We start from the raw sequence: 142,209 nt of genomic DNA on the forward strand, positions 1-142,209 counted from the left end.
GCGCGCGCTCGCTCGCTCGCCTCGCCTGGCCTGGCCGGGCCGGGCCGGGGCGGGGCGGGGCGAAGGGCGCGGGCGCACGACATGCGCGTGAATGGTCCGCCGAAATCCGGCCCCTCGCCTTGCGGGGGCGCGGCTACCTTTTGCCGTTTGATTTTTTGATTTCTTGGCTGTTACGCTTATTCTAACCGATCCCTATAAAATCTCAACTGATTGCGAGATTTTCGTGGGCGGATAAGCACTGGGGTCGCGGACTCGGCCCTATAAAAGGAGCCCGGCAGCCAGCCTCCAAATCATCCCAGATCCCAGTTCGCTTTCGCCTCTCTTCATAGCTGAGCCGCCTTTTAGTTCCCTTCGTCCCGACCGCAGAGGTGCATCTGCGATCAGGAGAGCAGGTCTCCGGAACCCTTCGTCTTCTAGATCCTGCACCGGGAGAGGGCGAATAAGGTTTTTGGGAAGCGTCTTCACGCGACTGCTCGTGATCTGCTGACCTCGTCAACCCATCTGATCCTGGCGCGCGCCAACAATCAGTAAGTCTAATCAGTACGCATCATCTGATTTGGCTTTTATTTCAGTTCTTCTGATTTGGTCATGATTTATATTCGGAATTTAATTTGGAATTTGTCTAATTATTCAACAAAGAATACCAAAAGCTCCTCAGGTTTGACTCAGCTGTCAGCTAGATCGCAGAGAACATATCTAATGCATATGGAAGATCGGTGCATATAATACATATATTAAATCATCATCACTTATTTTAGATCTAGCGTCTTTAGTTGTTTAGTATATTTTGCTAAAAACACCATATATGTCCTCCACGCGGCCACCGGAGTCTCGGTGGTGGCGTGCTCGCCGGTTGCCGGCTTGCCGCTATTGACGTCTTCAAAGGCATGGCATGCTGCTGCCTGCGTGCCTGTTGATTATTCTGTTGTGTGGCGCGGCTGGGGCGTCGGTCACTGTCCGAAGAAATCCGCAGACGCCAGAAACACACATGATCTCCAGTGATGACCCACTCATGGACCATAAACGCCTGTCGGAACGGCAACAGCGACGACGATACGCGGACTGGCCGCGGTTGATGGTCCAAAACTTTAAAGGCCACAACATGTTCACGCTTTATTCTTAATTACATAAGTAGTCCACGCCAATTACATAGTACATGGTCGGTAGATCTACATTAAGGAGTACTATTTTTCCTCACGCGATATCCTCATCATCACTGAAATGCTCCAAGGATGAAGGATGCGTGTCTGCACTCTGCACCCCTGCTCGTCGCGTCGGCGACCTCTCTCTCCTTCGTCAGAGAAAAAAAAACATGTATGTATGTATGTACATCTAGCTAAGGGATCCAGCAGATATACATGAGACGAGACGAGACGACTGGAACCGCGAGCGAGCGGCTCCTAGCTAGGTTTTTTTTTTTTTGAGCTAGCAGTCACGGCTCGGCTCGGGATTTGGCGGTCACGGACGGGTCGGTCTCGGTGTCGCCGCAGTCGGACTGCGCCGCCGGCTTGTTGGAGAGGGAGAGCACGAGCTCCTTCATGTCGGAGCTGGACGAGCGGACCTGCGCCAGGATCTTGCTGAACTTGGGCTTCTTCCTCGTGATGGCGATGGACACGTCGTTGGGGAAGAGGTCCCTGAGGACGAAGGCGTGGAACACCGTGGTCACCAGCAGCCCGGCGGCGGTGACGGTGGAGATGCCCGACAGCCCGATGGAGAGCGCCCGGGTCAGCACGTTGGTCACCTCCGTCGCGTACGTGATCGTCGCCACGGACGCGCCGGTCATCGGGAACGTGTACGCCCACCACGCCAGCGAGAAGCGGAAGCCCCGGAAGAAGTTGATGCGCACCGCCTGCCAGAATTAATGGACCGTGCGTGCGTCAGTGGCAAATGTACGTGCGACGTGGACGCCGCGTCGTCACGTCGAACGAACCGTCCATTTGGCTACCATGAGTACGTACGTACGTACGTACGTACCAGTGACATGTAGAGGAAGAGCGCGATGAAGTAGGCGATCCGGGCGCCGTTGTCGAACTGGCCGTTGATCTTGGCCCATGCCATGGACGCCACGCTGGGCGCGGCCACGAAGAGGAAGAACACGGGGTGCAGCTCCTTGGGCAGCGTCACGTTGGTGGGCAGCCGCTGGTACAGCGTCACGAAGAGCACCAGGTAGTGCGCCAGCCCGACGGCGAAGAAGAAGACGGGGCCCTCGCGGAGGCCCATCCTGGCGCCCAGCAGCGCGCCGACGAAGTTGCCCACGACGGAGAGGTGGTTGGACGGGTTGGCCACCTTGGACAGGCGCCGCTGCCCGCCGGACATCCACTGCCCGTAGATCTTGAGCTCCAGGCACAAGATGGGCGCCATCAGCGCGTACCACACGCCGCGGTGCATCTCCGCCACCACCAGCCGCGGCGCGCCCAGCGCCAGGAACAGGCACGCGATCCACGGCGCGAAGAAGAAGTTGGCGCGCACCGGGTGGTAGAACTCGCGCCGCACCGCCTCCAAGTAGAAGACCACCTTGAGCAGGTACGTGGACGACACCAGCGCCGTCAGCGCCAGCGCCACGTACCACAGCGCGTGGCTCACCGCGGGGCTCACGCGCAGGAACGCCGTCGCCGGCGCCGACGCCAGCGTCTTCCACAGGATGGCCTGGCTGCTCACGCCCAGGCACATGCCGAACGCGCTGATGGGGAAGCGAAGGAGGAATGGCCACTTCTCGTCTTTCGGCAGCACCGGCACCTCCGTGGCCTGCATGCAATGCAAAGACACGAAAGTTGAAGCAAGCTAGGTCGTCGTCAAGTTGAGACTTACTTAATTGAGAATGGAAGCAAGAATGCGCGCGCTTTCCGCTTGCTTTGCTTACCCTGAGCGTGTCGAGCTCGGGGCCTTCCAAGGCGTCGAAGTAGCGGTCGGCGGCGGGGACCTGATCGGTCTCCTCCTCGGAGTCCGGGGACGACGATACGCCGTCGACGGGGTCCTGCGGGCGGCCGCGCAGGTTGGACAGCTGCCGCTCGAGGCGGCCCGAGAAGGTCTTGAACGGGTCGAACCGCTTGTCGCGCGCGCTGTCCCACCGCCGCGCCTCGTCGACGTTCTTGTTGGTCGACGACGACGGGTGCAGGTTCATGTTCAGGACGATGGGCTGCGAGTGGAACCGCGTCTGCTTGACCAGCCGCGGCGATCGCGCCGTAGGTTCAGGACGATGGACGTGGTCGGTCGGCGCCACGGGCATGAACTGCGACAGGTGGAACCCCGACGGCGACGCCGGCATGCTGAGCGAGACGGAGTACGGGACGACGTGCGCGTCGTCGTAGGCTCTGATGGCAGTGTCCTTGTTGCTTCCCGGGCGGCCCTGCAGCTCCTCCACCTTGTCGTCCATCTCGTGCAGGGACACGGCGACGTCGTCGGCGCCGACGCAGTCGAAGCCGGCGACGGTCTGGGACGGAGCCTTGACCAGGAGCGCCGGCAGCGCGTCCCCTTCTCCTCTCGACGACGACGACGACGGCAGCTCGGTGCTCAGCCCGCCGGCCGCCACCAGCTGGATCTTCTTGACGACGTCCTTGCCGCTGCCGATGAACTCCATAGTAACACCGAGGAAAGGCACCTGCAGCACCCCCAAACAGACAGTAGAAACAAAACCACAATCATGAGATGCATGTCCATCAATCATCAAATCATGCACACACACGCATGCCAGGTGCTGAAAAAAGGACATCAAGTGTCATCGCAATACCAATACCAGACAGATCCACCCATTCGACCAAAGCACGGCTCGGCAATCCAGTACGGCGATGCTTGCCATGGATGGATCCATTCTAGTACGAAACTCTTCCTAGCGGTGCTCACGGGTTTACCTGTTTGTTTGTTTGTTTTTTTCCTACTCTAGTGATGAGCAAGCAACCGGGGGTTCCCTACGCGAAGCGGGCCACTGCAAAAGAAACTGCAGCCCGGCGGGGCGCGCGGGCGGCCGATTTTATAGGAGGCAGCAGGCCAACCCAGCAGGTGGGCAACTGGGCGCTCCTTTTCGGCGCGGAGAGGAGACCCGCGCCGACGGGGACTTTTGCGACGCTTTCCAATTTCCCGCACGCGAGTAGTACGCGCCGCCTAGTCCATGCCAGCTAGCGCTAGCGGCGGAGCACGCCGGCGGGCGGTGATGGCGACGGGGCGGGATGCTGGTCGGCGAAGGTTCAGCGTCCGGCGTTGAAAACGCAAGTTATATTGACCACACACACTCTTCTTGTCAAATTTCGACACTACATCTCCGCCCGCTCATAGATATAGGCACAAAAAGATCGAACTGGTCTCGGGTCGGATGTCGCAGTAGAGTGAGCAGCTTTTCTTTTGCCTAGCGGAAAGGAAACTCAAACCGAATGAACACAACGCATGCAGAAATTACACACGCAGACAGGCACACACCCAATACCTCGGTTTTCAGATCACTGGTTGACACAGCGTGGCTCCACCACGGTACCGGCCTCGCTCGAGGTCGAGGGTTCAAGCTGGACGTGGTTGGTATGGTGGCAGGGCAAGTGGAGTGGAAGCGACGAGACGAGAGATATGATGGGAAGAGAGCTACCGCTATGGCGCTATAGCAGCAGTGCTCGTGTGGATGCAGTGAGCTGCTGATGACCTTGCTGGCTGGACAGCAGGATTATATATAGAGCACGCCAAGTGCTCTGGGTGTGCTAGTGCTCTGTTCGCTCCCAGAAAGGTGGCGAGTCAAACAAACCGCGCTCTGGGTCGTCTTCCTCCTGGTCCTCGACCTCCCTGCCAGGGCGTGGGTCCCCCTTCCAGCCACCCATGCACTTATTTTAATATGCCTCTATACTTATTCTAATATGTTTGTATACTTGTTTTAACACACTCTAAATCCTAATGCATGGTTTTTTTATAAGAACATGTATTTTGATATATATTATTATAACATTACTATAGTAGTATATATAAAGTAACTAAAGGTAATATTTCGTTTGATTGTTCGAACCTGACACCATTTTTTTCTGTGTCGTTAGACCATCTCCAGCAGACTACGTATCGATCTCACTCATATCTCAAATCTTATTTAAAACTAGTGTTTTGCATGGACCGTCGGAGTCCGCATTATGGCACATAGTATATATGCTCAATGATATCAGAATCCTAATTTTATTCTGAATTGTAAAACATATTTATTTATTTCCCCCGACTCGGTTTTATTATTATAGTTATCGGCCGTTGTCCAAGAATGGAGAGTATTCTCGATGGTCATGTGTGCTTATATATGTCAACAAAAGCGATATATAGAATGTGCACGGGCCTATGCGCCGTGGTGACAGATTCAAAAGTAGCTAGTACGTACGTTCCGTGGCATTTCTGTTGCACGACCATCTATCGCTTTTTATTTACAAATGATGAGGTCTCTAGCTAAGCTAGAGAGCTTTGTAATAAGTTCACGAATCACGAGTTTACATATTCGTCAATGATGGATACGGAGCATGGGCGGCCTTAATAGTCTTTGAGTTAGCCGAGCACTGTAGGCGGTGATCTTATTAATTACGTTATATACAAGTACGCTCATATATACATTGATCCCACGTCAAATTGGTAATGAACACCCCCCAAGGCCGGACACTTTCTGAAAAATGCAATACAAGTACTAGCTACGTGTACAATGCCAGACCACTCAAGAAGCATTTCTACGGGGTACTAGCTGACGTACGGAGTGTTAAGTTCACTGTTTCTAGAATCGCGATCTCGGAATTTCCAGCGCGCAATAATCGTGCACTGGAAATGCCAACTTTATTTCCTTTCTACTTCTACGAGCTGTTTTAACCGACAAAGAGCTCATGCATGGCTCCCCTGCCGTTTGGTTCGCCAAGTGTAAAGTAAACGGTAATAGTAACGATTCACACTTGAATATTAGTGGTAACAAATTTAAATAGAGCGGTATCCATTTGTAGTATAGTAGCGATTACGGTTGGATTTAAACAAACATTATTTAATGTTATCGATTAACCATTACATTAGCAAACATGTGAACCAAACGCCACCCAATTAGCCTCCTACGACGGGGTAGTGTGTCGCATATGACGGCGTGCGCTGCGTACTACTACGTACCTGGTCAGGTCGCTGCTGCCTAGTGGTAGTGCCTTGCTAGGATCCAAGCTCTCGATCAGCCCGGTGGCCGGAGACGAACCTGCGGTCGGTCGACGCGGGGGCGCGGAGACGGCGACAGGAGGCAATGCAGCGAGTTGCTTGCTGGCGCGGTCTGGCTAATAGCGCTAGTGGCAGCTAGCTTAATCGGCTAATCGCTATATATATATATAGCTAGTGCGCCTGGCACTCTCACGCGCGGCCGCCTCGGCAGCCATGGCCCCCAGGCGCTAGCTTTTATAGGGGACGATCGAATAACAGGAGAGCTAGCCTCATGTACGTAGAATAGAATGATAGATGTGGCAGTGGCAGTGACGACCGAGCGATTCAGGTAGCGAGGATTTTAGGTCACGCGCGCACGATCGATGATGGGCACGCCGACCGACCGCGGGCCGGCGATGAGGACATGGCCGAGTGCTATGCTACGGGGTCACGACGTCAGATCAGCGCGGGCGGGCGGACGGGTAGTGGCCGCCACATGCGCGCGCGCGCGTGTATCTTTGTCAGCGGCCAGTGCCTGGCCAGTGGCCACCACCCGGGTGGCCGGTCCTCGCTCTTGTGGGCGCCAATTAGGAGTAGTAGGGAGGATCTAGCCAGCCCCCGCGCGCCATCCGGCTAGGTCGATCGACGGGTCAGCGGCTGTGGCTCCCGGCCAGAGAAACTCCGCGTGCCGCGCGACGTCGACGAGACGACGACGAAAAAAAGGCCAAGGCAGCTACTTGGTGCTAGTAGCTCTGGGGTCTGGGCTAAGCTACCAGCTACTACGGCTGGCGCGCGGCGTAGCAGGGCTCGTGGGTTGTGCTTGTGCATGGTCTGCTGTCACTAAGGATGGATCCGGATATTTATTCGGATGTCATTTTTTTGTCTTCTTTTTTCAATGGTGAACAACTAACATATATAATTTACTATGTAAATTTATATTCTTGTTTTTACCATTGAGACTATTAATCTTCACAAAAATTAATCATTAAATTCATTTTATATCTTTTTAAATAATTCATATAAAATTCAGATGTCTATTCGAATACGGATTCGGATGTTTTTTCACTTTTTTGTTGTAGGGAGAAAATAATGTACATAAAAAATTATACAAAAAATTATTTAAATATTTCATAATATTCTTAATAACATTGTCGAAAATTAAATTTAAATTTTATGTATATCTATGCTAAAATATTATATTTGTGATACAAGTCGGATATTTTAGGAACATCGCTAGCTGTCACTAGTTCTGAGGCGAGAGGAAACAAAGGAGCGCGTGACAAACCGCGTTCCCTCCCTCCTTCATTTCCGAATATTTATCGTTTATTAATTTATTTTTGAACTAAACAACGATAAATAAAAAGGAGAAGGGAGGGAGTATATATTAGGAAAATTTTTTGCTGCAGCAGTGCAGTCCGATTGCAAACCAGGATATTTGCAGCCTCTCACAAAAATAAGGATAGATCTCTACCTGCAGGTCCAGCAAGTAACGTTTTAGTTGTGTTATTGACCTGTGGGTGGGGTTCATCCTCATTTTTGTGAGGGACTGCAAACATCCTGTTTTGCAGTCGGGTTGTAGCAAATTTTTTTCTTCCATATATTAGGCAGAGAGAGAGACATGCTTTCAACTCTCTCTCTTATCTTTACTAACACTATGAAAATGCGCTATGCTTTGCCGCAGGCCGAAGGTGCACACGGTCGACCTTTCCAACAGACCACTAGCTAGCTTGCATGTATGCAGTATCACTCTACTACCATGCCAGATATCACGACCGACGAAGGCGCGCACACCCGCAAGAGCCGTCCGAGTCTGACTCCACCGCATCATCGTTGCACCGGAGACCCGATCCGACCCGACCCGTCAAGGAAGGAAGGCGGCGGGTGGTGACGGCAGCATTGACTGTTTGGTTCAGTTTTTTTTACCAGCTTTTTTAAAAAATCCGGCTGTGGGGAGAATCTGGCTGTGCGGAAAATCTGAGTATTATTACGATTACGTGTGGAGGAAGATAAAGTTGTTAATAGGGTTCAGGATTTAGAAAGTGACAGATTTCTACTATTATAATGACTCAACCGATTATATGTTTATATTGATTTTAGATAGTTTTTGCCCCAACGAATTTTGTAGAAGCTGACTGAAAAGTTGAGCGTTTGACGGTTTACAGCAGCTTTTGGTGACCAAAAGCTGCCAGAAGAAGCCGAAACATATCTGTCAGCAGCCGGCGGGCCGTCTGCAGACGCAGCTAGCTGCGCAGCGCCTGGTCGGATGATTGGATGGCGTCGCGTTGCGCCAGCGCCACAACTGGTTTCCCTGGCCGGTAAAGCTACCAGCGGCGAGCTTCATTCATCTTCCTCTACTGCAAGTGGGCGACCGCCTAATGCACGCACCGTCGCCGGCCGGGGGGGCCGGGCCAGACATGTACCGAAACTGACCGAAAGATCAAAGGCCAACGGGGAAGTCACTAAATGCCTATTCTACCGGAACAACATGCCATCTGAGGTTATTATATATTACAAATTAAGGTAACCCCCTTTTTTTTGGAGTTGCTAGTGACAGTAATTATGATATTGTACGAACGCTGTACATCCTTTTTTGGCTTTTGCTATCACACGAGAGTTCTTTTTTTAAATCGAATATTCCATGCCGAACAACATTATATAAACAACACATGTCGTCGACTGGGTTATTAATTAATTATCCCTAAACCATGCAACCCATTCTTGTAGTCACCACGCGTATACTACTTATGATATCATACAAATACATCTTCTTGGTATTACAATTGCGACACTCTTTTAGGTCGCTCAAATAAGTGCACCAACTTACTAAACATTACTGACGTGGCAAAAATATGTACTCACTAGTATAACAATTGGATGAACGACGAATGATCCAACCAGCATGAGCATCCCAAATACAAAAAAAAGCCCTATATGGGCTTGTTTGGGAGTAAGGGTAATGAGGAAGATTGAAGGGGCTAAAATCCCCTACTATTTAATTTTAAACAGTGAGGGATTCTAGCCCTCTCAATCTCCTTCATTCCACTTGCTCCCAAACAAGTCCTATAGGTTGCAGGTTACCACCGGAAATGATCCCATTTATATTGGCAACATAATACCGTATATTATATTGTTAAAACGTCAATTATATTCGGGGTAAAGAGTGTGTTTTGTTCTTTAGTCAGCCTCTCCTAAACTTTAGGGTTTCTATTTAGGATGCCTTATTTAGTTATACTGTTTGCTAGTTTATTTGCATTGGTAGTTTAGACTTTAGACACTAAAGTTTCGGATGTGAGAACCAAACACACTCGGACATTATTTTTAATGAATTTATGGATCCCATCCACCTCTCTCTCATTTGCGAGTGAGTAGGTTATTATGTCCATGCGTCGATCAGCATTGTCCACTTTCTACAATCTTTAACGAATCAAAGCTTAGGCGCCTTTAATTTGCAAATGCGTGGTGGAATCATACGCACACTATGGGTGGTTCAGACTTTAGGGCTTCTACATGGCCACATGGGTGGCGACGGATATATACATAAAGCTAAGAATCCGTGCTAAAGGGCTACGTGTGCATGCATATCCTGCCATGAGCCGATCCATAGCGATCGGAAGAGCCACCATGCATAGAGGGCGAGAGGTTTTAGTGGTCGATGATGTTAGAAGCCTCTTTTTCGATCGAGCTGCAGGTAATGCGAATGTTCGGTACCATTATAAGCGGGTGACTATTGACGCATGCATATACTATGACTGACCTATTCTGATACGATACCTGGCCTTATCAGGTACTCTCTCTGTCCTCGAAAGGAAGTTTTTTATTTTATTTTTTTTTTGACGTCGAATTTGATCGGCTTATTCTATTCAAAAAATTGGTGAAAACATAGAGAGAGAAAAAAAAACAGTTGACAGTTAAAGTAAATTGTATGATAAACTAAATCAGCATGAAAAATAAATAATAATTATAATTTGTTTGAATAAGAGGAGTCCGTCAAACTTGATTTTCAAAAAGCCAAAACGACATCTTTTGTAGGAAGGATGGAGGAAGCTTTGTAGGACGGAGGGAGTAGTAGCTAGTAGATGCAGTCAGCGCTTTTCAGCTAGCCGGCCTCGCGCGATTCCGGCCTGAATCTGGTGCGCTACGGAGACGATCGAAACGGATATGCATGTATATGCCGTTCTGCGTTTTGGCCTACCATGACGACGGTCGGGAAAAATACACTTGTAGGAGAAGCTCCTACTAGCGTTCATGGCCGCATGCTTGCAACGTTTTCCATGGACTAATACATAGTTCTGTTTGAGCTACTACTAGCAGAGGCCTTTTTAACGCATTTCTATCCGTAAAATAGAATCTAGATGTAAAATTCATTGTGGAACAGTTCCAAGTCTGAGATTTATTATAAAAAGTGTTAGTCTAAACTCCAGCTCCAGATCTACTGAAGTGCAATTTTGGTGAAATAGCCTCTTCTATATCTTTGAATTCTTCTTCCCCGGGATAGTAACCAACATAGGGGGAAAAGGAGTGCACGACAAGGAGCTCGCACGGGCGCATGGGGAAGGGAGAGCCCCAGGGTGATGATGCTAAAAACATCTGGCCCCCAATTTAGTTACGATGATTAATACTCCCTCTGTTTCTTTTTATTAGTCGCTGGATAGTACTATCCAGCGACTAATAAAAAGAAACGGAGGGAATAACAATATAAAATTATTCAACTTAGCTCTAAGAGAGTGTCAAAACTTGAACATGAGCTTTCCAGCTTCTCTAGTTAGCTTGAATTTGTTCCTAGGAATGTTTAGAACTTATCCAAGTTCACTACACGACGGTTGATCTTTAGCGATCCTTATTAGGTACCAACTGTTGGTTGCTAAAGGTTAGGGACCGGCGGTCAGTCGCTAAATCCCTTTGCAGCAACGGTCGGTTGGTTGCTAAAAGTCTAGAAATGTAACAACTTATGGTTGGTCGCTATAGATGTCGTCGGGGACTAGCGGTGGGTCGCTATAGAGCAAGGATCACTATCAAATCTTATAGTCTGAACGTACCTGTAGATGTTAGTGACTAAAAATTAATTAAAACGCTAAATTACGTGATGATTTATTTCTTTTTAATATTGCTTGTATGTTTATTTCATGGTTTGTTTATGTATGGACATGACTATAGTATGCAATTGTGTTCTTTGTGCTTATATGATATTAAATTCGAGTTGAAAGTCGTTTCAAATGTTTATTATTTATTTGTATTTATAATAATTTATTCAAATGTTTATTTTTTATTTGGTAAATTTTTTATGAATTTTTGAGTAATTTAAAAATACATTTTGAAATAAATAAAAAAAGAAAACCCTCCCTAACCCTAAGGCCCACTAGGGCCCATCTACCTAACTCTCCCTCCCACGCCGTCCCTATCTCCACCCTCTCCCTGGCATCTTCCCATCGCCGCCCCTCTCATCTCCCTCACGCCCTCTCTCTGGTGCTGCAGCTCGCCCCCCCCCCTCTCCTCACCATCTCCTCCCTGGTTCCCATGGCGCCCTCCCCTTCTTGGTGGCCGACGCCCCCCCTCTCTCTCCTCTTGGCGACGACTGGGCAACATGTGCCCAGGTCTTCTTGGGACCCTTCGCCGGCGACAAGCACCACCAGGTACTCCCAACCCCGTCTTCCCTTCCTGCGGTGCCAAACTGAGCACCCAAACCCTAACTCCCTAGAAATCTAAACTCTGGGCCCTGGCTGGCTGGGCAAGCGAGGCACAGTACAGCCTGGGGTTAGGAGCATGTGAGCTGCACATGACGGTGTCCCCGGGCATCGCAGGGCCGGCCGTCGACCGTGGCGTCGGGGCACTTGTTAATGCGTTGCGAGGCGACGGGGACGACGGACGGCTCCAGGTGCAGCGCATGTGGCGCCACGGACAGCGGCTGCTGCCTGCCCTGCAGCTACGAGGACACGGACAGTGCCGCGTTGGATGCTGGCACCAGCACCAGACCGGACGGACGTACCGCACCGCGTGCCAGTGCCACGCCACCGACGCCTCGGCCTCGCTCCCGGCGTTGCGTGCGGGCGCGGAGGACGGGGCGGCCGGCTCCGGAGCACAAGGGCCAGGTGGACGGGGATGGCAGCGTGTGCAGGGGCGACGCCGACGACAATGCCAGTTCATGAGTCACGAGTTCACGGCGATGCGTTGATGTAATGATGTGCTTGTCGTGTCCGTGTGCAGCATCGCGTCACGCCTGCTGCTTGTACGTGCGTGCTCTCTCCGTCACGCGTCGGGGGTGGATTGGATCAGAGCCGATCAAGTGCGGAGAACACCACGCCAGGGGTGCTTCAGATGGCAGTAAAGTCAGTACTCAGTCATGGCTTCTTAAACTGTATGACCCTAGAAATCTAAACTTTTGGGGCTATTTAGGTGCATGTACATCTACTAACAGTCATTTAAAAACTTATAATATTTTAGTCAGATTAGATTACATATGCTTTTAGCATTTGTTTTATTGTTTAATAATTTAGAACATCCTTTTGTCAAGCTCATGTCCAGCCACAAACTCACAATTTACAGGTTCAGTCATGAATGGGCTTCTCATGAGCTTCCCTAAGTGATGCTTCATATGTTTTCTAACATGCAACATCTCCCGATGTTATCCATGTACTTGATATATCCTTAGAAGTCAGAGATGCAGAAGTCTGATCATCATGAGCAGAAGCTAACTTCACCAAGAGGGTTAATCCATAAGATACTTCGTCGTACAAATAGCAGGCGTTCTCCCACTGCAGCTGACCAACAACCTTCTCCTGTATCTCCAGAAACAAGCAACTCATCAATATTCTCAAAGCAAAAGGATGTTGATGATGCCATCAAGGATTCAGAAAAGCTGAGCACACATACTATCAGAATTGAAGATGAGAAATCTGATTTGCTAGGGTCTGAAATTTATTCTGGAAAGCTTACATTAGATAACAAAACAAAAAGTTCATCAAATGAACAGTCTGGATCAGGATCTAGTAGCAATTGCTTTGATGCTAGGCTCAGCACTGAAGCCCTAATATGGGGTTCTAACATCCTTAAGCTTGAGGATATTGTATCTGTAAGTTATCTCATTGACATGCAAAACTCGCGTCTATAATTTTCACTTCTACTGTGTCCACACTCCACAACATTTGGAACCAGTTCAATATATATGAAATGACCGTGCAGGTATCATATAATTATGGTCTCCGGTATTTCACCGTGCATGCTTGTCCTCTTGAAAAAATATCCAGTGGACTCTCCTGCTTTATGAAGCCTAGAAGAACCCAAACGGACTTGAAGTTCGTATCCTCTTCTCCGCACGAGGCCTTTCGGTGGGTTAATAGTTTTGCGGATCAGCAATGTTACGTAAACCTGTTGCCTCACCCCATGGCATCTAGCAAGAAGCATTCTTCTGAACTCATTCAGTTTGATGCCATGTTTGATCCTTATGTTAAATGTCAGTCTCCACCAAAGATACTTGTCATCTTGAATCCTCGATCTGGACATGGTAGATCTAGCAAAGTTTTTCATGGAAAAGTGGAACCCATATTTAAGGTATGTCTAGCTGAGTAGAAGCATGCATCTTATCTCAAGATTGGATCTGTGTTGTCGCTTCTACTAGGAACTTTGGTATGATCTAGTCATGCTTCCCAAGATCATATTTAGTTGGGTGTTTCATACAACCTAAGATGTTTATAAATGAGTTGTAGACAATTTTATAAGCTTTCTAGAAATTCTTGGATCACCTGTTTTGGATGCCTAAATCTCCAGTTATGGAGTTTTGAAGTGAGTAGTCGAATTCCGTCCAAATCTGGACAACATTATCATTTAATACTGATTGACCTTTTTAAGTGTCTAAACTCATGGTGATGATAATACCAAAGTTGTATAGGGTTTCTTAGGCTTTCCAGAAAGTCTTAGTTCACTATTTTTGGATGAATATTTTGTGAGTTATGAACAAAACAATTGACTACTGTGTGCTGTCCAGAAAATCTGCAATTGTGCACTTGATTTTGTTCTTGTTTGGCTAAGTAGGAATTATTAGTTTTTGATTCTTGAGTGATGAAGACTTGTGGCATTTGAAATGTTTCTCCAAATGTCTTGTTGCATATGGTTGAGTTTTTTCTTTCTTAATGTGTGCTCTAAACCTATTAGTTTGGGAAGTGATGTGCCTGTACTTAGAGGGATCATCGTGATTTTGTGCTCATGGTAGTATACAACAAAAACATGTGCTTTTATCTTAACGTCTGTTTGGTATATATTGTGTGTTTTTGTGAGAAATATATTGCAAAATCTCTCTCTCTCTCTATATATATATATATATCTACACCTGACTCTGCAATATATAGGACATCGCTCGAATTGTTTATATGCAGGAATAGGTTGTACAAATAATTTGAAATTGACATTAACCACTAGGTGGCCACCCATCATTGTTTTTTACCATAAGGAGTCTCATTTTCCAGTTCTTACTGAATATACAAATTTATCTAAATTTCGATTGTTTTTATGCTTGTGAACCTTTTAGGTTCTGCACAACAGGACTTCCTAGCGATGTCACCGTTGAGGTTGGGGATATGTCTTTCCACCTTCATAAGGTAATGTCGTTTTTTTCCTAGTCATATTCTGGATTCCTGTATTTTCCTGGTGTGTGCAAGAAATAAAGCAAAAATGGTTATATCCCTTTTGCTGCTTGTTCCCGTCTAGCAAATGTTCTCTGTCCATATCCTGTTGCAACAATTAACAGTTCCTTGCTTTGAATGAAACTTTCATCATACTTTGTTTGACTTGGTGTTTCCTGTGTAAAGCTTCTACTACTGGCATTTATGAAAGAATATGAAAATGGTTATAACCTTTTATTTCCGTTCCAATGCTTTTGCTTCACTTTCTTGCCTTGTATGCCTTTAATTAACCTTTTTACATGTTGATTATTTCCTCCATAACAATGTCTGTTTCATTGCAGTTTCCTTTACTTTCAAAAAGTGCCTTTCTTGAACGGTCAATTGAAGAAAATTCTGACTAAGAAGAATGCATCATCAAACTAAATGACATTCCTGGGGTGCCAAGTCATTTGAGCTAGTTGCAAGGTTCTGCTATGGGTGTGAAAATAGAGCATCAAAAGCTACTAGAGTGAACAAATGCTTTTGTGACTGATCAGCTCTGGAGCAGCTAGAGTGATGTAGTTGTGGGCTTTTGAACAATAGCTGGAGTGATATAAAACATTAGTGATGTAGTTATGGGCTTTTGAACTACTTCAAGCTGGAGTGATGTCGCTGTGGTGCTTTTGTGACTGATCATCTCTGGAGCTTTTGTGAATGATCTAGCTAGCTATCCGTAAATGATCTAGTTGTGAATGATATTATAATTGTGATGCTTTTGTGAATATATAATTGTGGTGCTTTTGTGTTTATGTGATGGATCTATGATTGTGGTATACTGATTAACTGTGTATGTCTTTATGATTTGTGTATAAAAATATGTGATTTGTGGTGCTTAATTAAATGTATATTATTATTAATAACAACTGTAAAAAGGGCGACTTTCTGTTGGTTGCTAAATGTATAGTATGACGACTTACAGTTGGTTGCTAAATCTATAGTACAGCAACCCACAGTTGGTCGCTAAATATACAATATTAGCAACGGACGGTCGGTCGCTAAAAAGATGTCGGTCGCTAAAGCCTTTAGCGACGGCACTTACATCGACCATCCTTATGGGTCGCTAAAAAACCGTAGGTCGCTGAAGGTCGTTTTAGCAACCAACCGTAGGTCGCTGTAAGTGAACCGTCGTGTAGTGGTTGTTGAACTAGAAATAGTTAATCTTTTCCAAAATATACCCCTTTCTGGCTTGGGTTTCAGTTGTTTCTGGCTTAGAATCCCAATTATTGATCTTATGAACTCGTGAGCAAATACTTAGCAAACTAGTTAGCCCATATGGTTGTGATGGTCATCAAGCACCAAAAGAAATCTAAAAACACTAGTAGAAAAAAGTTCAAAGCCTACGCTGAGGTATAGTTTTTACAGTCGGATTCGATTATTAACCGACAGTGCTATTTCTACAGGCGGTTCCTTAAGAAACCCATCTGTAGAAATCATATTTCTACATGTGGTTCTTTAAAAAAACCAACACTAGAAATCATTTTTATCCTTGATTTTTTGAGTTTTTCAAATGACTCTGGATGATAAAACTACCAAAATAAAAGTTGTAGATCTTGAAAAGTAATGAAACTTTGTAGTTGACAACTTTTTAATTTGAAATCATCCGGGCTCTCAAAAATTTCATCCAAATTTATCAAATTCAAAATGCAAATTTTGCAAATGCCCTTGGATGGAAAAATATCAAAATAAAAGTTGAAGAACTTTAAAAGTTATTCAACTTTGTAGTTGACAAACTTTTTGTTTGAATTAATTTACGACTTCAAATAATTAATTTACACCCAGTTGGTTATAATATGTGATCAACAAAACTATAATTTAAGCTCAATGCATGTCATAGGTGGAGTGGTATAGGAGTCTCGGGTCCTCCCTGATTAAAATGATTTTTGCTATTTTAAAACCATTTTTATGTTTCCTGAAAAAGATTTTCACTGGCGGTTTTATTTCCTCGGCCGCCAGTGAAAATTGATTTCCACCGACGGTTTTCTTATCACAACCGCCAGTGAAAATTGATTTTCACTGGCGGTTCCCAGTTACCCGCATGTAAAAACCTATTTCTACTGGCCCCTAACACTGGTGGTTCTAAAAACCGCGAGTGCAAATAGATTGAGAACCACTACTATAGAGCTTCTATGTACTAGGGAAACGAGTTAAACCCCACTTTCTTTTCATGGATCCATGTCACTTGGATAACACATGCATGGTGTCAGCACCTAGTGTTTTGGGCATTAGGATCAGTGGATGGTTTCATCGAAAAAATTGACATGTTCACTTATAAATAGAATGGGTTGTTCCTATCAGAGTGGGGATCATGAATAGGGATCTACTTCAAATCATGATTGATTTCGTTTTTGGCAACGAAGGTTATAACGTTACCTTCTTGTTGGAACCTGAAAACTTTGATCTAGTGTCTTTTTTCCATTATTTGCAGAACAACCAGATAAAGATGGCAATGGTAATGAAGTGGAAGGGAAAATGGATTATGATGGCGACTAGACACAGTAGCGACGCTAGCAAATATTTTATCGAGGTCATCAGTATTATTTACTGGAACTTCACTATAGTCTATAGAAGTCTTTGTAATTAACACAGTTTTTCCGTTACATATTCAAAAAATTACGGGGGTCGGTTGACCCTAAAAAGGCCTGGATTTGCCCTTGATTAGACAACCAAAAAACAAAAAGCGGAGAGATATTTCAAATCCCCCCATCGTCTCAGCACGAGGGTGGTGTTGTACCCGTACAGACATTGTGTATGAGTCCCAAAAGCCCTATCTCACTACCATCCATGCGGGTTACCAGGCCCCTCCAGAAGCTAAAAATATATGTGCAAAGTGAACCCAGCAATCACTTCACAAGTATAGAATCCTCCCTAGAGTCCTTATGTTCCCAAGCCGCTGCATAGTCTGGTGGGCAAGTCAGAGGATCACGGAGAACTGAGACATGTTCATCTATTGCTTTTAGTGTCATCATTGATGTTTTTGTGGATCAGAAGCTAAGCTCTGTCATCCATTCTAAGCAAGACACTGAGAAACAGTTGAACGGGTCTTTATCGGGCAATAAGATGGTGATGGCTACTTCTAATAGTTCATCTAGTGCTTTGGAAAATCTAGAGTTAGGGGAGGGTCGGATGGTTGTCTCCTATAGAAACCTTAGTCTTGATTCCAAGACTATTGCTTTGAACTCAAAGGATTCATATGATGTAGAGATGACACAAAAAAGTATTGACCCCTCTAAAAATTATATTTTATCCTATGATGTGAACATGATGGATAGAGCAATGAGGAGAACAACTCGAAAAAAATGGTGGGTAACCCAAGGATCAAGCGTGTGGCTGAGTCGGCAATTCGAACCCAACAAATTATGACATCCTCTCCAATGTTACTAGGTAATCTTTGCGGCAATCCTTTGGCTGCGTTCATGGCATATCCTTTAACGAACGGATTCACATGACCTTCATATAGAGGCGTCATATCTCTTGGCATGACTGGTCGTATATCTTTTTCTCCGAGGCTTATGGGTGATAGTCTAGTTTTAGGATTGAGAGCCACTAGAGTGTGTTCTCTTTCAAGACTTTGCAACTTGTTGTATTTGCTCTCAGTGGCGGATCCAGAAACAACACAAGAGAGGGGCTAATAAGCTAAGATAATAGAAAAGTTTAAACAAAAGAAAACAATCTAATTGATGTTTAATATGACATAAGTAGCAAGATAAAATTTAAATACTCAAGAAACATATAACCTAAATAAGTTGATGAGTAAACATGAAATTTAATTTTATCAACTAACCTAGCAAATAATTAATCAAACCAAAATACCAAATAATCTTACCTTTTTACCTATCACAATAGCCAGCATAAAGCACCCGTGTAGCACGCTCATGCTCAACAGTAATCAAACCAAATGTAACATGGTTCCATCTTTACCAATTAGGGCTTGTTCGTTTTGCTCTCAATCCATGTGGATTGGGTGGGATTGGATGGGTTTCAATCCCAACACTACAACACAGCTTACCTTCTATGACATTCAACTTTTGTCATTGATAAGTGAATATATGTCATATATTGAAATCTATGACGCTTGTGTGACGTTTTTTTGTTTGTCATCTATGTGACGTGGCTAAACATGTTCTATGACAAATTGAAGTTTTTCTGTCATTAAAATTATGACGATTCTACTTCGTCATAGATTTTGTGACATTTACATACTGTCATTACTTCAAAGAAAACGTCACTAAGAAGCAGCACACTGGTTATGTGGAGCTCATGCGACAAATGATTATGACGTTTATCAATATGACATGGCACTTTTCAATGACGAATTTTGTTGTCATAATATATAAAATGTCGCATATTAGTGCTAGACCAAATTTGTGGCCTCATTAAATCTAATTTATAATTTTCTATGAATACTATTTTATATTATCAAAATTTGTGGCCTAATTTTTGGCTTCATTCAACCGTACAAATGTTCACATGACATATTTCACAAATTTACATATCCAATGACCAAAATTGTGGCAGACAAATTCCAATTCATAGGTCACAATACATCTAGCAAGAAGCAACATTGTTCAACAAAACTTAAGGCTACTAGTAACAAAAATCAACAAACTTGGAGCCACTAAGTCCTACTTGTGAAAAACTAGCAACCAACTATTGATAAAACAACCCGACATAGTTCAACCAACAACCAATTTTCAAAAAAGAAACATACTACAATAATTCACTGTTGGGGGCTTAGAAACTTTATGGCCTTGGATTGTGCTGGCCCTGGTTGAAGTTTAGCGGTTAACAAAGGAGGACGTGCATTTCTTGTGATGTCATCTTTACAACTTCTATTTCCTCATAATGTTTTACCCTTGAAGTTTCTGATTCCGTCTTCAAGTTATCCAACACTTGTCAAAGTTTTGTTTTTTCTTGCTTCTCCTTCTCAAGCTCAACCTGAACATCCTGAACCTATAAATAAGCATAACTTATTTACTTCATATGTAACCATGCACACACAGCCAAACAAGAACAAAAACATAGTTAAAAATATGTATACAAATACATAATCAGACATTAAAGCATCAAATGGTCTACATATATGGTTAATTTGGGAACAAATGACTTATGCTTTTATAGAAAAAATGTTGCATGCTGCTACAGTACATGTGCTTTTACTGAATTTAAAGCATAATTATATATTCAAATCAATATTGATACTTCATTAGTATGAACATAAACTCAGAAAATTAGACATAAACCAAGTAATCTTTTATTTACATATCTTTTGTGCTGCTAGTTGTGTCTAGAATGTAATATGATCTGGTTGTGGTACCTAGATATGTAATTTCTATGTTTGTGCATGGACAATCTGTTAATGTGGATATCATCTTATTAATCTATGGATTGCATCCATTTATATATTGTGCATTTAGCTATTAGTGGGCAATGTATTAATTTCTCGGCTATATGTTGAATATTAACAACAATCTTTTCTCTATGGAGTTTTTAGTTGGGTTTATAAACATATCATGAGCTCAAGAAAAATGGCCTCAAGAGTAGTGATAATTTCAGCGGCCTACTTTTCGAACCTCTCAATCACACGCTTGTCAATGCCTCCAAGCTTGTAGATCAGGTGGCCAGTGGTGGTCGACTTGCCAGAGTCGACATGGCCATTAACCACAATGTTGATGTGTAACTTCTCTTTACCCATGACTAGAGGTGAAGCTTAAACTGTTAATCAAACGAATCAATTATTAGGAACGCAAGTAAAAATCACACAATACTAAAGCCACTAACAAAAAAAATTATTAGATGGAATTAGAAACTAAATTTGGAGTTGCAACTACAGTAATCAGCTTAGAAAAAGCATGGTACATGTTAGCAAGGGATAAAGCAGACCTAGAAACATTCAATAGAGCAAACAATATAATATAAGAAGCAGTAAAGAATAAACAGAGCAGACTAATAAGTGTTCGCACAGAATTTAGAGCCAACAAAACAAATTCAAAATTTGCTACTTTATAAACCAGATCAGAGCCGGCACCGCCCTGTAGTGGCACAACATTATTAGCACTAAAATCATATAAAGAATACCATAAGCTTTGGATAATGTGGCACATGATTATTAATGCTGAATTCTCAAAAAAATAAGATCAACTTCATAGAACATTTATCCACTCATTATTGAAGCACTGTACCAAGGCGTAAGGAAAGTGCCATTTTTTAAGTGCGTAGACATAATTACACAAGCAAAGCACCAAATTATATTCTATCCTTGACAAGAAAAAAACTAAATAAATATGAGTCTTTCGCTACACAAACATATAAATTATTCACCAAACTTAATCTAAATAGAAGAGTCGAGTGCATTAGGCTAGTATAAATATAACTTACCAAATATGGTTTACAAATTCACCGTAAAAAATAATGTATTGTATTGCAAGCACAAGAAAGGTGAACTGAGGGAAGTAAAATACTAATGTTCATGTACTACAAACAGGTAGTCACTACTAACGAACCTTGCGAAAAGCTTACATGCTTTTCAAGAATTTTAGCCAATAGAGAAAGCACAAGGGCGCTCGCCCATCTGAACACTTATATTCAAATATCCGCACGACTGCAGGCTAGTCGTTTTTATGCCTATTTTCTCTGTTAAATAGATTACACATGGTCCTATACTAACTTACGTGCTGAACCTCCCTTATTGTGCCTTGTTGAAGTATTCAGACTTGCTGAATTTAAGCAACTATACTAACTGAACTAAGGGGAAATGACAGTCTTATTTTGAGATCTATAATCAGACATCGCTGCCTGATAACAATTGACTAACATTAACGTACTAATATCAAAAAGATGTGTAGCTCAATTTTGGGCTTTGTTAGGTAGAAGAGTATAATGTGAAATCGATGGACTTATGTACAGTGAAATGCTAAAGTACATTTCTTTCTTTCGACGTGACTCATAGAACACATCATATTTGTCATCTGTAAGTCCGGGGACAATGTGTAGGGAAACCCAAAACAAAACGGGGTCCATGGGACCTAGCATACAAATAAGAAAAGGAAGCAAGTATGTACTTAGGTCTTAGGTGCTGTAACAGCATGCAACAAGCAAGCAGTTTTATATATGAAGTAGGCATTGATGCCTGTCGTTGCTTCACGTCCAAAACTCCAAGTGATCAGTTTGTGACTTCGAAATAGAGTTGAAGACATGAACAATATGGTTGACCAATGTTACAGACACACATTTCATGGTACGACATGAACTATCTAAGAAATTTAGAGACCATAAAGTCACGAGCACTGACAGATGATAAAATGGAAAGATAAAGGGAAACATACTCCAACAATATTCCAATTACTAACACAACCACTTGACAGCAATAATCAGGTATTACTCTATTTAACATCATCGGCAAAGACACACTTTTATCTGTTCCGGCTTTGAATTACACTGAAGTCAGCTGATCTGCACACGCAAATGAGGTACGATAAATGTTGAGACAGGAATTAAGTAGTACCTTGGAACAATTAGCCGCACTCGCCTGTGCAGAAGTGGACGCGAAGCTGGCCCTGGTGTAGATTGCTGCAGCGCCTGGAACCCTTCGGAGCTCTTGCCGACGGCCAACCTTGACTCATAGAGGAAGTGTAGCCTCTCCTGCGCCCTATACCAGCAATATGGGCCAAACCCCATTGAATCGACGCAAACCGACAGACTGACCACTCTGGCAGATCCAACCGAGAGAAGGAAAAATTCTGGAGGAAAGGATGGGAAAGAAGAACACTTACAGAACAAACCGAAGCGAAGGCATGGAAGCAAGCCGGAAGGGGTCCGGGAAGCCGGCATCGCCGTGACGAGGAAGAGCGCGGGCTAGAGGCTGGCCACGGTGTCTCGGGGAGGAACACGACGGGGTGGCGAGCGAGGCATATCTGCGCGGACATGGAGGCAACACGAGAGGGGGGCGTCTCAACCGGCGGCTTCACGGGGAGGACGACGGTGGGGCTAGGGGCGGCGCAAGCGGAGATGACGCGAGAAGAAACGTGCGCACCCGTGAAGCCCTCCATGGCGAGGATACCCCACATATTTTTTAATAAAAAGAGATAATACATAAGATTAAAGTATAACTCTATATCAAGTTATTTTAAACATATTTAGTATTTATTTATTTTTTCAAAGACATTTAAACCATAGAGAATAGTAAGCATGTTTGGTTCACTGCCTAACTTATCCTACTTTGCCTAACTTTTCTGTCTAAGGTTAGTTTTTCAATTCGAACGATAAACTTAGACAAAGTGTAGCATATTAGCCACAAACCAAACAGACCCTAAGTATCCTAAAAGGAGACACCCTTTTATGAAACTTTTATCTCAAGCTTTTACTCCATACCATATTTTGAATTATTTTGATCAAAATTTATAATTGTTTTTTATTCGAAATGGCTAGGGAATGTTAAAATAAAATCATATTGTATCTTAAGCATGATCCTTCATTTGACTTGATGCTGTGACCTTGGAAATGGTCCTATTAGGTACTAAGTTAAACCCAAAATTGCTAAATAATATTAGGTGGTCGACTTTTTTGTTCCAACAACCAAGTCCAATTTTTTTAAAGATGTTTCTATTTTTTACAATTTGATTATTATTTTAGCTATTGTTGTATACCAAATTTCCCATGAATATATTAGATTTAAGTCTTTACTAATATATTTATGAAAATTATATGAATATATTATATTTAAGTCTTTACTAATATATTTATGAAAAATATATGTAGGAAATTTAACTTTAATTCATTTTTATTTAAACAAGAATTAATATTTAAACTTGGTTCATTACCATTTTTATTTATTTCATTACTTGTAGTGGAGCCTATATTTTTGTTTTTTTGGAAATTAACGTGAGAACCTATGACGACCAACATTGTCATGAAATAGTGACACTAACTAATCGTCACGAGATTGTAAGAGCATTCGTCACAAATATAGCATCTTCCATGTTTTATGACGATTTTGTGTTGGTCTTAATGACTAACATTTTCTTTTCGTCATTGAACTCAATCAACCCCTACAAAACGTCATAAATATGAGACACTTATGACATTTTGATCTATTGTCACAAGGTGTTCGTCATAGAAGGCTATATGTCTTGTAGTGCAAACAAGTCAAAATCTTTCACAATTTTTTCCAATCCCATCCAATCCATATGGGATAGGAATAACCGAACAAGCCCTTAGTCGGGATGTTTCACCCGTGTAGCACGCTCATGCCTCCACTCCACGGAGCAGCAAGCACCAAACAGGCCAGCAAGCAACAGGAGAGGCAGTGCCTGGCCAAGGCTCGGTGGAGCAGGAGACTGGCGGTCAGCGTGGGGGAGGAGCTGAGGGCGCAGGCCGCAGCGACGCGTGCAGGAAGAGCTGAGTCCGCAGTGCATGGCTGAGGAGCGATCAACAACGGGCACGTGCAGAGAGGGGTCGAGAGTCGGACCTAGGGTCTGTTTGGTTGAGCTGTGGCTGTGGAAAAAGCTGATGTGGGCTGTGAGCTGTGGAAAAAGCTGCTGTGGGCTGTGAGCTGTTAAAAAGCTAAAAACCGTTTGGTGGAAACCACTAAAAGCCGTTAAAAATTCTTCGATATATATTTTTACAGTTCAATAGAAAAGCTACTAAAAGCAGGTCCAAGGGTGCTTTCAATTTTGTACTGCGAGAAAGTCAGCTTTTAGAAAAAGCTGCTTCCCAGATACAACCCTTTGGTTTGGCTTTTGGCTTTTAGGAGGCAAAAGCCAAAGCCAAAAGCCAAACCAAACACACACCTAGTTTTTTAAGCTTTTTCTAGGCTAAATTTATTGTATGGTACTGTTTCTACTAAGCTGTGACCGGGCTGCAGCCCGGGCAGCCCGGTCGTACATCCGCCACTGTTTGCTCTTCAAATCTTATATCTTGCTTTAAAAAAAAAAAGTAAAGTAAAACTAGCATACTGCCTCGTCGGGAATGGTCAGAGCCGCACGGCAGGCGCCAGCCAGCACCGTGCCAGGAAGCCTCCATCTGATCGCACAGTCCAAAACCACCATGCAATCATAACGACGTCCGTTTCGTACCGTTTCTGCATCGAGAAGACGCGGAGCAGCGACCGGATCAAACCCAGCCACACCCACAAACAGCAACAGCCTGGAGAACGGGCCTGCGGCCGAAGAGTCGCCGGCCCACCTCGGTCAACACTCACAGGTCAAGGGACAACACTGTCTGATGTAGGTGTACGTGTAGACGTGTAGCGCCGACTTGGCCAGCCCACCCCAGCCCAGCCCAACGGCAGCTCGCTTTGTACTATATAGGGGTCAGGAATGCTCCTTGATAGATAATAATATAACCACAGAAATCCATCGACGAACAACTGAGAAGAGCTGCGCCTGCGCCTGCGCCTGCGGGAAAGGGAGAACATGGTGGGGAAGAAGAGGGGTGTTATCTCCCCGCTGGACCATCTCGCTGGGCTGCTGGAGGTGCGCGTGGTGAGGGGAGTGGACCTCGCCATCCGCGACCTCCGATCCAGCGACCCCTACGTCGTCCTTCGCATCGGCAAGGCGCAGGTCCGCTTCTCCTCCCCTCCCTTTTGGTTTGCTTTGCTGCTGGTAGGTTTTATCGGCAAGAGATCCGGCGAATTCCGCTCGAATCGATCCCCGGTCTACAGCACAGATCACGACTAATATGCTATATAGCTGTTTGGATTTTTCATTTTATTTTATTTTCCCTGTTCAGAGTTGCCTGCCCTATTGAGTTGTCTGTCTCTCTTCTCACACTTGCGTGCGCCGGCTAACCGTGATTGTTTTTTTCCCCCCAATGTTTCACAGAAAGTGAAGACGCGAGTGGTCAAGAAGAGCATCAATCCGGAATGGAACGAAAAACTCACCCTCTCTATTGAAGACCCTGCCGTTCCTATTAGACTGGTACGCCTTCGCTTCCACCTTTCCTTCCCGAACTCTACAAGTATTCTGAGCAAACGAGTAACAGAGGAAATAATTTACTGCTAGCTAGTAGTACCAATCTATTACTCGTCTTCCTTGATATGTGCAGGTGTAGCTGTTAGTTGTTATATGTACAATCAATTGAACGAAACATTCGTGAGCCATATATGTTTCGTACTACAGTTTTTTTAAAAAAGATTAAAGTTGTTCTGTACGGTGAGAAAATCACGTCTCTCCTGATGTAATATTAGTGATTATATATGCTAACTCAGCATGCGGTCACTACCGAATGACTTCCATATTATGGAAATTAACTTTGTCTATTCTTACATGCACACTTGTAATTTGCCTATGCCAGCCAATACAGTTCAGATTAAGCCATATTTACGGTGTTTTAAGCTTTTACGTTGCACGCATCAGTTTCGTGAGCCTGCCTGTGGTTTTGATATTTGAGTTGAGTCCCAAGAACTTTCCTAGCTCAAAAACACTGATTCCAAGTCCTTTCAGAAGACTATTTTATAGCCTAGCGATTACACACCCGTGACTTCATTTTCCAACTCTCTTAAAGAGACAGACGCTCATGCTGAGTATTGACAAGTAATAACTCTTTCTCATTTTTATTTTTTCAGGAAGTATTTGACAAGGACACTTTCGTTGATGATGCAATGGGTAACGCGGAGCTGGACATCCGCCCGTTAGTCGAGATTGTGAAGATGAAGCTCCAGGGTGTCGCTGACAAAACGGTGGTAAAGAAGCTGGTGCCCAACAGACAGAACTGCCTAGCCGAGGAGAGCTCCATATACATATCGGAGGGGAAGGTGAAGCAAGACCTGGTCGTACGGCTAAGGAACGTAGAGTGTGGCGAAATCGAGCTCCAACTTCAGTGGGTCCACCTCCCTGGCTCTAAGGGTGTATGAGAAGAGTTATGAGCGCTGCCTAGCTTGCACTGCTCAGGTTCTTCGCTTCACATTAAAGTAATCTATTTGAACTGTAGTTGTAATCTATAGAGATAAAAGCAGTGTAAAAATAGTAGAAATCGTTATGGATTAAAGACAGTCGACCCAGCTCTTGCTAGTTGAAAAGAACCCAGCTCTTGCCATTTGACATGTTGATCATGTAGCGGTAGCCGAAGAGGATGCAATCCTAAATGGCCCATGTGCATTATAGTTCTATCAAATAGTTATATTTTTTTATTACAAGAGATAGTGACTTGTATCGGGCTAGAGTTCGTATTTCAGGAACAAGGCAACTTGCAGAATCGATTGTTTCTAGAGGCTGGTAGTTCTAGTTGCTTTTGGTTAACCAAGCTTCACCAAAAAGCGCGGGGGGCATGTGTTTTGCACCATATTTGGCACTGGGCACGGTCGAATGGTCCGACCATATGGCCTGGACAGTTTGGGCCCAGACGGTCTACGGGTTACGCTAGATGGCACACCATAGTCCAGATCTCAACTAGGAACAGGTCTCGACCTCCCTCCTTATAAATATTGTACAACTGAGTGAAAACCCCGAACACAATCCAATCGAACCAACATGTTTACCTTATTTATCGTTCATGCCTTAGGAGTAGCTGTAGTGTAGCTTTAGTTATACTTTCCACATATCAGTCTTCACCTCTATTTGACTTTGTCATGTAGAGGCGTCTTGGGTGAGCTGCAGTTGTTCGGAGCGGAAATGCAGTTGTTCGAAGCGGAAATTACAGGGGTCTTCGAACGTAACAGGCAGAACGATTCGCCCGAGCGGGTGGGCCCCATTGCCAAGCGTGGTGCCATGGATTGGTGCAGTGCTCGGGTGCAGAGCGGAGCGTGCGATCGTAGGGCATCAAAAGTCTCAACATACATGATGCTTAGAGCGCTCCCTCCGTTCATGGGGACTCCAGAGAGACACTTTGGACCGACGATCAGCCCCGACGACAAGGGGAAAGGTCCTGGGATTCGAAATCCTGCTCGGATGATTGTGTCAGTCGAACGCGATTGGGACCTCCAGCCATTAGGGACACAACGGACCAGAGGGCTTCGTCGCGTACACCTTTTGGGTGGTAGACTCATGGAGGTGCTTGTTGTCGCTTTTCTGCTAATTGTTGGTGGTAGTCCTAGAAGTCGATGACGGTGCCTCACCCACATTATGCCTAATGGTGGTAGCGGGTCGGCTGGGCGTCGCTTAAGGGTAGCGGCACGCTTTTCCGGCATCTCGGCGGAGAATCCGGGTGCCATGCTTGCAATGGCTAGTACGTCAAGACTAGTGAGACGGAGCTCTCCGATGGCGTTGGTGAGGAAGTCGAGGGAGCCAAACTTGATGCTGCTCCCAAGCGTAAAAACTCCATCTTTGGCAAATGCTGATGAACTGGTTATCTGAGTGGAAAATGTCACTTGGCATGCTAACGACCCCCTACCCGGCGCGCCAACTATCGTGGATTTGGAAACCGGGGGACAATTAGATTTGTGTTTGGTGTGCGATGCTAGGGTGGACTCGTCGAACGGTGAATGACTAGGACAACAACAAATATGTGACACGGGGTTATACTGGTTCAGCTTTGCACCCTACTTTAGTGTAGTGCTGATCGTAGTATTACTTTGAGGGTGTTACAACAAATGTTTTTGTGTGTGAGAGGAAGAAGGTCCTTCCCTTTTATATCTCAAGGGGCAGGCCTTACATCGATGTCTCTTTTAGAGAGAGAGACTCCTTCAGTTGTTGTGGTGGGACCCCTCCTCTAGGTCGTGCGAAGTAGTGCTTCCGGTATGGTGTCGTCCGTCACACCTATTCCTGTGGCGAGTTTGTGGTTGACGTCCCTATGATGACACACGGGGGTCCCACGGTTCAGCTTCGTGGCTTGATCCATACGACACGTCTTTTTCCTGTCGTCGTGGGTCCTACATCGTCCTTCTGTGCACGCAAATTCACTGTAATACTCAAAATTGTATACAAGGAATATATAGTTGTTGGGACTTGTTCTCAAATGCTATAAGTTAAGAACAAGGCAACACAAAAAATGTTAAACGTTAAAGTCCTTCGTCCTTCGAAGCATTATTTTCCTTGAGATATAATGCTTTTCGGACGAAGGTTATGAAGGACATACCTTCATTAACACAACATATAATAATGAAGAAGGAATTATATGGAATATAACGTACGCAATTATGTATAATTATCAACTCATTTCTATATTATTATTATGGAAACATAGAAATGATATTAAATTACAAATATACCTTCGGCTTGAAAGAAGGTAAAAATACAAGCGTGACGCAAAAGTAAATGCCAAATCAGCGTGAACAGTACGGAGGCACTGTTCACCTATTTATAGGCACGGGCATAGCTCATATAAAATTACACCCATGCCCTTTACATTTGGTAGTAATTCTATAGTAATTCACCGAGGTCTGAATAGCCTTTTCATCTTTAAGTCGGTTTCCTTTTCTGCTATTACGCCGAAGCTTTCCTGCTCACAGCTTCGGTGCTGTGTCGACCTTCGTATTCTTTGGGCTTCTCCCACTGTGGTACCGACTCGAGTCCGAAGATACCTGTTCACACATTATACTCTAGAAACATTGTTAAATCATGTTTTTGAGGACCTTCGGAAGCCGAAGGCCCCCAACAATAGTGATTTCTTTATTTTATGTGCCTCATTTGCATCATAAAAAGAGCATATATAAAATTTAGAGATGAATTAAAACAAATGATAAAAAAATAATATGCATCATGTTGGAGTTATATGTTTGTGCATTAAATAAAAATAATAAGGATAATCACAATAAGATAATAATTACTAGGAGCTTGAACCCTAAATTGAGAATTAGGGTTTGAAATAAGGGAAGGGAAGAAATAAGAAATATACTACATAAAATGACATAAAAATCAGAATAAATACTTTTTACACTGATATTTTCAAACTGTACCTTTAACTGGAAACAAGTTCACCACCAATTTTCAATTTTAAATTGAGAATAAAAAATGAGAAGAAAAGGGAAACAGAAAATAAAAGAAAAAGGAAAATCGCTGTCTTGGGCCGAATCTTCCCGTGTGCTGGCCCATTTCTGCGCCTAACCCTTGTCGATGGATTCCCTGCGCCGCCAGGCTCCATACGTCTCGCGCGCAGTGACTTCGTGGTGGGTCCCTGGCGCCAGAAGCTTCTTCCTCGCGGACTCGGCTGGCCGAACCAGCCGTCGCGGATCCCGCGCGTGGGCCAAGTCCGCCGCTCACCTGTCAGCTGACTGGTGGGTCCGCTTCCGCTGGGGCATCTTCCACGGTGGGTTGTTACCATTGCGCCGAACTCCCCGAAAACTACTCTGCGGGCCGACGTTGCCTTCGGTTCTTCCCCTGCCCTATAAATGCTAGCGATTTTCCCTCGCCATCAAGCGTGCGAACCGAGCTACCAGCGAAGCAGTGGGACGAAGGGTCAAGCTCGCGGGTTGTGTCCGTGGCTTTGGCGGCGGCGTGATGCCTCGACGCGTGGGCAATTCATTGCCGGGCTGTTGGATCGCCATGGGACCGCCAACTACCGGGGTCGACACCGCCATCAACCGAATCATTGGTGAGTCTTAGGCCATCACGTTCACCTCGCCCCGTATTTTGCGAATCCATGGCTGGTCGGGGTAGGGAGCTCCGTGGCACCAGATCGGACTTCTTCGGTTGGATCGCCGCCGCGGGAGCACTGTTCCGCCATGCCCAGCCATCGGAGATAGAAGACGATGCGCCTACCGTCCAATTTAGATCGTATGGAAGAGATTAGAAGATCGTGTAACTCTTTGTGTATGAAATCTTGGCCATAGATTTTGAATCCGGTGGCTAGGTTAAGTCAATAGCGTGGGACTTTCTCAACCGTGGATCTCGAATCCTGCGATCAACAGAGTGTACCGGTTCATGCATTGGTACATCTAATCTGAACTGTTGAAACCAGATCTGACGGCTCAAACAACCCTGTACCCTTTCACCCGACCCATTATTCACATAAGACCCTGTCCTTTTGTCATATCAACCCGCCGTCCACGCCAGGGACTCTCTGAGTCTTAGAAACATTTTCACCGTAGCCCCTGCTATTTTCTGTTAATGAGGCCGAGTCCTGGGATGTTTAAAAACAGAGAAATAATTACAGAATTTCGTTTTTAATACAAAAACAAATCTAGAAACTTGTAAAATGCATAGAAAATTCATTTTAGCTCCAAATTGAGCCATTCTAATTTCTAAAATTTTGTAATAATATTCTCTACCATTTGGTGTCTCTGTTTTGACATGAAAACAGTTAGAAAAGTTATTTATCATTTAATCCTATTTCAAGCACATTAAACCTTAAGAAATTCATAACTTGAATTCTATAACTCCAAATTTAGTGATTCCAATTCCTATGATTTCATTTTAATGTGTAGATTTTTACTGTATATTCTATTTGCATGTTTGATGTGATGTTAATTTATGCTATGCTATGTATGTATTGTATTGATGCGAGTAGACAAGCAAGCCACTGTGGAATCTGGGGTTCATCAAGTAGAGGTAGCTGAGCAGGAGCTCATTGAAGGCAAGTTGTGCCCTTGATCACTTCTTTTACCCAGTCATGTTCTTATTAATCATAATGATCTGCATAGGTTAATTTTGATGGGACCCAATAGGATACCCTAGATTTTGACTATCTTTATACCTTGTTTCACCACTGGTTTAACTACTAAATTTTTGGGTAGTACATGCTATTGCTTTATGTGGCTTTGGGTATAAAGATATTCATCACTCATTGTTATACTTATTATTATCTGTTTATTATTATTGTTCATGATAAGATCATTATGTTAATGGGAACATGGAGAACCACCCGGGAAAACAGTGCTACCACAAGGGTTTATGGACGCCCTTGGCTGATTAATTAGGAAAGCTAGTGGAGGACTACCTTACCCGAAAGGGGCAAGGGCAGTAGGGGAGTGGTCAGTGTAGGGAGGTCCTTGGTTGATTTTGCTGCGATGGCGGTCAGGCAAGAACCCTGCACTGGAGCTTCCTATAAACTGTAGCGGGTTTTCTGAAGCTAATGGAACTTTGTAAAGGCCTCGTAGTGGTACCCTGCCTCGCTTCCTTGGTAGAGGTGTATGGAGTCTGATCAACTCTGTGGCAAATGGGTAACACGACTTGTGGGTAAAGATGCGCAACCTCTGCAGAGTGTAAAACTGGTATACTAGCCGTGCTCACGGTCATGAGCGGCTCGGACACTCACATGATTAAATTATGGAACTTAAACTCAATTTGTCATATGCATTGCATCGCAGGTGAGGTTGTTACTTTTGTTCTACTACTTAATTGGATTGGTATTTACTTATACTTAGTAATTGCTAATAAAATTTTGACCAACTTTAAAAGCAATGCTCAGCTCTAACCATCCTCTTTGGTAAGCCTTACACTTCACGTGAGCTCCCACCTTTGGCGAGTTCATGCACATTATTCCCCACAACTTGTTGAGCGATGAACGTATGTGAGCTCACTCTTGCTGTCTCACACCCCCCCACAGGTCAAGAACAGGTACCACAGGATGAGGCGCGTGGAGGATGATGTGATGTGTTCGTGAGAGGTCTAGGTCGTTGTCTCCCAGTCAACTTTGGTTTGCTGGACCGTTGTCTCCTTATAATGTAATTATTTATTTTGTACAGAACTTCTTTTATATAGTAAAGATGTGACATTCGATCCTGTGCCATGATTCATCATATGTGTGAGACTTGGTCCCAGCACACCTGGTGATTATGTTCGCGCCCGGGTCTTGGTGCCCCGAAATCCGGGTGTGACATTCACCTATCTCTTGTATGGTGCCCCGTTCTATCGCTTTCGACATACTGGCTACTGTGGAGACTTTGGTGTTGAGGTCGCCTTTGACCAGGGTTGCCTCGTCCCATCAGACGCCACAATACCCTCATATTATAAGAAAGGGGTGTAGAGTCGTGGTGTGCCTCATCCTATCGCTTGGGATCCTAGTGACATGTCCTGTTGTGGTCGACGTATGCTCGCGGCTTCGGTCCAGAACTCGGGCCCGCTCGACGGGTACCTGATCGGCCTTTCTGCCTCGCAGACTTGCTCGGCGGGTACATGGTCGGTCGTGCTTCCTGGTAGACTTGCTCAGCGGGGACTTGGTCGTCCCGCCTTGCAGGCCTTGCTCAGTGGGTACTTGGTCGACCGTTTCACCTTGTAGACTTGCTCGGTGGGGACTTGGTTGTCCCACGTTGCTGGCCTTGCTTGGCAGGTACTTGGTCGTTCATTCCGCCTCGCAGACTTGCTCGACGAAGACTTGGTTGGTCGTTCTGCCTCGCAGACTTGCTCGACGGAGACTTGGTCGTCCCACATTGTTGGCCCTGCGTGACGGGTACCTAGTCGACCGCTCTGCCTCACAGACTTGCTTGACATGGACTTGGTCGTCCCACCTTGCTACCACAGGGACTTGGTTGTTCTTTACAATATAGCAAATGATTACAAATATACTTTTGGCTTTAGAGTCAATAGTGTGAAGGTGAAGGAAGTACACAACTTCGTAGGCAGAGCGTTGTAGTTCACTCTGGACCAAAAAGCGTTCTTAATGCATGTCATTGTTCCTCTATTTATAGTTGTGAGGTATCAACTTCGGCAAAATTATATTCATGTCCTCAAGCCTATACATATGAGTTATAGACTTGAACATGGGTATTGACGTCTTTTCCTTTCGTAATTCTGCAGAGCAAGTCGAGGGCTCTGCCTTGCTATCGACGACTCCTTCCTCGTGTTCATGCTCTGGTGAACCAAAGTCGTGGATCTTTGCATCTGGTACACATGTTCGATGCACGTGTCTGGTGCACCACTGGACATATTCGGGGCCTTGGAAAAAATTGTATATTGTATTTCCTCATCACTTCTAAGGCATGCTAACTCTTAATTATTTTTTTTAAACATATCAGAGCATACTTATCAATTTTCACAAAAAAAACAGTAAATATTTTTTATTGCTCTCACGCGTGTCACTTAAGCCTATATACAATGCATATGATTCTATCATTTTGTGGCATTAGATGACCGAGTTGTCTTACTAGACCCACCTCTTAATAATATGGCATTATATTTTGTGTTAACCTGTTTTAACAAAATGTTCTAGCTATACATTTTCCATGAGCTCTTGTATTTTGTGTTTTTTTTCTCCTTCCTCTTTTCTATGTTGAGCACCTGATCAACGTTTATGGTTACTACCATGTTTTTTTATTGTTACGCTCAAACTTGGATATGGACATAATTTATCTCAAATGCTAGAGTAGAGGTTAGTTTATCTAGTTGTCTCAGTTATTGAAATCACACATTCAAACGTAGAAACTGCAACACGGTGATATCGGATATGGCTGGCGACCCCCTTGCAGTTGCACCTCTTGCACGAGGTTCTGTTCTGTCCAGCCGCCCTGACCTGACGTGAGGTGGAGCGACAAAACCAGACGCCGTTAAAGTCCTCACACATGATCCATCACGTCGTCGTATCTTTATACATAAACAGAAAACAAGGAAGGAACGCCATTATGCATCTCCCACCGACTACAATCCCACGTACGGTACTTAACACTGGAAATGGGTGTTTATAAACAATGTTTACGTAAAACAGAACATGTGCGTGTAGGAGTACTGTGCAGAATGACAGGACCCATTCCTATCCTGACTTGGACACCCGGACCCGGACTCAGGAGACGATGGTGTACAGTACAGTACAGATGACTGGCCTAGTCAATCCAAATAATTGCATTTTTTGACCGGCGACTACTGTAGATTGGTTGGACTGGGAACCCAACCGGGCGAGGGGCGGAGGGGACCTGGGACTGGGAAGAAGGCTTCGAGGACCACTGGTGTAAAAAGGCTGTAAAAGGTCGCGCCATGAACTTTGGACTCATCGAGTGCCGGGCTGCGCTTTCCTGCACTGCACTGCAGCAGCTCAGCTCCCTGCTCTGCCTCTGCTGCTCGGCTAGTCGTCCTCACTCCTCACTCAGCTCGCACAGTCGCACCGCCGGCGATTTCGCCGGAAGCACCTCCAGTCACTTTGCGAATTTATGGCCGTTTCACAGACTTGTATGGACTTTCTGTGTGATCTGCTGGCCAGTTTTTTTTGGCGCCCGTCCGGTAGACGCTTGTGTATTTTCCACGCAATGGTCCCAGCCTCCCCGGCCCCCACAGGCCCATGTAGATATGTCAATGGTTACGAGCGACCTAATATTTAGGTTATTAGGATATGTATATGAACTAAATGTTTTATTAATGAGTCTTTTATTGAGCAAAAACGTTCACCCAATAGATAAACGGGCCCTCATGCATACATGTTAACCCGTGGGTATAAAATATTCGGTATAAACTTAGACCAAAAGCATGAATTTAGGCTTTAGTCGTCCATCTCTTTTGACTATTTAACAACCTTTTAAACGATAATGTCATAAAATACTTAACAACCATTTGATGATCATGTGATGGAATATGTAATGTGTTATGTGGCACTATCCTAGTGTTGCCACTTTATCCAATTATCTATAGTGTTCTTGAATAGACGATTGAATGATGCTAGAAATTATGTAATGATATTTAGATGGATATACTTAATAGTTGTATAATGTAAATGTTTTAATCTTTGTTGGTACGGGGTGACCCGATGGGTGACTCATACTCACTAGTGGATATAGGTGATTCGACGAGACTATTTTTTTGTTTGCTGTGGATATGGGTATGAGATAGCAATATCCTATATATATTTACATATTGACAGCACATGGTGTTCGCCATTGCCACCGTTGACGTGGAATCCATCGGCGGATGATGCATAGCGTCATGGCGTGTACCTGTGGTGTCTCAGTTTGGATCGCGAATGGACGATGAGCCATACCATGACCTTTCCAAAATATACAAGTTGTGCGATGCATTCTTCGTCACGACTCACGACGACAATCGGAGTGTCGGACAGATCGACAGTGCTTGACAAAATACCCCTTCTCTTTCAGCGAGCTCAGATGTGTGACTTGGCAGCTTGTCAAAACATTCACTTTGCGTCACCGTCACTCGACTGTAAGTTGGCGGTAGTGGTAGGTGTTACTGGTTGCTGGTGCTTCAGAATTCCACCCGTGGGAAAAGGAAGAATTTAAAAAGTCGTCAAATGGTAAGCCGTAGACATCTTCAGGATTTCGGGTTGGGTTGGTAAAGTAGTAGGAGACAAAGGGGGAAAAAAACCCGAAACGTTGACGTGCCTCCTGTCCTGACCGATGCTAACATACATCGCACACGCAGAGATTCTCCGGTGCAGTGCGGAATGACCAGCGCTAGCTTGTTTGGTCGCTGACAACGACGTTTAACTCCCACGGCCCCATAATCACCGTCTGGTTAAATAATGTGTTTGGTTGGACGACGATGGTCGATGGATGAAATGGAGCGGTCATATTAGATAAACATCAGAGTAATTATAGGTGGTGACGTGATTTCTCTACTAACTATTAAGACCCTAATGTAGACCGCCCCCGCCTCCCACCGCCCGCCCGCCGCGATCTGCCCGCCGCAATCCCCGCCCGCCCGCCTCCCCTCTCCGCGGATGCCCCTTCCTCCGCAAAACCTCCGCGGCATCCATGCCGACTCCGCGCGCGCAGAGCCCCGACTCCGTGAAACCCCCGCCCCCTGCGTCGAATAGCCGAGCTCCCCAACCTCCGTAGACTGCTATTGCGGCTCCACGACATCTGCGCCGATGACTTCGCGACCTCCTCCACCACGATGGCTCCGCCACACCGTGTGCTCCATCATAACAACCTACGCAATTTGTACGCCATGCGGCTCCCACTCGTCGTGCCCCCCGTCTCCCCTCCGCGCACGCCAACAAACCCCCGCCAGCCGCCAACAACCTCCTCCGGCATGCAGCAGATGCGGCGGGAGGTTGCTGGCACCTGTATAACCCTGCTCACGGGGCCCTCTACTTCAAGGCGTGTGACCTGCCGAGATCGTCCTGCCTCCTCCGCTGACATCGCCCAAGGAGGAACCGGCGTAGGAGGACCAAATCCCGCCGCTGACAGAGAAGGAGGAGGCCACCCGTCGCCGCAGGCGAAAGTCTAGGCGCCTACACCGAAGGTTTACTAATCGCCATCCAAGGAGGAGCCACCTGAGGAGAAGCTGCCCAAGGAGAATCGGTTCCACGGTGAACCTATTCAGTGCAATCCATGGGTATTGTTACTTGAAAGCCGCCCAAGGAAGCTTGTCGTCGCATCACAGCAACAAAGCCCTAGGGTCCCATACCAAATCTATTTCCAAACCCCCAAGGCCAAGATCCATCTCTCATTCTAGCCAACCTTCCTGTGTGATGCATGCGAGGTGCGCCGCAGGAGTCCGGGATCAAGGTGGCGGTGGTGGGCCACACGACTACCATGGCAGTCCATGGTGGTTCTCCTGTTTGAGCGATGTTGACGCGGTGGTTCTTCAATTTGGGTGATGGGATGCTAATTGATGCCTCTGCGGATGGTTTGGATGTGCACGTGCAGTTATCTCGCGTGACTCGATACACAAGCTCCGCCCACCCGCGGAAAGCAGAAGACTTGGAGGAAGAAGTGAAAGTAATGATTGTTTCTCTTCCCTATGTTTTTGTCATTTGGATTCATTTAGCTCTGCTTTTGTTCTGTAGTTTACCCTGCAGCTAAATGAGCATCTAGCTAGGTACTAATCTATATATATTTGTGCGTGTCGCGATAAGATGAATCGAAGTGCAAGGTAGTTGGTGAGCTCCCGGGCCGGGAATATGTGCTTGGAATGGCGGTGAGGCAAACTCCCTGTTGCTCCTGGGGCGAAGACCATGTGCCTAGCTTTTTATACAGAGGAAGCAATGCTGCGCACGCATATGAACCCGGTATGGACCTGCAAGGCTGCAACTAACTGCATACGCCGTGTGATTAAAAAAACTGCATACGCCGTGTCCAACAAGCGGTCCATCCGTTCAATAGATGCTAGCTAGCCAGAACCATGATCTTCTGTTTTGCACCTACTACTCTTCTCTGAATGTTTTCTATGGATGCATGGGTGAACTTAAAGCCACTTTGCATGACAGTACGTAATCTGACCTATTCTTTTTGTATGGTTATTGATCCATCCATAAAATATATGTAGCTGTTTAGTTCAAGAAGTGTAATGTAAATGACAACAGTAATGATTCACACTTGATTGACAACGCTAATAAGTTTGAATAGGTCCTCGTTAAACATGATTTAACATTATCTATTAACCATCACAATGTAATTATGTGAACTAAATAGCATCATATTTATTTGTGACTGTTAAAATTGTTTACCCTGATGCTTCCAATAAAATGCCAGAGCCTTGACACCATATAAGCAGCATGCCATTTGTAACACCATTTTGAAGACTGTCTATCTTCCATGTTTTCATTATTGTTGGATTAGTCACACAATTGTTAGGCCTTTACCATTCTCTTGCCTTTTTGCAAGATTCTTGGTGATTAATCTATTGCTTTGTTTCTGTACCGCAGAAATATTAGGAGCACCTAAAGGATCAACTACGATAAATATTTTCAGTGAGTGTACCAAGGCCGAATCATTTCTTCCATTTGGTTCTGGAAGTCGAGCATGTGTTGGGCAGAAGTTTTTTGTTCTTGCAATATCGATGTTGATTGCCAGTCTGCTCCGCAACTATGAGGTTAGATGCACTGGTAGCTTCTCGTTGTGACACCCACACCTCCTAATTTCTTCTACACATTGCCCTTCTATAGATTGACACACACCTCATCACGAGTGAGTGTGCCAAGATCGGATCATTTCTTCTACAGATTGCCCTTTTCAGTATGATCTGTGATTTAACTTTTTAAACTTCTGATGTTTTAAGCTTATATATTTAGGACAGCTTGGGGATGGACCATTAAACAACCTGACATCATCAGTTAGCATGCTCCACGGTTTAAAATGGGATGGCTTGGGTGTGTGTGTTACAGAGCATGTTGGGGTGGGTGCTTGATTTAGATTTTTGGATAGGTTTGGGCTACAACAGCTGACTGATTGGCTATGGGTTGGGGTGGATTAGACCCCCATTAGCAGGCTTATTCCAATCTGATTCTTTGGGAGCCGGGTCCAACTGTTAGTTCATTCTCATAATGAAAGTGGATGTGAGTAGGGGTGAAAACGGGACAGATACAGACGGATACTAGGTCATCTCATATCCTATCCTAATACAATTTTCTCGGATACAGGATCGGATACGGATAGTTAAAATCTGGGACGGATACAGGACGAGATCGGGTAATAATTAGGGTGGGTAAGAAACAGATATCGGATATTACCTGGATAGATAACGAGTATTAGTCGGATAGTCGGTCCTGATGAAAAAGCCAAATATTGACAAAATGGACACATACAATTCAAGTTACTAACCACAAGTTCATTATAGAACTAAAAACACAATTTCAAAAAAAATCAGCAGCATATCCGGCCGGACGCTGGTGCCTGGCGGCTAGGGCTACGGCCGTGCGGGTGCGGCGATTCAGGCAGACTGTCTCCGTGGTCGCGTGGTGGACGTCTGGACGAATAGATGGCCAGATGGGCTGGCCGGGGCCGGCTGGCCGACTGGGCTTGTTTGCATGTGCCATGTGCATGACAGCATGGGCCGACTAGACTTGAAAATTGAAACGAGCAGGCACTAGAAAATAGAAACGAGCATGGGCCGACTGGAGACGTTCCACGCACAACGCACTGACGCACGCAGGAACTGAAGCGGGTACCCGCTAACCGGGTACCCGTATCCTACCCGTACTTCTCGGGTATTTGTCGGGTAGTGGTCATCCTGTATCCTACCCGTATCCGACTGATCCGTATCCGACTGATGTATATCTGGGTAGTATCCGTATCCGACCCATATACAAAATTACTCGTATCCGGTACCCGAAAAACCAGGTATTTTAAGTACCCGTATCCGGTACCCGCCGGGTAATCTCGTCCCGTTTTCACCCCTAGATGTGAGATAGATTCAGGTTCTTGTCTCGACACATGAGATGGATTCACGTAGCTTGCTTATTATTATTGATTATTCTACTGTTTTTGCCTTCTGCAATTCTTCCTATTGGCATGAGTATTTGGAATTCTAGAGTATTGTTCCCATCCAGATAGATTATCTCTGCCTAATAAATTCTGCCCATTGATTATTGCAGTAAGCTGGAGTCCGAGGTTCTCAAGGATGTCGTCTCCCAGATAGTTCAGGATGCCAAGAAGAATAGGAAGTTCACTGAGACTGTTGAGCTTCAGATTAGTCTGAAGAATTATGATCAACAAAAGGACAAGAGTTTCAGTGGCTCTGTTAAGTTGCCTCGCATCCCTCGTCCAAAGATGAAGGTGTGCATGCTTGGTGATGCCCAGCACGTTGAGGAGGTAAATAGGCAGTTGATGATGCACTTGAAAATGTACTTATTTAGTTGTTGAACATGCTTGCAGTAGTAAATCTGCAAAAACACTAATGCTTCGAGTTACTCAACTGTGGCTGGCATGTATTAGTCAGTCCAAGCCCGCACTTGATTCCATTTGCAATCAAATCTGCTTATACAAATCCTGCTCAACTGCATGGAAGATTGAAAGTTTTGCTAAGATATATAATGCAAGTGCCCTTCCTATCTGGATCAACTTTTCCCCACACAAACCATTTTACTGCATTCTCAGGCTAAGAAGATGGGACTTGACTACATGGATGTTGAGGCCCTAAAGAAAATGAACAAGAACAAGAAGCTTGTTAAGAAGCTTGCCAAGAAGTACCATGCTTTTTTGGCATCAGAGACCATCATCAAGCAAATTCCACGTCTCCTTGGTCCTGGTCTCAACAAGGCAGGCAAGTAGTCCGTTTCTGACATGACTGTTACTTTGCGTGCCAAGCTGTAGCATGCAATGTAGTGTTGTCTCATATTTCTGTATGTAGTTTTGCATGATAATGACTAATTTGGTACTTGTTGCAAGGCAATGTCCTGTCATTGTGTTTGTATTGAACTGTTTTATTAGTTGCTTGATGACATACTCTTGGAGCTGTTCATCTTGAGAGCTTTTGCTATATGTGGTCTGCTTTGCCTGCCCAGCTGATTGAATCATGTTGATATCACTCCTGCAGGCAAGTTCCCCACTCTGGTCACTCACCAGGAATCCCTGGAATCCAAGGTGAATGAGACGAAGGCTACAGTCAAGTTTCAACTGAAGAAAGTCCTTTGCATGGGTGTCGCGGTCGGTAACCTGTCTATGGAGGAGAAGCAGATCCAACAGAACATCCAAATGAGCGTCAACTTCCTCGTGTCTCTTCTGACGAAAAACTGGCAGAATGTGAGTGATCCTCTGGTCTTTATTGCATCTATGCCTTAAGAATTGTTCCTGTTGTGTTTACATCTAATGAACATTTTAGAATGTAAGTCGAAGGAGTTGGTTATAACACGTTGCGATGTATGCGTTGCAGGTAAGATGCCTCTACATCAAGAGCACCATGGGAAACCATGCAGGGTGTTCTAAGTCTGCTTTTTTGTGAAGTCTGCTCTTCATGATATTTGGTTTTTGAACCGAGGTTGTCTTGAACTAAAACTCTTGTTAGATCATATTTGGTTGGCATGATATATTTGAGTCCAGGCAGATGTTCTCCCCTTTGTCTTTGTAATCTCTCTATATAATGTTTTTTGAGAGGCTCAGTATAATATGTGTATTATATGTTATACCCAATCGTTTCTGTTACTGTGGAACCATGAGTTTCCGCCATTGCTGCTGCGCCCTCGGGGTAGCGCCCCTCTGTTTACGGGATAGAACCTTGTAGGAAGTTTTTGGTCACTAATCCGGCTGCTATTACTAAACTAAAGAATGTAGACGTGCATCGGGTTTAAAAATCCAAGACATTTTGGCTGATAAATGTTAGGGCCGATCTGTTGTGGATGCGGTTCTGTTATTAGCCTTGTGTTTGCTTGAAATTGTCTATTTTGCTTAATAGCCATCCATGCTGTCTATTTTAGGAATTCTGGATTCTAAAGAACAAGGGAGCCCTTTGCATGAGTATATCATCAAAGGCAATGACTATTACCGGGATAGATGATCGGAGGTACTGGAGCCACCTCGTCACAGAGGAATCGAGGTACTTCTTTTCTTTAAGGCTGTTATTTTGTATAGCTTCTCCTTGATGTGTGTATCCCATTTCCTTTATATTTCTTATTGCTGCAACCACTTCAAAGTTTTGATTTTAGTTCAGGTTTTGTAGCATCATTGTCAAAAGTTATTGAGTAATTTTTTAATTTAGCTGCCCAAAAAGTTCATACTAAAAATAGTTGAACTCTTCTTACTTCCTGTGTGAGAGAGAGAGAGATCGGGAGGGCAGCCACCGATTAATCAAGATTACACCAGCAATTATTGTAGAGGATATCCTGGCAATATACTGCCTAGCCCCCCCCCCCCCCCCCCCGCGTAGTAGGAATGTCGGTGGAACGGACGTTTATGCCGGACCGAAACTCTAGGAAGACGCTCGAAGGCATGCCTTTGGTGAAGATTGATAGTCGCCTAGAGGGGGGGTGAATAGGGCGAAACTGAAATTTACAAAAATAATCACAACTACAAGCCGGGGTTAGCGTTAGTAATAATAAATGAGTCCGCAAGAGAGGGCACAAAACAAATCGTAAGCAAATAAGGAGAGTGACACGTGGATTTGTTTTACCGAGGTTCGGTTCTTGCAAACCTACTCCCCGTTGAGGAGGCCACAAAGGCCGGGTCTCTTTCAACCCTTCCCTCTCTCAAACGGTCCCTCGGACCGAGTGAGCTTTCCTTCTTCTCAATCAACCGGGAACAAAACTTCCCCGCAAGGGCCACCACACAATTGGTGCCTCTTGCCTCGGTTACAATTGAGTGTTGATCACAAGAGCAAAAGAGAAAGAAAGAATGCGATCCAAGCGCAAGAGCTCAAAAGAAACACGGCAAATCACTCTCTCTAGTCACTAGGGTTTTGTGTGGAATTGGAGAGGATTTGATCTCTTTGAATGTGTCTAGAATTGAGTGCCTAGCTCTTGTAAGTGGTTGAGAAGTGGAAAACTTGGATGGTGATGAATGTGGGGTGGTTGGGGTATTTATAGCCCCAACCACCAAATGTGGCCGTTGGGGAGCCAGTCTGCTCGATGGCGCACCGGACAGTCCGGTGCACACCGGACATGTCCGGTGCCCCTGCCACGTCATCAGTGCCGTTGGAATCTGACCGTTGGAGTTCTGACTTGTGGGCCACCCTTGATGTCCGGTGGCGCACCGGACAGCTCCTGTTCATTGTCCGGTGCGCCAGTATGGGCAAACCTGACGTCTGCGCGCGCTGCGGCGCATTTAATGCCTCTGCAGGTAGCCGTTGGCGCGGGATAGCCGTTGCGCTGGAGTCACACCGGACAGTCCGGTGCACACCGGTCATGTCCGGTGAATTATAGCTGACGAGCCGTTGGCTTTTCCCGAAGCTGAAGAGTTCCTGAGGCCGCTTCTCCATGGCGCACCGGACACTGTCCGGTGTACACCGGACAGTCCGGTGAATTATAGCGCGAGAGCCCCTGGAAATTCCCGAAGGTGGCGAGTTCGAGCTGGAGTCCCCTGGTGCACCGGACACTGTCCGGTGGTGCACCGGACACTGTCCGGTGGTACACCGGACAGTCCGGTGCGCCCAGACCAGAGGGCCTTCGGTTGGCTCTTTGCCCTTTTGTTGAACCCAACACTTGGTCATTTTATTGGCTATGTTGTGAACCTTTGACACCTGTATAACTTATACACTAGAACAAACTAGTTAGTCCAAAGATTTGTGTTGGGCAATTCAACCACCAAAATTATTTAGGAACTAGGTGTAAGCCTAATTCCCTTTCAATCTCCCCCTTTTTGGTGATTGATGCCAACACAAACCAAAGCAAATATAGAAGTGCATAATTGAACTAGTTTACATAATGTAAGTGCAAAGGTTACTTGGAATTGAGCCAATATAACTACTTACAAGATATGCAAGGAATGTTTCTTTCTTATATAACATTTTGGACCACGTTTGCACCACATGTTTTGTTTTTGCAAATTCTTTTTGTAAATCTATTTCAAAGATCTTTTGCAAATAGTCAAAGGTACATGAATAAGAGTTTGCAAAGCATTTTCAAGATTTGAAATTTCCTCCCCCTGTTTCAAATGCTTTTCCTTTGACTAAACAAAACTCCCCCTAAAAGAGATCCACCTCTTAGTGTTCAAGAGGGTTTTGATATACCATTTTTGAAATACTACTTTCTCCCCCTTTTGAACACAATAGGATACCAAATGATAAAGACTTTTGGAAAGCACTAAGTTTTTGAATTTGGTGGTGGTGGTGGTGCGGTCCTTTTGCTTTGGGCTCATTTCTCCCCCTTTTTGGCATAAATCGCCAAAAACGGAGTCATTAGAGCCCTTGAAGTAAGTTCCTCCCCTTTGGTTATAAGTAAATGAGTTAAGATTATACCAAAGGCGAGGTCCAGTCCTTTTGCTTTTGAGCTTTTACTCTCTCACCCAAGGATGGAGTCCTTTTCCTTGATGCTCATTTCTCCCCCAAAGAAGAGAGAGTTGCTCGGAGTGGTGGCGAAGTATGAGTTACGGAGTGGAAGCCTTTGTCTTCGCCGAAGACTCCAATTCCCTTTCAATATACCTATGACTTGGTTTGAAATAAACTTGAAAACACATTAGTCATAGCATATAAAAGAGATATAATCAAAGGTATTTAAATGAGCTATGTGTGCAAGCTTAGCAAAAGAAATTTCTAGAATCAAGAATATTGAGCTCATGCCTAAGTCTGGCAAAAGATTGTTCATCAAGTGGCTTGGTAAAGATATCGGCTAATTGATCTTTAGTATTAATGTAAGAAATCTCGATATCCCCCTTTTGTTGGTGATCCCTAAGAAAATGATACCGAATGGCTATGTGCTTAGTGCGGCTATGCTCGACGGGATTGTCGGCCATTTTGATTGCACTCTCATTATCACATAGCAAAGGGACTTTGGTTAATTTGTAACCGTAGTCCCGCAGGGTTTGCCTCATCCAAAGCAATTGCGCGCAACAATGTCCTGCGGCAATGTACTCGGCTTCGGCGGTGGAAAGAGCGACCGAATTTTGCTTCTTTGAAGCCCAAGACACCAAGGATCTTCCCAAGAACTGGCAAGTCCCTGATGTGCTCTTCCTATTAATTTTGCACCCCGCCCAATCGGCATCCGAATAGCCAATTAAATCAAAGGTGGATCCCCGAGGGTACCAAAGCCCAAACTTAGGAGTATAAGCCAAATATCTCAAGATTCGTTTTACGGCCGTAAGGTGTGATTCCTTAGGGTCGGATTGGAATCTTGCACACATGCAAACGGAAAGCATAATGTCCGGTCGAGATGCACATAAATAAAGCAATGAACCAATCATCGACCGGTATACCTTTTGATCCACGGACTTACCTCCCGTGTCGAGGTCGAGATGCCCATTAGTTCCCATGGGTGTCTTGATGGGTTTGGCATCCTTCATCCCAAACTTAGCAAGAATGTCTTGAGTGTACTTCGTTTGGCTAATGAAGGTGCCCTCTTGGAGTTGCTTGACTTGGAATCCTAGAAAATACTTCAACTCCCCCATCATTGACATCTCGAATTTCTGTGTCATGATCCTACTAAACTCTTCACATGTAGACTTGTTAGTAGACCCAAATATAATATCGTCAACATAAATTTGGCATACAAACAAGTCATTTTCAAGAGTTTTAGTAAAGAGTGTAGGATCGGCCTTGCCGACTTTGAAGCCATTAGCAATAAGGAAATCTCTAAGGCATTCATACCATGCTCTTGGGGCTTGCTTGAGCCCATAAAGCGCCTTAGAGAGCCTATAGACATGATTAGGATACTCACTGTCTTCAAAGCCGGGAGGTTGCTCAACATAGACCTCTTCCTTGATTGGTCCATTGAGGAAGGCACTCTTCACGTCCATTTGATAAAGCTTGAAGCCATGGTAAGTAGCATAGGCTAATAATATGCGAATTGACTCAAGCCTAGCTACGGGTGCATAGGTTTCACCGAAATCCAAACCTTCGACTTGTGAATACCCCTTGGCCACGAGTCGAGCTTTGTTCCTTGTCACCACACCATGCTCATCTTGCTTGTTGCGGAAGACCCATTTGGTTCCTACAACATTTTGGTTAGGACGTGGAACTAAATGCCATACCTCGTTCCTCGTGAAATTGTTGAGCTCCTCTTGCATCGCCACCACCCAATCCGAATCTTGGAGAGCTTCCTCTACCCTGTGTGGCTCAATGGAGGAAACAAAGGAGTAATGTTCACAAAAATGAGCAACCCGAGATCGAGTAGTTACCCCCTTATGAATGTCGCCGAGGATGGTGTCGACGGGGTGATCTCGTTGGATTGCTTGGTGGACTCTTGGGTGTGGCGGTCTTGGTTTTTTCTCATCCTCCTTTTCTTGATCATTTGTATCTCCCCCTTGATCATTGCTATCATCTTGAGGTGGCTCGTCTTCTTGATTTTGCTCTTCATCATTTTGAGCCTCATCCTCATTTTGAGTTGGTGGAGATGCTTGCATGGAGGAGGATGGATGATCTTGTGTACTTGGAGGCTCTTCGGATTCCTTAGGACACACATCCCCGATGGACATGTTCCTTAGTGCGATACATGGAGCCTGTTCTTCACCTATCTCATCAAGATCAACTTGCTCTACTTGAGAGCCGTTAGTTTCATCAAACACAACGTCACATGAGACTTCAACTAGTCCAGTGGACTTGTTAAAGACCCTATATGCCCTTGTGTTTGAGTCATAACCAAGTAAAAAGCCTTCTACAGTTTTAGGAGCAAATTTAGATTTTCTACCTCTTTTAATAAGAATGAAGCATTTGCTACCAAAAACTCTAAAATATGAAATGTTGGGCTTTTTACCGGTTAGGAGTTCATATGATGTCTTCTTGAGGATTCGGTGAAGATATAACCGGTTGATGGCGTAGCAGGCGGTGTTGACTGCTTCGGCCCAAAACCGGTCCGGTGTCTTGTACTCATCAAGCATGGTTCTTGCCATGTCCAATAGAGTTCGATTCTTCCTCTCCACTACACCGTTTTGTTGTGGCGTGTAGGGAGAAGAGAACTCATGCTTGATGCCCTCCTCCTCAAGGAAGCTTTCAATTTGAGAGTTCTTGAACTCCGTCCCATTGTCGCTTCTTATTTTCTTAATCCTTAAGCCGAACTCATTTTGAGCCCGTCTCAGAAATCCTTTTAAAGTTTCTTGGGTTTGAGATTTTTCCTGTAAAAAGAATACCCAAGTGAAGCGAGAATAATCATCCACAATAACTAGACAGTACTTACTCCCGCCGATGCTTATGTAAGCGATCGGGCCGAATAGATCCATGTGTAGGAGCTCCAGTGGCCTGTCAGTCGTCATTATGTTCTTGTGTGGATGATGAGTGCCAACTTGCTTCCCTGCTTGGCATGCGCTACAAATCCTGTCTTTCTCAAAATGAACATTGGTTAGTCCTAAAATGTGCTCTCCCTTTAGAAGCTTATGAAGATTCTTCATCCCAACATGGGCTAGTCGGCGGTGCCAGAGCCAACCCATGTTAGTCTTAGCAATTAAACATGTGTCGAGCTCAGCTCTATCAAAATCTACTAAGTATAGCTGACCCTCTAACACACCCTTAAATGCTATTGAATCATCACTTCTTCTAAAGACAGTGACACCTATATCAGTAAAAAGACAGTTGTAGCCCATTTGACATAATTGGGAAACAGAAAGCAGGTTGTAATCTAATGAATCAACAAGAAAAACATTGGAAATGGAATGGTCAGGTGAAATAGCAATTTTACCCAAACCTTTGACCAACCCTTGATTTCCATCCCCGAATGTGATAGCTCGTTGGGGGTCTTTGTTTTTCTCATATGAGGAGAACATCCTTTTCTCCCCGGTCATGTGGTTTGTGCACCCGCTGTCGAGTATCCAACTTGAGCCCCCGGATGCATAAACCTACAAAACAAATTTAGTTCTTGACTTTAGGTACCCAAACTGTTTTGGGTCCTTTGGCATTAGATACAAGAACTTTGGGTACCCAAACACAAGTTTTGGAGCCCTTGTGTTTGCCCCCAACAAATTTGGCAACTACTTTGCCGGATTTGCTAGTAAGCACATAAGATGCATCAAAAGTTTTAAATGAAATGGCATGATCATTTGATGCATTAGGAATTTTCTTCTTAGGCAACTTGGCACGGGTTGGTTGCCTAGAACTAGATGTCTCACCCTTATACATGAAAGCATGGTTAGGGCCAGAGTGAGACTTCCTAGAATGAATCTTCCTAATTTTGCTCTCAGGATAGCCTGCAGGGTATAAAATGTAACCCTCGTTATCCTGAGGCATGGGTGCTTTGCCCTTGACAAAGTTAGACAAGTTCTTAGGAGGGGCATTAAGTTTGACATTGTCTCCCCTTTGGAAGCCAATACCATCCTTGATGCCAGGGCGTCTCCCATTATAGAGCATGCTTCTAGCCAATTTAAATTTTTCATCTTCTAAGTCATGCTCTCTAATCTTAGCATTTAGTTGAGCTATGTGATCATTTTGTTTTTTAATTAAGGCTAGGTGATCATGGATAGCATCAACATTAATATCTCTACATCTAGTACAAATGGAAATATGCTCAACATTAGATGTAGAGGGTTCGCAAGATTTTAGTTCAACAACCTTAGCATGCAACATATCATTTTTAGTTCTAAGGTCGGAAATAGTAGCATTGCAAACATCAAAATCCTTAGCCTTAGCAATCAGTTTCTCATTCTCATTTCTAAGGCTAGCAATGGAAACATTTAACTCATCAATCCTAGCAAGTAAATCAACATTATCATTTCTAGGATCAATGCAAACATGAGAATCTACCTTAGCAGTTAATTTAGCATTTTCATTTCTAAGGTTGTCAATCATCTCACGGCAGGTGCTTAGCTCACTAGACAATTTTTCACATTTTTCAACTTGTAGAGCGTAAGCATTTTTAACCTTAACATGTTTCTTATTCTCCTTGATTAGGAAGTCCTCTTGGGAGTCCAAGAGATCATCCTTTTCATGGATGGCACTAATTAGTTCATTTAATTTTTCCTTTTGTTCCATGTTAAGGTTAGCAAAAAGAATGCGCAAGTTATCCTCTTCATTTTTATCATCATCCTCATCACTAGATGTTTCATATTTAGTGGAGGACCTTGATTTTACCTTCTTTTTGCCGTCCTTGGCCATGAGACACTTGTGGCCAACGTTGGGGAAGAGAAGGCCTTTGGTGACGGCGATGTTGGCGGCGTCCTCGTCGTCGGAGGAGTCGCTTGAGCTTTCGTCGGAGTCCCACTCCCGACAAACATGGGCATCGCCGCCCTTCTTCTTGTAATACTTCTTCTTCTCCTTTCTTCTTCCCTTCTTGTCGTCGCCCCTGTCACTGTCACTAGACATAGGACATTTTGCAATAAAGTGACCGGGCTTACCACACTTGTAGCAAACCTTCTTGGAACGAGGTTTGCAGTCCTTCCCCTTCCGTTGCTTGAGGATTTGCCTAAAGCTTTTGATGATTAGGGCCATCTCCTCATTGTCGAGCTTGGAGGCGTCAATTGGTTGTCTACTTGGTGTAGACTCCTCCTTCTTCTCCTCCGTTGCCTTAAAGGCCACCGGTTGCGCCTCGGATGTGGAGGGCTCGTCAAGCTCGTTGATCTTCTTGGAGCCCTTAATCATGCATTCAAAACTAACAAAATTCCCGATGACTTCCTCGGGGGTCATTAGTGGATATCTTGGATTACCACGAATTAATTGAACTTGTGTGGGGTTAAGGAAAATAAGAGCTCTTAGAATAACCTTAACCACTTCGTGGTCATCCCACTTTGTACTCCCGAGGTTGCGCACTTGGTTCACCAAGGTCTTGAGCCGGTTGTACATGTCTTGTGGCTCCTCCCCTTGGCGAAGACGGAAGCGACCGAGCTCCCCCTCGATCGTTTCCCGCTTGGTGATCTTGGTGAGTTCATCACCCTCGTGCGCCGTCTTGAGTAGGTCCCAAATCTCCTTGGCGTTCTTCAATCCTTGTACTTTGTTGTATTCCTCCTTGCTTAGGGAGGCAAGGAGGATGGTTGCGGCTTGGGAGTTGAAGTGCTCGATTTGGGCCACTTCGTCCGTGTCATAGTCCTCATCCCCTATTGATGGTACCTGTACACCATACTCAACAACATCCCATATTCTTTTGTGGAGAGAGGTTAGATGAAATCGCATCAAATTACTCCACATAGCATAATCTTCACCATTAAAAGTTGGTGGTTTGCCTAATGGGACGGAAAGTAAAGGTGTATGTTTAGGAATGCGAGGGTAGCGTAGGGGGATCTTACTATACTTCTTGCGCTCTTGGCGCTTAGAAGTGACGGAGGGCGCATCGGAGTCGGAGGTCGATGTTGATGAAGTGTCGGTCTCGTAGTAGACCACCTTCCTCATCCTCTTGTGCTTATCGCCTTTCCGATGCGGCTTGTGGGAAGAAGATTTTTCCTTCTTCTCTTTGTGGTGAGAAGAAGATTTCTTCTCCTTCCCTTTGTTGGAGGAGCTCTTCTTCTTCTCCCTCCTTTTGGTGTGGGACTCTTCCGATGAAGTGCTCCCGTAGCTTGTAGTGGGCTTTTCGCCGGTCTCCATCTCCTTCTTGGCGTGCTCTCCCGACATCACTTCGAGCGGTTAGGCTCTAATGAAGCACCGGGCTCCGATACCAATTGATAGTCGCCTAGAGGGGGGGTGAATAGGGCGAAACTGAAATTTACAAAAATAATCACAACTACAAGCCGGGGTTAGCGTTAGTAATAATAAATGAGTCCGCAAGAGAGGGCACAAAACAAATCGTAAGCAAATAAGGAGAGTGACACGTGGATTTGTTTTACCGAGGTTCGGTTCTTGCAAACCTACTCCCCGTTGAGGAGGCCACAAAGGCCGGGTCTCTTTCAACCCTTCCCTCTCTCAAACGGTCCCTCGGACCGAGTGAGCTTTCCTTCTTCTCAATCAACCGGGAACAAAACTTCCCCGCAAGGGCCACCACACAATTGGTGCCTCTTGCCTCGGTTACAATTGAGTGTTGATCACAAGAGCAAAAGAGAAAGAAAGAATGCGATCCAAGCGCAAGAGCTCAAAAGAAACACGGCAAATCACTCTCTCTAGTCACTAGGGTTTTGTGTGGAATTGGAGAGGATTTGATCTCTTTGAATGTGTCTAGAATTGAGTGCCTAGCTCTTGTAAGTGGTTGAGAAGTGGAAAACTTGGATGGTGATGAATGTGGGGTGGTTGGGGTATTTATAGCCCCAACCACCAAATGTGGCCGTTGGGGAGCCAGTCTGCTCGATGGCGCACCGGACAGTCCGGTGCACACCGGACATGTCCGGTGCCCCTGCCACGTCATCAGTGCCGTTGGAATCTGACCGTTGGAGTTCTGACTTGTGGGCCACCCTTGATGTCCGGTGGCGCACCGGACAGCTCCTGTTCATTGTCCGGTGCGCCAGTATGGGCAAACCTGACGTCTGCGCGCGCTGCGGCGCATTTAATGCCTCTGCAGGTAGCCGTTGGCGCGGGATAGCCGTTGCGCTGGAGTCACACCGGACAGTCCGGTGCACACCGGTCATGTCCGGTGAATTATAGCTGACGAGCCGTTGGCTTTTCCCGAAGCTGAAGAGTTCCTGAGGCCGCTTCTCCATGGCGCACCGGACACTGTCCGGTGTACACCGGACAGTCCGGTGAATTATAGCGCGAGAGCCCCTGGAAATTCCCGAAGGTGGCGAGTTCGAGCTGGAGTCCCCTGGTGCACCGGACACTGTCCGGTGGTACACCGGACAGTCCGGTGCGCCCAGACCAGAGGGCCTTCGGTTGGCTCTTTGCCCTTTTGTTGAACCCAACACTTGGTCATTTTATTGGCTATGTTGTGAACCTTTGACACCTGTATAACTTATACACTAGAACAAACTAGTTAGTCCAAAGATTTGTGTTGGGCAATTCAACCACCAAAATTATTTAGGAACTAGGTGTAAGCCTAATTCCCTTTCAAAGATGTCGGCGAACTGCGAGGTGGTTGGCACGTGGAGGATGCGCACAGCACTGGCGGCTACGCGTTCACGAACAAAGTGAAGGTCAATCTCGACATGTTTGGTGTGTTGATGTTGCACCAGGTTTGTCGAGAGGTAGACAACACTCATATTGTCGCAGTAAACAGCCATGGCACGCTGGAGAGGCTGGTGAAGCTCGAGTAGAAGCTGACGCCGCCAAGTCGCCTTAGTGACGCCGTTGGCGACGACGCGGTACTCAGCCTCTGCACTAGATTCAGAGACCGTCAGCTGTCGCTTGCTAGACCAGGAGATGAGACAGTCACCGAGGAACACGACGTACCCTGACGTGGAGCGATGAGTGTCCGGACTCTCGGCCCAGTCGACATCGGTGTAGACAGTCAGCGTGTGCGACGTTGAAGCACGAGCTACGAACAAATCGAGGTCGACGGTGTCGTGCAGATAGCGAAGGATGCGCTTGTCGGCGGTGAGATGCGGCTCCCGAGAATCATGCATGTAGAGGCAAACTTGTACTGCATAAGTGATGTTCGGGCGGGTGAAGGTGAGATACTGCAAGGCACCGACCAGGTTGCGGTACAACGTCGACTCTGGAATCGATGAGCCATCGGAGGAGAGCTTGGCCTGAGTGTTCACCGGGGTATTGCAAGGCTTGCACGCAGTCATGCCAGCGCGCTCCAGAATCTCGAGGGTGTACTGTCGTTGAGAGAGAACAAGGGACGCGCACAGTATAACACATATTTTATATATAAGTTATTGTAATATTATATGTTCCCGTTGCAACGCACGGGCAACTACCTAGTCAAAACATTAAGTGTTGATTTAGTGGATAGAGATCACGAGGGATTCATAGACAAGGAATCTTCTTGCTATTTAAAATTAAATACAAAGAGATATCTCTCATGAATTTTATCGTGATCCATATACATCAAATCAGCTCTAAGGAGATAGTGTCACCCTATCTTATTCTACTTTAAACTCAAACCAAACGCATAATAAAGTCTTTGGAGTCGCCGAACGGACGTGGCATGAAGTGAACCATGGTCGATACAAAACGCTTCGCCAGGCAACCAAGGCGCGTGCAGCGCAGCGCACGCCAAACGCACACGGAACGCCGGGCAGGGCGCGCGGCGTAAGTCCGTAGATGTATCCCAAGTAGCCAAATCAACGTGCCACCACCACAAACACCGCCAAAAACGGAGAGGGAAACGTCAGTCTCCATCTACACTGCTTCTTTCTGCCTTTGCCGCTCCCGTTTAAAAGCCACCGCCCACCACCACTTCACCACCCCCAACCCCAAACGCCCCCAGCTCCCACCGCCGGCCCACCACCCCCACTCCACCGCAGCCAAAGCGGACTCGCGCGACTGTGCCTCCCGCCCACACACGCACGCACGTCGCACGGGCGTGTGGGCATGCAGATCCTACGCCTGCTCGCGGCGCGGCGTTTCCGCCGCCGCCGCCGCCGCCCGGTGTCCACGATCACTGCGACGGCGACCGCGCCAGTCACCCCTCGCGGCGGTGCCGCCGGAGGCTGCATGTACGGGTACGGCGAGGAGGAGGATGAGGGCCCGTTCTTCGACCTGGACCTGACCTGCTGCTCCGCGCCCGCGTCCAGCGCGGGCAGCCAGGCGGCCGAGTCGGGCTCCGAGTCCGAGGACACCTCGTCCTGCGGCGCCGCCGCCGACGGCGGCGCCGCCGCGCGCAGCGACCTGGACTTCGTCATATCGCTGCACCGTAGCCGCCCGTCGTCGCCCTCGTACGAGGAGCGCCTCTTCTGCCGCGGCGCCGCGCCGGCGCGGCCCCCGCCGCTCATGTTCTGCGCGTCCGAGCCGAGCGACGCCGCGTCGCGCTCGCGCGCCCGCGACAGCAGCGGCGGCGGCCGGCTGCGGCTCCGGACGCTCAGCTTCGGGTCCGCCAAGGCTGCCTTCTCCGGCGGGCGCGCCAGCTTCTCCCGGAGCACCAGCGGCGCGCGCTCGGCGAGGCTCTTCGCCGCGTACGACCAGGACCTGCCGGACGAGGGAAGGGCGCTCAGGCCGCCCTCCGGCGACGTCATCCGCCGCTACCTGAGCAAGATCTCGAGCCGGCTGCGGCGCGTGGGCGTGGGCGTTGGCGTGTCTCATCCCGCTGCCGCTACGGACCTCCGGCTGAGGAAGAGCCGCTCGGCCTCCGCCGCGCAGGCGTCCTCGACGGCCCAGTCGCCGCCGCCCCGACGCGACGACTCGCTAGCCGAGAAGCAGGACGGCATCGCCAGCGCCATCGCGCACTGCAAGGAGTCCCTCCACCGAGGTTCGTACCCACCGTACGCGTGATGTGACCACCAGCCCACGCCGTAGTGCTGACGCCACCGACCAGGCCGCGCGTCTCGTGCCTCTCCATTAAATTCGACTGCCCGAGCTGACGCGCGCGCGCGCTACGTGCGTTTCTTGCAGCGTCCGTGTCGGAGGCGGTGGACACGTCGCTGGCGCGATCGCGGAGCGACCCAGGGCCGTAATCTGTAAAGCTTCGTCGTGGACGAGGACGCTGGGTTTTCTCATCCGGCGCCACGCCATGCTCGCCACTCCGCTCCGGGACGGCGGCGGCGGCCGAAGCTTCGCGCTGAATCTCCTCGCGAAGGACGCGACGAAAAGACGACGAACTTGCCGCCGCAAGTACGGGTTGCTAAAGGCTCGTGACGAACATGCAGCGGGCGGAGCGCCTTTAGCCCGCCGTAGGCTTGTTTATGTGTGCGAAGGAGCTCTTTTCGTGGTTTTAGGCGTGGGAAAAGAGCTCCTTTTAGGATCCTTTAGCCACTACCTTCCCTCCCTCCCCCCATGTACAAGCGTGGATCTGTGTCGCTTCATTACCTTTTCTTCTTTTTTTTTTCCCGTTCAGTTTTCTCTCTTTTTTTCGGTTCGACGCTTTGTACGAGAGACTTGCAACAGGACGTGTAATTAGTACGTACTAGTAGCTAGGTGCTCATCCTTATGCAAACTTAACATGTTGGGTTCGTTGTGTCAACCTTGCGGTGCATGATTTTAAAATTTTTTTCCACACCAACTCAACGCTTTCAATTCGTCGCCGTAGAGTTTTGTCCTCCATCTCTCTCGTATTCTCGTGTGATGGTGTCAGCCTGCCTGCATTATACTACAGGAGAAAGAACGAACCGGTCAACTGGCGCTGCAGGTCACTGTGCAGCATGTATAAGAGGTGGCAGGCATCACAAAACCTGTAGTCACATCATACCTCGTCTGCCTGCCAGGAGGAGGAGGAGGAGCACGTACGCTGGTCACTCGCCTGTCCTGTGCCGTGCAAGTGCCAAGCCACACCCAGCCACCCAGGCGGGCGCCCTGGCAGTGTGCGCGCGCCTGACTGCCTCCGGACTCCGGAGCGTGGAGTGCCGTGCCGAGGCAGGAGGGGACGACACGGGACGGACGGGATGACGGGAAAAGCCCGGGGTCCCCGCCTCGCGTCGCGGCGTCATGATGGAGCCGCCGGTGGCGGCGAGATTGGAGGGGAGGGAGGAGGGTGACCAAGACAAAAGATGTGTGCGTGATTCTGAGGGGTCATCTCGTCGCTCGTCCTGGGGAGCCGCGCCCGCGCGCTGCCTGCGCCCATCTCTTTCGGCTTTTGTTTACCTCCCGCGCCCGCTGCACCCTTTTGCAGTTCGCAGGCAGCCAGGCAGGCAGCACTTTGCCCCTGTTGCTGGCTGCTGGGTCTGGCCGGCCGTCGTCATCACCTGCGCTGCGGTTGCGGTTGCGGTTGCGGACTTGCGGTTGCATGGGGAAAAAAAAGGCCGCGAGCATGGCCCAAAGCTACACCCCGCTTTGGCGACGGGAAGAGCCCCGGAAGGCCGGAACGCATTGTTTAGTTTAGTCTGACCTTTGGCTGGCTTTCGTTCAGGTCAGGTCTTTTAACCTTGTCCCGGCTCCGGCTGTAACTAAAACAAAGCTGTTAGTTAGCACGCAAAAGCTACGACTTGTGCCGTGCAGTGCCGTGCGTCGTGTCGTCAGCACCAGCGGCGAATCCGAGGCGGGGCTTTTGCCCGCGCTCGCCCACACCCAGCCCCAGCCCCAGCGTGCATCTCAGGCAGAGGCAGCTGAGGAGGAAGCTAGCTGACAGCTGATGGCCTGAGACAGCGGAGCTAGCGTCCAGCATCATGCCCGTGGGAAAACTTTTTCTGCCTCTCTCTCTCTCTCTCTCTGATGCCGTGCGAAAAATATTCTGGAGTTGAAGGAAAGGAAGGGAAAAAAAAGAGGTTGTTGCGGTGCGGTGCATTGTGCTGATGACAAAACTGCAGAGGGCCTGCGGGTGCAATGATGGAGCGAGCGACGCGTAGGATTTTCGCGGATCCTGATTCTCGGACGGGAGGGAAATTTCTTTTTGGGTTCGTTTCGGTGGGGTGGGGTGGGGTACTGGGGTGGAGGGGTCGGTGTGTATGTAGCAGAACGAAGCTGTAGAAGAACTGAGAGAAGTGGCCTCTGCTCGGGCAATCGAGTCCGTCTTTTGATCGAGAACGCCACTCATTGTGGCTGCGCAAAGGAGGCAAGCTATGATGCGCGCGGGGGGGGGGGGGGGGGGGAAGAAGCTGAAAACTCTGATGGGACTGACTGACTCATCACAAGCCACTGTTTCTGAAACCGGCGTTGCGCTTGCGCGGATCGTGAGGACAGTTGATTGACCAGTTAAAATCCTCGCCGGAATTGGTGGGCTCGAGTCCTAATCAGGCAAAGCACTGTTCTTTTAAGACTATATTAACTATAACAATGCTTGTTCAAGATTCGGAATCTATAGCCTGTGAGACCACATACTATATTTTTTTCATTAGCAAGGCCCTAGAGGGACCACAGTCCACACCAATCCCGTCCGTGTCTGCAGGGGATCGAAATTCAGACAACAAGCTCGCGGGTGCTGTCCCGTCCGTGTACGTGGACTAGTCCGGCTACAGTGCATGGCGCACGTTGTCGACCGGGGAGCCGGGAGACACGGCTCGACTCGACTGCTGCAGTCTCCGACTCCGACGGTGAGCTGACCTGAACATGCCCGCTTTCTGCACAAACAGCAGGCAGGCCTCCTTGGATGCGTGTATTCCTGCAACGAACTTCTTTGCCCCGGGCTTCAGAGGTGCAACGAACACATGCCACATCGGGGCTGGAGGCGTTTCGTTGGTCACGTCGTCCTAGGCCCCTCCCCCCCAAACGTGCCTCTGAATCACGGACAGGGGACGACTCCAGAGACGATATGAGGATCTAAAGTCTTCCCAGGGCCCGACAAATTCTTCCGTGACCGTGACACCTGCGCTGTATGGCTTGCAACGGCAGCAACCGCGATCTCTGCCCTCCGCTTGTATAGTGCCAGTGGCTGGAGCTGGACCTCCATCTCGGGCCCGACCAGACACTTATATTTTTTTTTAGATTACTGACATACACATATACATTATCAATTCTACACATAACACAAATGTAGTTGAGTCCTCTTGGTTAGAAGGGCGCGGTTAAGCCTTTTCTCAAAGCCGCCAGGGCCGATGCCGCGCCACGTGGGCTCGCTAGGCACGACACGATTCGTCAGTCGAGCCGAGCTGGCCTGTTTGACCATATATACTAGCAAGACGCTGAGAGCTAGCTAGATGAAATGCGTGTTGTCGTTGCTCGTTGCTTTGGTGTGGCGGGATAGGACTGCATTATGTAATTTTTTTTGTCCTTGAGGGAATCAACAATGTTTCTCAATGTTATTGAAAAAAAAACAGTTGCCACAAATCAATGATTTTTTAGGCTATGGTCAGCATGTAAAGCACCATTTTTTGCGTTTGTAGACTGTATTGTTTATAAAGTGAAGTTTAAAATGAGAGAAGTATGTGTAAGCCACTGAAGATAGCCTAAGAGAATTGTTTCGCAAACACGCTAGGCGTTCGTTTGTTGTGGCTCCTGCACCGAAGACCAAATGAGATTACATGGATGAGCACTTCTGATTTTCTTAGAGCAGCTCCATTATTCTCTAACAATAGCTTTCTAAACTCATGTTTAGCAAGTTGTTACACGGCTATTGAGAGTGAAAAATAGTTGGTCTCAAATACTTCCAAATATTTAGGGAGTAATTTAATCTTAAGTGTAGTTTTGGCACGTCCACTCCTGTTGGACCTGGTTGGCGACAGGGCAAGAGCAGAGAATGTTGAGAGCGGAGGACAAGGCCGATCGACGTGACTTGTGGGGGAGCAGTGGTTCGGTGGGGCGGCATATGGGGCGGCGGTGGTCTAATGGCGGAGAAGAAGCTTATGTCACGTGTGTCGAACCTGCCTCGCGCGGGAAAGGAGAAAAGGAGTGCGTCGAACCTGACTACCTCGTTACGCGGGAAAGAGGGAAAATGAGCACGCGGGTATGAAGAAATCAACGCCAAGTGTGTTTAGGGAGTTCCTATCTAGTTGCCAAGCTTGAAGAGTAAATAGGATTGGATAGAAAGTAACTAAATTTAGCAACTTTATTTAGAGAACCTCTGAGAATTATTTTTTGGTTCACTTCTTAAATTTAAGATGTAGAGGATTGTTCAGATAACCGTTGGAGTTGCTCTTACCGCGCCAGAGCCGTTTTGCTAATCAAAGTGTTGAGAAAGTAGTCAATTTTAAGATTAAAACCAGATTATAATTTATGAGATCTCGGATACTAGCTTGTGAAACTCTAACATGCTATTTCTATTGAACATCATGAACGACAACATATTAAAGTGTTGAGAAAGTAGTTAATTTTAAAATCAAAAGCAGATTATAAATTATGACGATCATAGATAGTAGCTTGTGAAGCTCTAACATATTGTTTATAATTAACATATTGTTTATAATGAACATCATGAACATTGAACAACGATATGATAAACGGTGCCATAATCAAAACAGCATCGTATTTAATGCAGCATATTGAGTACCTCGTTTTCGGACATCTCAACATCGAAGCTTGACAATAGTTTGTTGGAGTGAAATAAGAGTGAGAGAAGTCAAATATGAAGTAGTAGGAGCGAATTAGAGAGTGAAGGATGTGAATGAACAACCCAAACATCTCCCACTATAGAGTGAATTCTAGGAATTTTTTTATTTTTAGAATTGTTTCAAAATATTTGGACTTCAAAATTACGTGAACCAATCAAAACATAACATGTGGTGTCGACCAGCGCGCGGGACTAGTGGCGTCAGAAATCAGAAAAGAACCTTCACTCCTTAAGTCGTCCTATACGTGAATACAAAACCAAGAAAGCCTCTTTTCTCCATGCCAATTCAATTCAGGCGTAAAATTGAAAATAATCCATTCACGTTCGGTACTGATGCAGCGACCATAAATTGCTAGTATGATCCTACAGACTCAAATGATGATGGATTAAAAACGTGAAGACTTACCAGCATGCAAGGAAGCGTCACAAGATCCATATCGTTCTCACGGACTGCCCACGATCAAAAGCATGCGATGCAAGTCCGTGTGCTCCGCGCGTTGTCGTCGATGCACCCTGTACGCATGCAGCATGCCAGGCACAGGAGCATGACCCGCGTTCTCCGCCTCGCACTAAGGCCGACGCCTTCCTCTCTTGGATCGTCGCGCGGTTCCCCTTCCTGTTTCCACCTCCGCCCGCGTCGAGCGAGGGACACACCGCCTCCGGCCGCGCGGCACGATCTCCGTTCCCCAACATGAGCACGACAGAGGATGAGAGGTCCGGCGCCGCCGCAGAAGCGGGAGGAGGGGAGGAGGAGAGACGGGAGAGGAGCGTCGGCCTGATGGCCGGCCTCGTGGACAGGGCCAAGGGCTTCGTGGTGGAGAAGGTGGCGCAGATTCCCAAGCCCGAGGCGGCGCTGGATCGAGTCTCCTTCCAGAGCATAAGCCGCGAGGGCGTCGAGCTGCACAGCCACGTCGACGTTAGCAACCCCTACTCGCACCGCATCCCCATCTGCGAGATCACCTACACCTTCAAGAGCGCCGGCAAGTACGTCATCCATGTCCGTCCGTCCCACATGCATGGCGACATTCTGATTCCGTCTCATACTATACTATATACAATGTGTGATCTCGAATCCTAGGGTGATAGCGTCGGGCATGATGCCCGACCCCGGGTGGATCGCGGCGAGCGGTAGCACCAAGCTGGAGCTACCGGTGAAGGTGCCGTACGACTTCATCCTGACGCTGATGAAGGATCTGGGAGGGGACTGGGACATCGACTACCTGCTGGAGGTAGGGCTCACCATCGACCTCCCCGTCATCGGCGCCTTCACTATCCCGCTCACCACCGAGGGCGAGATCAAGCTCCCCACCTTCCGAGACTTACTGTTCTAGGCAATCGGCAAATGAAATGATTTATTATCCATATCAAAATCAGTGCTCTATCAAAGCAATGATGGTCGATTAGCAATATTTGGGTTTCTATATAACTGTTCAGGGATTTAAAACAATCTCACACCGGTGTGAAAATAGATGACTTGACAGTCAAAAAAATAATAATGCCATGAGGCACATGCATGGCCGTGTGTGGGTGATTGGAATTTGGAATGATATAATACAAGATCAATAGAAGTAGCATGTGTGCCCAGATGTATTAGAAAGGTTCCTCGCTTTAGAGCATCTCCAACAATTCCTATATATGGTCAATTTCCAAAACCAGATTTTTGCAAAGATATGATGAAGATAATATCGAGTCCAACGGTAGCTAAAATAATTTTCTATCCATACTAGCATATAGTCTGTGCTGTTATAAATAAATGCGACAAAATAGGATCAATCACAGAGAAGACACGGATTTAACGTGGAAAACCCCTCCAAAGTGAAGGGGAAAAAACCACGGGCGCCGGTCGGCAACTTCTCACTATTTTCGGGTGGTTACAGATCGCAGGAGATTTTTACAATTGAGATCGATATCTCCTGCGGCTTACAAAGATATTTATAGAGGTGAAGCCTCCCGGCGACGGGCCTCTGCTTCGCTCGCCAACTTGGCCGCCTTCTTCAGAATTTGGATCACAAACTCAACATGTGCTGCTTTGATTCCGAGAGGAGAGGATGAGAGGGGTCAGCAGCGGTGGTGGTGCGAGTGAGGGGGAGGGGCGACGCGGTCGCATGGGGGAGGGAGAGGGATGATCTAAATAATATTGTCCATTGGATTTGAGTGAGATCTGAACCAAAGTTTTTGATAGTGTGTTAAGTCTAGGTGTAATTTGTTTAATGGATTTAGTGCAGGTTATGGGTGTGGGGATGATTTGGTTAGGTTAGTTTTGCAAAGTTTAAACTGATGGATTATATAGTGGTATAGATTTACACAAGGCCAAAAACATTTTTTCACACCTAGTGGGGGATTCCAGCCTTCATGTGTGCATTTGCAATTTTGCATGGCCGTTGTCAACCTCGAGTGCAATTGAATAAGACTCAACTCATCTATAGATTTCGCAAACTCTAACACACTTCAAATGATCGTGTACATAGCCATTGTTAGGGACCTTCTCCCACCGAAAATCCTTAAAATATTACGTTAACAATTGGTTTAAGTCTATTTTAGGCGCTTCGAAACAATAATAAAGTTAAACCTCATTCAAGACCTTCCTCTGGACATCTGACATGCAATGGCAAAGCTAAGAAGCTTCTGCTTCATACCCTGGATGCGATGACAAGCTACCAGAGAAGAAGGGGGAACTGGTAGGCTTGATCAATACATCTGCAAAGGGGAATACGATGATGCCCCTAAGGAATTTTGTGATTCATAGTGCAAAACTATGAGCACGTTCATAATTTCATACGAAGTTGTATACTAGGTTGTCCCTATAAAATAGGCAAACAGTGCCATGCACAATGACACGATTTTCTGCAGATTTATATCACGGCAACTAGCTTCGCATTCGAAGTTGTGTTGGTTTTTTTACTTTCAGAATGTCGTTTGAACCTCTGAAGGTATCATTGTTGTAATTATTCTTAATAAGGAAAAAGAGAAGAATCATATTATGGATAAGATGAGTTGTTTTGAACACCTTTATGAGTTAGCTTCTCCATTCATTACTTGCCATCTTGATCTTCTCCCTTTAATTAATCTCTCCGTGAAAGGTTAATTAAAGGGTGGAGGAATTGCTACCTTAATTGTGTTGTCTTGTTTTTTTTATCTCCTTTAGAAATTAAAAACAAGTAACTAATATTGGCTCCCACCTCCGATGAATCCACGAAAATAAGAATGTCTTCGCCATGCCTTCGAAGAAGTCCGAAGCTATTAGTTATGTCCTTTCTCCCATAGACCAGAACCAGAATGATGAAGTACTTATCGAGGCGCAAAGATAGAAAAGGACGGTCATGGATCCTCCACCACAAGATGATCTTGATCAAGAAATCCAGAATCTCGAAGCCATTCAACAACAAGTTAAAAAGCGTAAATAAAAAATGCCTCGAGTCTCTCGGCTTTAATGACAAATTGACCAAGCATCAGAAGAATTGCGCCATATGACGCGTCAAGACGAGCAACTCGAAGAACCACACCACCAGAGGAACCTTCATCACAAAGGGCACAATTATGATGAATGTCTATATGATGATACTTCTCCTTTGGTAGCAGAGTTACACCATGGCCACTTTGTATAGACCACCTCAACTTCAAGTGTATGATGGTTTGTCAGATCCGAGGCAGTTTTTCATGAGTTACGAAGCTACCATATTCTCAAACGGCGGCAACTCAGCAGTGATGGCAAAATCATTTGTCATGGCAGTGAGAAATGTGGCCCAAAATTGTTATTCTTCTCTTCGGCTGGGCTTTATCTAATCTTGGAAGAAGCTTAAAACATGATCCTCACCGGCTTCCAAGGTTTTCTGATAAAGCCCATAACCGCTTAGGCCCTATTCCAGTGCACACAAGAGCATGATGAATACCTCTACACTTATGTCCAAAGGTTACGTTGGCTTAGGGCTCAAGCACCAAGTGTGTCAAATGACATTGTCATTGAACCAATGATCAAGTGAATGTTCCTTGTGAGTTTTAGGGTTTGGATGACTACATTATTAAAGGAATAACAAGTCTATTGAGTGTTGAACAGGAACTTAGTGAAAAGTCAGCAAGGTTCAACACAAGTGTTCTAGTGCGATATTCTAATATGCTGAGTTAGTTTTGGATTATGGATGTCACTAGTGATGTTGAAGGATGGACATTGAAAGTTGGGCTTTAGTGTTCATGGATTGAAGATAGCTGATTGAACTAAGGACAAAGGGAAGAAAAACTTCGAGGGACTAGAGCAAGGGAGAAGGTTAAGAGAAATAAGGTACCTAAAGCTAAGGTGAAGAAGAGGTTCTTGCAAGGGTCGAGGTTAATCAAGCTGAGAAGAGGCATGGTGCATTAAAGACCACGACATAAGGACGTGACTTGAAGCCATAAGGAGTAACTCATATGGTTTGATGGTTCAAGTTATAAGGCTTAAGATTCCCTAGCTCAAGTGAAGACATGGTCACAAAGTCAAGACTATCAAAGTCAGAGGGTGAAAAAAATTATGTGACCATTAAAATGTGTTGGAATGCAAGGTATGTCAGAAGAAATCAAGTTAAGTAACTTGAGGATTTGGAGTCCAATACTGAGCTCAAACTAGGCCAGAAAGGGCAACATGTTAGTTCTGCATTTCTACTATAGGGCACATTGGCAACCCAAACTCCAACTCTTTAAATGTACTCATTTTGGCACTAAGTCCCTTGTCTTTGTGAATAGACTTCTTGCCAAGACTAACCAACTTGACACATTAAGAAGCGGAAGGTCATAAAGTGATGGAGGAGAATGTGAGGCTACGCGCCATGCTTGACAAGGAGACACAACTCCAGGCGACGAGTGAGAAGTGAAAGTTTATGGCACTGAACCAATTCAGGGCTCTAATTCTTAGTGCAAAAATGTTTCTTTATGTGTGATGCTATGATGAACTTTGTAACCATGTGATATTTTTCCCACGATGAACAAGATGTGTAACTTGGTAGTCTCACTGTGAGTATCATTGTAGTATGCATTGCAATGAGACATGAAATACCATAAGTTTAATAGTTCATATGATATTACATATTCTAGGTAGCCATCCTTTTTCATTATGTATCTGTTCGTTTTAATCCTTTTTTGTAACCATATATCTCGTATCAGTTTCCATTTTTGGTTGTCCTGTTTCTGCTACCGTTTCCGGTTATTCCACTCCTGCTATCGTTTTCAGTAAAAAAGTATGGTAACAAAAATAGGAGAGAAAATTTTCGACTGTTTTTATCCAACCTACGTCTTTGTAGTAGCAATCTCTCTAGTTACTTCCTCAGTTAAAATGATTGTACGTTTTGCTTTACGAGAGTTAATTTTTAAGCTTAACCAAATACGTAAAAACATATATTAATAGCAGTGGTGTATACAGTGGGTAGTCCGGGTAGGCCACGACATACCCTAAGCTATTCCACCAAGGTCCATGGATTATTATATTTGTATTTAATATATACATTTATAAACTTAAACGTTAAATCTATAGTTTTACTAGGTCTGTGCCCGTGCGTTGCCACGAGAGTAAAAAATATATATGAAATATAGATACAGAACAACAAACATCACTATAATTTATAAAATCTGTGTGGTAAAATATTGTAATAACACTAATATTATATTGACGATATATAAACATATAATATTATTATAAACACACCGATCTAAATTGATTGAACTTATGTGGAACAAATATTATCAATATCACATAAATTATTTCTAAAGAGTCCATATAGAATTATTAATGACAAGCAAACATGTCGATAACCGTACACTAATCTAATTCTTTTTTTGCCAAAACTAATCATTCTCTGTATAAACATAGACAAAGGTCGTTTGCACCGAGGGGATCTGGCGAGTGTGTGCCAGGTCGTCTGTACCGAGTCTTCATCTGGGGAGGTGGGTGTGATGCCAAGGTGGAGGACGACACCCCAAGGTACTTCAATGAGCGCACTACCAACAACACGCAAGAAAGTTGCAATGTTGAGTTAGCCACAGTCTGCAGACAGTTTCAATTAATCACTACCCAAGTACATTTGAAAACTGAAAGTAGAAAAATGAATGTGTAATTCGGATAAACATAGACAAAGGCATATATCAATAAGGATCGAAGCCTGCCCTGCAATACTAAGCAATATATTGGCATCTTGTATGCTTGTAAGACATAACACTAATCTTGGCAAGAAGAGTTTTTCTTGTTCCAGGTTCTCCTTATAATATGAGTCCCTTGGGAGGCCCAATACCAAAATAGGGGATCAGAGTAGAAACAAAAATGAATCTATGAATCTTTTTGCTAACAAAATATGGGCATTAGAGCTTAAGTATTGGACAAGTATTAAGTTGGAGATCCATTCACATGGCCATGAGGAGAACACATGTAGAGATTGGTTATGGATGACTATCTCCAACAGACTCCCTATCTCACTCCTTATCCCACTCGCTATTTCAAACTTTTCTTTGCAAACAGTGCATCTACAATGCAAAACAGTGTTATACACGCACATATGCATGGTGTTGCTGGAGTTGACCTAAGATTACTGAACAATGCCACTTGCTTAGGAATTGAACCACTCAAAGGAAAACAAAATCTTTTTTTCATTTCTATCTGAGAGAGAGATGAGTTCTCTTTCATGGATATAAAGAGGAGGAAAGCATTGGACAAGAGATATTACTAATACAAAAGTGCATCTGTGAACATGCAACATGTAGCTGATGTAGTGCGCAGGTAGAGGTTCACAATGGCAAGAATGATAGATATTAGTATAGAAATTGCAATCACTGCCCACACTGAGAAATAAGCAGATTTTGGGTGTCTTGCACCAAGCTCATTGCTCACTCTCACACTTGAAAGCATTCGTTCAGAAGTTAGTCAGGATATAGAAAACCGGTAAGAAATTAAACCTAGCAGATGTAATAGTCGACTTGTGAACCTATGTAGTAGCAGTATTGAACCTTACTAAGATCGTGAACACAAACCCATTAATGTCAAGCTGCACATAACAACACAAATCAAGTTAACAATTAAATGACTCACAAAAACCAAACCCTAAAATATACCAATATCCCGCCTACATTATCTACTGGAACGCTACTTAAGTGACACAAAATTGCTTAATTCCAGTAAGCAATACTCAGGAGTTACACAAACCTTATAGAATACCCAATAGTCATTAAAAGGAAATTGACATGAGAATAGGGCGTGCATAAAATTAAATTAACTACCTAAATGTTGTATCATAAAGCAACCTAGAAAAGTAAGGTTAATACATGTATTGCAGTTTGAACAGCACTGTCATCATCAAATTATACAAATCCATAACAAAACCCATGTTTTTTTTGTTTACTCAACAGAAATACAGACAAATTTGAGAGTTAGTATTAAAGTCTCTTAACTTTTTTGAGAACATGAGAAGAAAAGCAAGTACCTTATTACTTCTAACTTAGATGCATTCATGTTTAGTGGCATGACATTTAATGGCAGACTTCGCACATATATGGCATTTGTATCAACTTTGAAGATGATTGAAAAGCATGTCAGATGGCACCAACTGAAATAAAAAAATTTGCTCCAGATTTGGATTTAGATAATACCTTATGGATCTTGAAAGTTGTCACCTTGGGGATTAGGGGTAAAAGTTGGAGCATCACCAACCAAAGTGAGGGCAGGAGAGGAATGCTTCTCTGCTTTCTAGGGTGCGGGCCTGGAAGGAAGTGAATGTGTTGGTGGTCGATATTATTTCATGTCTTTTACCTAGAGCATAACAAAAAATATCATAATAAAGATAACAATAGAAAAATATAAATGGCATGAAAAATAGACCTTAACATGCTATGCAGGCACAACCAACATCACAATCAAGAAAACTATATTATTTTTTGCAATAAGTTCATCATGTGTCCCAGTCTCAACAACTTGGCCTTGTTGGATCACAGCGATCATGTTCACGTTTCTTATCGTCGACAGACGGTGGGCAACAATTATAGTCATCCTCCCAACCATCAAACGGTCTAAAGCTTCTTGCACAATGCTTTCCGAGTCTGCATTTAATGCACTGGTAGCCACATCCAGGAGATGGATCTTTGGGTTTTTTAGCATAGCACGAGCTATTGCTATACGTTGTTTCTGACCACCAGAGAGCTGGATGCCTCTCTCACCTGCCTGCGGATGGAAAAATGAAGAAATTGGTATTTAATTTATTAGACCAGACTTACATGTATGTCGAAAAAATATAGACATACCATTGTGTTGTAACCATTCGGAAGAAGAGATATGAAACTATGTGCATTGGATCTGGATGCAGTCGTTGCAGCCTCAACTTCTGCAATAGTTGCATTTGGCTTTCCATACAACATATTCTCGAGGATTGTTGTTGCAAAAAGAGCAGGTTCTTGGTTTACCAGACCAATCTGTTCTCTAAACCACCTCAGCTGGAGTGTCTTTATGTCAACATTGTCTAGCAAAACCTGGCCTGCAATGCAGAGAAGTTAGCCAATGATTTAAAAAGGAGCAATAAATTTGAAGGAAGCAAATCAACGGTCTCTAAGAAGATGTGTTTTGTTACCTTCATTAGGATCATAGAACCTTTTTATCAAAGCCACAACAGTGCTCTTTCCAGACCCACTCCCTCCAACAACTGCAACTGTTTTACCAGCAGGGAAGAAAAGAGAGAATTCCCGGAAGATTATAACATCAGGCCTTGATGGATAACTGAAAGTAACTTCCTTGAATTCTATGTTTCCATGGACCTCTGCCAACCATTTTCCATCCTTATGATCATTGACTATGGAGGGTTTCTAACGAATGACCTCCAACAGTTTGTAACCAGCAATCTTTCCCTTACTGAAGGCTCCAAGGTTTGAGAAAGCCTGACCAAGACTCCTGTAGAAACAATTAAGTCGTTGTTGCATACAAGACATAGCTCATGGACTAGGGAAAATAAGTGAAACAGAATTATGATAATATCAACATCTTTCACTTACATGCCACCGACAATTGCAGAAAAGATCGCGGTAAAAGCCTTTCCACCATCAGTCTACCCATTCCTGATGAAGACACCAGCATACCAAAATACCAGTGCCCATGACATGCAAGCTATCCCATAAGTACATCCAATTCTAAGACCTTTGGCCATCCCAGCTTTGTAACCAAGCTTCAGTGTGTTCTGGATTGCTTCAGAATATGAATTGAGCGCTTTGCTCTCTCCGACAAAGGAGTACACTGTTCTTACTTGTGCAATTGCCTGTTCCAGAATTAATTCAGTCACCAAATAAGTAGAATTGCATGAAACTAATTCTTATAATTACAACATAGTGACTTATAGATTGTAAAAAAATATGTACATAGTATGGCAAACAAATTAAATTGGGTGTGCCATGTTTGGTTACCTTTCTTTTAAAAAAACAGACTGGGGGGATCTGTCCCCACTTGAATTATATTAGAAACCAGGAGTGAAAGTTACAGAAGTCGGATACATGATTCAGAACACTGAGCGCTAGGGATACAAATGGTCAAAATACAGGGCACCAACTTCTGCCATCAAGCCCACAAAGTTTCATCCCGGGGCTCCATAAGCGTGCTTCTTCTTTGCATCGTTGGCGGAGAATGTGCAGGGAGGAGGGTGCACCCCTGAAGACGACGTTGTTTCTAGTCATTGCCACGATTCTTTGCCAAAACAAGCCTAAGGTGTAACAATTTGCTCACCACACTAATGCAAAAGTGGAAATATTGCAGCTGCTGCCCAACATGGAGGAGTTATTTATTCTAGTTTATAAACAAGTTGTCCAACTCCATAAGATATGCAGATTGTTAACCTTTGTCAATTGCTCATATATCATTTTTCTTTACTCCTAACATGCTTTATTACAGAAAAATAGAAATGACATATCTAATGCAAAAGTGGAAATATTACAGCTGCTCCACTCCACTCTCGCATACTGTATATATATAACATAGGTAGAAAGGGGGAAAGGGTGTACCTGGTGGTGAGTACCTTGATGGACTGCGCGACGACGAAAGCGAGCACCTCGGTGACGAGCTGCATTCCTTGCACCGTGCACCCTCCCTCCTAATGGTTCTCTATAGAAATGCACTCCATTCAAACCTAAACTTGAGATCTAATGAGAAGGTGCACTAATTAACTCCTACTATTGAAAGGTTGCTGCTTTTGTTTGATTTTTTCAGCAAGTCATGTTGGGCATGACTTGCGCTCTACCACGTAGGCAACAAATACACAATCTGACAGCCAATAGGGTGGGATGGAGAGAGTAAAGCATTCACATTCGATTTCTCGCAGAGACACAATGATCCTGTAGAACCAAAAATAAATCAAGACTTTCATCTAGGGAAAGAACATGTGACGAAACAGTTAGAAAAATAAATCATAGAAAGCTCCCTTCCAAGCTTTAAATTATGGCAAAGCACTCCTAAAATAATTTGTCGTACCATCATCTAGAATCTAAAATGTTGAGAACAGGAAAACGGTAACGTAAAATATACAAGTAATTAGATGCATGGGTTAATGGTAACAGAAGGGGAAGAACAGTCACAATGATACATGCAACGTATTTGAGGAAATGCCACCACCCCTCATAGCGGCATAGAAACTACAGGCGAGAGGCAATGATCGATGCCTTCCTAAGGTGCCTCTCACCTGTTGAAGAGGGTTGACTTGCCGACATTGGGGCGGACGAGGAGGAAGACGATGGAGAGAAGCACGGCGTCCACCTTGGTGAAGTCGAAGCATGACTGCTTCATGGGGTTCTTCCTGACCTTGGCCTTGGGCTTAGGCTTCACGACAGCCACTGAATCCTCGGTGGTGGAGTTGTCGAAGGACAGGGGCATGGCCTCCCTCGATTCGACCACCACCCGGTGCCTGCGTGCTTGGTCGCAGTTGCCGCCGTTGAAGTCGTGCTCGGAGGAATACCAAGTCCCTGTCGCAAAGAACGTGGGAGGAATACCAAGTGCCTGGTACAGGGAATCAGCAACCACGGGAGGGCGGTCATCCTGCTCACCAGAGTTGGGGAAGAGGATAGGGGAGAGATCCAGGTCGAGGCCGAGCAGGTCCCCGTCCCCAGCAAGCTCATCTCACCGGGTGTGGGATCTAGCCGTCGGTACGGAGAACAGTCTTGAGGTCGGACTCGCCCATAGCCGTCTGCGACCCATGACTGCATCGGCCACCTTCCATCGACTGAGCGAAGCGGGGCGTTGATGGCGGGCAGGGGATGATGAGCACGAGATCTGGGAGGGGGGGGCTGCGTTGATGGCGGTAGTGTAGGAGCGCACTAGGATCCGCGAGGTTGGGAGCTCCGCGGAGGATGGAAGGAGCGGCTGCGGGATGCGCGGCTGGGGCGTATGCGAGCGGCTGCGGGCGGGCGCGGAGGGAGCGCGGGAGGCAGCGTTGGGATCCACGGTGCGGGGCGGCTGCGTGATGCGGCGCGGCTGCGGGCGCGCGGGAGGGAGCGCTGTGATCCACGGAGGATGGAAGGATGGCAGAGGATGGAAGGAGCGGCTGCGGGATGCGGGCGTCTGCGCGCGGCAGAACGTGCGCCTTTGGACGCCTACACTACTAACATAAGTAGTAGTAGAGATATGCTATTTTTACCTTTATATTTTAAATTGTATACCAAATTATTATATATTATATTAAATTATTTATAAAAAAGAATTTAATGACATACCTCAAAAAATCCTAACTACGCCACTGATTGATAGTCATATTTACTATGCACAATAAATATTATAAATTAACAATAGAATATTTTAATAATAAAATATGTCGGGGTATAAATGTTGATAATACTGTTTTATAAATTTAGCCAATTAAATTTTTAAAAACTTCTTTAAGACATGTAGTTATTTTACGAATGAGGGAGTAAGCTCCATACGGTCTGTACTGTACAAAGATAAGCTCCAATCAGGAATCTCCAGTTGCCTGTACATGCCCACAGCCAGCGAGGTCGGATGCTCACTAAAGAAAAGATAATGCTAGCAAGGATGCCCATGGCACATTCCTAACTACAGTTCCAAGCAACATCATAACCACGAGATCTAATTTAGAGGGTTTTTTGGTTTTCAAGGATACTCTCATACTCAGAACCAGGCTTGCATGATTCACATTTCTTTTGTTTCTGCTTCCGCGGAGCCATGTAGTTGTGGATGTAACTTTTGGCACAGTAACTTTGTTTGGTTCTCCAATAAAAACAAAGGAGCAGACTGCGCGCATGCAGGCTAGAAGAATCTTGGCTCTCCATCTACACGGCCAGCTTGGCCAGGCTGCACTTGCCAAATAACGAAACATACATATACTACATGATTGGTTGCTAGCAGCCTAGCACCTGCAGCTTGTGGCTCGCGCGAGCCTCGGTAGACAGAAACACCCCTTGCTCACTTCTCTACGTATGTGGGCATATGAGTGAAAAACATTTATGATGTCTACATACATGCAGGATGGAACCATATCATGCAGAAAACCAATCACTAGCCGAAGCTTGGTCAACGCCTCCGGTTGATCTGGACATGTATGGTCTAGCAACCAATCACAGGGATACTGAATCAAACAAGCCCGTTCGTTGTGGCTTTAAGTCAACTGTCCATACTGTTATAGCTACACTACATAGAGATAAAATACCGTTGAAAAAGTAGAAGCCGTTTCAGAATAAGACGCAGCGAACAATAGGCTGAATACTCATTTTCTGCTTTGGATAATGTATCAAAGGAGAGTATCCACTGTCATCAAGGTCTGGCTAGATTTTCTTGTATGTAATCTGCTCAAACTAAATAGGGCCTTAACTAGTTACTTTAACCCCAACACAAAACCACAAATCTGTATGAGGGTCAGTTTGGAAACTTAAATCCCGTTTAAGATTTGAGAGGATTGAGGTCGATCAAATTACTATAATAATAAACTAGGGGTGTTTAGTTTGAAAAATCACTCCATCCAAATTAAGGTGGTGCATCATAGGTTCATTCCTCAAATTTGGTATGATGATCCATTCCTCATATTAGTATTAACTAACTAACTAACTATTAGGAATAAGGTGGTGATGGATCAATTTATTCCATTTCACAAACCAAACAAAAATAATGAGGAGTGAGAATATCATGAATTAGCTCATTCCTCAAACCAAACACCCCATTAAGCATCGGGAGAGGGGTTTCCCAAACAAGTATTTACTATATTAAAACACCAGTTTCAACGGTCGTGCTGCGACAATATTTTTCAAAAAACCCCTATATTTCTTTAGAATCAACTCGCACTCCTATAATCTCTTATCTACTACTATAATAGGAGAGTTTATGTAAAAAATAAGTTCAAATTATGTATAAGTGAGTGTTTGAACTTTGATTGTTGGCTCCACATTCACAACCACCTAATCAATAGAAAATATATATTTTATACTTTATTAAAACAAAATTTATCTTATATCATATATATATAAACCGTAGCAATATACGGTCATATATGATTACTAGGAACGTGCCCGTGCGATGCCACGGAACACAAATTGCGACCCTCCAATGGACTTAGGGCCCTGGCGACGGGCGACGTGAGTACAATAGTGACGGCAAAATCTGTGATTAAACATCATCTATTGTTGTGAGTATAAATGTAAACTTAGTTTAGTCTGTTTACCTATCGAAACAATGCTATGTCAGTCCATACCAAAACTCGCATAAATCGCATGAAAGAATTTATACAGCACAAGTTTGCTAGATACCAAAATATATTTTCCTATGACTGATGAAAACTGGAGAACGTTGCCTAAAACCTACAATCTAGAACATTCAGAACCTCGAAGAGCAACCTAAGATTGTGATGAAGAGAGAAGGAAGCCTCAACTGTCAGGGTGAGTTGGAAGAAGCGTGAGCTAGGAGTCCTTCACCGCCCAGCCACGGTCGTCGAGACCGACAGCCCCCTCCACCGCCGATATGATATTTGGCACCGAAATCCCGCCTGAGAGGATGATTTCTGTAACAAATCCCTCACAATAAATAGAAATGACGTTTAGAAAAGATATGTGGTAAACAATGGGAACTGATGTTTATATACCAATTACCAATTATAATATTCTAGCAACTGCTCCTTGCATACATGTAAAAAAATGGCATTTGACAACAATAGAATTCTTTGTTCGAGTTAATATTAATCATAAACCAGGGGAGAACATTTAATATTTAGCTTTACACACTTGCACTGATGTTATAATATCTAGCTTTACACACCAACGCATACTTTAAGTCTCGTTCTAGTACAAATGCAACACGAGCCCCGCTCCGGCAACGGCCAACCTCTTCGATCGCCTGGCTCCCTAAGATGTTGCCAACGCATACAGCCAAATCGTGTGTCACGGAAACCTATTGGCGCTGGAAAAAAATCATGATCCTTGGTCGACGGAAGGAAACAGACGAAGAGATTGATCGACGGGAGCAAATGGACGAGCGGCGACGTCGGGAGGAAGAAGAGAACCCGGGCGTAGCGCCAAAAGCACTTTAAACAGGGACGATGATGAGAATTGAGAAGTCGTGAATCTCGTTGGGAGCCGTCCGGGAGATCGGATGCTTTCAGTCTTCTTCCGTCCTCTGCAAATTGCACCAGAGCAGAAGCAAAGAAGGCCAAGGTACATTGGATGGCAGAGCGACGCGATTGGAAGAGATAACCTGTTTGAATGGACAGGCGAAAGCAAAAGAGAATGCTTCTCTATACCATTTCGAGATTCAAACACCCCCGAAAAATAGGCAGCCCCAAACCTTTGAAATAAAGGCCTTAAACATATAATCATCAGTGACAAATACGCCCAATTTAAACATGAAAAAGAAATAACTACATAATTTGTTGCTAATGATTTATCAAACAAACACCTTCTATTGTTTCATTCCAGGTGTGTGGAAATAAACACTGAACGAAGACATGCATCTTCTACTGTGTGTATGGTACTTTGCACAATCAATGGAGACAAGCAATTCGACATTATATGTAAGAATAAGATGTAACGAACAATTAGGCAGATGAACGATACTGACCCTACAAGCCGACGAACATGACCAAATTGGGCTTCCCTTTGCTGGGGGTGAAAGATGGCTTCCCGGGATCCAGCATCCTGCGCAACTCATCGACAACGGCATGCAGACACACAACAGAGAAATCAGCCCTCTCTCGGGCTCCATTTCCTGTGGCTCATCCACACCTGACAGGCTAACACTGCTGAAAAGCAGGGTCCCAAAACAATGCTAGAGAGGCCTAGCGATTAGCGTGGACAGTAACGATGGCGGTTAGCGGTCACGACGGTCGGTCAGTGCTCCAGTCAGGTCCCGAGTCGGCTCGGCGGCGGCTAGACCTTGCAGATGATGAGGAAGCAAGGGAGCACGCCGCGGCTGTCGAGGACCACCAGCTCGCCGTCGCCCATGTCCACGGAGTCGTACGCAGAAGGCGAAGAGCAGCGCGCAGAGGCCGACAATGGCGTAGGACACGACGAGCCCGGGCCCCGCGTAGAGGCGGGCGGCGCCGGCCCGTGGTCACGAACACGCCAGCGCCCACCATGCCACCGAGCCCGAGCCCCACCAGGCTGCGCGCATGGTCGGGGGCGGTTGCGCGCATGGCAGCGGGGGTTTGGGGCGGGACACGGGTGGTTGTTGGGGGGCATGGCTGCGCGAGATGGAGACGGGTGCGGGGGTGGCTGCTCGCATGGCCGGGTGCCTGTGGCTGCGGCTGCGGCTGCGGCTGCGGGAGCGAGAGCGAGAGCGAGGCAATCAGACGGTCGAGATGGAGGCGAGATTGATGTGGTAATCGGACGGTCGAGATGGAGGCGGGGGTATGGTTGTGCCTAGTCTACACTATTGCCTTAAGGATTAGTAGAGATAAGAGTCAAATCGACAGTCACCAACTAATCAAATCAACCAATCAGTTAGCGGCTCGCGAACCTTTCTCGCAACAAAAATCATAGTACGACCGACAACTTGACCCACACAAAAGAGAAAAAGAAAGAGAGAGAAAAGCACAAGAAGCCCAATCCGCAAGCTGCAAATGATGCAGCTAAACCCCGGCCCGCCCTAGCCTCGGCCTCTAACTCATCGAACTCTCTAGAACCTCGCGGGCCATTCAAAAGGCTGCGCCGTTAACCCCATCCCTTCGCCTGCCCTGCCCACGTGGCCACGTACGAGTGACCTCGATTATTCTGTTTGCTCTCGTTCAAGTCATCGTCTGGTCGCGTCGGCAGCAGACGCCCAGAGCCGGAGGGAGCGCCATGGCCGCGTCGGATCTGGAGAGCAAAGCCAAGGAGGCCTTCGTCGACGACGACTTCGAGCTGGCCGCCGAACTCTACACGCAGGCCATCGACGCCGGGCCCGCCACTGCCGATCTCTACGCCGACCGCGCCCAGGCGCACATCAAGCTCGGCAACTACACTGGTGCGGGCAGTGCCTCCCCCCCCCCCCTCCCCCAACCTGATTCGATTGCTTGTGCGCTGACGTGTGAGGACAGTAGTTCGACGAGCGAGCGTGGGTGTTGTTGAATAATTAGACATTTTACATATTCAATTCCGAATGTAAATCATGATCAACGATAAATAGTCTAGGTGCACAAGTAACCTATTATCTAGCGATATAATTATAAAAATACAGCACATCTCTATCATAACAGATGAACTGAAGTATATCTCTACCATAACAGATGAACTGAAGTATAAAGTCAAATTAGATAATACGTACTGATCAGACATCGATAATTTCGAAGCAGCAGGGTCATTCGAAGCAGCAGGGTCGATGAGAAGAACACGAGCAGTCACGTGAAGACGTTTCCCAAAAACCTTATTCGTCCTCTTCCGGTGCAGAATCTCGAAGGCGATAGGTTTCAGAGACCTGCTCTCCCGATCGCAGATGCACGTCGATGCTTAGGATGAAGAGGACTACGATGGCGTCACAGCTGTAAGCAGAGGCGAAAACCTAACTTAGGTTGGGATGGGATGTTCTCTGGCAATGGTTGGTAGACGCCTTATATATGGTCATGTCCATGAACCGATAAGCTCGCGATCCGATACGATCGTGATTCGATAAGGTTGCGATCGAATAGCTATCTCCCTTGCCACACATGGGCTTTTATAATTTTCCTAAGATTTAATTGAATTTCTCAATTGAAATTGAGTCAAGCCCATAAATCCAACATGTGTGAATGTAACCGCAAGGGTCTGGTATAGTGTTGTGCGGCTTTTAGGCCGTCTTCGGCGGATCGTGTAAAATATGGGACGTGACACTGTAGATAACACTATTCGATACTATTTGTAGAGTGAAGTTTGAAATAGTAGATGAGATAGGAGATGAATAAGGGATCTACTAGAGATGGCCTTAGAAGGCTAGTTTGATTCACTGTTTTGTTGTTGTAATGAGCTCGCTCGTGGCGATTCTAGGGTAGGGTGTGGGAGGTCAACGTCGACCTTTGGTGTAGACTTGGGCGATGAATCATCCGATTTGAATTTCAAAGAGGGCACTAGATGATTGGTGTTTCTGAAATGGCCGATTAGAGTTGAGAATATGATTAGCCAGAGTTTAGTTCGTTGTTGTATGTTGTGTGTACTGTGGAGTATGAAGATTCAAATTGCGTGAAATGTCCATGGCTAATTAGGACATGTACAACTTTGAGCACTTGTATCGGGTTTCTATATATAAGAGACAGCTAACAGATGGTACGATACAACCCTGAGCCTCTAGTTTATAAATATAGTGAAGACACAATATATATAGAGAGTCACATAGAGACAGTCTCTTTGTGAAGACTGTCTCTGGTACTTTTTTATTTAACCTCCTAAAAACCTCGCAAGAGAACCCATATTCAATGGATTGTACATGCCCTTATGTTTGGGATATAGCTTTGAGCCGTGCGTTGCAATGTATATTCTTAGTGCCCTACTTGTCGCTTTGATGTGTGCGTGACATGGTTATTAAAGCGGTAAAACGTTATGAACCAACTTTGTAACATTTAAACGAATGTTGAAACGTCTTTTCAGACTTGGCATAGAAATTCAAATATAGAATAAGTTCATACATAAGTTGAGTTCACAAACCAATATAGAATCAGTACTCACCAATATGGTTGAGCAAATAGAGATTGAATGATTGATTCACTGTTGGGCAATATGGTTGCACAAAATTAGTACTCACGTACTCACCAATATTGATTCCACAGTTGAGTAGGTCTCCTGTCTTTGGCAGTTGGGTGTAGTGCAGGTCTCTTGTCTTGGCCGCAGGTTTGCTGTGGGCGCAGTTCTTGGCCGACGGAGAAGAGGAGGACGGCGGTGGCGGCCGGTTGTGCCTCCACGGCTGAGCCCCACAGCGGTTGGCAGAGAGCGGCAATTGGCTGAGGAGAGGAGAGAGGAGCGCAGCGTGCGTCCAGCGCTGGCCAGTGGCCACCTAGAAAATGCTAAAGGCCCAAGAAAGGCCTAGGACGGGTAGAACGTGTAAAACACCCTAAAACGCTATTAGGACACTTAAACGACGTTTAAACGCTCGAAACGGACGTTCTACGCCCTAAACCTAAAACGCTCGGACGTTCCAAATTTTAATCACGTTTTCTCGCTTAAACGACGTTTAAACGATGTTTAAACGACATTTTAATAACAATGGTGCGTGATACGTTTTATCCAAAGTTCCCTAATTGTTGGGTCGCAATGTGTGTTGTAAGGCATCCGCCTAGTCCGCTACTATCGTGGTGCTGTGCATGTTTTTAGGTATGCCCCAAGTTCCTTACCAGTTTCATTTATGTGGTTTGTAATGTGTTACCCCTTGTTTCTTGCTTCATTGCTATGCTTTTTTTTGTTGTTGCTCCGAGAGTTTCGGGTGAAATGTGTGTATACATGTGAAATAGTACAACTCAATTGGTGGCTTGAGGGGTTTCAGCAGCATGTTGAAGAAGTTGTGATGACACAGTGATTTGGAAGGATTTAGATTGTATTAATCTCTGTTGGTCTTAGTATGGGGTGAGGTCATTTTGTTGTATGAGTCTCTGGAACATAGTTTTTAAGGCATTTTCGCCTAGATGGTAAGGCGCTCCAGTGAGGTAAGGTGTCCTCCCCGCCTTGCTTTGTCACCTAAGGCGGGTGGGAGAGAGGCTAGCGCACGATGGCTGGCGACGGAGGCACATGAGAGAGGGAGAAGCGGATAGAGAGGCTAGCGCACGATTGTAGTGCCAAGTAATTCATTCTGACCACATTCTGCAGTTAAATTTGACCAAAAAATGCCTCCTATTTTATATATTTTATATAGTTGTATACCATCTTTAACATTGGTTTTCTTCTAGTTTCCTCTCTCATCCTAACTGTACATCCATACCAGCATCCATACCAGCAGTTTCCAAAATAAGAAACTACATGTTGATTTGCTGTCATTATTGTATTTGTTTGCAATAAGAAACATAATGCAAAGTTTGGCTATGTCTGAATCAGTAGTAACCATAAGAAATGCATGGTGTGGTAGTAATAAGATGTGGTGTGTAAAGTTTCGCTTCGGTTACATGTGAATCATTATAACCAAATTACTAAAATAATAAACTACATGGTGTTGCCATTGCAACTTTTTTTGTTTGTTGTAACAAGGAAGTCTGCATGAAGTTTCTTTTTAGTTTGTAGTGTTATTCATGTTAGAGTGGAATGGATGGATTAATTTATGGATAATATTACATATATATCAGCCACTACCGAGGTTTCCTCCATAACCCTAATGGGTTGTACATCTGCTAGGCTCTAGGCCCATAATACTTGGACACAATCAACCATACAATAGCACACGGTCTAACACCTCCCATACACGAAACTCTAGCCATAACAGATGTTGAGGCTAGAGCGAAACTCTGTGAACATTGAGGATGGAAGTCTCTTAGTGGAGATGTTAGCAAACTGCGAGGTCATCGAGATGTGCAGGGCATGAACGACCCTAATAGCAATGTGCTCCTGAACGAAATGAAGATCGATCTCAACATGCTTCGTGCACTGGTGCTAGACAGGGTTGACAGAGAGGTAGATGGGACTGATGTTGTTGTAGTAGACAAATGTACTCCTGGTGAGGGGGCTATGAAGCTCCTAGAGGAGTTGGTGCAGCCAGCTCGCCTCAGCCACTCCATTAGCAACAACCCGATACTCAGCCTCAGCACTAGAGCAGGAGATCACGGGCTGACGCTTGGAGGAATAGGAGATGAGGTTGTCCCTAAGGAACATCGCATAGCCAGAGGTAGATCGATGAGTGCCTGGGCACTTGACCACTCAACGCCGGTGTGGTCAACCAACTCATGTGTGGAGTGTCGAAGGAGCATGTAGTCGACGATACCCGAAAGGTAAAAGACGATCCGCTTGACAACGCTCAGGTGTAGGGATGGCAACGGGTCGGATTCGGATCGGATATTGAAAATATCCGCCCACCGACATATCCATGGTCATAGATAATATCCACCCATGACTATATCCGCGGGTAGAAATTGATATCCATATCCATGCCCATCGGGTTTCGAATATCCATTGGATATCCATCGGATATGGTAAAGAACCATTTTCAGCAATTGAATACCATAATTAATCAAATTTCTTCCTAATTCAACATCATACACAACTTAAAATTTCATAAAAATTTAAACAAATATACATGTCCTTCAACAAGCAACATTCTCAACATGACAAAAATACATGTCTACATGTCTCAACATGAAAACAAATACATGACAATCAATATTGATCCGATCCGAGTGTAGTGTTGAGCACTTGAGCTAGCGCTATAGTAGCTGTGTTTGAATTTTTTTAGTCAATGATAGTAGAATCATGTTCATCCTGGCAATAATGGACTAATGGTTAATTTCGGATATCCAACGGATTACCCGCGGGTGAGATTTAATATCCAAATCCATGCCCACTTTATCTCGGATCGGATACGGGTCTAACCCGCGGGTCAAAAAACATATTCATATCATTATCCGTCGGGTCGGATATCCGACAGATATCCAAATCCACGGATTAAATTACCATTCCTACTCAGGTGTGGCTCTCCGGGGTCATGCATGTAGAGACGAACATGCTAGATTGCATATACGATGTCGGGCCTAGTGAAAGTAAAGTACTGAAGAGCGTTGAAAATGCTCTGTCTCTCTAGTATGTAGGGGGGTTGTTGACAGGGGAACCATCATCAGAGACTTTTATATGCATGTCCATCGGGGTCGCACATGGCTTGTAATCCATCATATACCAGCGCGCGCCAAGATATCTAGGGTGTACTGACGCTGGTGAAGATACAAACCATTCGAGTGAAGCTCGACAACAATCCCTAGCAAGTGGTGAGAACCCAGATTCAGATTCTTTATCGCGAACTCATGTTGAAGGGCTATGATGATCCAATGTAGGATAGGAGACTCGAAGAAGAGGCAGTGAGGACAATGTCATCAACATACAAGAGGAGGTACACAGTGTCACTGCCACATCGGTAGATGAACAAAGATGTCTTACTTAGCCTCAACGGATCTCACTCAGAGCAAATAAGCGACAAATCTGTTGTATCAAGCTCTGGGGGCCTGCTTCGGACCATAGAGGGACTTGTTGAGCTTGCAGACCATATCATCGGTGGGCTAGCAGCAATAGATGGTCTCTATAAGAGTCCCAGGAGGAACACATTCTTGACGTTCATCTAGACAAGCCAAGAATGGGATACGAATAGTGAGAGAACGGCACAGACGGTAGAAGGCTTCACCATTGGACTAAACGTCTCATCATAGTTAGCTCCAGGGTGCTGAGTGGAGCCTCGGAGAACCCAACGAGTCTTGTACCTGTCCAGGGAACCCATCCACCTTCCTCTTATATGTCCAAATCCGCTTGTCAGTCACCACATTGCCACTTTGTGGATGTGGCACAAGTCCTAGATATGGTTGGCAAGGAGGGCCTTGTACTCCATAACGTGACGCTAGTGAAGATTGGTGAGGGTGCTATGAACATAAGACAACATTGGGGAGACAGACAAAGAGGATGTCGTGGAGAGTACAAGGCGAATGACAGGGTGAAGAACCCCAATGGCTTGTCGAATCATCATCTGGTGGATGTGGTGAGGGTCATGGTGAAAAAGAGGAGGATGATAGATGTCTAGCTAAGCCTGGGAGCAAGGCGGTGCACCCGCTCGGGCACGTCGATGATAGACATGCACAAGGTTGTTGCAGTGGGAAGTGGTCGGCGCTGCAAGGGCACCGTCGATGAGGTCGTGGTCAGGGAAGTCAGGGTCGAAGTCGGTACCGTTGGGGTCACCGGTGGTTTGGTTAGGGCTGACGAGGTGGCACACGACTTGATTGGGAATGACAGGATAGCCTAGGGGAATTCGAGGGCACATGGGCCGTATACAGGAGTAGTGTGGGTGAACCTACATGTGAAAAAACAAAGGTGGTGGACTAGAGGGATCCACAAGGTTAGGCCCTGTTTGTTCCGGATTATAATATGTCCGGATTATATAATCCAGTGTAAATGATCTAGTGCGTAAACAAACACCTAGATTATACGTCTAGATTATATAATCTAAAGCCTAGATTATAATAATCTCATAATCTCCTCAAGAGTAGCTTATTTGAGATTATTTTTGGCAAAAGACCCACTACCAATGTTTATGTTCATAAAATTACAACGTTTACCATTCTTTTCCCCCCCAACGCACGCACACAACCTTCCTTCCCCCAACACAGGCTTCTCCTTCGGTCCTCCCCCAAACCCTTCCCTGCCTCAACTCACCTCCATGGATGACAGTCTAGGCAATGCGTCGTGCCCATGCGCGTCAGCGGCGGAAGCTGCGCGGCATCTCATCGTTCTTGTCCTTGAGCTTCACCGTCTTGCACATGGTGGTCCTCGCCAGCGTGCCTAGCATCAGGGCTGAAGGGCTGATCGCGCCACCGTACTTCTGGTTGACGATCTGCGCCGCTGTCGCGAAGAAGATGAGGATGAAGGTGCCCACGAAATTGGCGCCCAGCTGTGCAACCACCACACGCAACATGTTGCATGTCCATCATCAGCTACAGGAACTACATTGTTTACAATTCAATTTCAATTTTCTGCGTTCAAAGCAACATGCCATAACTATAAAAAAGAAAACACAAACAAGGGTATTGTTGCCTTGTCTCAAAGATCAATAACCCGCATTCATATAATCTGGACAACCAAACAGCTACATACATATTATAAGCCGGATCGAGGACGATTGAAACTAGGGACCAAATGTTCTAGACACACCGCCTGCGCGTGGAGGTTGGCGATGACAACAACCTCATAAGTCACGTGGGACTCTACCAGCTAGTACTCCAAGGTGGGTCTGCACTAGAGGGACCACCCAATTAGCCCTGAACATCTGCAAGCAAACGGGCGAGGGCATCAGCAGCAACACACTCCTGCTTTCAGGTAAGGGCAGTAGTCACCGCCGCCTTGGCAACGACAAGCGAGATAGAGTGGGTGGAGTGAGCAGTGACAGCGTCAAGGGGGAACAGTCAGCAGTCGATGGAGGTCCGTAGGCGGTATGAGATATAAGGCTAGGTGCCCAAGTGTGGTGTAGACTGTAGAGGTGGGAGGGGTGGTGCTGCAGGGTGCCGGGTCCGCCGACGGTGCGCCAGAAGGCCGCACAACTAGAGGCATGGAGCCAGACGACAGGAAAAAGATAGGAGCAGAGGCCGCGGTGGAGGCATAGCTCTGACCGGGAAAGGAGAAGTCCCAGGGGCGTCGACGAGGAGAGGGGAGTCACCAGCCATGGTAGCGGCTGCCCAGGGAGGCTGGCGGCTAGGGGAAGGGGAATAGGCTATCTGATACCATGTTAGGGTGGAATAGATGGATTGATTGATGGATAAGATTACATATATATCAGCTACTACTGAGGTTTCCCCCCCTAACTCTAATGGGCTGTACATAAGCTGGGCTCTAGGCCCATAAAACTTAAACACACAGTCAGCCATACAATAGACACAGTCTAACAACTCATACTACCATCATTGGCTTCCATATTTGTTTTTAAACAGAATAAATGTATCACACTAAAGGAATTAACTAAACTTGCAGAGGCTGTGGCAGATGCTAACAAAGCAATTGGTCTTGATCCTACAATGCATAAAGCCTACTACCGGAAAGGGTTAGCGTTACTCTTCATTTTTCAATTAAAGTTATACATGAACACTTCCATAATCCCCTCTGCTACATTTTATCTATGTAATAAGTAATTTATTGTTTACAGTGCTGCATGCATTAAGCTTGAAGAATACCAAACTGCAAAGGCTGCTCTTGAGTTAGGTTCTTCCTATGCACCAGGCGATTCAAGGTTTACCCGTCTATTGAAGGAATGTGATGAGTGCATTGCTGGTGAGCAAAATTAACTTCAGAAGTTAGTATATAATACAACAGTATGTGTGGGGGTATGTGGTGTGTGTGTGGGTGGGGTGGGGGGGTGGGTGGGGGGATTGGGTATGCAGTGTGCCACATGCTATTTTCTGACTATTTATGTCCACTTAGCTGCGTTGCCTGATAAATGTTCGCAGCAGCCTTGTAGACTGGAGAATGATTTTTTTTTTCAGTTTAGTCGTCCCATACTATCTGCCCTGTCATTTGGTTTGTGTCCAGAGGAATCTAGCCAGGCACCAGCAAAGAATGTCGAGGCTCCTGTAGCTGCTACTGTTGAGGACAAGGAGGATGTCGCAAATATGGATAATACACCGCCAGTGGTAGAACCCCCAAGCAAACCTAAATATAGGTAATTAGGGTAAATTCCTAGAACTCTTTGAACCACCTAGCTCAGATTGAATGCTATGTAATCAAACCACTTTATTTTGTCCCAGTACAGATCTGTTTACTGATAAGCATATTCTTGTTTGTGGAGCCATACAAGGAGGAAAGAAAAATGCTTCTCTCTTACTGAAATTAATGTCAAGCATGAGTTGCTAGCTTTTTGCTAAAGTTTTCTCCTAAATAATTTGTGATGCAGGCATGACTACTACAACAGTGCCACAGAAGTGGTCCTCACAATATATGCTAAGGGTGTTCCTGCTGATAGTGTAGTCATTGATTTTGGTGATCAGATGGTGTGTTTTGCTCATTATTATCATTGTTCTTTCATCTTTGTCTTTTTTACTGTATTCACTAATCTTGTTTCTCATTTTAGTTGAGTGTATCCATTGAAGTACCTGGTGAAGAACCGTACCATTTTCAGCCCCGTCTGTTTTCTAAGGTAACCACTCTCCTTGTTATTTTGATGTTTTTACTAGTACTTGTGTTCTGTTACAATGGTGTAAGTTACACTGTGTAACCTATAGTTAGCACCTTGCCTTCAAGACAAGGGTCAGATACAAAATAGAAATTTATTTATGACTTCTAGCTGCTGAACCTTGACCAAAGGATCAAGAGTGGAAAATTTAAATAACCTTAGAAACTCGACCTGCCTGAGCATTGTATTAATGGGACCTTACGCAGGTCGAGAAAACCCTCGAACCTTTGCTCTACCCGTACACAGCGGCACCATAGCTCATGTGAGAACGACTAGGACTAGGCCTTAGCCTTGTTCTTGTTGTGGGAGAAACGAGAGGATTTTTTTTAACTTCAGTCTAAAATTCACTCCCATGGAGAGTCGAACTCGAGTTCTATCAAGGCACCTAACCAACTCAGCTAGAGGCCCTTTCACAATAACCTTAGAAACAAAATAAAGCCACATATAAGCTTCATTTTACCTTTTTTCAACTTTATAAACACAGGCAATGGAGTTTTAAAGCAAGATGTTGTTTTTGTTAATTTAAAAGTATTTAGCAGGCCATGTGCTCAATTGTGGATGTTTGTGGTTAATATTATACGCCGTGAAGTTCAACAACCTGAATTTTTTGTGATTTAGCTAAAATGGTTAGCTAATAACACATAATAGCGTTTCATTCAAAGATTGGGTTTATACACATCACTGTCTTTTTTTTCTTCATGTATAATGCAGTCAATACATTTTTTCGATAATTTCATCAATTTTTATAAGCATATGATGACTTAAATTCGTGAACTCCAAAAATTGCTTCAACGACACTTGTTGACTTGTTTTTGGCTCTTCACTTGGTAAATAGTTTTGAATGCTAGTATAAAATTTATATATATAGGTTTCAAAATGATCTTTCGGAAGTTCGTGAAAACTAAGGGGCTGTTTGGTTTGTTGTCTAAGGCGCCACAATGTGGCTAACTTTTCTACCTAAGGTTAGTTCTTCAATTCGAGCGACTAAGCTTAGGCAGATTGTAGTGCCTTAGGTAGGAAACCAAACAACCCCTAAATTAGTAGTGCCAATACAATTATGTTTCTGGACTATTTGTAGTTATCTGATTAGCTTACTGAATATCGTTTATTTACGTGTTAATAAATGTTTTTATATCGTTGGAAATCAGATTATCCCTGAGAAATGCAAGTATCAAGTTTTATCCACCAAGGTCGAAATACGCCTTGCAAAAGCTGAGCAGGTGACATGGACAACCCTGGATTATAGTGGAAGACCAAAGGCTATTCCCCAGAAGATAAGCACGCCAGGTAATATCTTTTAGAACTATTGCCACTCATTATGTCCGAATCTATAGTTAGGAAACTGTGGTCATGATTTACTGATAGGTCATCCTGGAGATGGGTCAAAACATAGGCCATAATTCGGAATTTTCTTTAGTTTCTCTGACAATCTTGTGGTTTGCTGTATGTTTTTGTATGGAGTATTTTAAGTATTTCTACCTCTTTACCCTTCCTTTGCTCAGTTCCATATCATTTCCCTACCTTAGATTAGTGTGGACACTGCCCTTGAAAGTTGAAACTAGTTTCGTGCCTGAACCCTGAAGTTTATAAGAGTAGATATCAGAATGGTGGTGCAGTTAGATGCAGTTAGATTAATGGAATGGACTGGATGTATGAATGATGATATCGCCATTGAAAAGGACTTGACATTCTAACATACTCCCTCCATTCCAAATTATAAGACGTTTTCCTAAATACATTGATTTTATTATGTATCTAGAGATAGTGTATATCTAAATGCGTAACAAAATCCATGTATCTGGAAACCCAAAACATTGAATATTGTAATTTGGAACTGTTAGGAACGTAGGGAGTACATGATATTCATTACTACGGCATATTAGGGAAATTATGGTCAATGATGTACCATATCATCGTTCAAAAGGACTTAGACATACCAACATACATGATATCATTACTATGGCATATTAGAGAAATTACGGTCAATGGTGTTTCAGACGGTCGATGTTCTCCGCTAATTCATTATTGTGACATACTCCCTCTGTTCCATATTAAAATTCGTTTTAGTTAATTGCTAGATTCATACAATACTTGATGTATGTGTTTTATATATGTGCCTAAATTCATCATCATTCGATTGAATCAACAACAACAACAACATAGCCTTTTAGTCCCAAGCAAGTTAGGGTAGGCTAGAGTTGAAACCCAACAAGATGTCACCAAAAGGAGAAAGAGAGGGAAAGGGGAAAAAACTTTGGGAACGTATCTCGTGCTCACGCGACGTCCGTGCTCATGTGAGCACTTTAAATCGTGAGTGTTCCTTCTTAATCCAAGGATCAGGCTGCTGGCCAGGAACACTCATCGTTGAGGTGGGAGGGCTTAAGTGAATAAAAAGCACTAATCGTTGGATTAAGAAGGAACACTCACGATTTAAAGTGCTCACATGAGCATGAACATCGCGTGAGCACGAGATACGTTCCCAAAAACTTTTGAGAGCACTAAAAGAAAAAAGGCCTAATCACGGTTCGGGCACGTGGATAGCTTCTTTCCAAGCACTTCTATCCAAACATAACTCCATTGGGATATTCCATTCCTTCAAGTCCCTTTTGATTGCCTCCTCCCATGTCAAGTTTGGTCGACCTTTACCTCTCTTCACATTATTGTCCCGTCTTATGATGCCTCTATGCATCGGTGCCTCTGGGGGTCTTCGGTGGACATGACCAAACCATCTCAACCGGTGTTGAATAAGCTTTTTTTCAATTGGCGCTACTCCTAGCCGATCGCGTATGTCATCGTTTCTCTCTTGGTCCAATCTTGTGTGCCCATATATCCAACGCAACATACACATCTCTGCGACACTTAGTTGTTGTATATGTCGTCTCTTAGTAGGCCAACACTCAGCCCTATATAACATAGCAGGTCTAATCGCTGTCCTATAGAACTTGCCTTTCAACTTCTGTGGCACTCTCTTGTCGCCTAGGACTCCCGATGCTTGATGCCATTTCATCCACCCCGCTTTGATTCTATGGCTAACATCTTTATCAATATCACCATCTCTCTGAAGCATCGATCTCAAATAATGGAAGGTGTCCTTCTTTGGTACTACCTGGCCTCCCAAACTTACATCTCCAATGGCCTCACTAATTGTAGTACCAAATTCACATCTCATATATTCGGTTTTGGTCCTGCTAATTCTAAATCCTTTTGACTTTAGGGTCTGACGCCATAACTCTAGCTTTCTATTTACTCCTTCCCGGCTTATCTATTAGAACTACATCGCCAGCGAAAAGCATACACCAAGGGATATCTCCTTGTATATCCCTCGTGACCTCATCTATCACTAAGGCAAATAAATAAGGGCTCAAAGCTGAACCTTGATGTGGTTCTATGTTAATCGGGAAAACATTTATATCATCATTCGTTGGAATATAGACATAAAAAGTTGGAGCTAAAACGAATAGTATTTTGGGACGAAGGGAGTATTACAGAAATTATGGTAAATGTGTATCATAGATTGTTCATATCCTTTGCCCTAATTCAGCCATTTCAAGTATTGGTTTGCCAACAGAATCAACATAGGCATGTTGCTGCTTATGATTTAAGTTGGAGAATGAAACCCTAACCCTAATCAGGGTTGGGAGTGTATATATATGGCTAAGTGATGTGGGCCAAGGCCCATTACAATGGAGACATACACAGTAACGTAAACAACACTCTAACACCCCCCTGTAGTTTCAACTCTATCATGTATAGATGTTGAGACGAGAGCGAAACTCGATGAAAACACTCGACAACAGCCCCTTGGTGAAGATGTCGGCGAACTGCAACGTGGTGGGGATTATGAGGACCCGAACGTCACCAGCGGCGACATGCTCGCGGACGAAGTGCCGGTCGATCTCCACGTGCTTCGTGCGCTGATGCTGCACGGAATTGGAGGAGAGATAGACCGTGCTGATGTTGTCGCAGTAGACGAGGGCGGCATGCTAGAGGGGGCTGTGGAGCTTCTGGAGAAGCTGGCGCAGCCAGGAGGCCTCGGCCACGCCGTTGGCCACAGTGCGGTACTGCGGTACTCGGCTTCAGCGCTGGAGCGAGAGACGACAGGCTGGCGCTTGGCGGCCCAGGAGACGAGGTTGGCGCCCAAGAATACGACATAACCAGAAGTAGAGCGGCGCGTGTCGGGACAACCAACCCAGTCAGCGTCAGTGTAGACCACAAGCTCCAACATCGGGGAGGGTCAAAGTAGGAGGCTGTAGTCGAGGGAGCCACAGACGTAGCGTAGAATCTGCATGAGAGCGGTGAGATGTGGCTCCCGTTGGGTGTGCATATGCAGGCACACCCACTGAACGACGTAGGCGATGACGGGCCTGAAGAAGGTCGGGTACTGGAGGGCACCGACCAAGCTCCGGTAGGACATCGTGTCGGCGACCAGGGGCCTGCTATCCTTAGAGAGGCGTGGAGCAGGGCTTGCAGTCGGACATGTCAGCTCGCTCTAGGATGTCGATGACGTACTGGCGCTGGTGGAGGAAGAGACCCTGAGGCCGGCGCTCGGCGATGATGCCGAGGAAGTGGTGAAGGGGCCCTAGATCCTTCATCATGAACTCCCGCTGAAGGGCGACGATCATGCGTTGTAGAAGGTCGGTGGTGGATGTCGTGAGCACAATGTCGTTGACATAGAGCAGGAGGTAGACGGTGTCGTCGCCGCGCGAGTAGATGAAGAGGGATGTGTCTAACTTGGTCTCGACGGAGCCGATGGAGGCCAAGTAGAAGGCGAAGCGGCTGTACCAAGCCCGTGGCGCCTGCTTGAGGCCGTACAGGGAGCGCTTCAGCCGACAGACCAGAACCGGGCGAGCGGCGTCGATGAAGTCGGTGGGTTGGCTGAAGTAGACTGTCTCCGTTAGAGTGTCGTGGAGGAAGGCATTCTTGACGTCAAGCTGATGGATCGCCAAGTCGAACATAAGACTTGAGGAGTGCTACTCAGACCATCTAACCAACTCAGGTAGAGGCCCTTTCACTGGAGTGAGGCTACTAATTTGAGTGTAATGGTTGTGCACATAGTTTTGTACGGAATCCCTTTTGTGGTTCATGGATGGTCTTTACATGATCTATATTTGAGATGAACAGATTTCTGTAGATGATATTGACCAATTAACAATCTGGATTATTTCTTCATTGAACGGTCTTGCATTTCTTATAGACACATTTTATTTGTATATATATTCTGCAGCTGAAACAGCCCCAAGACCTTCATACCCATCTTCAAAGTCAAAAAAGGACTGGGATAAACTGGAAGCTGAAGTAAAAAAGGAGGTTTGATCAAGATGCCCACTTTTAGGCATCACTTTTACTTCAGCAACTTGGGTTTCTCAAATATGAACGGTGTTTGTGTCGGCAACAGGAGAAGGAAGAAAAACTTGAAGGTGATGCTGCATTGAACAAGTTCTTCCGTGATATCTACAAGGATGCTGATGAAGATATGCGGAGGGCCATGGACAAGTCATTCGTACGTGATCGTTGGCCCAGCTAATAACGCATTTGGAACCAACTATATTTTATGTCTATACTCACGTACCCTTGCTGTTCCTGCAGAGGGAATCTAATGGTACCGTTCTCTCAACCAATTGGAAAGATGTTGGATCAAAGACGGTGGAAGCGAGCCCTCCTGATGGTATGGAGCTCAAGAAGTGGGAAATTTGAAGTTTGGACTGCCCCTCTTGTAAATCCAGGTCTTGGAAGTTATGACCTAGTTCTGTCCACCCATTTGGTGTCGTAAGTTTGGTTAAGTGTGTGTGTGTTTTTGGTTCAGCTGTCGTTCGAGGAAAAGCTATTGTAAGTTGTGGACTGTGTAAAAGCTGCAATAGATTGTGGGTTGTGAAAAAGGTGTATGCTGTTTAATTTAAACAAGCATAAAACTTACACGTGTCTCTATTTTTTCATTTTCTTGAAACCTGCAATTGTTCTCTAGTTTCATTTCGCTATTTTAGAAAGTAGAAAACCAACAAAAAACAGGATCTGCAATAACTAAAAGTAGCTGCTTCTGACAAGCAGCTTCTGGTTTCTACTTTTTTATTTCTGGTTTTTACTTTTTGTTTACTGGCTTCAAAAGCAGCTTAACTAAAGCCTATGCGTTTGTAACCTTTCTGTCTAGCGTGTCTGAGTGCTTCCTCTATTGCAAATTGCAGTTACATCGCCCTACCTAGGGTAGGTTCGGTTTTATCTAAACCGGAGGGGATTGAATCCTAATCGAAAACCTCCGAGAGATCCGTCGTTCGCCAAAGTTGTTTTCAGTTTGCTACTCGTATTATCTTGTTATAGGCAACCGTATGTGTTGATTTTCACTGAACGTCAGTTTGATGGAATATACGTGAGGAATACTAACCACATGAACAGATACAAAATAAGCTATTTTAAGACTATTTACTTACATCTACCATATTCTACAAATAAACGTACCCAGCTGGTAATGCTCGCGCGTGCCTGGGTGCGCGCGCGTAGCAAAACAATCAGCCGCTATGTGTATGAACATGGGAGCATGTGGCGTTAAGGGCAAATTTTCTGCGGCCGCCGCCGTCCCAGTACACCATCTTCCTCTATGACGTGCTCGAAATCGAAGTCGCCGTCCACGGGCGCCAAGAGCTCGTCCAGGTCCATCTCCGCGGGCCAGAACTCGTCCTCGTCATCGACGGCCGCTATCTCCTCGCCGCCAAACTCGCCGGCCATTGTTGAATTCGAAGTCTCGTTGTTGCCAATGCCACGCTCTCGAAGGCCGGCCGCTTTCTCGACTGTCTGGCCCTGCTCGTGGCTACTGGGAGAGGAGGCCGCGCTGTGCAGCTCGGTGGCCGCGCCGGACGACGGCTTGTGGCGAGTGGTGCCCGCGAGCGCGTTGAGCTGCGCGGGCACGGGGTGGCAGTGCTCGGCCATGTACGTGACGATGAGCACCCCGGGCTTGGCTGGGCTGCGCTCCACCAGCTTCCGCGCCGTGCACCCCTTCATGCTGCTGCACTTGTAGTACCCCCTGCGGTCACAGATTCGAATCGCAACGGAGCATTATTAGTTCGGTGAGCCCTGCGGGTCAGCGCCTCAGCGGCCACAATGTCGACTGCAAGCACGCACTACTGCTGTCGAATTGTCTTGTGGCTGAATTATCAAAGCTCCTAACACTAGCAAGCACGCAGTATGGAAGGCGAGGTCAAAGTAAAAAACAACGTAGTTACCGCGGATAAGGCGAGCCCTTGATGGGCTTTTGGCCATACTTGCGCCACGCCCACGGGTCCGGCGACGACGAGCTGCCGTCGGCCACCGGCATCTCGCGCACCACCTTCTTCAGCTGGCTCTTCTTGCTGTCATATGTCATACGACAAGCAGGGAGGAAACGGAAAGCAATAAGCCATCGCACTTCATTCTTCTCTAACCAAATCATGCGCGCGCGCAAAACAAGTCTAAATAAAAAAAGGAATCTTGCATAAATGGAGCTGAGCGCACAGCATCGGTACGGCTACGGTTACGGTACCTTCTTTTCGGCCGCGGCGTGCGCGCGCCTGGCTTGCGGCGTGGCGACGATGCCCTCTGCTGCACCCCGGACGTGGATGCGGCCCCCGCGGGGAAAGAGATCATCACCTCACTCCCGTGGCCGCCGCCCCCCACGCGCGGCCTCGGCGACGGCCGCGCGACCGGCAGCAGGAACGGCTTGTGGTCCGAATCCAGGTACTCCAGGTCGCACAGGAGCGCCACGGGCGGCGGCGCCCGTTCCTGTCTCCGGGCAGACACCGCCGGCGTGGCACGCGCGCCGCCGGGCACCCGCTCCGGCGCCTCGTCTCCCCTCGGCGCCGCGGGTGCGGTGGCCGCGTCGGCGGGCTCCGGCGGCGGGCCCGCGTGCGCGACGCCGCCGCAGCTCCTGACGACCGCCTGCAGGTCCCAGTCGTTGAAGTGCTCCGCCATGCGCAGCAGCACGTCGCGCATGAAACCACGACCGGCTTCGACGAGGCGGAGGGAGGGACGCTGCTCCTGACCGTATGCGGGGGACTGGCGAGCAGGGGGTGGGGTGGGGTTGACTTTTGGAACTGGTAGTCCAGTAGGGCCCCACGGCCCCCAGCACGCGCGCATATATGCGCGTAGTATATATGTGTATTATCTACTATACGCGTGAGAGTATTTGGACGCGCAAACCCGGGGCAGTCCGCATTGACGCGGCACGGCGCGGGGGCTCAACCTCGTGCTCAAGTGCTCAACCCGAACTTGCGATAGGATGCGATGAGAAGTCAACCCGATGCAAGCGGTGGACACGGAGGCAGGCAGGCAGGCAGCGGCAGCCGGCAGGGACAAGCAAAAAAAAAAAAAAAAGATCACGCCCGGATTTGCATCCTTACCCCTCGGCGAGCGCATTTTAAAAAATTGTTGCGGCTGGTTTCTGGAAGCATGCTGCTGCTACAGTGTCGCCAAGTACACCTGTCAAAATGGGGGCGGTCCGGGGCCCTCGTCCGTCGTCGTCGTCGCCGCCCTTGGTAAGCTTTTTCGTGTCGTTCTTTTGACTCTGCTCCAAATGTCAAAAGGGAGGAGAGAGATAGAGCTGGGAACGGAAGATTCGAGCCCCCCTCCCACCCGTGCCATAAAAGAAGGCTGCAGGCCGACCGAGGCGTGGGAATAAACCGGGAATTATAATACGATGATGACGAAGAATCGTTTTTACAGTTGCATCCTCTTTTACTAATTCAATATATTTCTTTTTCAGTCCCCATGATTGGTCGCGCTTGACTGCAGGCGTCAGTTATTCTCGGTCCGATCTGATCCTGCGCGAATGTCAAAGGGCAGAGATCTGCACTGCTGCATGGATCCCGTAGTTTATGAGGCCCTTTTGGTTTTGGACACGAAAACGACGCGCGCGCCGGCCCGACGCCGGACGCTATAGTTGACAAAAAATATGAAGAATTGTCGTTCGAAAATTCATGTGTAGCGTGATTTAAACAAATTATGAAGAAATCTTATCGAGTTTTTTTATTTTTCCAATTTATTCAGCATTTCCAGTTGGTAAATCGACAAATTGAATACCGTTTTTAAATTTCAAATCTCAAACCGTTCAGGAATTGCGAAATTTGGCAAATTCCGAGCGGCTTCCTGATTTTTCGGTGATCACCGCGAAATAACTGAGAGTCTTTTAGTGAGCAGATCTGAAAGCATTTACACTGTGTTTATATCCTAATGTTCAATTATTTGATCTTGGAATTTCTCCTTTACAACATAATACTTAATGTCAATGTGTTTAGCAGTAGCACTTGACTTCTTGTTATAGAAGCAACATATTGTTGGTTTATTATCTCAGTATAGCTCCAGTTGTTTTCATATGTTGTCTACCACTTTTTAACTAGGTACAAACTTCTTAAGGCACATACCATGCCATGTTGCCCTATAAGATGCAATAAACTCGATATTACATTATGAATGATGTGGTGATAGTTTGTTTTGAGCTTTTCCATGATATAGCTCTTTCTCTGAGTGTGAATATGAAATCAATCATGAACTTTCTATCTTCTTCACACCATGTACAATCCAAATCTGAGTATCCTATAATATTAAGGCTAGTTAATTTTATGTATGTTAACATGAGACTGTTTATGCCTTGCAAATACTGTAAGACTTTCTTAACATTTTTCTAGTGTTCTATCACTAGATTCTTATGAAAACTGCCAGATATTCTGGTGGTTATGAACGAGAACATACTTGAGCATATATTATGCTTTCGATAATTAAAGCATACAAAACTGGTTTCATTTGATCAATCTCGTATTGCTTCCTAAGGCCTTGATTACTCCCCAACTTATCTCCCTTGTCTACTAGAATGCTGCTTGATGAGATTCCTTAATAGTTAGGGCCTATTTGGTAGGGCTTCGACTTTTTTAAAAATGACTCTGGCTTGCAGCTCCTCCACACGAGCCAATGCTTTTTTAATAAATTGTTTAGCAAAACGAGTCCTCTTGTATTTTTATTTGATATATAAGGTAAATATCCATAGTGCAATGTGTAGCCATTTGCACGGATACCTTATGTGTGTACTTACAAATAATAGTTGAACAATTTATGGCCATGACAAATTATAAAGACTGATGACCAAATAGCCTGGCTGAGATCGGGAGCGAAGCTAGCAACAAAATTCCACCAAAGCAACATGTAAATATCTCATATCATATACAGTAAATATTAACCAATTTACTAATAAAATTTGTATGTACCGGATTAGGGATGATAATGAATCGCGATCTAAATGTTTCTTCATAATTTATTAGGATCCTATATTATTTTTAGTTTAAATATGAATAAAAATATAGTATGATTCTAATCTGATACTTACATTTTACGGTGTAAAATTTAGAACGTATTGTCACCCTAACCGTTGTGCCTGCGCACCAGGTAACCATAACCCGGCGTCGCCCCGGGCTGAGACATGGGGGCGAAGGCCGGTGAGGGGCCACGGCGGTGGGTGGAGACTGGAGATGCAATGACGGGGTGCAAGCCAGTGATGTCGGGCGGCGAGCGCTGGACGGGGAGTGGGAAAGGGGCAGTGGGACAGAGACAAGACTGGGAGCGGAGGGAAGGAGCTGGTCGGAGCCAATATTTTGTGGCTTTGGCTTCTCCCCCAAAAGTATCATGTCGCTTAAGTGTTCTTTGTTGAGAGCTATTTTTTCGGAAGGAGGGCTCCTGCTGATGCCAAATAGGGTGTTAACGAGGAACAAGAGGCATCTATTTCAGACCAAACATTATTGTGGGTCTGCTGGTAACATGAGGATCAACAAGTTAACAGAGAACATCCAAACAATCTTTTTCCCCTAGGCATGCAGCAGCCACAGGTTCCATCAAACATGCGTGATATTGACTGAATTGAATGCAATGGATGGTCTGGGCCCTTCAACCAATTCAAAAACTGTTTTTTGACGGAAAATCAATTGAAGCAACTTGATTATCAGTCGGTGTCCATACTGATGGAACCCGTGATATGAAGTTACGAATGGTTCTCCATGAAACACCATGTTTACATCCTTGTCTCGCCTCTTGAAAACCCGAAGCTACGATTCTGTCTTCATGCGCCCGCCGGCCCGCGATGCAAAACCAGCCGCTTTGACAACAGCACGCGATGCATGACGAAAACGAAAGGCATCTATACTGCCAGGTTGATTCGCTTCACGATCGATGCCGCCTGCAACTACGATGGGCGATGGCGGGCGCTAGCTCTCTCCCTGTCATGATGATGAGAAAAAGAAGGGTCCCCGGCCGCCCTTAGCTTGCAACTTGCCGATGGAGATGCGACGGCCCTTGCACACGGCCGAGAGCGAACTCGCCGGTGCTGTGCGCAGCGCTACTGCTGCTGAGCGCCGATTGCGAATTCTGGGAGACGTTGCAGTGCAGTGCAGGCGCCTGATCGAGTCGCCAAGGGGCCTTGGCCAGCTGCTTGCTGCTCGCGGCAGCGAGGTTTAATTTGCATGGCCATGGAGTGGCGGCGGAATCTTATACTCGTGCATCAGTGATGCACATGCTTGCTCCCGTCAACATGTACCCCTCCCCCTCCCGCTTTCCAAGGAATCCTCACGTCGTCGTCATCACCAACTACACTACACTATCTCGTATTCTCGTGCAAAGGTTTCGAATGCAAAGTGAAAGTGTTAAATTTGCGAACTCGGAATATGTATAGCTGATCTCATGTATTCGCACGTACGGCGAGAAGGCATAATAAGCAAAAGTCTTTTCCATCGTGCTCTTTTTCTTTCTCGTAGCTATATAGTAACTGTTGAATAATTAGACAAATTCTAGATTAAATTCCGAATATAAATTATGACTAAATCAGAAGAACTAAAGTAAAAAGCCAAATCAGGTGATGCGTACTGATTAGACATACTGATAGATGGCGCGCGCCGGAATCAGCAGGGTCGACGATGTCGAAGCAGCGAAATAGCGAAATCAGCAGGGTCGACGAGACAGAAGATCACGACCAGTCGCGTGAAGACGCTTCCCAAAAACCTTATTCGCCCTCTCCCGGTGCAGGATGTAGAAGACGAAGGGTTCCGGAGACCTGCTCTCCTGATCGCAGATGCACCTCTGCGGTCGGGACGAAGAGAACTAAAAGGCGGCTCAGCTATGAAGAGAGGCGAAAGCGAAACTGGGATGATCTGGAGGCCGGCTGCCGGGCTCCTTTTATAGGTCCGAGTCCGCGACCCCCGATCTTATCCGCCCACGAAAATTTCGCGTTCAGTTGAGATTTTATAGCGATCGGTTAGGATAAGCGTAACAGCCAAGTAACCAAAAAATCAAACGGCAAAAGGAAGTCGCGCCCCCGCAAGGCGAGGGGCCGGATTTCGGCGGACCATTCACGCGCATGTCGTGCGCCCGCGCCCTTCGCCCCGGCCAGGCCAGGCAAGGCGAGCGAGCGCGTGCGCGCGTGTGGCTCTCCACACTCTCTCCTCTCATCCATGACTTGGAGAGTGAGTGTGGCTTCCATATTTAAGCTAGCTCTACTCCACTAGAACTAGCAATATGGTGCTATTGGTTCAACCTATTTCCCTAGCCATACACTTATATGGGCTTTTGAGATTTTCCTGGGATTTATTTGAATTTCTTAACTGGGCCTAACCCATAAATCCTAACAATCCCCCACCAGATCTCAAATGTCCATCTGCAGTTTTCGCCACTGTTCACTACTGTTTAATATACTAGTTTTTCAGCAGAGACTGTTAGGTTGAACTTCCGCCTAGAACTCCAAGCTACACCAACCCACAACTTGGACAATGGACTATGCCTTGAATTGCAAGTTTTGCGTGAATGGGTTTCACTTGAAGTCATGACCAGTACTTGGCTACCAGTAGTCCCCTTCTCGGGTGGAGCATATACGTTGTGCTCCAAGGTCTCTTCATGAGTTTACTAGAGATCACCCAAATCTCATAGACTGCGACTTTAGACAGTCTAACTCATATAGGTGTGTTCTTTCAAAGAATGTTCTGCAGGACAACATCTTCGCTAATACAAGCCAACAGAACACATTAAGGCACAAAGCCAACCTGCCTTACAGCATTTGAGAGTATTGCATCTTTACTTAGAGAGGGTCAAAGGTTACTCTCCTCAGTTCACCAATGGCTTGTTCCTCCTAGGACCTAATTCACGGGATCTCCGACTGGGTTTCCACCATGGCAACTTATATGGGTCTCATACCCATCTCTCTTGATGCGATTTCTATCACATTACATGGTAGTCCCTTGGTAAAAGGATCTGCCAGATTTTTATCTGTTGAAATATAAGTCACACTTATAACTCCGGAGTTTCTCAACTTTTTGACAGACTTCAATCGTCTTTTGACATGTCTTGATGACTTTCCATTATCCTTAGAACTCGTCACTTTAGCAATCACTGTCTGATTGTCACAGTTCATAAGAATAGCTGGTATTGGTTTCTCAACCACCGGCAAGTCCATCAAGAGTTCACGCAACCATTCTGCCTCAACGGTTGCTGTGTCAAGTGCAGCTAGCTCGGCTTCCATGGTTGACCTCGTCAAAATGGTCTACTTGCATGACCTCCATGATACCGCACCTCCACCAATAGCAAAGACATAACCACTGGTGGCATAAAGCTCGTCTGCATCAGATATCCAGTTCGAATCACTATATCCTTCAAGTACTGCATGCTGACCAGAATAGTGAATTCCATAACTCATTGTACCTTGCAGGTAGCGCATAACCCGCTCAAGTGCATGCCAATGATCAGTCCCGGGGTTTGACATGAACCTACTCAATTTGCTCACAGCAAACAAGATATCGGGCCTTGTTGCACCAGCAAGATACATGAGTGAACCGACAATCTGAGAGTATCTCAATTGGTCTAAACCAATTCTCTTGTTCTTTCGCAGTGTCACACTAGGATCATAAGGTGTTGGAGAAGGTTTGCACTCAGAGAAGCCAAATCGCTTCAAAACCTTTTCAACATAATGAGATTGCGAGAGAGTAATCCCACCATCTGCCTTAATCAGCTTGATGTTTAGAATCACATCAACTTCTCCCAGATCTTTCATATCAAAACTCTTTGATAGAAAAGACTTGACTTCATTGATCACATCAATGTTTGTGCCAAATATCAATATATCATCAACATATAAGCACAATATAACTCCTTCGCCCCCACCACAGCGATAATATACACACCTGTCTGCCTCATTAATGGCAAAGCCTGCAGACGTTAGAGTCGTGTCAAACTTCTCATGCCACTGCTTTGGTGCTTGCTTCAGACCATACAAAGATTTCAATAACTTGCACACCTTGCTTTCTTGACCCTTTACTACAAATCCATCAGGCTGTTCCATATAGATTTCCTTGTATAGCTCTCCATTAAGAAAAGTTGTCTTTACATCCATCTGATGAACAAGGAGACCATACGAGGCAGCCAAAGAAAGTAATACTCGAATAGTGGTCATTCTAGCAACAGGTGAGTAAGTATCAAAGAAGTCTTCTCCTTCTTTCTCAGTATAGCCTTTAGCCACAAGCCTAGCCTTGTACTTTTCAATTGTACCATCAGGCTTGAGCTTCTTTTTAAACACCCACTTACAACCCACAGGTTTGCATCCATAGGGTCGATCAGTGACTTCCCACGTACCATTTGAAAGAATGGAGTCCATCTCATTATGAACTGCTTCTTTCCAATCATCTGCATCTGGAGATGCAAATGCTTCTGCAATGGTAGTAGGAGTATCGTCCACAAGGTACACAATGAAATCATCACCAAAGGATTTTTCAACCCTTTGTCTCTTGCTCCTTTTAGGAGCATCATTGTCATCCTCCTCTAGGACAATTTCATGTGGCTGTTCAAAACTCTCAATAGGTGTACTATGTTCAGGAGTTATCTCAGAAGAGTATCTAGAAATGCTATGAATGTCTTTCATTGGAAATATATGTTCAAAGAAAGTAGCATCACGTGATTCCATAATAGTATCAACATACACATCAGGAACTTCAGATTTAACTACTAAAAATCTATATGCTATGCTACACGAAGCATATCCAAGAAAGACACAATCCACTGTCCTTGGACCAAGCTTGCGCTTTTTATTAATTGGTACATTGACTTTCGCCATGCACCCCCAAGTGCGCAGGTATGAAAGTGATGGTTTTCTCCCAACCCACTTCTCATAAGGGGTTGTCTCTTCTTTGCCCATAGGAATTCTATTCAGAACATGACATGAAGTCAGGACTGCCTCCCCCCACCATGCCTTAGATAAACCGCAAGTGTCTAACATGGCATTCACCAGGTCAGTCAATGTACGGGTTTTCCTTTCAGCAATCCCATTTGACTCGGGTGAATAGGGAGGAGTCCTCTCATGAATAATGCCATGTTCTGCACAGAAATCATCAAAGACTTGGGAAAGAACTCGCCACCACGATCTGATCTAAGACGTTTGATCTTTCTCTCTAGTTGGTTTTCAACTTCAGCCTTATAGATTTTAAAGTAGTCTAAAGCCTCATCTTTAGTTTTTAGCAAGTATACATAGCAAAATCTAAACGCATCATCAATCAATGTCATGAAGTATCTCTTACCACCTTTTGTCAACACACCATTTATCTCACAGAGATCAGAATGTATGAGTTCTAGCGGTGCCAAGTGTCTCTCCTCAGCAGCCTTATGAGGCTTTCGAGGTTGCTTCGACTGCACACAACTATGGCACTTAGAACCTTTGACTATGGTGATATTCGGAATTAAACTCATGGTTGCAAGCCGAGACATAGAGCCAAAATTAATATGACACAAACGAGAATGCCAAATACTCGCAAGATCATCAACATTAGCACAAATATGGTTCACAGACTTATTATTGAAATCTAACAGAGAAAAGCGGAACAAGCCTCCGCAATCATAGCCTTTACCAATAAATTGTCCAGACTTGGACACAACTAATTTATTGGACTCCAAAACTACCTTGAACCCATCTCTACATAGAAGGGTTCCGCTAACGAGATTCTTGTGTATAGAAGGGACATGATGCACGTTCTTCAGCTGCACGATCTTTCCCGAAGTAAACTTCAGATCCACCGTGCCAGTGCCATGAACAGAAGCATGTGACCCATTCCCCATTAACACGGAGGAATCCCGGGCGCCCTGATAAGAAGAGAACAAGTTAATGTCAGAACACACATGAACATTAGCACCAGTATCAAGCCACCAGCTAGGTGATTGAAATACTGAGAAGGTAAAAGGTAAATTACCATACCTTTGTCTTCCTCATTGCTAGCGACCACTGTGTTGACATTGCCCTTTTTGCCATGGCGATCCGCTCGATCAGGACAATCCTTGGCAAAATGACCCACCTCGCCACATGCGAAACATGTCAATTCAGCCTTGTTCTTCTTCTTCTTGAAGTTGGTAGTTTTGTTGGGCTTGTTAGATTTTGGCTTTCCTTTCCCCTTGTTGTGGTTCCTTTGAACCATGTTGGCGCTGGAGTGTCCCTCGCCTCCTTTAGATCTCGGGTCCTCAGCCCGAGCTTTCTCCTCAACATCCAGAGACGCTATCAGATTTTCAACTGATATCTCCTGTCTCTTATGTTTCAGAGATGTGGCGAAGTTCCTCCATGTAGAAGGCAACTTTGCAATAATGCACCCAGCCACAAATCGGTCAGGAAGGACTATCTTAAGGTGGTCGAGCTCCTTGGCTATACACTGTATTTCATGAGCTTGCTCTACAATAGAGCGATTATCAACCATATTATAATCATGAAAGCTCTCCATGATATACAGGTCACTGCCAGCATCTGATGCACCATACTTAGTAGTAAGTGCATCCAACAACTCTTTCTCGTCTGTGTACTGAATATTCGCATCAACCAGACGGTCAACAAGGGCGCTAAGAATGGCTCCCGTAAAGATAGTATTGGCATGGTCGTACTCTTTCTCCTGTTCAGGAGTCAGTGGACCCTCTTGTCTGCCTTTACTAACATGGAAGACATTCATAGCAGTAAGCCAGAGCGTGGCTTTGACTTGCCATCTCTTAAAGTGCATACCATTGAACTTTTCTGGTTTGAGCGCATCGGCAAAAGCAGCCATAGAAAACTAGGAAATTGTCTACAATAAGGTTTTTGGATTGTTGAATAATTAGACAAATTCCAGATTAAATTCCGAATATAAATCATGACCAAATCAGAAGAACTGAAGTAAAAAGCCAAATCAGGTGATGTGTACTGATTAGACATACTGATAGATGGCGCGCGCTGGAATCAGCAGGGTCGACGATGTCGAAGCAGCGAAATCAGCAGGGTCGACGAGGCAGAAGATCACGAGCAGTCGCGTGAAGACGCTTCCCAAAAACCTTATTCGCTCTCTCCCGGTGCAGGATCTAGAAGACGAAGGGTTCCGGAGCCCTGCTCTCCTGATCGCAGATGCACCTCTGCGGTCGGGACGAAGAGAACTAAAAGGCGACTCAGCTATGAAGAGAGGCGAAAGCGAAACTGGGATGATCTGGAGGCTGGCTGCCGGGCTCCTTTTATAGGTCCGAGTCTGCGACCCCCGATCTTATCCGCCCACGAAAATCTCGCGTTCAGTTGAGATTTTATAGCGATCGGTTAGGATAAGCGTAACAGCCAAGTAACCAAAAAATCAAACAGCAAAAGGAAGCCGCGCCCCCGCAAGGCGAGGGGCCGGATTTCGGCGGACCATTCACGTGCATGTCGTGCGCCCGCGCCCTTCGCCCCGCCCCGCCCCGGCCAGGCCAGGCGAGGCGAGGTGAGCGAGCGCGAGCGCGCGTGTGGCTCTCCACACTCTCTCCTCTCATCCATGACTTGGTGAGTGAGTGTGGCTTCCATATTTAAGCTAGCTCTACTCCACTAGAACTAGCAATATGGTGCTATTGGTTCAACCTATTCCCCTAGCCATACACTTATATGGGCTTTTGAGATTTTCCTGGGATTTATTTGAATTTCTTAACTGAGCCTAGCCCATAAATCCTAACAGTAACATAGTTGTGTGCTTAGTGCTTGAGTTTTTCTTGTGTTTGTGTGGGGAGCGGGGGTTAGTTAGTGTTTGACACGTTAGGGGGTGTGTTTGGTTGGAGAGTTAATTACAATGGAACGGCTCCATTCCGGTTTTTGAGAATGAAGCTGTTTTATTCTACGTAGAGCTGCTTTCATTTTTTATTTGGTTGAAGAGTACAAAAATAGAGTGGAGCCGCTTTGTTATTTGTTTGGTTGGAGAGTCATATGAGTGTAAAGTGGAGGCGAGGGAGGAGAGCGCTCGCATCCGGGAGAATGCTCACATCCGGTCGTTTTGGTGGAGCGGGAGCATTCCAACTTTTTACGGTAAATTTTTAATATGGAGACTCACAGGAGCCACCCTGCTCCTGTTTTGTTAGAAACCAAACATCTAGAAAATAGGAATGGGGCTACTCCATTCCCCTCTACTCCTCAACTAAACACACCCTAAGTTAGTCAGCTGGACTGGTCCGTAAGCCGAAGCACTTGCTGATGGATTAGAGAGGGGATCACCAACTCGTTTATTTGAAACACCCTTTGAGTTTGATTTGATTTCAAATTCTCTTGGGCTTTCATAGAGCTACATAGTACTAGATTTCACAAGTGTGCATCGACATTCATCACTAGAGTTACCTAGGTGAAGCATCCCATCCATGCCCCCTTTATAGTATGGCCAAAGGAAAAAAAATACAAAGATCTCATCACTAATCTAAGTGTCCATAGTATGGCCAAAGGAAAAAAATACAAAGATCTCATCACTAATCTAAGTGTCCATAAACCCCATCTGGCACTTAGAACTAGACGATCCTTAAACTTCTCAATCATCCTTTGGAAACCACAATGGAATACCATCAATAGGGCACAAAAACCATGTATTCTCAATCAATCACCATTATTGTGACCTAACTTATATTGCCTTTGCAAAATAAACATTTGTCACAATAATCTTATGTTGTTATTAATCACCAAAAATCAACTAGGGACCTATATGCTATCAGACACATTCATTCCCATGGTCATAACTGCTGTAATTAGACTTATGCTATTTATTACATTTTTTAGAGGATGGTGCATGCACCAACTAGATGTGTAAAAATGTGTTTCTTCATGGCATTCTAGAAGAGGATGTTATATGCAACAACCACCTAGGTATGAAGATGACAATCTCCTTCACTATGTGTTTAAGTTAGATAAGGTACACTATGGTTTAAAACAAGCTCAAGAGCTTCATCCTCTAGGCCAAGTAACAAGTTGAAACAATTAGGGTTTAAGGTTTTGAAAGGAGACACTTCTATTTTCTTTTATCATAAAGGATCAATCACTGGTTTATGCTTATATATGTTAATGACTCATTATGGTGAGCTCCTCATCGAACACAATTCAACACTATCATAGAAAGAAGTGAGAAACACATGTCATAGAGTATCATACACATGTAGGCACAACATATCATATAATGCATAAAGTAAACACACATGCGAAGTATGGGAGAAACACATATGCCCTGTTTGGATGTAGATATTGGAGCACAGAATTAGGAATTGGAATCAGTTTTCTAGAATTATATTGTTTGGTTGGTGCATGGAATTGAGATTTGGAATCAGAGACTCAATTCCCTAGAATTGGACTATAACTAGAGACCCCCTCTCCCAATACAGAGCATTACTCCTCTATATTGAGTGGAATTGGACCACACAATTCCAAACTCCAATTCAGTAACATGCAAACAATAGAACTGGAATTACAATTCATTTCAATACCATGCTGATTTGTAATTGAACCCAATTAAATTCCATATCCGCCAACATCGACATCAAAACGGAGAAATAGAGATATCAAATACTGATCTTGCTCATAGCTCTCCCCTATCTCACATACTATCCCTCTCTCCCGTCGACATCAAGCACCAAACATTAAGGACCTTGTGTAGGGGTATACATAGTCATGTAAAATGTTGAGGTACGTGGTGAGACCTCAAACTAAATGAGAAGAGTGTCCTTGTCTATATCTGATGACTCTTCTAGCTGTCCAACAAGCTCTAAAGCTAAAACTATTATCTCACCCTCTAGCTGGCCAAGTGAAGTCGTTGTGGCAAACTATTACTCAGGGTCTAATGGCATAACTAAGGATGATATGGTGTCGTCAGTACCCATCAGGGGTGCCTAAAACATGAAGAGTATGAGCTTTCAGAAGTGAAGTTTATTGAGATAGATCTCTTGTGAGCTAACTGTGAGTAGTAGATTCTATCTGAGTAGGCGGTGCAACCGATGTCTCTATTGTCACTGATATTTTCAAATGTGTTGTAGAAGTGATAGCCCATGACACGCTAGTAGGACCCAAAGTGACACCCTATCATAGTGAAGATAAGTCAAGAATCATAGAGTGAATTAGAGACACATAATAGTAGAGAACCTGGCCTTAAAGTCATCTGAACTATATCGCTAGGGCCATAAGAGGTCTATAGTATGGTAGGAGATACCATTTGTACTGGAAGAGGTGGTGCTGACTCTTTTGTCTCCTACAAAATGTGTTGGAAGTATGTGAAGTTGCTTGTCCTATCTACTAGCAACAATTGTTGAAAAATAATCTTGTCTAGCCTAAATAATCTCAAATAGGGTGATCATCCTACTAATCTCACACTATTGAACCTCGATATGACATCTCTACTCCTCCATGTTCCATGCATCTCTACATAGCTACCAACTATGATCCTCTACTATTCAAGTGGTAGTTTATTGAAGCGTCCCGATCCTCTGGGACTCAAATGTGATACAATTACTAGTCCCAGGAGGCTAGTAAACACATTTATACATCCGATGATTCCAGATCTGCTTAAACGAGACAAACTTATAAAGGTGGCGAACAACTTTAGGAGTTGGTCCACAACTCGGGACATATCATCAGAGTGGGGCTGAAGCAGCCCGATATACGCAGTGAAGCAATTCAGCGGTCCCACAGCCACAGGCAAGGTTGGGAACAGTCGTAACTCTTACCCGATCTCCTTTTTCTGAAAAACAACAAATAAGCAAGGGTGAGTACAAACGTACTCAGCAACCCACCTTCACCCGCGGAATGGGGAAATCAGATATAATGCATGGAATATGTGGAGCTCAAGATATTTTGCAGAAACAGCAATATTTTATGCAGAGTTATTTTGAAAAACAATTTTGTATTTTTGCAAAGCGCATCCTCTCCAAAAGGAACAGGAAGTTTTTCAATATTAGAACAAAATCCCCTGGACTAAACCATCCAGGTATCTCAGCAGTTTCCCACTGGTTTTCCTTTTCAAAAACAGCTACTGGACTTCCCGTCCACCATAGCTCACGGCTCAACCGCCGAACCTTTTTAGAAACCACTTTTATCAAAAGCATCTCTTTTTTTAGAAAACAGAACATTAATTGCCATACCATACCAGACTCGTCCATTCCTGTGGACACAGACTATTCGAATAGGTTTTCAAACTCTGCGCAGAGGTGTACACTTTACCCACTAGTCCGGCTCTGCGATCTCATGATCAATGAGATCCGAATCCGAATCTCTTTCTTTCCTCGCACGTCCTAACCTTAACGGTTATCCGGAAGGAGTCAGGCCACCGCCATGTCCAAACCGGACAAAACTTTCCCCCTCCTTATCCTCCCGATGCTCCCCAGCCTTCATAACCCTGGGGTCGGACCGCACGAGTTCAGATTGAGTGACTGCCCACACAGTCTCGAGTGGTTGTACTATTAAAGAGTACAGGTAGTGAAGATGACAAACCGGTCCTTATATGAGGGGACAATCCTTCTGCTCACGCCTAAACCAGCTGAGCCAACACCTTAGGCCCTCCCCTAAACCAGGGAGTCCCTGATTATCCCACTCACAAGGTGATAAGGGTGAAAACCCTTCATCACACACATTTTGAAAAGCATTTTCTTTTGAAAACTCACACCTGTTCTCAAATCATTTAGAACATATATATCAGGGATTGATTGCGGCAAGCGGCTGGGTGGCCATAATAACTTGTCTCAAAATCATATCATGCATAAAATAACAGGCTGAGGGTTGTGGTTGAAAAATCATAGGTAATTTATGCATCAAAGGGATCCAGTGAGCTTGCCGTGCTTATTCGGCGAAGGGGGAAGGGGAGCTCGCGGAACTGGCTTCTGGCTCCACCGCCTAGCGTAGACTTGCAGATCTGGCCTCCACGAGACGGCACGAACGCTCCGATAACTATGCAACATGAACAAGCAAACATACAAACCAGCAAGTATACCAACAAATATTTAGTATAGTGGTCAGAAAAGCGATATATGGATGGGTAGAGTCTTGAGTAGAATCTATGTCATGTGGTGTTGTGATATTACTGGTGGTGGAGCGGAGGTGCTTACCAGGAGGGTGGACTAGAGGCGAAGCGACACTATGCGTGTAGCCGGCAGAGCGGAGTAACTGAGTGGGTGGGGTGTTTGCCTTGGTTGAGGGTGTTGAGTGTGTGTGGAGAGGGAGAGGGTAGTTGGGTGTATTTATAGCTGGGTGTATGTGGTGTAGCACAGTGAAGTTCACTGTTGGTGAGAATAGTGACGAATGAATCGTCTGACTTAGTATGAACAGGAGAGTTATAGGCAGAATATGGGACAAGAGTATTTTGGGAGTTTTCTGGAATATGGACCATGCTTAAGGGATGACATGGTTGGATAGGGAATAGTTTGATAAGAATTTAGAAACGAGAATTATTGGAATCTGAGTTTGGGAGCCTGGTTCGAAGGAATCTCAAAGTTAAGCGTGCTCAACTTGGAGAAACCTGGGATGGGTGACCAGATGGGAAGTTCCCTACTGGAAGGAAAATCACAGTCATCGAAGTTCGTATGACTGGAATATGGGTCTGGCTGGTCTTAGGTGGACTGGACAGCATGATGTATGAGTAGTTGAAATTTGGGGTGATCGGCTAATCGATGAATAGTAACGATGAATAGTAACGATGAATAGTGACAACGAAAAAGTTACTAGGTACCATCGATGAGTAGCAACGATGATGAATAGTAACGATGATGAATAGTAACACTGAATAGTAACGATGGTGAATAGTGTCAGTGAATAGTAATGATGAATAGTAACGGTGAATAGTGATGGTGAATAGTCGTATGAACGAACGATGAACGGTGAATAGGAACTATGAACGAACGATGAACGATGAATAGGAACTATGAACGAACGGACGAACGATCGAATGATCGGACGAACGAACAATCGGAATTCCGGCAGCATAACAGCAGGACAAAGATTATCTGGAAGAACGATGAATAGGGACCATGAACGAACGATGAACGATGAATAGGAACTATGAACGAACGATGAACGATCGAATGATCGAACGAACGAACGATCAGAATTTCGGCAGCATAACGGCAGGACAAGGATTATTTGGATGAATGAACGGACGAACGATCGAATGATCGGACGAACGAACGATCGGAATTTCGGCAGCATAACGACAAGACAAAGATTATCTGGAAGAACGATGAATAGGGACTATGAACGAACGATGAACGATGAATAGGAACTATGAACGAACGATGAACGATCGAATGATCGAACGAACGAACGATCGGAATTTCGGCAGCATAACGGTAGGAAAAAGATTATTTGGACGAACAAACGGACGAACGATCGAACGATCGGACGAACGGACGAACGAACCATGAACGATCGGACGAACGATCGAACGATCGGACGAACGAACGAACAAACTAAGAACAGGGGACGAACGATCGAAGAACGATCGAACGATCCTTGTGCTAGTGTGTGCTTGTGTGGAACATGGAGTGGGTGTGTGTGGGGGGGGGAAGAGAGTTGCCATGAAATGCCTTGGGGTGGGATGAGAGGAGGCCCTTGCCCCTCTATTTATAGCCATGGTGGGGGGATTAGGGGGAGGGATGAGAGGATTAGTGGGAGGATGAGAGGATTAGTGGGAGATTAGCATGTATTTGTCTTGTATAAGTGAGATTAGCTTGTAGAGCTCACCGTATGACACTGGAGGCATACATATTCGTATGAGCATGAAGAAAGTTATGAAGAAAATATTTATAGGGACTTGAAAAATGATTCTGAAGGTATTTCTCAAGAGGAAAATACTTGGAGATATATCGGTGGAATATCTCGGCAATATTTCTGGAAAGAACTTGAGGGGGATTACTGGGGAAATATCTGGGCAGTATTTCTGGAAAGAATTTGAGGGGGGGTCACTGAGGAAATATTTGTAGGATATTTTGAGGAGGATTTTGGAGAGAATATAGACCACTATAATTTATTTGTTGATATCAACTCGCAAACAAACATTTTGAAATGAAATTTAAAATTCATTTTGAATTTAGAGCGAGTTTGAGAAAATTTCAGAATTTGAATTTTTGGAATGCTACAAATCTACCCCACTTAAAATGAATCTCGTCCTCGAGATTCGGCTTAGAAGGGTTATGGGTATAGCTTTACTTCAGCTACATATCTTCACTTTGCAACTCTTCGAGGAGATGGAACTTCAACAAAATCTGGCCTTGCAGGAGCATCCGGTTGCCGATTGCAACACTGATTCTGGCTACTCAAAGATCATCTTCAGGCTTCTAGCTTTTGCTTGGCAGCTAGCTTATTGAGGAAGCATTGATGCCAACACGCAAACCTTCCTCTTGTGAACTCCCACATGGATTCCTTCCTTGATTGGTCTTCTGGTGCTTCATCAACGGAACTTGGGTGACCACTTCTCATCCAGAAACTTATAAGCTTCGGTGATCTGGTCCTCGACAAGCTTGCTGCAGGCCTTCTTATTTTTCTCCACAGCAGGAACCTTACTGGAATACTACCCCACTTAAAAAGAATGAGGGTAGATCTCTTGAATCTTGGGGATTTGAACTCCTTGAAGTACCTCATAACAAGGGTGTTACAGGGCCTTCTTCTGCTGTTGCTGCTTGACCAGGCTGCGGAGAGATGACTGACACGGGGTTGATTCTGGGACAACCTTCTTCTCATCTTCTCTTCACTATCTTCTTTTCACTGACCCTTTCTTTCTCTTTGCTCTTCCCACTGGAGGATTCTATCAAAGAGTATTACCATCATACAGAGGAGGAAACCAAAGATGTTGAACCATATACAACAGTCTTCAACCCAAGAATCACCTAGCATTGTGATCTTAGGGGTGAGGGAGTGGAAAATGGAGTTGCTTGCAATTTGGCAGAGGGGATTTATCAGGTGGGTGTGTGCTTGGGATGGGAATTGAGGGAGCTGGTGTTGGGGTTTTATAGGCGAGCGGGGGTGTTCGATTGCGGGGTAGTGGTGATGGAGTAGGTTACTCGAGGCAGCAGGTGCGATGGAGGGGAAGGGGGGGCCTGGTGTTGCCGGCGATGATGGTGGCGGTGGGTGCGCTGCAAAGGTGGCGTGGGCGGCGGTAGTGCGCTGCAAAGGGGGGCGTGGGGTGGTGGTAGTGCGCATGGAGGCGGGCACGCGTGCGAGGGGCACGGGTGAGTGGTGGGGTCGATGACCCTGATGTTTGTGGTCTCTGGTTCCAAGAATCTTTGCCTCTCTGTATGGTAATAACTCCTTTTGTCCTCTTTTCCTGTTTACTTTGACTCAGGGGCAGTGCTTTGATTCTCACGGTCGGTCCTTTTGACTGAGCGGCTGGACTGGTTCCTTCTGTAGCTTATTCCATGCTTCAAGGGTAAGCTTCCCGGTATCTTCTTGGGTAAGGCACTTTTCTCTTCAGATGGGTTAAGATGAGAATGGAAGCATAAGGTGAGGATTAGATCTAATTTGTGATTTATGTTTTTAGAGAAAATCTTTCTTAAAAAGAAAGAAAACACACAAGCTCAGCAATAATAAGCACAAACAAATCAAATGTTTTGAATAAGGGAAGAATAGAGTTTTTCCAAAGCACGGACTACTCAGATTCGAGGCTAAGCATAACTACTATTGCTTGGCTCCTGAATTGAGAACTATGCTAAATGCAACTTATGAGCACTAACGTTAAAGCATCACATATGCACTCAAAAGAGGAGAAAACATCAAGCGAAATTCATTTTGAAATGCCCTAGGGGGCCACACAATTAGAGTTTTGCAAAACACGGGTCTACGCGATTACCTCTCATACATGCAGGGATCTAGCCAAAGTGAAGAGAAACTTCACTACCCAATGCATGCAGAGGACTGTGCATAACTAACTTCAGACCAGGCAACTTCTCTTCTGACAAGGCTGACGCACAACTTCAATCTGAGATATCTCCTGGATGGGTCAACAGGGAGCTGATGTTGATGAGTTCTTCTGGCGGCGACTGAGATGGCAGAACAGGGTCGAACTCTTCTTCAAGCGAGACTGGCTCTTGTAGCTCCTCTGAGGGCGGCGGTGCTGGCGGGGTGCTTGCAGCTTGTTCTTTGACCTCAAGGGAGGGTGTTGGAATCTTCTTCATGGCGAGGGGCTCAAACAACTCTGGCGGGGGATCTTGGGAGGACTCGTGGTGCTCTTGCTTACCCATAGCCTTAGGGGAGACTGGAATTCCTTCCAAGACTATGGCTCCTTCCGGGGGTTCCCAAGCCTTCTTTTCTCCTCTGGTAGAGACCGGGTGACCTTTAAGAATCTGGGAGTCTTCTACTCTCCTGGGTTGAACTGGGTTGGATGAAGCGGGCTCTTGGATCCGCAGGGCTCTACGTTGGTTATGGGTTACCAAGTAGGCCTCCATCAGCTTCTGGACATGCTCATCCTTGGCTTGCTTCAGGGCTTCAACAGCAATGACTTCACGACTCTCCAAGGCAGTTGCACGGGCTTGAGCTGTGGTGAGATCCACATGCAACTGACGGTTGCGCTTCTCTGCATCTTCTGCTCGGGCAATCATCTGACGGTGGTGCCGAGCCAAGAAATCATACTGCGCATCTAGGGTGAGCAGGTATGCAGTAAGGTACACGACTGTGGGGTCATCCTCAAGCAGCTGCTGCTCTTCCAATGCACACATCCTGGCCATCCAAACTGGACGGTCTCTCTGAAAGGGCGGAAAGAATCTGAGCGGGGTGTCGGCCACTTCTTCTTCATAGATCTGACATAGGGCCCTCAATGCCTTGTGAGCGACGACTTGGCAGGTGTCTTTGAATCTGTGTCCAGCAGCAGTGACACTCCATTCCACATGGTGCGGACTGGATCCAATATATACAGTCACGACACACTTCTCTGTGCCATGCTCAACGAATTCACGACCATCATACTCTGGCTGGCTCCTGATTCCGAGGTGAACTGTGCATGCTCTCAGCAACTTGGGGAAACCATCTTCATTCTGGCAGAAGCTGGTTTGGCACTGAACCTCCATCTGACTTCTGAGAGAAGGAAAGGGGGAAAGCATTTTTGAAATGAAGGGATGAGAGCAAGAATTTTTTTAAGAAAATAGTTTTGACTCAAAAACTTTTGATCAGGCTAAGGGTTACGTCCTGCGGCCAACCTAACAGCTCTGATACCACCTAAAGCGTCCCGATCCTCTGGGACTCAAATGTGATACAATTACTAGTCCCAGGAGGCTAGTAAACACATTTATACATCCGATGATTCCAGATCTTCTTAAACGAGACAAACCTATAAAGGTGGCGAACAACTTTAGGAGTTGGTCCACAACTCGGGACATATCATCAGAGTGGGGCTGAAGCAGCCCGATATACGCAGTGAAGCAATTCAGCGGTCCCACAGCCACAGGCAAGGTTGGGAACAGTCGTAACTCTTACCCGATCTCCTTTTTCTGAAAAACAACAAATAAGCAAGGGTGAGTACAAACGTACTCAGCAGCCCACCTTCACCCGCGGAATGGGGAAATCAGATATAATACATGGAATATGTGGAGCTCAAGATATTTTGCAGAAACAGCAATATTTTATGCAGAGTTATTTTGAAAAACAATTTTGTATTTTTGCAAAGCGCATCCTCTCCAAAAGGAGCAGGAAGTTTTTCAATATTAGAACAAAATCCCCTGGACTAAACCATCCAGGTATCTCAGCAGTTTCCCACTGGTTTTCCTTTTCAAAAACAGCTACTGGACTTCCCGTCCACCATAGCTCACGGCTCAACCGCCGAACCTTTTTAGAAACCACTTTTCTCAAAAGCATCTCTTTTTTTTGGAAAACAAAACATTAATTGCCATACCATACCAGGCTCGTCCATTCCTGTGGACACAGACTATTCGAATAGGTTTTCAAACTCTGCGCAGAGGTGTACACTTTACCCACTAGTCCGGCTCTGCGATCTCATGATCAATGAGATCCGAATCCGAATCTCTTTCTTTCCTCGCACGTCCTAACCTTAACGGTTATCCGGAAGGAGTCAGGCCACCGCCATGTCCAAACCGGACAAAACTTTCCCCCTCCTTATCCGGTGCTCCCCAGCCTTCATAACCTTGGGGTCGGACCGCACGAGTTCAGATTGAGTGACTGCCCACACAGTCTCGAGTGGTTGTACTATTAAAGAGTACAGGTAGTGAAGATGACAAACCGGTCCTTATATGAGGGGACAATCCTTCTGCTCACGCCTAAACCAGCTGAGCCAACACCTTAGGCCCTCCCCTAAACCAGGGAGTCCCTGATTATCCCACTCACAAGGTGATAAGGGTGAAAACCCTTCATCACACACATTTTGAAAAGCATTTTCTTTTGAAAACTCACACCTGCTCTCAAATCATTTAGAACATATATATCAGGGATTGATTGCGGCAAGCGGCTGGGTGGCCATAATAACTTGTCTCAAAATCATATCATGCATAAAATAACAGGCTGAGGGTTGTGGTTGAAAAATCATAGGTAATTTATGCATCAAAGGGATCCAGTGAGCTTGCCGTGCTTATTCGGCGAAGGGGGAAGGGGAGCTCGCGGAACTGGCTTCTGGCTCCACCACCAAGCGTAGACTTGCAGATCTGGCCTCCACGAGACGGCACGAACGCTCTGATAACTATGCAACATGAACAAGCAAACATACAAACCAACAAGTATACCAACAAATATTTAGTATAGTGGTCAGAAAAGCGATATATGGATGGGTAGAGTCTTGAGTAGAATCTGTGTCATGTGGTGTTGTGATATTACTGGTGGTGGAGCGGAGGTGCTTACCAGGAGGGTGGACTGGAGGCGAAGCGACACTATGCGTGTAGCCGGCAGAGCGGAGTAACTGAGTGGGTGGGGTGTTTGCCTTGGTTGAGGGTGTTGAGTGTGTGTGGAGAGGGAGAGGGTAGTTGGGTGTATTTATAGCTGGGTGTATGTGGTGTAGCACAGTGAAGTTCACTGTTGGTGAGAATAGTGACGAATGAATCGTCTGACTTAGTATGAACAGGAGAGTTATAGGCAGAATATGGGACAAGAGTATTTTGGGAGTTTTCTGGAATATGGACCATGCTTAAGGGATGACATGATTGGATAGGGAATAGTTTGATAAGAATTTAGAAACGAGAATTATTGGAATCTGAGTTTGGGAGCCTGGTTCGAAGGAATCTCAAAGTTAAGCGTGCTCAACTTGGAGAAACCTGGGATGGGTGACCAGATGGGAAGTTCCCTACTGGAAGGAAAATCACAGTCATCGAAGTTCGTATGACTGGAATATGGGTCTGGCTGGTCTTAGGTGGACTGGACAGCATGATGTATGAGTAGTTGAAATTTGGGGTGATCGGCTAATCGATGAATAGTAACGATGAATAGTGACGACGAAAAAGTTACTAGGTATCATCGATGAGTAGCAACGATGATGAATAGTAACGATGATGAATAGTAACACTGAATAGTAACGATGGTGAATAGTGATGGTGAATAGTCGTATGAACGAACGATGAACGGTGAATAGGAACTATGAACGAACGATGAACGATGAATAGGAACTATGAACGAACGGACGAACGATCGAATGATCGGACGAACGAACGATCGGAATTCCGGCAGCATAACAGCAGGACAAAGATTATCTGGAAGAACGATGAATAGGGACCATGAACGAACGATGAACGATGAATAGGAACTATGAACGAACGATGAACGATCGAATGATCGAACGAACGAACGATCAGAATTTCGGCAGCATAACGGCAGGACAAGGATTATTTGGATGAATGAACGGACGAACGATCGAATGATCGGACGAACGAACGATCGGAATTTCGGCAGCATAACGGCAAGACAAAGATTATCTGAAAGAACGATGAATAGGGACTATGAACGAACGATGAACGATGAATAGGAACTATGAACGAACGATGAACGATCGAATGATCGAACGAACGAACGATCGGAATTTCGGCAGCATAACGGTAGGAAAAAGATTATTTGGACGAACGAACGGACGAACGATCGAACGATCGGACGAACGAACGATCGAACGATCGGACGAACGATCGAACGATCGGACGAACGAACGAACAAACTAAGAACAGGGGACGAACGATCGAAGAACGATCGAACGATCCTTGTGCTAGTGTGTGCTTGTGTGGAACATGGAGTGGGTGTGTGTGGGGGGGGGGGAAGAGAGTTGCCATGAAATGGCTTGGGGTGGGATGAGAGGAGGCCCTTGCCCCTCTATTTATAGCCATGGTGGGGGGATTAGGGGGGGATGAGAGGATTAGTGGGAGGATGAGAGGATTAGTGGGAGATTAGCATGTATTTGTCTTGTATAAGTGAGATTAGCTTGTAGAGCTCACCGTATGACACTGGAGGCATACGTATACGTATGAGCATGAAGAAAGTTATGAAGAAAATATTTATAGGGACTTGAAAAATGATTCTGAAGGTATTTCTCAAGAGGAAAATACTTGGAGATATATCGGTGGAATATCTCGGCAATATTTCTGGAAAGAACTTGAGGGGGATTACTGGGGAAATATCTGGGCAGTATTTCTGGAAAGAATTTGAGGGGGTGACTGAGGAAATATTTGTAGGATATTTTGAGGAGGATTTTGGAGAGAATATAGACCACTATAATTTATTTGTTGATATCAACTCGCAAACAAACATTTTGAAATGAAATTTAAAATTCATTTTGAATCTAGAGCGAGTTTGAGAAAATTTCAGAATTTGAATTTTTGGGATGCTACATTTATGCTACTTGACGACCATATGTTGTTGCTTTGCTATCATGTGCTTAAGTAGGATAACCATATTCTCATTAGTGGACGGAGAACTAAGGGTGGAGGTACTATAATAGAATAAACCGCCTATGAGTCATGTGGTTTCAGTAGTGGTGCTAGAGGCATAGGTGGAGGCATCTTGTAGTCCTTATATAAGGTGTCATCAGATTCATATTGCCAGTCAAACTACTACTAAATCTCTATCTGCTCAACTTGACGAATAACCTTGTTCTAAGCCTCATATCTCCTAAGTTTTATTTTTGTAAGATCTCTATCTCTGCGACTGAGGGCATAATCATGTAGACGTGTGTCAATGGTAGACTTGAGTCTTGTAGGCTCCATATGCTCTAGCTGAGTTATCTAAAATCAATACTAAAAGGGAAATAGGGTTAACCTTTTCCCAGTATTTATTTTGGTGGTTGAATGCCCAACACAAATATTGGACTAACTAATTTGCTATAGATTATATACTCTACAGGTGCATAAAGGTTCAACACAAACCAATAAAAGATTGAAGTTAGGGATCAAATTCAAAGGAGCAAAGAAACTGAGTGTGCTTTGGTCTGGCGCACCGGACTGTCCGGTGCACCAGGACCGTACAGGGTCCAACGAGCCACTCTCGAGTTTCTTCGAGCGCACTCCGCTATAATTCACCGGACTGTCCGGTGCACCAGCGGAGCAACGGCTCCTTTGCGCAACGGTCTACTGCAAAAGCTGAAGAACAGATGAACAATGTGCAACAGTGCGCGACAGAGTCAGAGGTGCACCAGACAGTGAACAGTGCATGCCCGGTGTGGCACCGGACTGTCCGGTGCCGCAAGAAGACAAAGCCTCCAACGGTCGACAGCTCCCGAACCCTAACAGTTGAGTGACGTGGCTGACGCACCGGATAGTGTCCGGTGGCGCACCGGACTGTCCGGTGCGCCCATTGACAGCAGCCCTCCCCAACGGCTTGTTGGTGGTTGAGGGCTATAAATACCCCCAACCACCACCACCTCAAGCATCCAAGATTTCTGAGTATCACATTCATTACAAGAGCTCTAGCATTCACTCCTAAACACAATTCAAAAGATCAAAGCCTCTGCAAGTCCCAAATTCAACTCAAGCACTTAGTGACTTGTGAGAGAGAGAGATTTTGTGTTCTTTTGAGCTCTTGCCTCTTGGATTGCCTTCTTCCTTTCTCATTTCTTTTCTCAAGTGATTTGTAATCTAAGCAAGAGACACCTAAGTGTGTGGTGGTCCTTGCGGGGTCTAAGTGACCCAGGAGATTAAGGAAAATGCTCACTCGATCTAAGTGACCGTTTGAGAGAGGGAAAGGGTTGAAAGAGACCCGGTCTTTGTGACCACCTAAACGGGGACTAGGTTCTTTAAAACTGAACCTCGGTAAAACAAATCATCGTGTTCATCTGCTTTATTTATTGGTTGATTTGTTTTCCCCTCTCTTTCGGACTCGGATTCATTTCTAACGCTAACCCCGGCTTGTAGTGTGTGCTTAAGTTTATAATTTTCAGATTCCGCCTATTCACCCCCCTCTAGGTGACTTTCAATTGGTATCAAAGCCCGGTGCTTCATTAGAGTCTAACAACTCAAAGTGATGTCGGGAGGATCCGCCCAAAAGGGAGATGGAAACCGACGAGAAGGCCATAAGCCACGGGAAGGCTCCATCAAGGGAGTCCGACACCAAAGCCAAGGAGGGATCCCCTCTCCATGTCAAGTCGCATCAGAGTGGCGACAAGAACAAGAAGATGAAGAAAGTGGTCTACTACGAGACCGACTCTTCGTCGCCCTCCACATCCGGCTTCGACGCGGCGTCCGTCACTTCTAAGCGCTATGAGCGCAAGAAGTATAGTAAGATGCCACTTTGCTATCCCCGTATTTCTAAGCGCGCCCCTCTACTCTCTGTTCCATTAGGCAAACCACCATATTTTGATGGTGAGGATTATTGTATGTGGAGTGATAAAATGAGGCATCACCTAACCTCACTCCTCGCAAGCATTTGGGACATTGTTGAATTTGGAGCGTAGGTACCTACGATGGGGGACGAGGGCTACGACTCGGACGAGGTCGCCCAAATAGGACACTTTAACTCCCAAGCAACTACTATACTCCTTGCCTCCTTGTGTCGAGAGGAGTATAATAAGGTGCAAGGGTTAAAAAGTGCCAAGGAAATTTGGGACGTCCTAAAACCGTGCACGAAGGAGATGAGGTGACCAAGACCACCAAGCGAGAGACGATCGAGGGGGAGCTCGGTCGATTCTGTCCTCAACCTAGGAGAGAAGCCACAAGCGATGTACAACCGGCTCAAGACCTTGGTCAATCAAGTGCGCAACCTCAGGAGCACAAAATGGGATGACCATGAAATGGTCAAGGTTATTCTAAGATACCTTGTTTTTCGTAACCCTACTCAAGTTCAATTAATTCGTGGGGATCCTAGATACAAATTAATGTCTCCTGAGGAAGTGATAGGAAAGTTTGTGAGCTTAGAGCTAATGATCAAAGACTCCAAACACATCGTCAACTTGGAGCAAGGCGACACCTCTATACCCGAGGTGCAACCCGTCGCATTTAAAGCAACAGAAGAAAAGAAAGAAGAGTCTACATCAAGTAGGCTCCCCATCGACGCCTCCAAGCTCGACAATGAGGAGATGTCGCTCATCATCAAGAGCTTTCGTCAAATCCTCAAGCAAAGGAGGGGGAAGGATTACAAACCCCGCTCTAAGAGGGTGTGCTACAAGTGTGGTAAGCTCAGTCATTTTATTGCTAAATGTCTAGTGATAGTGACAGGGGCGACGACAAGAGGGGGAAGAAGAAGGAAAAGAAGAGATACTACAAGAAGAAGGGCGGCGATGCCCACGTGTGTCGATAATGGGACTCCAATAAGAGCTCCACCGACTCCTCCTCCGACGAGGATGCCGCAAACATCGCCGTCAACAAGGGACTTCTCTTCCCCAACATCGGCCACAAGTGCTTCATGGCAAAGGACGACACAAAGAAGAAGGTACAATCTAGAACCACCCCCAAGTATACTACATCTAGTGATGAGAGTAGTTCTCGTGAAGATGAAGATAATATGCTTACCCTTTTTGCCAACTTTAACATGCAACAAAAAGAAAAATTAAATGAATTAATAGGAGCCATTCATGAGAAGGATGAACTTTTGGATAGCCAAGAGGAATTCCTTATTAAAGAAAACAAAACGCATGTTAAATTGAAAAATGCTTATGCTCAGGAAGTTGAAAAATGTGAAAACTTAGCTAAGGAGCTTAGCATTTGCCATGATTCAATTACCAGTCTTAGAAATGAAAATACTAGTTTAAATGCTAAGATTGATAAATTGAATGAATATTTTTTTAGCCTTAGAAACGAAAATGCTAGTTTAATTTCTAAGGCTAAAGATTTAGATGTTCACAATGATTCTATTTCCTGTCTTAGAGATGAAAATGTCATGCTAAAATCTAAGATAGATGAATTAAATGTTTGCAAACCCTCTACATCTACTGTCGAACATATTTCTATTTGTACTAGATGTAGAGATGTTAATGTTGATGTCATAAATGATCGAGCGCGGGCGGGCGGGGGAAGGAGGAGGGAGGGGAGAGAGAAGAGGAGAGGGGGAGGGAGGGGCTCACCGTGGGCGGGGAGGGCGGTGGCGGCGACGGTTTCGGGCGAGCGGGGGAGGGGGGTCGGGCGGGTTGGGCAGGGGAGAGAGGGATTTGGGGGAGGGGAGAGAGATTTGGGGGGAGGGGAGGGGGCGCGGCTGGGCCGCTCTTGGGCCCAAAGCGGGGGCGCGAGGGGGGGCGAGGCGGGCCGCGGCCACGCCGGCCCACGGCGCGAGGGGAAAGGGGGCAGGGGCAAGGCCGGCTGGGCTGGCTGGCTGGCTGGGCCGCGCGCCAAGGGGGGGGGGGCTGGGCCAAAAAAGGGGGAGGAGAGGGAGGGGAGAGAAGAAAAGATTTTCCTTTTTTTATATCTATTTTCTATATGAATGCTTTCACACTTTCAAACAATCAAAGAAATGCATGGTTCGGCATGGTGCAACAATCCAAAGAAAATAACTCTAGGATTTACTATTGTCACATGACCTAAAGTTTTGAAGATGGGTGAGGTTTTAGCGAAAAGAAATGGTAAAGAGGGGTAACGCCCGAATTTAGCGAGCGATAGAGAAAAGAAAAAAATCAACTCGAAATTCGGGGCGTTACAAACCTATCCCCCTTAAAAGAATCTCGCCCTCGAGATTCAGGGTTGGCTAGCAAAGAGCTCAGGGTATTTGGCCATCAGATCATCTTCACGCTCCCAGGTTGCCTCTTTCTCAGAGTGATGATTCCATCTGACCTTGCACATTCTGATGGTCTTCCTTCGGGTGACTCTGTCTGCGGTCTCAACGATTTGCGTTGGCTTCTCAACGTAGGTCAAGTCCTCCTGGACTTCAAGACCTTCAACTAGAAACTGCTCTTCTGGCACACGCAAGCACTTCTTCAATTGAGACACATGAAAGACATCATGCACAACAGATAAATTTTCTGGTAGGCTGAGCTGATAGGCCACTTCTCCACGCCTTGCGAGAATCTGGTACGGACCGATGTAGCGGGGTGCTAGCTTGCCTTTCACTCTGAATCTTCTGACTCCTCTGATCGGTGACACTTTCAGATAGACAAAGTCTCCAACTTCGAAACTCAGCTCTCTTCTTCTTGTGTCTGCATAGCTTCGCTGCCTTGATTGCGTTATCTTCAGATTCTCTCGGACCATCTTGATGTTCTCTTCGGCTTCAAGCAGAATGTCTGGCCCGAACACTTGCTTTTCCCCAGGCTGATCCCATTGCAACGGAGTTCTACAACTCCTTCCATAAAGCGTCTGAAAAGGTGACATCTTCAAACTGGCCTGGTAACTGTTGTTATAGGAGAACTCTGCATAAGGCAATCGCTTGTCCCATTCGGACTGATCTTGCAACGCACAGTCTCTCAACATGTCTTCAAGAATTTGATTGGTCCTTTCGGTCTGGCCATCTGTCTGCGGATGATACGCTAAACTGAAATTCAGATGTGTGTCCAAGGCTTCATGCAACTGCTACCAGAAATGAGAGGTGAACTGCGTTCCTCTGTCTGACACTATCTTCTTTGGCACACCGTGAAGACAAATGATCCGAGACATGTACAACTTTGCCAATACTGCACTGCTGTAGTTGGTCTTGACAGGTATGAAGTGGGCTGACTTGGTTAAGCGATCCACCACTACCCAAATGGAATCGTAGCCGGCTCGAGTACGAGGCAATCCGACTATGAAATCCATGCCGATTTCATCCCATTTCCACTGGGGAATTTGCAATGGTTGTAACAATCCAGCTGGTCTCTGGTGCTCCGCCGATAACTATCACACATAGCCACATGCTCTGCGATTTCCCTCTTCATTCCGTACCACCAGAATTTCTTCTTCAGATCCTGATACATCTTCTCACTGCCAGGGTGAATCGAATAGGCTGCCTCATGAGCTTCCTTGAGAATCAACTCCCGAATAGACTGGACATTGGGAACACACAAGCGGTCTTTGAACCATATCACACCTTCTGCATCTTCTCGAAAATCTTTGCCTCTGCCATCTAGAATCAGTCGCCGGATCTCACCGATCTTCTCATCGTTCTTCTGTGCTTCTTTGATTTCCCGCTCCAGGGTAGGTTCCAACTCAATTGTGACTCCTCGCGTGTTGTTCAAAAATCCGAGACTCAACCTGTCAAACTCTTTGGCCAACTCATAAGGCATCGGACGAGCGACCATCAGATTGACTTGACTCTTCCTGCTCAAAGCATCTGCCACTACGTTCGCTTTGCCTGGATGGTAATGAATCTCCAACTCATAATCTTTGATCAGTTCTAACCATCTTCGTTGCCTCATATTCAGCTCAGACTGAGTGAATATGTACTTTAGACTCTTGTGGTCTGTGTAAACATCACATTTCTGTCCATACAGGTAGTGCCTCCATGTCTTCAGTGCGTGAACCACTGCTGCCAACTCTAGATCATGGATTGGGTAATTCTTCTCATGGACTTTCAGCTGTCGGGACGAGTAAGCCACAACTCTTCCCTCTTGCATCAACACACATCCCAAACCTGTGTAACAAGCATCGCAATACACCGAGAAGGGCTTGTGCACATCAGGCAAGACTAAGACAGGCGATGTAGTCAACTTCTCTTTCAGCGCTTCGAAGGCCTCTTGACATTTCTAGGTCCACTTGAACTCGACCTTGTTGCCTAGCAACGTTGTCATTGGTTTCGCAATCTTAGAGAACCCTTCAATGAATCGCCGATAATATCCAGCCATTCCAATGAAACTCTTGATCCCTCAGGCATCTGTTGGCGCTTTCCAGTTCAGAATGTCTGCCACTTTCTTCGGATCCACAACCAATCCTTCTTTGTTGATTATATGACCCAAGAACATGACTTCACTGATCCAGACTCGCACTTGCTCAACTTTGCATACAACTGGTGCTCTCTCAATCTCTGCAATACCATCCTCAAATGACTTGCATGCTCTTCTTCGCTTTGAGAATAAATCAGAATGTCATCGATGAATACGACCACAAACTTATCGAGATAGTCCATGAATACACTGTTCATCAGATTCATGAAGAAGGCCGGTGCATTGGTTAGACCGAAAGACATCACTGTGAACTCATACAACCCATACTTGGTAATGAATGTCGTCTTCGGAATGTCCGAAGGTCGGATCCTGAGTTGATGATAACCTGACCTTAGATCAATCTTGGAGAACACGCTGGCTCCTCTCAACTGGTCGAACAAGTCTTCTATTCTAGGCAAAGGGTACTTGTTCTTGATTGTGACTTCATTCAGAGCTCGATAATCGATACACATCCTTTTGGTGCCATCTTTCTTCTCCACAAATAGGATAGGGGCAGCCCAAGGCGAGGTGCTTGGCCGAATGTAACCTTTCTTTGACAGCTCATCAATCTGCTTCTTAAGTTCAACCAACTCTGGTCCGGATATTTTGTAAGCTCTCTTAAAGATAGGGGCGGTGCCAGGAAGAAGTTCTATAGCAAACTCAACTTTCCGCTCTGGTGGCATACCCGGTAAGTCCTTTGGAAACACATCTGGGAACTCAGACACGACCTTGATACTCTCAATTGGGTCTGCTTCACTGCTATCAACAGCCATCTGATAACAACTTCCTTTCTTTGGCTCAGGCGGGACTAACTCGGTCACCACTTCCTCTCCTAGTGGGGACACCAACTTGATTGTCCTCTTATCGCAACTGATAACTGCCTGATACTTATCTAGCCAATTCATCCCTAGGATGACATCTATTCCCTGGGTACCCATTACTATGAGGTTAGCGGGAAACACTATCCCCCTTATTTCCACACTTACATTCAAACAAATGCTATCGGCTCGAATCTTACCACCGGCTGAGTCAATTTGAATGGGGGTTGACATGGTAGTAATTAGAAGATTATGTGCTTCTACCCATGATGCAGTAATGAAAGAATGTGTTGCTCCAGTATCAAATAACACTTCTGCAATATGGGAGTCGACTGGGAACATACCTACTATCATGTCGGGGGTCTCCTGAACTGCTTCAGCCTCCAAGTGATTCAGTCTCCCATGATTATAGCGCGGCTGAGAGCGGTTGCCTGCTCCAGGCTGAGACACATTCTGCTTTGCTGGGGCATTGGGGCCTGATTGCTGCTGGGTTGCCTTCTCCGGACATTGCATCACCCAATGACCTTGCTCTCCACAGTGGAAACATGCTCTGTTTCCAACCTGAGCTGATGCTGCCTGACTGTTCTGCTGGGTTGCTGGGGCAGGGAGACGAAGTGACTGCTGATTCTGCCTCTGAAACTGACCTCCTCCTGACTAATTGTTCTGACGATTCTGATACTGATGTTGAGGATACTGCCTTTGGAACTGCTGATGCTGGGGTGTACGCTGGTTCTTCCTGAACTGCTGAGGTTGATTGTTTGAGAAACGAGGACGGTTGCTGCTTCCAGGCTGGGGTCCACTGATCTTGCGCTTATGATCCTCCATCTCCTTACGCTTCCTCTCTGTCATGATTGCCCTGTCAATCAAGTGCTGGAATGTCGGGAAGGTGTGATTCATCAGTTAGTACTGAAGAGGGTCGACCAAGCCTCTCAGGAAACGATATTGTCGCTTGGCGTCGGTGTTGACATCTTCCGGAGCATAGCGAGACAACTGCAGAAACCTGTCCCGGTACTCACTGACAGACGATGACCCTTGCTTGAGGGCTAGGAACTCCTCCTTCTTCACTGTCATCAGACCTGCAGGAACATGGTACTGACGAAAGCTACCTCTGAATTCTTCCTAGGTGATGGTGTCGGGGTTGGCATGGGTGACAAGATAAGACTCCCACCATGATTGAGCTGCTCCTCTCAACAGACGGGGACCATACAAGACTTTTTCCCTGTCGTCGCACTGAGCGGTGTGCAACTCCCGCTCCACAGTGCGCAGCCAATCTTCAGCATCCATGGGGTCAGAAGAATGAGCAAATGTTGGGGGATGACCTCTCATGAATTCAGCACGCTTGTCCCTGGGCATCTGAGGCATCTGAGGCTGAGGTGGTGCCTGCTGCTGCTGCTGCTGAATAGCGGCCAGAGTCTGACCGATGGCTTGAACTGCTTGAGTCTGCATCAGGAACATCTGCTCGATGGACATCGGGGGCGGGGGTGGCAGTTGTTGTTGCTGAGGCACCTCATCCTGCTGAGCGGCTTGCTCCTGCTGAGCACGCCTTCCTCCTCTGTGCATGTTCTCTGACATCTGCAGAATGCAACCACACATCAGAACTGATCTTGCAAATCTTGCAGCATAAGAAAAGAGTATAGAATTCTCCACAACACTGAACAGATGAGCATCTTCACTGATCTCCAACACAGACCACACAGCTTCTCAGATAAAGAGGAAAGTGGAATGAAAGGCTTCCCAACTAGATAGCTAACTCTTTTAACATATAACAGGTAAACCAAAATGCAGGGGATACCCACACTCTAGTGACAGTCATTACAAAGATCCAAAGCAAACATAGTTCATTATGACAAACATAAATGCACAGGATATAGCAAACTACCCTGTCTAACTAAGACTAACTAAGAGCGAGACTAACGATAAGACTGTAGCTTCTACGTATATATATTTTCGTATTAATTACAAGATCCAACTCTAACGATCTATGGTTCTAGATTTATCTTGGTCTTGCAGTCGGGATTGCCATAAGACTGGTGTCCACGCCGAGGTGAGCGGTACGGGTGCTGAGTCCCAACGGGAGCGGGGGAATTATCATCCAGGTGACGACGTTCCGCGCGCTCAGCCCGCAGTAGGGCGATCTCAGCACGAGCCCTACTCAGCTCGTCTAGCGCATGGTCCAGCTCCGTGTTTAGCACGGTGGCTAGGTTGACTGTGCTGCTCAACCTAGGATTGTCCTCACCAACAGGTGAGACAATCACGCCTCCTGTGCTGCCAGATGGACGGCGGGGGTAATACTTCAGGTTGAGACCGTCAGCTACCCCACCGAGCACTGAGCAGTAGTGCAAAAGTGCACGCCGTGCGACATCTTGCATGGTCACCTCAGCTGAGTCCCGCTCAGAGATAGAATAGTGCTCTGAGCAGACTTCAGCACCCTAGAGACTGTTCTCCCGATGACGCACCAAGCAGGTCGCCTCCCAGCGGTCCGAGTAGACCCCGCGACTATGCTGGTAGACCACACAACGATACTCGATAGACCAAGTACGTCGGTCAAGTGCCCGACGTAGCAGGGTGTCGAGCGCATCGTGGAAGTGACACCCGCGAGCAGCGTCGCGAGTGATGGGTCGAGCAACCCATCCTTCCGGCTCCTGGTCAGCAGAAAAGTCGGTGTCGTGGCTCGAGCTGTCGTCGCCACCTCCGTCGTCTGGGTCTCCTCCAGCAGCTACTCCAGAGGCTGGGGCGCCCAGTGGTGGTGCAGGGGGCGCCTCCAAGGGAAGCACAGGGGAGCAGCTCCTCACAGACTCTATCTCCTGCTATAGCGAGAAAGAAGAGCCCTGCTGCTCCTGTCGTCGACGCTCCTGCTCCTCATGCAGGCGGTGGTGCAGCCTCTCCAAGTGACTGGACTGTCCGGCCATGGGACGACGAAGCGGACGCTCCGCGAGACGAGAGGGTAAGAAGGGGATGACAGACTTCCGTGCGGTGTGTCTAAGACGAGCCATCTACAAAAGACACCGCAAGCAAAAGAGTGAGAACAGAACTAGTATGACTAGCAAGTAATGAACCATAAATAAATGAAGGATTAGAATAAAACACAATTTTTAGCAAGGTATAATATACAGTAGAACATAGGTTTTGGTCGATATGACCAACTTTTGAAGGGATACCAAAGTCAAGGCAGGGACAGAGGTCTATAATCCTTAGAACGACCATTCTACTCTAGGTTAGCGGTCCTACAGTCAGCACGGCTCTGATACCACTTATGTCACACCCGGTTTTAGAAGGCAAACCGAATGCGAACCATGTACGTGCCAGGATCAGCAATTCACGTACACAGCAGTTACATAACATGGACATCATCACACAGTGCTCAAATAGTATTAAAAAGGGAAAATAGTAGTCGATTACAGCATATGTCTGAGACATCCACATAGTCTTTACAAATCATCAAAGTGCGGAAAAGAAACGTAGATAAACGCGGCCTTCACAGGCAGCCGACTGGGGGTTGTCGCTAACAAACGCCTAGAACTCGTCGTAGTCTTGGAACTCCTGGAAGTCTCCTTCCATGACTTCGCCTTCTCCTGAGCAGGGGTTGCAATGCTGACAACCTGGGGATGGGGGGGTTGGTGTGTAGAGCAAGGGTGAGTACACATCAACATACTCAGCAAGTATCCTGTTTAGCTGTAGTGGACTAGCTTTATGTGGGGGGTAAGTCAAGCAGTTGCTTTTAGTTGGTCAGATTATTATTACTAGTAGAGAAAGCCAAGTTTTAAAGTTAACCCACGTTATTAACCCAAACGTACTCCTTTCCAAACGGAAAGAGTACCACTTACCATTACCAGAGTCAAAACCAAGAACCATTAGTCTCATTGCCACCTGCAAATCCGAACATCTCTGATCAAGTACCACTAATCACTGGAGCTCCCTTGGCCGCTCATAACCGCAAGCACGGCTGATATATCAGTTTTCAAACACTCTTCAGAGGTTGTGCACTTTACCCACAAGCCGTGATTCCCTTTCTGCCCGGAGATCATGACTCTCCATTGATCACTACCAAGGTGACCCAGCAGGGTTTCACTACGTAGCCTTTACAAAGATTCCCCGAGGCTGTAGCCGCCCGTTAGATTTCCTAAATGCATCGCACTCCTCCCCAAGGGGCGAACCCAAACTTGGCAGAGCGAGCCGCATACACCGAGCCCCATTGATGGCACAACGGCTAAGCGAACTACACCCCGGATCCTCTAATTTTCAGCTAAGGGCACCCCATTCCACCCTCATGGTTGCACTGTTTTCCCGGGCGGTCATCCAAAGAACAGGTCCTTACGGAGAGGCACTCGAGAAACCGCTCGAGCCCCCTTAAAGGCCACAAGTATAACATCATAATAAGAAGAGGGAAAACAGCGTATCATTGATCATTCTCATCATGTTCATTGATTAGAGTTGAGCAATAGCATAAGACTAAGCAATAATAATCCAACCCAGATAGGTAGACAAGGACATGGATAACAAAAGCTAGTCAATCCTTAGGTATAAATGTGTAATGTGGGAAGTGAATTAAAGAAGGTATAGGACAGAGATAGGTCAAGGGACACTTGCCTCCACCAACCGACCGCTGCTCAGGGACTTCTCCTGCGAATTCTTCGGGTTCTTCAACCGGATCGTTCTCTATGCGAGTGCAAACATACATACATCCATCCATTCAAATTAGGAGACAAATAGTACACCATACAAGAGAACAAGTAGATTAAACATGCATAGAATATGACATACGATATTACATTTACCATGGTTAGAAATAAACGGGGGAAGGTCTCGCAGGGGTTAAAGCTTATGCCCGAGGCGCATTACGGGTAGACGAATAACTAGACGTTACGTGCTCTAGTTCTACTTAGCTCCAATAATAAGGATTAGCTACATGCGCTAATAGAAACGTGACCACTTTCAGCCGATCAACATTAAATGAGCTAGACGATTAACTATATGAATTAACTAACGTAGCCAATTTCCAAATTGAGTTTCCTATTTTATTGACATGAACAACGTGATTAGCGCGCATAAAATATACGGGGGGTAGACGGGCACGTCTAGGGGTAGACGAGAGCACGGCGAGCCGTGCCAAGGCACCGCGCGCACCACGCGAGCAGCGCGCGCGCAAGGCCGCACACACGCGCCGCGAACTAGCCATGCACACGTCGGGGCCGCGCGCTGGCCGAGCTCAAGGCCGCGCGCCATAGGCACGCTGGGCCGAGCTCGAGGCCGCGCCGGGGCCATCACGACGCGAGCAGGACACGCCGGGGCGGGCGGGCGAACACGGGCGGGCGAGCACGGGCGGGACGGGCGACGCCGCGGGCAGGGGAGCGCGCGCGGGCGGGGCGGGGCACGCCGCGCGAGCGCCATGGCCGGCGAGGCCACGGCCGGCCACCACGCCGGGGCAGGGGACGGCGCGGGCGCGACGGGAAGGGGCCGCCATGGCCGGGGCAGGCGGGGTCGGCGAGCGCGGCCAGGGCGGGCGGGGCCGGGGACGGCGAGCTCAGGGCGGGCGCAGCCGGGGGCGGCGCGGCCGGGGGCGGCGAGCGCGGCCACGCCGCGGGGAGAGCGCCGGTGGGTGGGGGAAGGAGGAGGGAGGGGAGAGAGAAGAGGAGAGGGGGAGGGAGGGGCTCACCGCGGGCGGGGAGGGCGGCGGCGGTTTCGGGCGAGCGGGGGGGGGGGGTCGGGTGGGTTGGGCAGGGGAGAGAGGGATTTGGGGGAGGGGAGAGAGATTTGGGGGGGAAGGGAGGGGGCGCGGCTGGGCCGCTCTTGGGCCCAAAGCGGGGGCGCGAGGAGGGGGGCGAGGCGGGCCGCGGCCACGCCGGCCCACGGCGCGAGGGGAAAGGGGGCGGGGGCAAGGCCGGCTGGGCCGGCTGGCTGGCTGGGCCGCGCGCCAAGGGGGGCGGCTGGGCCAAAAAAGGGGGAGGAGAGGGAGGGGAGAGAAGAAAAGATTTTCCTTTTTTTATATCTATTTTCTATATGGATGCTTTCACACTTTCAAACAATCAAAGAAATGCATGGTTCGGCATGGTGCAGCAATCCAAAGAAAATAACTCTATGATTTACTATTGTCACATGACCTAAAGTTTTGAAGACGGGTGGGGTTTTAGCGAAAAGAAATGGAATAGAGGGGTAACGCCCGAATTTAGCGAGCGATAGAGAAAATAAAAAATTCAACTCGAAATTCGGGGCGTTACAACCTTGCTTTAATTAAACAACAAAATGATCATATAGCTCAACTAACTACTAAAATTAATGAGCATGAAATTGAAAATGAAAAAAATTAAATTTGCTAGAAGTATGCTCTGTAATGGGAGACGCCCTGGCATTAAGGATGACATTGGTTTCTAATAGGGAAGCAATGTCAAACTTAATGCCCCTAAAACCTGTCTAAATTTGTTAAGGGCAAAGCTCCCATGGTTTAGAATAATGAGGGCTATATTTTATATCCTGCTAATTATCCTGAGCACAAAATTAGGAGAATTCATGCTAGGAAACCTCATACTATTTCACATCATGCTTTTATGTATAGGAATGAGGCTTCTAGCTCTAGGCAATCAAATCATGTTAAATTGCCTAAAAGGAAAACTCCTACTGCATCAAATGATCATAATATTTCATTTAAAACTTTTGATGCTTCTTATGTGCTCACTAACAAATCTGGCAAAATAGTTGCCAAATATGTTGGGGGCAAACACAAGGGGTCAAAGACTTGTGTTTGGGTACCCAAGGTGCTTGTTTCTAACGTGAAAGGACCCAAGACTGTTTGGGTATCTAAGAACAAGGCCTAAATTGTTTTGCAGGTTTATGCATCCCGGGGCTCAAGTTGGATATTTGATAGCGGATGCACGAACCACATGACAGGGGAGAAAGGAATGTTCTCCTCCTACGAGAAAAACGAAGATCCCCAAAGAGCTATCACATTCGGGGATGGAAATCAAGGTTTGGTCAAAGGACTTGGTAAAATTGCTATATCTGAAAGGGAAATGTACCCTTGGGACATTTCTATAAGATTTTGGTGATTAAGTGCTCCACACAAATGCGTTGAGTAATATTTGTGCCAAAGACTTAAGAAGTGCAAATCAAGAGTAAAGGTATGTTTCTAAGACTTAGTACATTGTTTTGGAGGCTAATGTATTGTGTTTAAGTGCTAGAAACAGGAAAAGACCAATTTGGAAAAGACTTGGCTGAGCAGCCAAGACTCTGCGCAGTATGGGTGCACCGGACTGTCCGGTGGTGCACCGGACAGTGTCCGGTGCGCCAGGCGGGCTCTGGCGAACTGTCTGCTCTCGGGTTTTGTCGGCGGCGTACGGCTATAAATCACCGGACTGTCCGGTGGTGCACCGGACTGTCCGGTGAGCCAACAGTCGGCCGGGCCAACGGTCGGCCTCGTAATCCGCGCGCGACGCGTGGCAGAGCCAATGGTCAGAAGGGGGCACCGGACTGTCCGGTGCGCCAACGGCTCTGAATCTCCAACGGTCGGCTGCGCCAAAATAAGAAAGAAATCCGCACCGGACAGTGTCCGGTGCGCCAGGCGACAGAAGGCAAGAATTGCCTTCCTGGAATGCTCTCAACGACTCCTAGCTGCCTTGGGGCTATAAAAGGGACCCCTAGTCGCATGGAGGAGAACACCAAGCATTCTCTAAGCATTCCTAAGCACCAAGACTCCAATTCCGCGCATTTGATTCTTTGTGATAGCAACTAGAGCTCCATTTGAGTAGAGAACTCTCTGGGTTGTGTTGTGAGCTCGAGTTGTGACTTGTGTGCGTGTTTGTGCTCTGATTTTGTGTCTTGTGTGCGTTGCTCATCCCAGCCTTACTTCTGTGCTTCTTTGTGAACATCAAATTGTAAGGGCGAGAGGCTCCAAGTTGTGGAGATTCCTCGCAAGCGGGATATAGTAAAACAAAGCAAAACACCGTGGTATTCAAGTGGGTCTTTGGACCGCTTGAGAGGGGTTGATTGCAACCCTCGTCCGTTGGGACGCCACAACGTGGAGTAGGCAAGTGTTGGACTTGGTCGAACCACGGGATAAACCACTGTGCCTATCTGTGTTGATCTTCTTGTGGTTATCGTGTCTTGCAAGAACTCCTCTCTAGCCACTTGGCCCTATTGTGCTAACTCCTAATCAAGTTTTGTGGAATTAAGTTTCAAGTTTTTACAGGATCACCTATTCACCCCCCTCTAGGTGCTCTCAATTGGTATCAGAGCCGTTCTCTTCACGAAGGGACTAATCGCCCGAAGAGATGGATCCTAAGGGAAAGGGGATGGTGGTCAACGATAAGGAGAAGGAGACCATTTTCAACGAGCCGAGGGACGACAAAGCTACTGACTTTGGCTCGAGTCAAAAGAAGAAGGAAGGGAAGAAGAAGAGGCGCATCAAGAAGATCGTCTACTACGACGACAGCGACGAGTCCTCTTCTTCCCAAAAGGACAACGACGACAACGACCACGAGAAAAAGAAGATGGTTAACTCTAATTTTTCTTTCGATTATTCTTGTATTCCTCAAAGTACCAATGCTCATTTACTCTCCATTCCACTTGGTAAACCTCCTCACTTTGATGGAGAGGACTACGGATTTTGGAGACACAAAATGCGTAGTGACTTGTTCTCTCTCCATCCAGGCATATGGGAGATAGTAGAGAGTGGAATGCAATTTGATAGTACTGATAGTCCCATATTTATCAATGAGCAAATTCACAAAAAATGCACAAGCTACTACTGTTCTTCTAGCATCATTGTGCAGGGATGAATACCATAAGGTGAGCGACTTGGATAACGCCAAGCAGATCTGGGACACCCTCAAGATCTCGCATGAGGGGAACGACGTCACCATGCTCACCAAGATGGAGTTGGTGGAAGGCGAACTAGGAAGGTTTGCAATGATCAGGGGAGAGGAGCCAACCCAAACTTGCAACAGGCTCAAGACCCTCGTCAACAAAATAAGGAGCTATGGAAGCACGTGATGGACGGACCACGACGTCGTCCGCCTAATGCTAAGGTCTTTCACTGTCCTTGATCCACATCTTGTAAACAATATTCGTGAGAATCCTAGGTACACCAAGATGACGCCCGAGGAAATACTTGGGAAGTTTGTAAGCGGGCGGATGATGATCAAGGAGGCAAGATACATTGATGATGCGTTGAATGGCCCAATCCACGAGCCTCAAACCGTTGCTCTCAAAGCAACGAGGAGCAAGGAAGTGCTACCTAACAAGGTGGCACAAGTTGAGGCGGTAGGGCTCAATGAGGAAGAAATGGCCCTCATCATCAAGTGTTTCAAGACGGCGCTAAGGGGTCGCAAGGAGCATCCCAACAAGAACAAGACGAAGGGGAAGCGCTCATGCTTCAAATGTGGTAAGATTGGTCATTTTATCGCTAATTGTCCCGATAATGATAGTGACCAGGAACAAGAGAAGAAGAGGGAAAAGAAGAAGGCCTACAACAAGGCTAAGGGCGAGGCACACCTTGGCAAGGAGTGGGACTCGGATTGTTCGTCATCCAACTCCGACAACGAAGGACTCGCCGCCTCGGCCTTCAACAAATCGTCCCTCTTCCCCAACGAGCATCACACCTGCCTCATGGCAAAGGAGAAGAAGGTAAACACTCGAAAGACTACTTATGCTTCTTCTAGTGATGATGAATCTAGCGATGATGAAATAGATTATGCTAGTTTGTTCAAAGGCTTAGAAAGAACTAAGATTGATAAGATTAACGAATTAATCGATGCCTTGAATGATAAGAATAGATTGTTAGAAAAGCAAGAGGATCTTTTGTATGAAGAACATGATAAATTTGTAGAGGCACAAAAATCTCTTGCTTTAGAAGTTAAAAGGAATGAAATGCTTTCTTGTGAACTATCTACTTGCCATGAGACCATTTCTAGTTTAAAAAGTGTTAATAATGATTTAAATGCTAAACTAGAAGTAGCAAATAGATCTAACTCTTGTGTAGAACATGTTGTAATTTGCAATAGGTGTAAAGATTTTAATGTTGATGCTTGTAGTGAACACCTAGTCTCTATTACAAAGTTAAATGATGAAGTGGCTAGTCTTAATGCCCAACTTAAGACTAGCAAGAATGAATTTGACAAACTAAAATTCGCAAGGGATGCCTACGCTATTGGTAGACACCCCTCAATTAAGGATGGGCTTGGCTTCAAGAGGGAAGCCAAGAACTTAACAAGTCATAAGGCTCCCATTCCCGCCAAGGAGAAAGGGAAGGCTCCTATGACTAATAGTAGTCAAAAGAATCATGCCTTCATTTATGGTGATAAGAGATATTCTAGAAATGTTCATAGGAGTTGTAATGATTCAAATACCATGTTTGCTTCAAGTTCTTCCTATGTGCATGGTAGAGATATGCCTAGGAGAAATGTCATTCATCATATGCCTAGGAGAAATGTTGCTAATGTTCCTAGGAAAATTAATGAACCTTCTACAATTTATGATGCTTGCAATGCTTCCTTTGCAATTTGTAGAAAGGATAAGAAGGTGATTGCTAGGAAATTAGGGGCAAAATGCAAGGGAGATAAAACTTGCATTTGGGTCCCTAAGACCATTGTTACTAACCTTGTAGGACCCAACAAGAGTTGGGTACCTAAGACCCAAGCCTAAATTGCCTTGCAGGTTTATGCATCCGGGGGATCAAGCTGGATTATCGACAGCGGATGCACAAACCACATGATGGGGGAGAAGAAGATGTTCACCTCCTACGTCAAGAATAAGGATTCCCAAGACTCAATCATATTCGGTGACGGGAATCAAGGCAAGGTCAAAGGACTAGGGAAGATTGCCATTTCATCCGAGCACTCTATTTCTAATGTGTTTTTAGTTGAGTCGCTTGGATATAACTTATTGTCTGTGAGTCAGCTTTGTAATATGGGATATAATTGCTTATTCACAAATGTAGATGTGCCCGTCTTTAGAAGGAGTGTTGGTTCATTAGCTTTTAAGGGTGTATTAGACGGCAAACTCTACTTAGTTGATTTTGCAAAAGAGGAGGCTGGTCTAGATGCATGCTTAATTGCTAAGACTAGCATGGGCTGGCTGTGGCATCGCCGCTTAGCACATGTGGGGATGAAGAACCTTCACAACCTTCTAAGGGAGAACAAGTGATAGGTCTAACAAACGTAACCTTCGAAAAAGATAGACCTTGTGCAGCTTGTCAAGCAGGTAAACAGGTGGGAAGCTCTCATCATACCAAAAATGTGATGACCACATCAAGACCTTTGGAGTTGCTTCATATGGACCTCTTCGGAACCGTCGCATATCTAAGCATAGGAGGAAGTAAGTATGGTCTTGTTATAGTTGATGATTTTCCCCGCTTCACTTGGGTATTCTTTTTGCAGGATAAATCTGAAACCCAAGGGACCCTCAAGCGCTTCCTAAGGAGAGCTCAAAATGAGTTTGAGCTCAAGGTGAAGAAGATAAGGAGCGACAACGGGTCCGAGTTCAAGAACCTTCAAGTGGAGGAGTACCTTGAGGAGGAAGGGATCAAGCACGAGTTCTCCGCTCCCTACACACCACAGCAAAACAGTGTGGTAGAGAGGAAGAACGGGACGCTCATAGACATGGCGAGGACAATGCTTGGAGAATTCAAGACACCCGAGCGGTTTTGGTCGGAAGCCATGAACACGGCTTGCCACGCCATAAACCGGGTGTACCTTCATCGCCTCCTCAAGAAGACTTCGTATGAGCTTCTAACCGGTAACAAACCCAATGTTTCGTACTTTCGTGTATTTGGGAGCAAATGTTATATTCTAGTAAAGAAAGGTAGAAATTCTAAGTTTGCTCCCAAAGCTGTAGAAGGGTTTCTGTTAGGTTATGACTCAAATACAAAGGCGTATAGGGTCTTCAACAAATCATCGGGTTTGGTTGAAGTCTCTAGCGACGTTGTATTTGATGAGACTAATGGCTCTCCAAGAGAGCAAGTTGTTGATCTTGATGATGTAGATGAAGAAGACGATCCAACGGCCGCAATACGCACCATGGCGATTGGAGATGTGCGGCCATAGGAACAAAAGGAGCAAGATCAACCTTCTTCCTCAACAATGATGCATCCCCCAACTCAAGACGATGAACAGGTTCATCAAGAGGAGGCGTGTGATCAAGGGGGAGCACAAGATGATCATGTAATGGAGGAAGAAGCACAACCGGCACCTCCAACTCAAGTTCGAGCGACGATTCAAAGGAATCATCCCGTCGACCAAATTTTGGGTGATATTAGCAAGGGAGTAACTACTCGCTCTAGATTAGTTAATTTTTGTGAGCATTACTCTTTTGTCTCTTCTATTGAGCCTTTCAGGGTAGAAGAGGCCTTGCTAGATCCGGACTGGGTGTTGGCTATGCAGGAAGAGCTCAACAACTTCAAGAGAAATGAAGTTTGGACACTGGTGCCTCGTCCCAAGCAAAACATTGTGGGAACCAAGTGGGTGTTCCGCAACAAACAAGACGAGCACGGGGTGGTGACAAGGAACAAGGCACGACTTGTGGCAAAAGGTTATGCCCAAGTCGCAGGTTTGGACTTTGATGAGACTTTTGCTCCTGTGGCTAGGCTAGAGTCAATTCGCATATTGTTAGCCTATGCTGCTCACCATTCTTTCAGGTTGTTCCAAATGGATGTGAAGAGCGCTTTCCTCAACGGACCAATCAAGGAGGAGGTGTACGTGGAGCAACCCCCTGGCTTCGAGGATGAACGGTACCCCGACCGCGTGTGTAATCTCTCTAAGGCGCTCTATGGACTTAAGCAAGATCCAAGAGCATGGTATGAATGCCTTAGAGACTTTTTAATTGCTAATGCTTTCAAGGTTGGGAAAGCCGATCCAACTTTATTCACTAAGACTTGTGATGGTGATATTTTTGTGTGCCAAATTTATGTCGATGACATAATATTTGGTTTTACTAACCAAAAGTCTTGTGAAGAGTTTAGCAGGGTGATGACTCAGAAATTCGAGATGTCGATGATGGGCGAGTTGAACTACTTCCTTGGGTTCCAAGTGAAGCAACTCAAGGACGGCACATTCATCTCCCAAACGAAGTACACGCAAGACTTGCTAAAGCGGTTTGGAATGAAGGACGCCAAGCCCGCAAAGACACCAATGGGAACCGACGGACATGTCGACCTCAACAAAGGAGGTAAGTTCGTTGATCAAAAGGCATACCGGTCTATGATAGGGTCTTTACTTTATTTATGTGCTAGTAGACCGGATATTATGCTTAGCGTATGCATGTGTGCTAGATTTCAATCTGACCCAAGGGAGTGTCACCTTGTGGCCGTGAAGCGAATTCTGAGATATTTAGTCGCTACGCCTTGCTTCGGGATCTGGTATCCAAAGGGGTCTACCTTTGACTTAATTGGATACTCAGACTCCGATTATGCTGGATGTAAGGTCGATAGGAAGAGTACATCGGGGACGTGCCAATTCTTAGGAAGGTCCCTGGTGTCGTGGAGTTCTAAGAAACAAACTTCTGTTGCCCTATCCACCGCTGAGGCCGAGTATGTTGCCGCAGGACAGTGTTGCGCGCAACTACTTTGGATGAGGCAAACCCTCAGGGACTTTGGCTACAATCTGAGCAAAGTCCCACTCCTATGTGATAATGAGAGTGCTATCCGCATGGCGGATAATCCTGTTGAACACAGCCGCACTAAGCACATAGACATCCGACATCACTTTTTGAGAGACCACCAGCAAAAGGGAGATATCGAAGTGTTTTATGTTAGCACCGAGAACCAGCTAGCCGATATCTTTACCAAGCCTCTAGATGAGTCGACCTTTTGCAGGCTGCGTAGTGAGCTAAATGTCTTAGATTCGCGGAACCTGGATTGATTTATAGCATACATGTGTTTTATGCCTTTGATCATGTTCCTTTATGCATATTGTTGTTTATTAATGGTGCTCAAGTTGTACTCATGATCCCCGGACCTCACAAGTTCATTTGAAAGTGATGCACTTATTTAGGGGGAGGCATGCTACAACTTGACCCCTTGAGACTAACCATGTGCTTGAGTTTGCTTGATTTAGTCTCAAAGGTGCATTGAAAGGGAAAAGGTGGACTTGGACCATGAAAGACATCCACTGCACTCCGATGAAAGAGTAACTAACTCCAAGTTCATCTTCATGCTCTTATTGCATTTTACTCTTAATTGAAGATTTTGGTGAGGCAATGGGGTTCAAGGGCCAAAAATAATCCTGTTTTGGTGCTTGATGCCAAAGGGGGAGAAACTAAGGGCCAAAGCAACAAATGGATCAGCTACCACTTGAGAATTTGAGAATTTTGAAAATAGTAGAGTTAGGACTTTTGATTTGTCAAAATTCTAAATGTCTCTTTTTTGTCAAAAGTTGGTCTCTTGTGGGGAGAATGTTTGATTATGGAAAATAGGGGGGAGTTTTTGAATCAAGTAATCAATTTCTCTTGGAATATCTTTCTCTATGCCTCAACAAGTGAATTTGACTTAGAGATAGGAAATTGAGTTTGATTTGCAAAAACAAACCAAGTGGTGGCAAAGAATGATCCAGATATGTCAAATTTGAATCAAAACAAATTTGTGTTTTCATTTGCATTGATGTTGCACTTCTTTTAGTTGTTTTTTGTTGTGTTGGCATTAATCACCAAAAATGGGGAGATTGAAAGGGAAATGTACCCTTGGGACATTTCTATAAGATTTTGGTGATTAAGTATTCCACACAAATGCTTTGAGTAATATTTGTGCCAAAGACTTAAGAAGTGCAAATCAAGAGTAAAGGTATGTTTCTAAGACTTAGTACATTGTTTTGGAGGCTAATGTATTGTGTCTAAGTGCTAGAAACAGGAAAAGACCAATTTGGAAAAAACTTGGCTGAGCAGCCAAGACTCTGCGCAGTCTGGGTGCACCGGACTGTCCGGTGGTGCACCGGACAGTGTCCGGTGCGCCAGGCTGGCTCTGGCGAACTGGCTGCTCTTGAGTTTCGTCGGCGGCGTACGGCTATAAATCACTGGACTGTCCGGTGGTGCACCGGACTGTCCGGTGGTGCACTGGACTGTCCGGTGAGCCAACAGTCGGTCGGGCCAACGGTCGTCCGCGTAATCCGCGTGCGACGCGTGGTAGAGCCAACGGTCAGAAGGGGGCACCGGACTGTCCAGTGTGCACCGGACAGTGTCTGGTGCGCCAACGGCTCTGAATCTCCAACGGTCGGCTGCACCAAAATAGGAAAGAAATCCGCACCGGACAGTGTCCGGTGGTGCACCGGACTGTCCGGTGCGCCAGGCGACAGAAGGCAAGAATTGCCTTCCTGGAATGCTCTCAACGGCTCCTAGCTGCCTTGGGGCTATAAAAGGGACCCCTAGGCGCATGGAGGAGAACACCAAGCATTCTCTAAGCATTCCTAAGCACCAAGACTCCAATTCCGCGCATTTGATTCTTTGTGATAGCAACTAAAGCTCCATTTGAGTAGAGAACTCTCTGGGTTGTGTTGTGAGCTCGAGTTGTGACTTGTGTGCGTGTTTGTATTCTGATTTTGTGTCTTGTGTGCGTTGCTCATCCTAGCCTTACTTCCGTGCTTCTTTGTGAACATCAAATTGTAAGGGCGAGAGGCTCCAAGTTGTAGAGATTCCTCGCAAGCGGGATATAGTAAAACAAAGCAAAACACCGTGGTATTCAAGTGGGTCTTTAGACCACTTGAGAGGGGTTGATTGCAACCCTCGTCCGTTGGGACGCCACAACGTGGAGTAGGCAAGTGTTGGACTTGGCCGAACCACGAGATAAACCACTGTGCCTATCTGTGTTGATCTTCTTGTGGTTATCGTGTCTTGCAAGAACTCCTCTCTAGCCACTTGGCTCTATTGTCCTAACTCCTAATCAAGTTTTGTGGCATTAAGTTTCAAGTTTTTACAGGATCACCTATTCACCCCCCTCTAGGTGCTCTCAATATCACCTGATCGTTCTATTTCCAATGTTTTTTTGTAGATTCTTTAGATTATAACTTGCTTTTTGTATCTCGATTATGCAAAATGAGCTACAACTGTCTATTTACAGATATAGGTGTTACTATCTTTAGAAGAAGTGATGATTCAATAGCATTTAAAGGAGTGTTAGAGGGTCAACTATATTTAGTTGATTTTAATGAGAACACAGCTGAACTCAACACTTGTTTAATTGCTAAGACTAATATGGGTTGGCTCTGGCATCGCCGACTAGCCCATGTTGGAATAAAGAATCTTCACAAGCTTCTAAAGGGAGAGCACATTTTAGAACTAACAAATGTTCATTTTGAGAAAGATAGGGTTTGTAGCGCATATCAAACAGGAAAGCAAGTTGGGGCTCATTATCCACACAAGAACATAATGACAACGGACAGGCCACTGGAACTACTTCACATGGATCTATTCGGCCCGATAGCTTACATAAGCATCGACGGGAGTAAGTACTGTCTAGTAATTGTGGATGACTATTCTCACTTCACTTGGGTATTCTTTTTGCAGGAAAAATCACAAACCCAAGAGACTTTAAAGGGATTCTTGAGACAGGCTCAAAATGAGTTCAGACTGAGAATCAAAAAGATAAGAAGCGACAACGGGACGGAGTTCAAGAACTCACAAATAGAAGGATTTCTTGAATATGAGGGTATCAAGCATGAGTTATCTTCTCTCTACACACCTCAACAAAATGGTGTAGTGGAGAGGAAGAATAGAACTCTACTTGACATGGCAAGGACCATGCTTGATGAGTACAAGACCCCGGACCGGTTTTGGGCTGAGGTGATTAACACCGCCTGCTACTCCATCAGTCGGCTCTACCTTCACCAAATCCTCAAGAAGACATCATATGAACTCCTTACCGGTAAAAAGCCCAATGTTTCATATTTTAGAGTCTTTGGTAGTAAATGTTTTATTCTTGTTAAAAGAGGTAGAAAATCTAAATTTGCTCCTAAGGTTGTAGAAGGCTTTTTACTTGGTTATGACTCAAATACAAGGGCATATAGAGTCTTCAACAAATCCACTTGATTAGTTAAGGTTTCTTGTGACATTGTGTTTGATGAGACTAATGGCTCCCAAGTTGATCTTGATGAACTAGATGATGAAGAGGCTCCGTGTGTCGCACTAAGGAACATGTCCATTGGGGATGTGTGCCCTAAGGAATCCGAAGAGCCCACTCAAGCACAAGATCAACCGTCATCTTCCAACCAATCATCCCCACCAACTCAAGATGAGGATCAGACTCAAGACAATGAAGATGAAGATCAAGAGGATGAGCCACCTCAAGAAGAGGACAATGATCAAGGGGGAGATGAAGTTGATCAAGACAAGGAAGATGATCAAGAGAATCAGGGTCAAAGACCGCCACACCCAACAGTTCACCAAGCAATTCAATGAGATCACCCCGTGAACTCCATTCTCGGTGACATTCAAAGGGGGTAACTACTAGATCTCGAGTTGCTCATTTCTGTGAACATTACTCATTTGTCTCCTCTATTGAGCCATACAGGGTAGAGGATGCACTAAGATATTCAGATTGGGTGTTGGCTATGCAAGAGGAGCTCAACAACTTCACGAGGAATGAGGTATGTCATTTAGTTCCACATCCTAATCAAAATGTTGTAGGTACCAAGTGGGTATTTCACAACAAGCAAGATGAGCATGGTGTGGTGATAAGGAACAAAGCCCAACTTGTGGCCAAGGGTTATTCACAAGTCGAAGGTTTGGACTTTGGTGAAACTTATGCACCCGTAGCTAGGCTTGAGTCAATTCGTATATTACTTGCCTATGCTACTTACCATGGCTTTAAGCTTTACTAAATGGATGTGAAAAGTGCCTTCCTTAATGGACCTATCAAGGAAGAGGTCTATGTTGAGCAACCTCCCGGTTTTGAAGATAGTGAGTACCCTAACCATGTGTATAAACTCTCAAAGGCGCTTTATGGGCTCAAGCAAGCCCCAAGAGCATGGTATGAATGCCTGCAAGATTTTCTTATCACTAATGGCTTCAAAGTCAGAAAAGCCGATCCTACTCTCTTTACTAAAACTGTTGCAAAAGATCTGTTTGTATGCCACATTTATGTTGATGATATCATATTTGGGTCTACTAACAAATCAACTTGTGAAGAGTTTAGTAGGATCATGATACAAAAATTCGAGATGTCGATGATGGGGGAGTTGAAGTACTTCCTAGGATTTCAAATCAAGCAACTCCAAGACGGCACCTTCATCAGCCAAACAAAGTACATTCAAGACATACTTAAGAAGTTTGGAATGAAGGATGCCAAACCCATCAAGACACACATGGGAACTAATGGGCATCTCGACCTCGACACGGGAGGTAAGTCCGTAGATCAAAAGGTATACCGGTCGATGATAGGATCTTTACTCTATTTATGTGCATCTCGACCAGATATTATGCTTTCCGTATGCATGTGTGCAAGGTTTTAAGCCGATCCTAAGGAAGTTCACCTTAGGGTCGTGAAGAGAATCATGAGATACTTAGTTTACACTCCTAAGTTTGGACTTTGGTACCCCAAGGGATCTACCTTGGATTTAATAGGATATTCCGATGCCGATTGGGCAGGGTGTAAAATTGATAGGAAGAGCACATCAGGGACTTGTCACTTTCTGGGGAGATCCCTGGTGTCTTGGGCTTCAAAAAACAAAACTCAGTAGCTCTTTCCACTGCTGAAGCCGAGTACATTGCCGCAGACCATTGTTGTGCGCAATTACTTTGGATGAGGCAAACCCTCAGGGACTATGGCTACAAATTGAGCAAAGTCCCTCTCCTATGTGACAATGAGAGTGTAATCCGCATGGCGGATAATCCCGTTGAACACAGCCGCACTAAACACATAGACATTCGGTATCACTTTTTGAGAGATCACCAACAAAGGGGGATATCGAAATTGCTTATGTTAGCACCAAAGAACAATTAGCCGATATCTTTACCAAGCCATTACATGAGAAAACCTTTAGCAAACTTAGGAATGAGCTAAATATTCTTGATTCTCAGAATTTTGATTGAAACATTGCACACATAGCTCATTTGTATACCTTTGATCATATCTCTTTCATGACTATGACTAATGTATTTTCAAGTGTATTTCTATGCTAAGTCGTAGATTGAAAGGGAAATGGAGTCCTCGGCGAAGACAAGGCTTCCACTCAACTCTACCGGTATCTTTTATCCTTCATCGTCACTCCACATTACTCTTCGATTGGTATAATCTTTTCACTCATATTTACTTGTACCAATTGGGGAGAAAGTAAAAAGGGCACATAAAGTCTTCGTTTTTAGCGATTAATGCCAAAGGGGAGAAAGTATTAGCCCAAAGCAAAAGGACCGCACCACCACCAATTTAAAACTTCATTTTCGAAAGTTTTTCAAATTGGAATCTAACTATGTTTCCAAATAGTTTTCAATTGGTTAGTATTTTCAACAATTGGTAAAACCCTCTTGAAAACTAAGAGGAGAATTTCATTCAGGGGGACTTTTGTTTTATGTCAAAGCAAAAGCATTTGAAACAGGGGGAGAAATTTCAAATCTTGAAAATGCTTCTTGCAATATTATTCATATATCTTTGACTAATTGCAAAAGGGTTTTGAAAAGACTTTCCAAAAATAATTTGCAAAAACAAAACAAGTGATGCAAGCGTGGTCCAAAATGTTAAAAGAAAGCAATCCATGCATATCTAGTGAAACTATAAATTGGTTTAATTCCAAGTAACCTATGCACTTACCTTATGCAAACTAGTTCAATTCTGCACTTATATATTTCTTTGGTTTGTGTTGGCATCAATCACCAAAAAGGGGGAGATTGAAAGGGAAATAGGGTTAACCTTTTCCCAGTATTTATTTTGGTGGTTGAATGCCCAACACAAATATTGGACTAACTAGTTTTCTCTAGATTATATACTCTACAGGTGCATAAAGGTTCAACACAAACCAATAAAAGATTGAAGTTAGGGATCAAATTCAAAGGAGCAAAGAAATCGAGTGTGCTCTGGTCTGGCGCACCGGATGTCCGGTGTGCCACCGGACAGTGTCCGGTGCACCAGGACCGTA

At 45.7% G+C, this 142,209-nt stretch overlaps 9 protein-coding genes and 2 pseudogenes across 18 annotated transcripts; 6 read left to right on the top strand and 5 right to left on the bottom strand.

The window, feature by feature from the left end:
- Window positions 1–1,087: 1,087 nt before the first annotated feature.
- Window positions 1,088–6,335, bottom strand: LOC103636089 (S-type anion channel SLAH2). 5 transcript variants are annotated; one of them, XM_008658450.2, is made up of 4 exons: window positions 6,091–6,335; window positions 2,861–3,598; window positions 1,975–2,745; window positions 1,088–1,849 (listed from the first exon to the last, which is right to left on the bottom strand). In XM_008658450.2, exons 2-4 carry the CDS (start codon window positions 3,575–3,577, stop codon window positions 1,433–1,435), a joined length of 1,905 nt encoding a protein of 634 aa, XP_008656672.1. In that variant the 5' UTR covers window positions 3,578–3,598; window positions 6,091–6,335; the 3' UTR covers window positions 1,088–1,432. The 5 variants fall into 5 exon arrangements, with proteins under 5 accessions (XP_008656672.1, XP_008656673.1, XP_008656675.1 ...); XM_008658451.3 differs by lacking the exon at window positions 6,091–6,335 and adding an exon at window positions 4,418–6,056; XM_008658453.3 differs by lacking the exon at window positions 6,091–6,335 and adding an exon at window positions 3,849–4,409.
- Window positions 6,336–11,485: 5,150 nt separating this feature from the next.
- On the top strand, window positions 11,486–15,503 carry LOC103636090 (sphingoid long-chain bases kinase 1). 3 transcript variants are annotated; one of them, XM_035961845.1, is made up of 5 exons: window positions 11,486–11,738; window positions 12,310–13,174; window positions 13,285–13,653; window positions 14,627–14,696; window positions 15,062–15,503. In XM_035961845.1, the coding sequence occupies exons 2-4, from the start codon at window positions 12,764–12,766 to the stop codon at window positions 14,648–14,650; spliced, it is 804 nt and encodes a 267-aa protein (XP_035817738.1). In that variant the 5' UTR covers window positions 11,486–11,738; window positions 12,310–12,763; the 3' UTR covers window positions 14,651–14,696; window positions 15,062–15,503. The 3 variants fall into 3 exon arrangements, with proteins under 3 accessions (XP_035817738.1, XP_008656678.2, XP_008656679.2); XM_008658456.4 differs by lacking the exon at window positions 11,486–11,738 and having other exon boundaries at window positions 11,912–13,174; window positions 13,285–13,401; window positions 13,561–13,653; XM_008658457.4 differs by lacking the exon at window positions 11,486–11,738 and having other exon boundaries at window positions 11,912–13,174; window positions 13,285–13,401; window positions 13,573–13,653.
- A 3,724-nt stretch (window positions 15,504–19,227) lies between these two features.
- LOC103636092 (uncharacterized) lies at window positions 19,228–22,847 on the bottom strand. Of its 3 annotated transcripts, none has more exons than XR_557792.3 (4): window positions 22,529–22,847; window positions 22,261–22,404; window positions 20,330–20,471; window positions 19,228–19,709 (listed from the first exon to the last, which is right to left on the bottom strand). XR_557792.3 is itself a non-coding variant. In XM_020542849.2 (4 exons), exons 1-3 carry the CDS (start codon window positions 22,802–22,804, stop codon window positions 20,444–20,446), a joined length of 441 nt encoding a protein of 146 aa, XP_020398438.1. In that variant the 5' UTR covers window positions 22,805–22,812; the 3' UTR covers window positions 19,228–19,709; window positions 20,330–20,443. The 3 variants fall into 3 exon arrangements, 1 of the variants encoding a protein (XP_020398438.1); XR_557794.3 differs by having other exon boundaries at window positions 20,321–20,471; window positions 22,529–22,842; XM_020542849.2 differs by having other exon boundaries at window positions 22,261–22,397; window positions 22,529–22,812.
- Window positions 22,848–25,088: 2,241 nt separating this feature from the next.
- Window positions 25,089–26,796, top strand: LOC103636093 (probable ADP-ribosylation factor GTPase-activating protein AGD11). The gene is made up of 3 exons (NM_001301540.1): window positions 25,089–25,315; window positions 25,577–25,672; window positions 26,320–26,796. Exons 1-3 carry the CDS (start codon window positions 25,169–25,171, stop codon window positions 26,605–26,607), a joined length of 531 nt encoding a protein of 176 aa, NP_001288469.1. The 5' UTR covers window positions 25,089–25,168; the 3' UTR covers window positions 26,608–26,796.
- On the top strand, window positions 37,073–41,037 carry LOC103637371 (ribosomal protein L10A pseudogene; annotated as a pseudogene).
- LOC103636095 (uncharacterized) lies at window positions 53,006–54,713 on the top strand. Its single transcript, XM_008658460.2, has 2 exons — window positions 53,006–54,002; window positions 54,146–54,713. Exons 1-2 carry the CDS (start codon window positions 53,129–53,131, stop codon window positions 54,205–54,207), a joined length of 936 nt encoding a protein of 311 aa, XP_008656682.1. The 5' UTR covers window positions 53,006–53,128; the 3' UTR covers window positions 54,208–54,713.
- A 4,247-nt stretch (window positions 54,714–58,960) lies between these two features.
- LOC103636096 (late embryogenesis abundant protein Lea14-A) lies at window positions 58,961–60,238 on the top strand. Its single transcript, XM_008658461.4, has 2 exons — window positions 58,961–59,651; window positions 59,746–60,238. Exons 1-2 carry the CDS (start codon window positions 59,359–59,361, stop codon window positions 59,996–59,998), a joined length of 546 nt encoding a protein of 181 aa, XP_008656683.1. The 5' UTR covers window positions 58,961–59,358; the 3' UTR covers window positions 59,999–60,238.
- Window positions 60,239–66,504: 6,266 nt separating this feature from the next.
- Window positions 66,505–68,327, bottom strand: LOC103637372 (ABC transporter B family member 19-like; annotated as a pseudogene).
- Window positions 68,328–74,836: 6,509 nt separating this feature from the next.
- LOC103636097 (protein SGT1 homolog) lies at window positions 74,837–89,763 on the top strand. Its single transcript, NM_001425482.1, has 10 exons — window positions 74,837–75,078; window positions 82,713–82,782; window positions 82,885–83,009; window positions 83,268–83,397; window positions 83,629–83,725; window positions 83,806–83,871; window positions 85,056–85,194; window positions 89,132–89,214; window positions 89,303–89,407; window positions 89,494–89,763. The coding sequence occupies exons 1-10, from the start codon at window positions 74,916–74,918 to the stop codon at window positions 89,599–89,601; spliced, it is 1,086 nt and encodes a 361-aa protein (NP_001412411.1). The 5' UTR covers window positions 74,837–74,915; the 3' UTR covers window positions 89,602–89,763.
- Window positions 79,299–82,486, bottom strand: LOC118473151 (aquaporin NIP3-1-like). Of its 2 annotated transcripts, none has more exons than XR_004852139.1 (2): window positions 82,355–82,486; window positions 79,299–81,691 (listed from the first exon to the last, which is right to left on the bottom strand). XR_004852139.1 is itself a non-coding variant. In XM_035961846.1 (2 exons), the coding sequence occupies exons 1-2, from the start codon at window positions 82,406–82,408 to the stop codon at window positions 81,448–81,450; spliced, it is 246 nt and encodes an 81-aa protein (XP_035817739.1). In that variant the 5' UTR covers window positions 82,409–82,460; the 3' UTR covers window positions 79,299–81,447. The 2 variants fall into 2 exon arrangements, 1 of the variants encoding a protein (XP_035817739.1); XM_035961846.1 differs by having other exon boundaries at window positions 79,299–81,639; window positions 82,355–82,460.
- Window positions 89,764–90,293: 530 nt separating the features above from the next.
- LOC103636098 (WRKY transcription factor 22) lies at window positions 90,294–91,991 on the bottom strand. Its single transcript, XM_008658464.3, has 3 exons — window positions 91,415–91,991; window positions 91,119–91,244; window positions 90,294–90,919 (listed from the first exon to the last, which is right to left on the bottom strand). Exons 1-3 carry the CDS (start codon window positions 91,861–91,863, stop codon window positions 90,445–90,447), a joined length of 1,050 nt encoding a protein of 349 aa, XP_008656686.3. The 5' UTR covers window positions 91,864–91,991; the 3' UTR covers window positions 90,294–90,444.
- Window positions 91,992–142,209: the final 50,218 nt, after the last annotated feature.

The sequence above is a fragment of the Zea mays genome, chromosome 8 (assembly GCF_902167145.1).
Source record: "Zea mays cultivar B73 chromosome 8, Zm-B73-REFERENCE-NAM-5.0, whole genome shotgun sequence".
In the NCBI taxonomy this organism is placed as follows: domain Eukaryota; kingdom Viridiplantae; phylum Streptophyta; class Magnoliopsida; order Poales; family Poaceae; genus Zea; species Zea mays.

Coding starts and splice junctions, on each gene's coding strand:
- LOC103636089 (XM_008658448.3), bottom strand. CDS start 3,808: ATGGATCCATCCATGGCAAGCATCGCCGTACTGGATTGCCGAGCCGTG. Junction 3,599..3,727: donor GGTGGATCTGTCTGGTATTG/GTATTGCGATGA, acceptor GGGGTGCTGCAG/GTGCCTTTCCTCGGTGTTAC. Junction 2,746..2,860: donor CCGAGCTCGACACGCTCAGG/GTAAGCAAAGCA, acceptor CATTGCATGCAG/GCCACGGAGGTGCCGGTGCT.
- LOC103636093 (NM_001301540.1), top strand. CDS start 25,169: ATGGTGGGGAAGAAGAGGGGTGTTATCTCCCCGCTGGACCATCTCGCT. Junction 25,316..25,576: donor TTCGCATCGGCAAGGCGCAG/GTCCGCTTCTCC, acceptor AATGTTTCACAG/AAAGTGAAGACGCGAGTGGT. Junction 25,673..26,319: donor CTGCCGTTCCTATTAGACTG/GTACGCCTTCGC, acceptor TTATTTTTTCAG/GAAGTATTTGACAAGGACAC.
- LOC103636095 (XM_008658460.2), top strand. CDS start 53,129: ATGCAGATCCTACGCCTGCTCGCGGCGCGGCGTTTCCGCCGCCGCCGC. Junction 54,003..54,145: donor CAAGGAGTCCCTCCACCGAG/GTTCGTACCCAC, acceptor CGTTTCTTGCAG/CGTCCGTGTCGGAGGCGGTG.
- LOC118473151 (XM_035961846.1), bottom strand. CDS start 82,408: ATGGCTGGTGACTCCCCTCTCCTCGTCGACGCCCCTGGGACTTCTCCT. Junction 81,640..82,354: donor CTGGGACTTCTCCTTTCCCG/GTCAGAGCTATG, acceptor GTGGTTGCACAG/CTGGGCGCCAATTTCGTGGG.
- LOC103636092 (XM_020542849.2), bottom strand. CDS start 22,804: ATGGAGGGCTTCACGGGTGCGCACGTTTCTTCTCGCGTCATCTCCGCT. Junction 22,398..22,528: donor CCTTCGCTTCGGTTTGTTCT/GTAAGTGTTCTT, acceptor TATAGGGCGCAG/GAGAGGCTACACTTCCTCTA. Junction 20,472..22,260: donor GTGCGGCTAATTGTTCCAAG/GTACTACTTAAT, acceptor TTTGATTAACAG/TTTAAGCTTCACCTCTAGTC.
- LOC103636098 (XM_008658464.3), bottom strand. CDS start 91,863: ATGCGCGACGTGCTGCTGCGCATGGCGGAGCACTTCAACGACTGGGAC. Junction 91,245..91,414: donor ACGCCGCGGCCGAAAAGAAG/GTACCGTAACCG, acceptor GACATATGACAG/CAAGAAGAGCCAGCTGAAGA. Junction 90,920..91,118: donor AAGGGCTCGCCTTATCCGCG/GTAACTACGTTG, acceptor CTGTGACCGCAG/GGGGTACTACAAGTGCAGCA.
- LOC103636096 (XM_008658461.4), top strand. CDS start 59,359: ATGAGCACGACAGAGGATGAGAGGTCCGGCGCCGCCGCAGAAGCGGGA. Junction 59,652..59,745: donor ACCTTCAAGAGCGCCGGCAA/GTACGTCATCCA, acceptor CTCGAATCCTAG/GGTGATAGCGTCGGGCATGA.
- LOC103636097 (NM_001425482.1), top strand. CDS start 74,916: ATGGCCGCGTCGGATCTGGAGAGCAAAGCCAAGGAGGCCTTCGTCGAC. Junction 83,726..83,805: donor TTGATTTTGGTGATCAGATG/GTGTGTTTTGCT, acceptor TTCTCATTTTAG/TTGAGTGTATCCATTGAAGT. Junction 89,408..89,493: donor GGGCCATGGACAAGTCATTC/GTACGTGATCGT, acceptor CTGTTCCTGCAG/AGGGAATCTAATGGTACCGT.
- LOC103636090 (XM_035961845.1), top strand. CDS start 12,764: ATGCAGAAGTCTGATCATCATGAGCAGAAGCTAACTTCACCAAGAGGG. Junction 13,175..13,284: donor AGCTTGAGGATATTGTATCT/GTAAGTTATCTC, acceptor ATGACCGTGCAG/GTATCATATAATTATGGTCT. Junction 13,654..14,626: donor AAGTGGAACCCATATTTAAG/GTATGTCTAGCT, acceptor TGAACCTTTTAG/GTTCTGCACAACAGGACTTC.